Source organism: Oncorhynchus nerka, linkage group LG3, assembly GCF_034236695.1.
Source record: "Oncorhynchus nerka isolate Pitt River linkage group LG3, Oner_Uvic_2.0, whole genome shotgun sequence".
Taxonomy (NCBI): Eukaryota; Metazoa; Chordata; class Actinopteri; order Salmoniformes; family Salmonidae; genus Oncorhynchus; species Oncorhynchus nerka.
Window position 1 is genome coordinate 3963967 of NC_088398.1, and position 130000 is coordinate 4093966.

The window sequence follows — 130000 nt, forward strand, 5'->3', positions numbered from 1 at the left end:
ATCATACCTTATGTTGATCATGTATTGATCATACTGTATGTTGATCATGTGTATTGGTCATACTATATGTTGATCATACTGTATGTTGATCATGTGTATTGATCATACTGTATGTTGATCATGTGTATTGGTCATACTATATGTTGATCATACTGTATGTTGATCATGTATTGATCGTACTGTATGTTGATCATGTGTATTGGTCAAACTATATGTTGATCATACTGTATGTTGATCATGTATTGATCATACTGTATGTTGATCATGTGTATTGGTCAAACTATATGTTGATCATACTGTATGTTGATCATACTGTATGTTGATCATGTGTATTGATCATACTGTATGTTGATCATGTGTATTGATCATACTGTATGTTGATCATGTATTGATCATACTGTATGTTGATCATGTATTGATCATACTGTATGTTGATCATGTGTATTGATCTCCTTCTTGTCTGTATTCCAGATGAACCGACCCATCCAGGTAAAACCAGCCGACAGCGAGGGGAGAGGAGGTAAGACACACATCACATCACACACACATCACACCCCTGCCTCACACACAAATGAACACGCTTCTTCACTAATGATAATACACGCCATCTTACATTATAATGACACACCTGTCCAATTCTACAGAAGTTACCCATTTCAATCTGTATCTACAGCAGGGTTGAGGTCAACCACAAATTTAGATGAGGATTTTTCACTAATTGAATTTGGAGAGTCAAGTCTTCAATGTGACTCTCCTTCTCCCAAGTGGAAGTCTTGCTACGGATACTCTGTTAATCTGTATCTGCTGACACGCACTGTAAAGTAAGCCTCAAAGACACACACCTACATTCTTAGTGATCTCCACTGGGATCTCTGTTGCTCCTCAATTCCCAAGTTTCATCTCTCTGTAATGTATAAGTTTATACTGCACCCTGGTGGTTGGTAGCAGTATCGCAACATGTCTTTTTCTCCCATCACTGGCCTGCTAGAACATAATGAGATTCAATGAGAGCACCATGATATGTTTTATGAACTGAGTATCTACATCTAGTATCAAAGCTATCTAACTCCTCTCCTTTTCTCCTCCCTCTCTTCTCTTCCTCCCTCTCTCCCCCTCCTCCCTCTCTCCTCCCCCTCTCCTCCTGGTGTGCCCCTCTTCCAGAAGACAGGAAGTTGTTTGTGGGCATGCTGGGTAAACAGCAGAGTGATGAAGACGTCAAGAGGCTGTTTGAGCCCTTTGGCACTATAGACGAGTGTACTGTACTACGGGGGCCAGACGGCACCAGTAAAGGTTGTGCGTTTGTGAAGTACCAGGGACATGCTGAAGCTCAGGCTGCCATTAGCACCCTGCATGGGAGCCGCACACTGCCTGTAAGTCACAGACAAGTCTTCCTACCTCTCCCTCTGTAAGTCACAGACAAGTCATCCTACCTCTCCCTCTGTAAGTCACAGACAAGTCATCCTACCTCTCCCTCTGTAAGTCACAGACAAGTCTTCCTACCTCTCCCTCTGTAAGTCACAGACAAGTCTTCCAACCTCTCCCTCTGTAAGTCACAGACAAGTCATCCTACCTCTCCCTCTGTAAGTCACAGACAAGTCTTCCTACCTCTCCCTCTGTAAGTCACAGACAAGTCATCCTACCTCTCCCTCTGTAAGTCACAGACAAGTCTTCCTACCTCACCCTCTGTAAGTCACAGACAAGTCATCCTACCTCTCCCTCTGTAAGTCACAGACAAGTCATCCTACCTCTCCCTCTGTAAGTCACAGACAAGTCTTCCTACCTCTCCCTCTGTAAGTCACAGACAAGTCTTCCTACCTCTCCCTCTGTAAGTCACAGACAAGTCATCCTACCTCTCTCTCTGTAAGTCACAGACAAGTCATCCTACCTCTCCCTCTGTAAGTCACAGACAAGTCTTCCTACCTCTCCCTCTGTAAGTCACAGACAAGTCATCCTACCTCTCCCTCTGTAAGTCACAGACAAGTCATCCTACCTTTCCCTCTGTAAGTCACAGACAAGTCTTCCTACCTCTCTCTCTGTAAGTCACAGACAAGTCTTCCTACCTCTCCCTCTGTAAGTCACAGACAAGTCTTCCTACCTCTCCCTCTGTAAGTCACAGACAAGTCTTCCTACCTCTCCCTCTGTAAGTCACAGTCAAGTCATCCTACCTCTACCTCTGTAAATCACAGACAACTCTTCCTATCTCTCCCTCTGTAAGTCACAGACAAGTCATCCTACCTCTCCCTCTGTAAGTCACAGACAAGTCTTTCTACCTCTCCATCTGTAAGTCACAGACAGGTCATCCTACCTCTCCCTCTGTAAGTCACAGACAAGTCATCCTACCTCTCCCTCTGTAAGTCACAGACAAGTCTTTCTACCTCTCCCTCTGTAAGTCACAGACAAGTCATCCTACCTTTCCCTCTGTAAGTCACAGACAAGTCATCCTACCTCTCCCTCTGTAAGTCACAGATAATTCTTCCTACCTCTGTAAGTCACAGACAAGTCTTCCTACCTCTCCCTCTGTAAGTCACAGACAAGTCTTCCTACCTCTCCCTCTGTAAGTCACAGACAAGTCTTCCTACCTCTCCCTCTGTAAGTCACAGTCAAGTCATCCTACCTCTCCCTCTGTAAATCACAGACAAGTCTTCCTACCTCTCCCTCTGTAAGTCACAGACAAGTCATCCTACCTCTCCCTCTGTAAGTCACAGACAAGTCATCCTACCTCTCCCTCTGTAAGTCACAGACAAGTCATCCTACCTCTCCCTCTGTAAGTCACAGACAAGTCTTCCTACCTTTCCCTCTGTAAGTCACAGACAAGTCATCCTACCTCTCCCTCTGTAAGTCACAGACAAGTCTTCCTACCTCTCCCTCTCTCGTTGTTTATTTAATTTATTTTATTTAACCTTTATTTAACCAGGCAAGTCAGTTAAGAACAAATTCTTATTTTCAATGACGGCCTAGGAACAGTGGGTTAACTGCCTGTTCAGGGGCAGAACGACAGATCGACCTTGTCAGCTCGGGGGTTTGAACTTGCAACCTTCCGGTTACTAGTCCAACGCTCTAACCACTAGGCTACCCTGCCGCCCCATTGTAATGTGGAAAGTTATTATATTCTGTACACTAACAGTATAGAACATGTCCTGTCTCTGTAAACGGTTTGACAGGAACTTTATTTACCTTTCAACATAAATTTGCGTTTCAAAACAGTGCACCCAATCTTGGTTGATTGTATTCCCAGTATGGGGTAATTCAGTAAATCCATGTGTTTAACTTAAAGACTGGTGTGTGTTTCCTTGCAGGGTGCGTCGTCCAGTCTGGTGGTGAAGTTTGCCGACACAGAGAAGGAGAGAGGGCTGAGACGAATGCAGCAGGTGGCATCACAGCTGGGCATCTTCAGCCCCACCATGACACTTAACTTCCCTGCTTACAACGCTTACACACAGGCCGTCAGCGCACAGGCAGTAAGCACACACACCGTTACACACACGCCGTTACACACATGCACACATGCACGGAGGCACTCATATACACACACACACACACTGGTTTGAGTGGTGCTTTGGGTATGAGAGGATGTGATGTTTTTCAAGGGGGTATCACTGTCCTAATCTGCGCTAATGTTATTACTGAATGGACACGTCATTTAGCATTAGCCATCTCTCAACAAAATCCACAGCAACACACACACACACACACACACACACACACACACACACACACACACACACACACACACACACACACACACACACACACACACACACACTTCCTAGTAACCCCAGCTTTTCTGCTGCACAGCCATTAACCCCGTGGCTGGATACAATGGACATGTAATTACATCTCTATTCATCCCCTCTCTCGGTCTCTCTCTCTCTCTCTCTCTCTCGGTCTCTCTCTCGGTCTCTCTCTCTCTCTCTCTCTGTCTCTCTCTCTCTCTCTCTCTCTGTCTCTCTCTCTCTCTCTCTCTCTCTCTCTCGGTCTCTCTCTCGGTCTCTCTCTCTCGGTCTCTCTCTCTCTCTCTCTCTCTCTCGGTCTCTTTCTCGGTCTCTCTCTCTCTCGGTCTCTTTCTCGGTCTCTCTCTCTCTCTCTCTCGCTCTCTCTCTCTCTCTCTCTCTCTCTCTCTCGGTCTCTCTCTCTCTCTCTCTCTCTCTCTCTCTCAGTCTCTCTCTCGGTCTCTCTCTCTCTCGGTCTCTTTCTCGGTCTCTCTCTCTCTCTTGCTCTCTCTCTCTCTCGGTCTCTCTCTCGGTCTCTCTCTCTCTCTCTCTCTCTCTCTCGGTCTCTCTCTCGGTCTCTCTCTCTCGGTCTCTCTCTCTCGGTTTCTCTCTCTCTCTCTCTCGGTCTCTCTCTCTCTCTCTCTCTCGGTCTCTCTCTCTCTCTCTCTGTCTCTCAATTCAATTAAATTCAAGGGGCTTTATTGGCATGGGCGTAGATAATAAACAAAAGTGAAATAAACAATCAAAATTAACAGTAAATATTACTCACAGAAGTTCCAAAAGAATAAAGACATTACAAATGTCATATTATGTCTGTATACAGTGTTGTAACGATGTGCAAATAGTTCAAGTACAAAAGGGAAAATAAATAAACAAATATAGGTTGTATTTACAATGGTGTTTGTTCTTCACTGCTTGGCCTTTTCTTGTGGCAACAGGTCACAAGTCTTTCTGCTGTGATGGTAGACTGTGGTATTTCACCCTATAGATACATGAGTTTATCAAAATTGGGTTTGTTTTCACATTCTTTGTGGACCTGTGTGATCTGAGGGAAATATGTGTCTCTAATATGGTCATACATTGGGCAGGAGGTTAGGAAGTGCAGCTCAGTTTCCACCTCATTTTGTGGGCAGTAAGCACTGTCTTCTCTTGAGAGCCATGTCTGCCTTCGGCGGCCATTCTCAATAGCAAGGCTATGCTTACTGAATCTGTACATAGTCACAGCTTTCCTTAAGTTTGGGTCAGTCACAGTGGTCAGGTATTCTGCCACTGTGTACTCTCTGTTTAGGGCCAAATATCATTCTAGTTTGCTCTGTTTTTTTGTTAATTCTTTCCAATGTGTCAAAGTAATTATCTTTTTGTTTTCTCATGATTTGGTTGGGTCTAAACTCTTTTGCTGTCCTGGGGCTCTGTGGGTTGTGTTTGTGTTTCTGAACAGAGCCCCAGGATCAGCTTGCTTAGGGGACTCTTCTCCAGGTTCATCTCTCTGTAGGTCATGGCTTTGTTATGGAAGGTTTGGGAATCGCTTCCTTTTAGGCGGTTGTAGAATTTAACGGCTCTTTTCTGGATTTTGATAATTAGTGGGTATCGGCCTAATCTCTCTCTCCCTGTCTTTCCCTGTTTCTTTCCTCTCTCTCTCACTCTCTCTCTCTCCCTGTCTTTCCTCTCTCTCTCACTCTCTCTCTCCCTGTCTTTCCTCTCTCTCTCGCTCTCTCTCTCTCTCTCTCTCTCTCCCTGTCTTTCCTCTCTCTCTCACTCTCTCTCTCCCTGTCTTTCCTCTCTCTCTCACTCTCTCTCTCCCTGTCTTTCCTCTCTCTCACTCTCTCTCTCCCTGTCTTTCCTCTCTCTCTCACTCTCTCTCTCCCTGTCTTTCCTCTCTCTCTCACTCTCTCTCTCCCTGTCTTTCCTCTCTCTCTCACTCTCTCTCTCTCCCTGTCTTTCCTCTCTCTCTCTCACTCTCTCTCTCCCTGTCTTTCCTCTCTCCCTCACTCTCTCTCTCCCTGTCTTTCCTCTCTCTCTCACTCTCTCTCTCCCTGTCTTTCCTCTCTCTCTCACTCTCTCTCTCCCTGTCTTTCCTCTCTCTCTCTCTCACTCTCTCTCTCCCTGTCTTTCCTCTCTCTCTCTCTCTCTCTCTCTCTCTCTCTCTCTCTCTCTCTCTCTCTCTCTCCCTGTCTTTCCTCTCTCTCTCACTCTCTCTCTCCCTGTCTTTCCTCTCTCTCTCACTCTCTCTCTCCCTGTCTTTCCTCTCTCTCTCACTCTCTCTCTCCCTGTCTTTCCTCTCTCTCTCACTCTCTCTCTCCCTGTCTTTCCTCTCTCTCTCACTCTCTTCCTCCCTGTTTTTCTCTCTCCCCTCTGTCTTCTTTCTTTCTCTAGATTGTCCAGCAACAAGCTCTGGTTGCTCAGTCAGCGTACCTGTCTCCTGTAGCAACTGTTGCCAGTTTACAGATGCAGCAGCTGGCAGCGCTCAACGCAAATGGAATCATCGCCACGCCCATCACATCTTCCTCTGGTACACACACACACACACACACACACACACACACACACACACACACACACACACACACACACACACACACACACACACACACACACACACACACACACTTAAAGATGCTTACGGATACTGTATGTTAGTAATAACATGGATTGATCTTATGTTTACAATGCTATGCAGATCAAGTCTGTCTATTTGATGTACATTTACTTCTCTTCATTGGTTTTTAAGTTCATCTGCTTGTGAGTGCATCTCAAGAGTGTAAAGTGGCTTCTTCTCCTCGTCTAATCAGCATCTTTTACAGTCTACACAAATCGCTTCTACACTCATTTGAAAGCTGGGAATTACCTTTCACCAGTCCACTTTTTTTAACATCAATTCAGATTGAGGAAGGTAGACAAGAGGAGGAAGCCACTTTACAATGAGATGCACCCTTCCCTTAACTCCCTTTGCCCCACTAACCAATCATTGCTTCTCCCCTGCATTTATGCTCTGCCTTTTTCTCTTTCTTATACACTATAGAGTCTAGTAGCTGTCAATCACAATATCTCCTCCACTGTGATTGGTCCTCCCGGTTTGCAGGTACGAATACCCCTCCAACCATCTCAGCCACGCCCGTGCCATCACTACCTCCACCTCTAGGAGTCAATGGTTACAGTCCACCAACCAATGGACAGCAAGCATCAGAAGCACTATACACCAATGGCATTCATGCGTACCAAGGTACGAGCTGAATTACCAAAGATAGAATATTTACCACAGAAATACTGATATCTCCATGTGTTCCCTACATTCACTCTCTGCTCTGCCCCTCCCTCCCTCCCTGGTCTCCTTCTTCCTTCACTCTCTCCCTCCGTCTCTCCCTCCCTCCCTCCCTCACTGCATTCCTGCTTCCCTCCCTCTCTCTCTCCCTCCCTACTTATCTCCCTTCCTCTCTGTCTCCCTCTCTCCCTCCCTCCCTGCATTCCTGCTTCCCTCCCTACTTATCTCCCTTCCTCTCTCTCTCCCTCTCTCCCTCCCTCCCTGCATTCCTGCTTCCCTCCCTACTTATCTCCCTTCCTCTCTCTCTCCCTCTTTCTCTCTCTCTCTCCCTCCCTGCCTCCCTCCCTGATTCCCTCCCTCTCTCCCTGCAGCCCAGAGTCCAGCATTATCTCTAGATCCTCTCCAGCAGGCGTATGCAGGCATGCAGCACTACACAGGTGGGCCACAGTCACACACACTACCAGCTCCTATGACACGTATAGTGACTGGGTTCATTTTGCATTGTCAGAATGGAGTCCTCAATGCTCTCAGAGTAGGACAGTAATTAACTGGTACAGCAGGGTTCCCCAGCAGTGATTTTATTTGGCCACACAAATTTTAGGAGATAAAAAAACAAAAGTGATTTTAATTTTTGATATTTTTTCCAACATGATTTCCAATGCATAGTAGAGAGATATATGTGATGGTATACAAATGTAAGCATTATTATGTTTTAGTCAAACGTTATATCGGGATTCTTGTGGTCAATTTAGAGTATACAAATGACTTGTAATTATATTCCGGCCCCCTGACCATCAACTCAAGAAAAAGTTGAGGTGAATCTAGTTTATGATCCCTGTGGTACAGGGTCAGAGGTGAATCTAGTTGATGATCCCTGTGGTACAGGGTCAGAGGTGAATCTAGTTGATGATCCCTGAGGTACAGGGTCAGAGGTGAATCTAGTTGATGATCCCTGAGGTACAGGGTCAGAGGTGAATCTAGTTGATGATCCCTGAGGTACAGGGTCAGAGGTGAATCTAGTTGATGATCCCTATGGCACAAGGTCAGAGGTGAATCTAGTTGATGATCCCTGAGGTACAGGGTCAGAGGTGAATCTAGTTGATGATCCCTGTGGTACAGGGTCAGAGGTGAATCTAGTTGATGATCCCTGTGGTACAGGGTCAGAGGTGAATCTAGTTGATGATCCCTGAGGTACAGGGTCAGAGGTGAATCTAGTTGATGATCCCTGAGGTACAGGGTCAGAGGTGAATCTAGTTGATGATCCCTATGGCACAAGGTCAGAGGTGAATCTAGTTGATGATCCCTGGGGTACAGGGTCAGAGGTGAATCTAGTTGATGATCCCTGGGGTACAGGGTCAGAGGTGTGTTCCTCCCTACCATCTCTGCCATTGAGGGCATGTAGGGTAATCTGATCCTAGATCTGTGGTTAGGGGTGTCTTGGACCTCCAACCAGTGTTTCATCATCTGATGTCACTCTCTCTCTCATCACAGCGGCGTACCCTGCTGCCTATGGATTGGTCGGCCAGCATTTTCCACAGCAACCTACCCTGGTTGCCCAGCAACACCAGCAGCCCCAGCAACAGCAGCAGCGAGAAGGTGATGTCACTTCCTGTCTCTCAGACAGCACCTGTTGTGTGTGTGTGTGTCTCAGATTAGTGTGAGTGTGAATCACAGATCCTCATGAATATTTGTGTGAGTGTGTCTCTCCGTCGCAGACCCTAACGTGTGTGTGTTCCTCCCCTAGGGCCGGAGGGTTGTAATATCTTTATCTACCACCTGCCTCAGGAGTTCAGTGACAGTGAGATGCTCCAGATGTTTCTGCCCTTTGGAAACGTCATCTCAGCTAAAGTCTTTGTAGACCGCGCCACCAACCAGAGCAAGTGCTTCGGTAAGACAGAGAGAGGGATTGGAGGGGGAGACATAGGAGAGAGGCAGGGATGGGTGAATAGTGAGTATCCAGGAGAAAAGGAAAGAAAGGAGGAACGGAGGAGAAATGGAGGGAGATAAGAGAGAATTGCAATTCCACCTGTTGCTATGATACATGATGATCATAACTCACAGTTGCTGGTAGCATACTGTATGACTGTATCTCTGTCTGTTGCAACAAAGTAGTGTGATTATACATGTTATATTACATACATGTTATTTCAGAATGTTTCTCTCTCTGTTCCCTCTTCCTCTCTCGTTCGTCCCTCCCTCCCCAGGTTTTGTGAGTTTTGACAACCCATCCAGTGCCCAGACTGCCATCCAGGCTATGAATGGGTTCCAGATCGGCATGAAGAGACTCAAGGTGCAGCTGAAACGACCTAAAGACGCCAACCGCCCCTACTGAAGGAGAGAGGAGAGAGGTGAGAAGGGATAGGGGCTGGGAAAGAGAGAGGGAGGTGAAAGAATGTGTGGATAGAGGGATGGAGGAATGAGAGGCAATAAAAGAGAAGAAGGGAATGAGGGAGGAGACTGGAGGGTAGAAGAGAGGAGGGGAGGAGGCAAGAGAGAGGTGGGGTGGAGGGGAGGAGGGTAGGAGGGAGGAGAAAGGAGGGACGAGACAGGAGGGTACGAGAGAGGAGGGTAGGAGGAAGGAGAGAGGAGGGTAGAAGAGAGGAGGGTAGAAGAGAGGAGAGAGGAGGGTAGGAGGCAGGAGAGAGGCGGAGAGGAGAGAGGAGGGTAGGAGTGAGGTCGGGGAGGCGTGTAAGAGAGAAGTGATGGGAAGGAGGAGGGATATTTGGGTTTGGGGAGGAAACAGGAAAGAATGACAATGGAGTTTATGCAAGCTGCTGTCAGTCACATCTTTCTAAAATGCTGATTGGTGAAAGGGCTATATGACTAGAGTGGGCGGGATCTTAAATAAGCAGTGCATATGTGGTAAAGAATATTAAACACATGAAATAACAAAAAATGCTTTGTAGGTAGTTTAATCATTTAGAGATATTGTAGCCAAATTAATCAAAACTAAATTATTGAAATATTGTTATCCAACTTTATATTTTTTATTTATTTTTATTTTCTGATGTTTTTTAATCTTTTCCTGAAACAACAACATACCTCACCTGAGATCCTCCCGTCCAATCATAATTCGCGGGGATCCCATCACTATGGTTACCTAGCGACCGATAAAGCCCCGACCCCCCTTCCTCTCACGTGTTGTAAGTTGATTGGTTGGCCTGTGTCTGGGTTGCTGTGGAGGTGGATTGCCTGTGCTGGTTGCCCTTGGCGATTTGTTTGTTTGTTCCGTCGCCCCGAGCAACCGGCCATGCACTGACCTGCATGCCCTGTTGCTGTGGTGACCACAGACTGTGTTTGGTGCATTGTGACTTTATTTTGTATTGACCTGTGCACATACTGATCAATAACTGTCAATAACTGGGATCTGATAAATTAAGTATCAATTGATTCGATTGAATATCCGCATTGACTGATGGATAATTGTATTGGATATTTGGATAAATTCTGTATTAATGGTCGTTGTTTTTCCGCAGTTTAGTTTTTGATCAGTTTCTGTAGTGTTCTGTTTGGTGTCATTACCATTATAGTGCTACTGTATATTTGGGCTAGACTGAAGTGTGTGTGTGTGTGTGTGTGTGTGTGTGTGTGTGTGTGTGTGTGTGTGTGTGTGTGTGTGTGTGTGTGTGTGTGTGTGTGTGTGTGTGTGAAATTATTTAGCATGTGTAAGCTATGCAAGGAATTGTAAATAACTCCCAATAAACAGCACACATTCCTAGGATAAATCCAAGTCCATCTCATAGTTTAAAGAGCCTTCATCACCCGGTCGCATTTCCTTCATCTGCACTGAAACTAAATAATAGGTGAAAACAATATGGTGGAAGATGAGCGTAGAGAGGAAAGAGACAGGGAGAGGAAGTTACTTCAGACTATTCAGATGCAGCACTGGACTGTGGACCTCTGATGACACTAAACTCTGCTGATCTGGATTCTGATTGGTAGGCTGTGTGTCCTTGGCTTCTGATTGGTAAGACTGTGGACTGGCCTGACTTTCTGATTGGTGTCTATTTCCCCTTCTTTTCTACCAGTCTATTTCCCCTTCCTGTTTTATATCTCTCTATCACTCCTCTCCTTTTCTCCCCTCCCATCTTTCTTTCTCCTTCTTTCTCTCTCTTGCTTCCTTTCTCTCTCCCCTTCTCTCACCCCCCTGGCCGGTGTCTTGAGGTAATGGTTTGTGGTTGTGATGGTGTTAAACATTGCCGATTGGAGAACAGACTTAAACTATAGGAATTCTGGGAGAATTAATATACATGGGGGAAAAAAATTGTGTCTTGGTATGGGTAGAGGTTACCCATAGAACCAGATCTAGGATCAGCTAACCTGACCCAAATCTAAACGTTAACCATATGGGAGAAAACACAAAACTGACCTTAGATCAGTTTATCTGAATAATCTAATAATAACATTAAAAGACAACAAATGAGAAAAATGTATTGTAATTGCTTTAATTTACAAATTTACAAGAGAAGCTACCACACAGAATTCTAAGCTACTTGTGGACTAAGGGAGACTGTTACCCAGAATTTCTATACTGCAACTGCCAGAGAGTGATGCATGTTGGGAACCTTTGCTTGCCGTGATCTTAGACACAAGTACAACGTGTGTGTGCACGGACACACACACACACAAACACACAGACATACATACAATTACAGAAAAGGCAAAAGGCCTCCCAAATGACAACAACAATATTGATGGATATTTCACTGTGTTGAGTTGCATGCCCTGGACACTGTATGTCTATGTGTAAAAGCACCATGACGTTATCCCTGTTGAAAAACACAGAGGTTTACTATAGTAACCAATGATGCAGACTTAGTAGAGGTAAACTGTTTTGTGCAAATGGTTTCTGGTAATAGATTTTTTTGTTGGAAATGTCATCCACATGAGGGATGAATTGTTTCTATTTCTTTGTTCTCTGATACATAGAGGATTATAGTAGAGGTTAACCACAAGACTATATCCATGTCCTAACAAGCTCTCTCTCTCTCTTTGCTCTCTGCTCTCTCTCTCTCTCTCTCTCTCTCTCTCTCTCTCTCTTTGCTCTCTGCTCTCTCTCTCTCTCTCTCTCTGCTCTCTCTCTCTCTCTCTCTCTCTGCTCTCTCTCTCTCTCTCTCTCTCTTTGCTCTCTCTCTCTCTGCTCTCTCTCTCTCTGCTCTCTCTCTCTGCTCTCTCTCTCTCTGCTCTCTCTCTCTCTCTCTCTCGCTCTCTCTCAGACTCTGGCCATGGTGGAATCCCAGCGTGCATTGCACCCTCAGACCTACTACCTTTCTTTTGAGCGACGGGGAACAGCACACACACAAACACCACACACACACAAATACTACACACACACACACACCACACACACACACACACACACACACACCACACACACACACATTGCACTCTAAAAGGACCAAGGCACAGATATTGACCAATGTACATATTATAGTCCTCACACACACAAACACTCACATACTTTCAAATACATATATGTCAGTAATCGTACCCATTGAAGTGGACTCAGTTTGAAAATGGTTTGTGAGGAGTTTGTCTGGAGTGTGTGGGGCAGTGAAGATCACACACATACACGACCCAGGAAGTACTTACTAAAGTCATTGATAAGATGATGAATAATGGTGATATATCACTTCTTTGGACCATAACATGTCATATTACATGGCTATTACATGTGTATAACATGATACAAATAGGAAGGCCTCCATTTCGTAATAAAAAAAGGAAAACAGGAAAAAATATTGAGACAAAAATGAGTAATTTAGAGAAACTTTGGAGAGAGATCCTTATGGCCTGTAAATAATTTAGTTTAAGAAGAGTAACATTTAGAAAATTACAAAAAAACGCAAAAAGAAGAGTACTTTAGATAAACCACTGAAAAATGTCACATTATTGTTATTATTATTATTATCTTCGTTAGGGGATATTGTATTAGAAATAAAGAAAGGGGAGAATCACAAACATATTTTCAATTTCTACTTAGATTTTAGGATAAATGTGGGTGGGAGGGACTGCACCTTTTCTGAGAGGTTTTAATATTTTAACAATTTTTTATTTATTGACTAATTTATCAATTATTTTTGTTAATAGGGAGAATTGATGAAGGGTTTAAAGGGGTTACGAGTTTCTGATTTTAGAATTTTTTAGAGCAAAAAAGGGTCTGTTTCTGTCAGACTCTGTCAGAGTAATTATAATTATGAATGAATTATTACAACAATGATATTTATTTCTTATTTATTGAGTCTGTTTTTGATCCAATCTCTTTTTAAGTTAAAATAAAAAGTATTATACATCAAATATGTTTTATTTATTGTGTGTGTGTGTTTGTGTAAGAGAGAGAGAGAGGGAGGGATAGAGGGGGAGAGAGAGGGGGGGGGGGAGAGGGAGAGGGAGAGAGGAGAGTGTGAGAGTGCGGGACAGAGGAGAGTGCGAGAGAGAGAGAAGCGCGTGCGAGAGAGGCAGAGGGGAGAAGGAACAGTTCAAATATGTAAAAGAGAGAGAGAAGGAACAGTACAGATTGTAATTGACCAGTAGAGGGCGAGACAGGCACAGATTCCAGTCTCCACCTCGGTAGGTAGTTATCTCTCGAGAGGTTCTGGTAGATATGGTAGGTAGGTTAAAGCCCTGCCCCAAACCACCAGGAGTTATCTAGGTTGATATGTTCAAGGGTGAGAGAGTTTACCAGGCATTCTTTATGAGAGCCTGAGTGTGCATGGTGTTTATAAATAGTTGGGAAAGCTACTGCATGATGGCTATGTGATTGTAATCAGATCACAGTCAAAGGTTGGCTCTGCACTGAAGTCTGAGGCTGGCCAGTGTCTATACGGGTCCACACTTTTGAGTGTTAAATTATTACCGTGTTAGTGTTGACGCTGTTACACTTCCTGGTCCATTCCTTTATGCAAATTATTTCACAGCTATTCTTTCAAAATAATATTTATGTATTTATTGTAAGACACATATTGATGTAATCAGTTAATGGTACCACCTGTCAATGCTTTTATAGGGCATAATCATAATAATTATGATTGAAATGGTTTCTCTGTCCAGATCTGTCTACACTTGTACGATATGCAGACAGAATATGTGTCTGACTACCTCTGGAGGTGTATGGGGTCTATTGATTGTCTACACCTGTCTAAATGTGGGCACAATGAGCATGTGGACAAGATCAGGACAAAGGACACAAGTTAGAACCATGTATTAACGGAGCTAGAGTCAGTGTTTGGGACTGAACACTTTCAGTGTTATGCACATACATACAAGTTAATGTTTTTAAATGTATGTAAATTGTGAAGTATTTTGTCTGTAATGTCTTTCTCGTTATATGTCGGGCCCCAGTAAGACGAGCTGTCACCATTGGCATTGGATCCTAACAAGTCAAATGCAATAACAACTCATATAGTATTTTAATCAGTATGAATTGTATATAGTTTACAACAATGGTGTTATGCAATAACACTTTATATAGTATTTTAAGTATTTTTTTCCAAATGCTCTTACATGTACAGTGCATTCGGAAAGTATTCAGACCCCTTGACTTTTTCCACATTTTGTTACATTCCAGCCTTATTCAAACATGTATTAAATTGTTTTTTTTCTCTCACCAATCTACACACAATACCCTATAATGACAAAGCAAAAACAGGTTTTTAGACATTTTTGCAAATGTATTAAAAATAAAAAATGGAAATATTACATTTACATAAGTATTCAGACCCTTTATTCAGTACTTTGTTGAACCACCTTTAGCAGTGATTACAGCATTGAGTCTTCTTGGGTATGACGCTATAAGCTTGGCAAACCTGTATTTGGGGAGTTTCTCCCATTCTTCTCTGCAGATCCTCCAACCTCTGTCAGGTTGGATGGGGAGCATCGATGCACAGTTATTTTCAGGTTTCTCCAGAGATGTTCGATCGGGTTCAAGTCCGGGCTTTGGCTGGGCCACTCAAGGACATTCAGAAACTTCTCCCGAAGCCACTCGTGCATTGTCTTGGCTGTGTGCTTAGGGTTGTTGTACTGTTGGAAGGTGAACCTTCGCCCCAGTCTGAGGTCCTGAGCTCTCTGGAGCAGGTTTTTATCAAGGATCTCTCTATACTTTGCTCCGTTCATCTTTCTCTCGATCCGGACTAGTCTCCCAGTCCCTGCCACTGAAAAACATCCCCGCAGCCTGATGCTGCCACCACCATGCTTCACCGTAGGGATCGTGCCAGATTTCCTCCAGACGTGATGCTTGGCATTCAGGCTAAAGAGTTCAATCTTGGTTTCATCAGACCCGAGAATCTTGTTTCTCATGGTCTGAGAATCTTTAGGTGCCTTTTGGCAAACTCCAAGTGGGCTGTCATGTGCCTTTTACTGAGGAGTGGCTTCCACCTGTTACTATAAAAGCCTGATTGTTGGAGTGCTGCAGAGATGGTTGTCCTTCTGGAAGGTTTTCCCATCTCCACAGAGGAAATCTGGAGCTCTATCAGAGTGACCACCGGGTTCTTGGTCATCTCCCTGACCAAGGCCCTTCTGCCCCGATTGCTCAGTTTGGCCGTGTGGCCAGCTCTAGGAAGTCATGGTAGTTCCAAACTTCTTCCATTTAAGAATGATGGAGGCCACTGTGTTCTTGGGGACCTTCAAAACTGCATACATTTTTTGGTACCTTTCCCCAGATCTGTGCTTTGACATAATCCTGTCTCGGAGCTCTACGGACAATTCCTTCAATCTCATGGATTGGTTTTTGCTCTGACATGCACTGTCATCTGTGACAGGTGTGTGCCTTTTCAAATCATGTCCAATAAATTTGATTTACTACCCGTGGACTCCAATCAAGTTGTAGAAACATCTCAAGGATGATCAATGGAAACAGGAATGCAACTGAGCTCAATTTAGAGACTCATAGCAAAGGGTCTGAATGCTTATGTAAATAAGATAATGTAACAAAATGTGGAAAAATTCAAGGGGTCTGAATACTTTCCGAATGCATTGTTTATACTGTATTCTAGTGATGGCTTATCTTATATAACTACTGCTGTACACACCTTTTCTATTCACATACTGTCCATACTGTCTTTACACACACCATTCACTTAGGGTGAGTTCAGAAAGAGTGGGACATCATATCAACTGGCACAGCTTAATCCTAAGGGTTTATTTATTGGTCTTGGTTACTAAATCCTTGCTGAGAAACCACATGATCCAAATCACATCAATTCATTGGTGTCACCTCATCAAGGGGGTCAGAGCAAACTTCAAACGTTTTTTTCTGTTTTGATGTTAAGGTATAAAACTGTCATAAATCATGCACTGTGCCAGATGGTGATGTAAATGTGCATACTATGTACTGGTGCATCAAAATACATTAACAAGTTGCTAATATTATGTTTCCATTTTGTAATTCAGTCATTGTTTTTCAACCATAGCTAGCTAAAGTAGGACGGCATGGAGTAGCTGAAGTAGGACGGCATGGAGTAGCTGAAGTAGGACGGCATGGAGTAGCTAAAGTAGGACAGCATGGAGTAGCTGAAGTGGGACAGCATGGAGTAGCTAAGTTGAGACAGCATAGAGTAGCTAAAGTAGGACGGCATGGAGTAGCTGAAGTGGGACAGCATGGAGTATCTGAAGTAGGACAGCATGGAGTAGCTAAAGTAGGACAGCATGGAGTAGCTGAAGTGGGACAGCATGGAGTAGCTAAGTTGAGACAGCATGGAGTAGCTAAAGTGGGACAGCATAGAGTAGCTAAAGTAGGACAGCATGGAGTCGCTGAAGTGGGACAGCATGGAGTATCTCAGGTAGGACAGCATGGAGTATCTGAAGTAGGACAGCATGGAGTAGCTAAAGTAGGACGGCATGGAGTAGCTGAAGTAGGACGGCATGGAGTAGCTGAAGTAGGACGGCATGGAGTAGCTAAAGTAGGACAGCATGGAGTAGCTAAAGTAGGACGGCATGGAGTAGCTAAAGTAGGAAGGCATGGAGTAGCTGAAGTGGGACAGCATGGAGTAGCTAAGTTGAGACAGCATAGAGTAGCTAAAGTAGGACGGCATGGAGTAGCTGAAGTGGGACAGCATGGAGTAGCTAAGTTGTGACAGCATAGAGTAGCTAAAGTAGGACAGCATGGAGTCGCTGAAGTGGGACAGCATGGAGTATCTCAGGTAGGACAGCATGGAGTATCTGAAGTAGGACAGCATGGAGTAGCTGAAGTGGGACGGCATGGAGTAGCTGAAGTGGGACAGCATGGAGTAGCTGAAGTGGGACAGCATGGAGTAGCTGAAATAGGACAGCATGGAGTAGCTGAAACGGGACAGCATGGAGTAGCTGAAGTGGGACAGCATGGAGTAGCTGAAGTGGGACGGCATGGAGTAGCTAAAGTAGGACAGCATGGAGTAGCTGAAGTGGGACAGCATGGAGTAGCTAAAGTAGGACAGCATGGAGTAGCTGAAGTGGGACAGCATGGAGTAGCTGAAGTGGGACAGCATGGAGTAGCTGAAGTGGGACAGCATGGAGTAGCTGAAGTGGGACAGCATGGAGTAGCTGAAGTGGGACAGTCTTATAGGCTTTTCCAATGGGGGAAAGAGTTCCAGTTTACATTAGGGACCTCCTGTACTTAGGCTGGACAGGGCTAACTATATCCTGTTCATGTTCTCTTGTAGTACTGTTATTAGTACTGCTATTTGAGTCAATTCAGAAAAAGTGTGACCCTTTTTGCATTTCCCTCTTCTGTAACCTCTTCAGACCTCTAGCCAACAAATTAGCCCTACACATGATACATTCTGAAATCCTCAGATGTCTCCTAATCACACAAAACCTAATTGTAATTGGGTTAAAATTAACACTATAACAATGGGTTCTAGTTCACCTGACCTGCTGTCCCAGTCTACCAATACAAACTGAAAATATGGTTTTGACTCAGCGTACACAAATGTGTGTCTTATGTCTCCAGTGAATGTGATATTTTGTGTGTGATAAGGAAACGTCTTGAGGATTTCAGAAATGTATTATGTGGCTTTGGGATAATATGTTGGATAGATGTCGAAAAAGGTTACAGGAGACATAAATGCAAAACGTGTCTGTAACGGCTTTCTTCCTGGGAAGGAGAGGCGGACCAAAACGCAGCGTGGTTATAGTTCATGGTAATTTAATAAGGTAACTCAAAGATGAACAGGATACAAAACAATAACTGTGAAAACCGAAATAGTCCTAACTGGTGCATAAAACACAAAGACAGGAAACAATCACCCACAAATCCCAACACAAAACAGGCTACCTAAATATGGTTCCCAATCAGAGACAATGACTAACACCTGCCTCTGATTGAGAACCATATCAGGCCAAACATAGAAATAGACAAACTAGACACACAACATAGAATGCCCACCCAGCTCACGTCCTGACCAACACTAAAACAAGGAAAACACAAAAGAACTATGGTCAGAACGTGACAGTACCCCCCCCCCCCCCCCCCCCCCACTTTACATTAATTACCGCGATGTTCAACACTGTGCTTGTCTGGTCTCATCTCATCCTCCCTTCAGCTTCACGTGCAAATTGCCCGACCAGCCACTTACTATCTGGTTGCATAGAAGTCAGTGATGTTTTAACTCGTCCCCATCTGTCCCCTCAGCTATGCGGGACCAGTGGTGACATAATTCAGAATGCTATTCCAATTACGCGCGACTTTTGGTATAGCCTACATGTGCACCACATTGGCCTATATGTCTCAGTGGCAGTGTTGTAAAAGTACTTAAGTAAAAATACTTTAAAGTACTACTTAAGTTGTTTTTGTGGGTATCTGTACTTTACTATTTATATTTTTGAGTACTTTTATTTGATGACTCCTTGCTGTCCCCAGTCCACCTGGTCGTGCTGCTGCTCCAGTTTCAACTGTTCTGCCTGCTGCTATGGAACCCTGACCTGTTCACCGGACGTGCTACCTGTCCCAGACCTGCTGTTTTCAACTCTCTAGAGACAGCAGGTGTGGTAGAGATACTCTGAATGATCGGTTATGAAAAGCCAACTGACATTTACTCCTGAGGTGCTGACCTGTTGCACCCTCTACAACCACTGTGATTATTATTATTTTGACCCTGCTGGTCATCTATGAACATTTTAACATTTTGACCATGTTCTGTTATAATCTCCACCCGGCACACCCAGAAGAGGACTGGCCACCCCTCATAGCCTGGTTCCTCTCTAGGTTTCTTCCTAAGTTCCGGCCTTTCTAGGGAGTTTTTCCTAGCCACCATGCTTCTACACCTGTATTGCTTGCCGTTTGGGGTTTAAGGCTGGGTTTCTGTACAACACTTTGTGACATCAGCTGATGTAAGAAGGGCTTTATAAATACATTTGATTGATTGATTGATTGAACTTAGCTGGTTCATTGTCCATGCAAGGAAGTCAGGCTAGCAAGCATTTTAGCTATGTAGCCTATGACAACAAAAACAAAAACTGTACTGTGTGACAGAGCCATAGATTACCTTAAAAAAAACACAAAAAAACTTCCTCTCTGGGCAGCTATAAAAATTAAGTAAAAATATGTTTGCTGTCTTCTGTGCCCATATGAATAACCCCTGTAACTGGAATGACGAGATAGGTGTTCTTCTCCTCTGTTATTGTTTTACTATTTCACTGCCATACTGTGTTCCATCTTGTCTAGCCATCTTGTCTCAAGAGGACCACAATGGAAATAAGTCCCAGACTTTGTTGTGTGTTGTCCTCGATGATTTTATTTATGTGCATGTATGTCTTTTTCAAGTTTTATGTGTGCTTGTTTTTTTAAATGGTCGAATTAATAAACTAAACTAAATAGACCATTTTGCCAACATGAAAGAGAGGAGGATGGCATTGGCGTTCAACTAGTCTTCAAGTAGGGTGAGTCAACATTTATTGTTTTACAGGCACACATACACACAGAAATCAGTACCATGGACAGCCACAGAATATTTAGCATTATTGATTGGACTAAATTTATTTTGGTATCTTTAAGTTTGTTGTTAAACATCAAATCAACAAGGCTATATATGCTTAAACTAAGCATATATAGCCTTGTTGATTTTATGTTTAAATGTTAAAGTTTAAATGGTGCTGGAATAGTGAAGGCAGTGTTCCTGTTGTCTTTGTGCTGACTTGCAGTAACTCAATGGTTCTAAATCAGTAGTTACTTAGTAAACTGTCGAAAGCACGAACTTGCTTGACCCTGCTGCAGGTGATAAAACTGATTGTATGCAATATTTGCTTTGTGGACTTCACTAGACAGATGTTGCGATCCTATTTTATGATGAAACAAACGTATGTGTTGTTGAATTAATTCCGCCAATGTGTGACGTATTTGTGCTGTCACAGCCTTACTGAATATCACGGTGGGGTATGAACGAATGGGTTATAGAGCAAACAATGCAATTATCACAACATAGGTTGTAATATGGCTTTTTACTGGCTTGGCTGCCTCACTGATTTTATATACACACAGCTACTGATAGGCCTACATTCAAGTCACCAAATAATGTCTAAAGTCCAAACCCATAAAACAAGTTACTTTTAGACTACTATTTGTTCATAATTGCATGTCTTTAGATGGCCTCTTGCAGGGGTCCCAAACTACACTCAGCTGCCGGACAATTTTTTCTTGGGCGGATGGTTGGGGGGCCGGAACATAATTACAAATAACATTGTACACTGTAATTGACCACAAGAAGTCCAAACATATATAATATTTGACCAAAACAAACCTTCATTACATTGGAATACGATCTAATGTGTCTCTATATTACACGTGGAAATACTTGAAAATCACTTGGAGCTAATTTCCTGGTGTTCTTACAGTCTTTAATGTCCAACAATGAAAACTCAGCAAAATAAAATCATCCTGTGTGCTGCCAGTTGGGGAACCCTGGTCCCTATTGTATTTTTTGGTTAGCCTATATTGTATTTTTAGGTTAGCCTATATTGTATTTTTAGGTTAGCCTATATTGTATTTTTAGGTTAGCCTATATTGTATTTTTTGGTTAGCCTATATTGTATTTTTTGGTTAGCCTATATTGTATTTTTAGGTTATCCTATATTGTATTTTTAGGTTAGCCTATATTGTATTTTTTAGGTTAGCCTATATTGTATTTTTAGGTTAGCCTATATTGTATTTTTAGGTTAGCCTATATTGTATTTTTAGGTTAGCCTATATTGTATTTTTAGGTTAGCCTATATTGTATTTTTAGGTTAGCCTATATTGTATTTTTTGGTTAGCCTATATTGTATTTTTTGGTTAGCCTATATTGTATTTTTAGGTTAGCCTATATTGTATTTTTTAGGTTAGCCTATATTGTATTTTTTAGGTTAGCCTATATTGTATTTTTTGGTCGTTTACACACTAATAGTTGGTAATGTAAATAGCCTTAATCGCACCATTATTATGGAGAGAAGGGTAAAAGTGTTTATTGGGGCCGGAAACAAAATGCGGATGTGTGTGTGTCAGCTAAGTGTTCTCGTGTGCCTAAACGTCATCTGTGACTCTTCCTCCCAGTTATTTTCTATTTCACTCCTAGTCTCACCCCTCTCGCGGTCCGTTCTCCAGACGCAGCAGCTCGGCTGGTATACGCCTATTACCGGCCAACCACCCTGTCCCCCAGAGAGAAGAGAAAGAATACATGGGACACAACGAAAGATAAATTATCCTAATTTGTAGCTTAGATTTATCCAGGACAATCAGAGCGGAAATCCATCGACACAGAAAGAAACCCCGCCTTTACTCGTCTCGCGGTCTCTCAACTTCTCCCACCTACTCTTTCTTTTTATCTCAATCCTTCTTTCTATTAAAATTGTTTTTGACTGGATGGAAAGATGTGGATAAACGGCGGAAGTGGTCAGGTCGGACCCTAATCTAACACGAGACACCCGGGCCGTCACGAACGCAGCAGGCAGAATATATTCAACAGGACGGAGCTATACTTTCTCCGGTTGGATTGATTTTCTGCTCAGCGGTCGAACTTTTTGAAAATTGCATATAGGCTACCGCTGTCTGTTCCGTGTGCTCTAACCCAAAGTCTCATACATCGCCTTGGACCTCAGTGAGAGGGGATTGGGACCAAAGTAAGTACCGTTATCTCAATCACATCAATAAGACTGTTATTGTGGTATAAACTGAATAACGGTTTCGTCTGAATATGCAGTGTTTCTACAATAACCTAATCCTACCCGTAACCCTAACTTTAACCACACTACTAACCTTATGCATAACCCTAACATTAAATTACTAACAAAAGGCTTCTTTTTTAAAATGATTTTCTACAATAGCCAATTTTGACGTAGTGGCTGCGCTAATCCTTTCGGTTATCTAGGCATGCAGCCCACAATGAAGCGCGATCACTTGGACACGCGCCATGTATGTTTATCCTATGATTAAGAAACGCCGTTTGGGTCTTTTCATGTAAAAAAATCTACACTTCAAATAACACTATTTGATGTGTCAAATAAGCTTGTTGGACCTTGAATATGACTGCACGTCACATAATCATTTAACGCGTGCATAAAGCTTTTACGTAGGTATTACACATTGATTACACAATCACTCGTATGTCATATATCACAACGATTCACCGACACGTATGCTATGATGCTGGTAAAGTTGTTTCGCGCACCTACAACGCTGGTCATAAAAAAAAGCTAGCTAGCTGATGGATGCAAACAATGTTCTTCCCCAAAAACGTAGCTAAACGACATCATCTGTTTCAGTAGCTATAGTTAGACAATTAACTATATAGCTAGGTGTCATAATTTAAAAGGATCCTAATTTATAACAGCTTTTATTTGATTAATGGTGGACGGACCCATCTATGTGAAACTAGCCACAATAAGGATTAGCCACAATACTGGACTTTGAGGTTAGCCTTCAAAATAAAAGTATGTCATTGACAGTGACGCAAATCGCTGTCAATTATGCCATAGTTAAATAGATCATGCTAAACGAGTTTGGAATGTTGTTATATAAAATAAATGATTATAATTTGTACATTAAAAAAACGTTGAAATTACACTGGATATATTAGACTTTAGCATTGCATTGGGGGCATACTTATTTCACTGTGTTCTCTGGGTGTCACCGAGTAGACTGATACCCCATTTCATTGCTTCACATTCCAACTTTGTTTAACATGATCTAGTCTAAATATGGCATAATTCCACCAGTAACCTTCTGCATCACTTTCAAATAGGTACTTTTATTTTGAAGGCAACCCGTAAATTCCACTATTGTGCCTAATCCTTATTGTGGCTAGCTTCACAACACATAATCGTTCCAGTCAAGCATCACGCCTCTGTCAGCAAATCAAATCAAATGTTATTTGTCACATGCGCCGAATACAACAGGTGTACTAGACCTTACAGTGAAATGCTTACTTTCAAGCCCTTAACCAACAATGCAGTTTTAAGAAAATCCCCCAAAAGGTAAGAGATAAGAATAACAACAAATTAAAGAGCAGCAGTAAATAACAATAGCCGGGCTATATACAGGGGTTACCGGTACATAGTTAATGTGTCAATGTGCGGGGGGCACCGGTGTCGAAGTAATTGAGGTAATTATGTACATGTAGATAAGAGTTATTTAAGTGCCTATGCATAGATAATAACAGAGTAGCAGCAGCGTGGAGGGGGAGGGGGGGGGGGGCGCGCATTTGATTAGCACTAATCTGATAGAAGTGGACTGGACAGCTGGACCTCTGATGAAGCTAGCTGGCTGCTTATAACGTTAGTTTTGGGCAACAGGGTTAAGTAGCTGGCTAGCTATTTATTTCCATGAACTGAAGTTCAATTTCAATAGGCGAACAAAAAGTGACTACTTAGCTAATACTTACTCGTAAGGATTCCTAAATCATTGCTAAGAATATTGAAAATGACTGCAGTTTCGACTGATCATTTTTTCAGGCTGGTTGTATTGGTGCTAGCTAGGTACCAAGTTAAAGCTAGCTAGCTACCCTAGAAGTTGCTGTCGAACAAATAATGCCTTATAATTAAAGCAGGATTGTAAACATATCGTTCGTGACCGGTGTGTGCTTGTTTGCAGACTTTTTATGTACAGCTTTGACAGTGCTACTGACAGTAGTGGTGGCGCTTGGCTTGCACGTGCAAATTCAGCACACACAACATTCTATAATAGAATTGTGTTATTTGACGTGTCAAATTAAAAGCTTATTTAATGTGTCAAATAGTGTTATTTGATGCGTCAAATAGTGTTATTTGACATGTATCTTTTTGACACGCCACGACCCAAACACTGTTCCATATATGATGAGATAATTGACACATTGGAAAGAATTAACAAAAAAACAGAGCAAACTAGAATGCTATCTGGCCCTACACAGAGAGTACACAGCGGCAGAATACCTGACCACTGTGACTGACCCAAAATTAAGGAAAGCTTTGACTATGTACAGACTCAGTGAGCATAGCCTTGCTATTGAGAAAGGCCACCGTAGGCAGACATGGCTCTCAAGAGAAGACAGGCTATGTGCTCACTGCCCACAAAATGAGGTGGAAACTGAGCTGCACTTCCTAACCTCCTGCCCAATGTATGACCATATTAGAGAGACATATTTCCCCCAGATTACACAGATCCACAAAGAATTCGAAAACAAATCCAATTTTGAAAAACTCCCATATCTTTTGGGTGAAATTCCACAGTGTGCCATCACAGCAGAAAGATTTGTGACCTGTTGCCACGAGAAAAGGGCAACCAGTGAAGAACAAACACCATTGTAAATACAACCCATATTTATGCTTATTCATTTTATCTTGTGTCCTTTAACTATTTGTACATTGTATATATATATATAATATTACATTTGTAATGTCTTTACTGTTTTGAAACTTCTTTATGTGTAATGTTTACTGTTAATTTTTGTTGTTTTTCACTTTATATATTCACTTTGTATGTTGTCTACCTCACTTGCTTTGGCAATGTTAACACATGTTTCCCATGCCAATAAAGCCCTTGAATTGAATTTAATTGAATTAATTGTGAACTCGGAAAAATATGAAGTCAAATCATGACGTCGGTGATCTTCAGGTCAAAAAGTCGGAGTTCTAGAAAGTGGTCCGAGTTCCTGAGTTGGAATTCTGAGTTGGAATTCCGAGTTGGGTTATTTTTCAGAGTGGGAGCTTGTTTTTTTTTCGAGTTATCAGTTGTTTTGAACGTTCGGAAGTCTGAGATTTCCGATTTCATAGATGTTTTGAATAAGGTATATTGTGTTTGGGTCCTTCTGACAAATTATAAAATAAAATAAAAAGCTTAAACGTACAATATGCAGAAATCGCTCAGCCATTTCCTGGTTGCTAAAATTCTAATACTTTGCCTAATTTCAGTTTATGTGACAAAACAAGCGTAGATAATCATTTCACAATCCAAACCACTGTGAAATAAATACATTTTCAATAACCCCAAAAATATAGAATTTTCAGCTGTTTGAAGCAGGTGTCCAAAGCGAAGGTAAAAGTGGTAAAACAGGAATGGGAAGCATATGGAATGGCATGTAGCAATGAATAAGATCACACCTCATATTTACTCTTCATAATTTATATTTTAAACTATATCTTGAACTTTTGACTGTCAAATGCATCCTTATTAAAAAGAACAGGTAAAAAGTAAGGTGCTCACTCAGACAGCATGATGTCACACAGACAGCATGATGTCACACAGACAGCATGATGTCACTGATCTTAAACACACTGATGGATCAATAGCTGACTTAACACATCTAAGATCTGAGTCCCAACTCTCTACCCTGCATCTATCCATTAGGCTTTACACCTTCAATCACTTGTAGTTTTTATGTGTACATTTTATTGCATGTCTGTCTGTGTGTGGCCCTCTAATTTCAGTAAAGTGCTCTTTTACAGGGTCACAGCAAGGAGTACAGTCCAACATCCTCTCCCTCTGCCAGTTGGAGAAGGAGACAGACAGAACAGAATATTGCTGTTAAAAATGTATCAGGCATGACCTGCATTAAAGTGAATTTTCAGTCATAATAATATAACATCAGTGTGACTGGTGAGGATACAGAGGGTCACACTCTGGATCTCTAAACCTTCTAATCCGAGGTCATGAAATCCCATTAGTGTGTGTGTGTGACTGGTGAGGATACAGAGGGTCACGCTCTGGATCTCTAAACCTTCTAATCCGAGGTCATGAAATCCCATTAGTGTGTGTGTGTGACTGGTGAGGATACAGAGGGTCACGCTCTGGATCTCTAAACCTTATAATCCGAGGTCATGAAATCCCATTAGTGTGTGTGTGTGACTGGTGAGGATACAGAGGGTCACGCTCTGGATCTCTAAACCTTCTAATCCGAGGTCATGAAATCCCATTAGTGTGTGTGTGTGACTGGTGAGGATACAGAGGGTCACGCTCTGGATCTCTAAACCTTCTAATCCGAGGTCATGAAATCCCATTAGTGTGTGTGTGTGACTGGTGAGGATACAGAGGGTCACGCTCTGGATCTCTAAACCTTCTAATCCGAGGTCATGAAATCCCATTAGTGTGTGTGTGTGACTGGTGAGGATACAGAGGGTCACGCTCTGGATCTCTAAACCTTCTAATCCGAGGTCATGAAATCCCATTAGTGTGTGTGTGTGACTGGTGAGGATACAGAGGGTCACGCTCTGGATCTCTAAACCTTCTAATCCGAGGTCATGAAATCCCATTAGTGTGTGTGTGTGACTGGTGAGGATACAGAGGGTCACGCTCTGGATCTCTAAACCTTCTAATCCGAGGTCATGAAATCCCATTTTTAGTTTGAGATTAACCAAACCAGAATGTGGACTTTAATCTGGTTGTGGATTATATTACTTTATGTTGAAATTACACTGACTCTAAATCATTTAACCTGACATAATTTAGACCCACTGTTGGACAAAGTCTATCTTTTTCAAGAGATTTTTATCTCAGTAGGCCAAATCCTAATTTGAGGTCTGCCTGTCACGCAAACCTCCCATTGACTGGAAGCATGATTTACAACATGGCAGTCTCAGTTATGAACGCTGATCTCAAATTACAATTAAGGTCACTGAAACTAGACAGGTCTCTCTCTCTCTCATATATATATATATATATTGCTCCACACTTCTCTACTCTATCCTGGTCATCTCTGTGTGCCAGAGGATGTATTATATGCGTTATGACTCACATTCTCCTGTCAGACAGCCCCACAGAAACAGAGGGAGGAAGAGAGATGGCACTTCCACTCTCCCATCCAGCCAGAGAGACATCCTCCGTCTGATTGGCTCAGAAAAATGGCCAGAGTCCGGTCACATGATCCTGTCAGCCAATAGGAAGGGGAGTTGGGCTTCTGTCAGGAAAAGTGCTGTAGCAGGCTGGATCCTCTGACTGACCTGAAAAAGTTTTTTTCTTTGATCTGTTGCGATGCGCGCACACACACACACACACACACACACACACATACTGACGCTCTTAGACTCAAGAACACTGGTATTGACTGAAATGTCACCACCATGTTTCTAATGTTTATCTAAATGAAATGTATGATTCCTCCCATGGAGAGACCTCTAGACCATACGTTAGCATACTGAAACCCCCAGGCCTACTCTACTGTTTACTGCAGGTACGGCTGCTTTAGGTCCACATGGTATTGTGAGTTGGGACCAGTGGTTATCACACAGGGAAGTGAGTCCGACCTTTATTGCTTCTCTGCTGTGTGTGATGTGTTATGATCTTTGGACTGCTCTGTGGCTCTGTTTTGTAGCAGGGAAGGTCCCTGTATCTGTGCTGTTGTGGTTAACTCTGCCTAGTAGACTCACCTATACAAGAATCAACTGCCTAAAACATTTCTATATCTACAATGTATGTTGCTTTTAAGAATTGTCTGTGAGAATGAAATTGTCTAGGGCATTTGGAATTTTTCTTAGGAGTGTGCGGTAGTTGTAAGCAATGTACTGTGTCCTACCCTCCTCTTTGCTCTGTGTACATCTGCTCATTAGTGTTGTGATCTTTAACAGCATTTTACAGAGTTCCGTACTACATTTCTAGAATAGCAGGCAATCTGGGTGATGTGCCCTAAAGGCATGGAAAGTAGAAGAGTTCAATATCTCTGCTAGTGTGCTCACAGAAAGTCAACAGGGTTATTCACCTGTCCAGCCCCCCCGCCTCCTGTCTGTGTTGTGGAGGTGTTGATTTCCCAGTGAATACATGGACCCCCCCGCCTCCTGTCTGTGTTGTGGAGGTGTTGATTTCCCAGTGAATACATGGACCCCCCCGCCTCCTGTCTGTGTTGTGGAGGTGTTGATTTCCCAGTGAATACATGGACCCCCCGCCTCCTGTCTGTGTTGTGGAGGTGTTGATTTCCCAGTGAATACATGGACCCCCAACCTCCTGTCTGTGTTGTGGAGGTGTTGATTTCCCAGTGAATACATGGACCCCCGCCTCCTGTCTGTGTTGTGGAGGTGTTGATTTCCCAGTGAATACATGGACCCCCCGCCTCCTGTCTGTGTTGTGGAGGTGTTGATTTCCCAGTGAATACATGGACCCCCGCCTCCTGTCTGTGTTGTGGAGGTGTTGATTTCCCAGTGAATACATGGACCCCCCACACCTCCTGTCTGTGTTGTGGAGGTGTTGATTTCCCAGTGAATACATGGACCCCCCCCCCCCCGCCTCCTGTCTGTGTTGTGGAGGTGTTGATTTCCCAGTGAATACATGGACCCCCCCGCCTCCTGTCTGTGTTGTGGAGGTGTTGATTTCCCAGTGAATACATGGACCCCCCCGCCTCCTGTCTGTGTTGTGGAGGTGTTGATTTCCCAGTGAATACATGGACCCCCCACCTCCTGTCTGTGTTGTGGAGGTGTTGATTTCCCAGTGAATACATGGACCCCCCCCTCCCTTCCTCCCTGCCTCTGAGTTCAGTAGGATGATGTTGTATCAGTAATCCCATGATGCTAGCAGGAATGCTATGCTGCAGAGGAGTGACAGGTGAAACAAAAGCACTAATGCTTCTCAATAGCAGCAGCAACCCCCAGGACTCAGTGTCATCAACCTTGCAGCGTTTCTACAACAGGATGCAGGGTTTTGCCAAAACCTGCATCCTATAGCCCACGTTGGAGAAACTACTTTAGACACATGTTGATGTGTCAATCTCACCACTTCTTGTTTTTAACATCACCTGCACTGATCTCAATAGACTGGATAGCTGAAAGCTTTATAGCAGAGGTCCAGCTGTCCTGTCCGCTTCTATCAGATCAGTGCTGACAGAGGAGATGAGATGACGAGAGGAAGGCATTTTAGAGTATTGAGATAGACACCTGATGAAGGAAAGGAGATGAGGAGGGGAAGACGATTGAGATGCACTCTCTCTGAGTTGTGACAGGAAATGTGTCTGGTGTTGATGAGTAACCTGCTATGATGTGGAATTAACTGAACAATGACAGTGTCTCAGGGGAGAGTGTGTGTGAGAAGGGAAGGATTCTGTAGACGTAACTTAGTGTTGTAACTTCATTTACTGTCTTGTTAGTGTGCCTGGTGTATGGGGATCCACGCCTACGTAACCTAAGCTATCCAAAGCTAGCCCAGCGTTAGCTAACATTTTTATTGAAGCTCAAAGGGTCAGTTCTGTATTAGCCGGTAGCTCCTATCCGTTTCAATGTTAACCAATGTGAAAAGCCCAGTTCATCTCAGTGTATGCTACCGTTGGGTGTCAGCGGCACTCCCTTCCCTGGCTGTATATCAGTCTTTAATGTGTGCGTAAATCCAGCTGCATAGTTGACAGAGAGCCAGGCCTGCTCTGTGTCTGGGTCTGGGAGTAATGTTAGGCAGGGAAGGAAGGAGAGAGCCAGGCCTGCTCTGTGTCTGGGTCTGGGAGTAATGTTAGGCAGGGAAGGAAGGAGAGAGCCAGGCCTGCTCTGGGTCTGGGAGTAATGTTAGGCAGGGAAGGAAGGAAGGAGAGAGCCAGGCAGTGAGGTAGGCATGGAGGGAGGGAGGGAGGGAGGGGAGGCCTCGCTCTGCCTCTCAGAGCTTCTGTCAGCTGGGGAGGGAACCTACTCAATGAGGCAAGTCCTAAAGGGATCCGGGTGGGGGAGTGGATAGGGGAGGGGTTTGGGGGCTGAGGAGAATCGGGGGAGTGGGTTGGGTAGGGTGTAGGAGTGTGGCGTCAGAGAGGATTAGGGTAGTGGTTTAGGTGCTGGGTTTAGGGAGCAGGGTTTAGGGTTGAGTGGTGTGTGGGAGGACATTCTGACTCAGCACAGATAGATGATTCACAAAAAAAATCTGCCATGATTCATACCGTCCCCCACTCAACTCCCATCCCCATCCTACCACACCCAAATCACAGTCAAAGTAAAGCTTCTCTCTACTTTTCTCTCTCTGAAACCACGAAGCGCCTGTCATAAATCAGGAAGCCAAGTGTTTGTTTCTTTGGCTTCAGGAATGTAACTGAAGAAGTGCCTCAGGCCTTGAAAAATAAGAAAATAACTGATTGAAAGTAAGGTGATATCATCGTGCAACGTGGTCTCAGAGCATTTTGTATTATTCTGTACGTAAATCCAAACACTCCATTTATATCAAATCAAATGTATTTATATAGCCCTTCGTACATCAGCTGATATCTCAAAGTGCTGTACAGAAACCCAGCCTAAAATCCCAAACAGCAAGCAATGCAAGTGTAGAACAAAAATATAAAAACGCAACATGCAACAATTTCAAAGATTTTATTTCACATGACTGGGAATACAGATATGCATCTGTTGGTCACAGATACCTTAAAACCACCATTTGCCTCATGCAGCGCGACACATCTCCCGATCAGGCTGTTAATTGTGGCCTGTGGCCCAGTCCTCTTCAATGGCTGTGAGAAGTTGCTGGATATTGGCGGGAACTGGAACACGCTGTCGTATATGTCCATCCAGAGCATCCCAAACATGCTCAATTGGTGACGTGTCTGGTGAGTATGCAGGCCATGGAAGAACTGGGACATTTTCAGCTTCCAGGAATGATGTATAGATCCTTGCGACATGGGGCTGTGCATGATCATGCTGAAACATGGCGGCAGATTAAAGGCACGACAATGGGCCTCAGGATCTCCTCATGGTATCTCTGTGCATTCAAATTGCCATTGATAAAATGCAATTGTGTTGTTGTCCGTAGCATATGCCTGCCCATGCCATAACCCCACTGCCAGTATGGGTCTCTCTGTTCACAACGTTGACATCAGCAAACCGCTCGCCTACATGATGCTATACACATGGTCTGCGGTTGTGAGCCAAATTCTCTAAAACGACGTTGGAGGCAGCTTATGGTAGAGCAATTAATATTACATTCTCTGACAACAGCTCTGGTGGACATTCCTGCAGTCAGCATGCCAATTGCACGCTCCCTCAAAATTTGAGACATCTGTGGCATTGTGTTGTTTGACAAAACTGCACATTTTAGAGTGGCCTTTTATTGTCCCCAGCACAAGGTGCACTAGTGTAATGATCATGCTTTTTAACCATCTTCTTGATATTCCACACCTGTCAGGTGGATGGATTATCTTGGCAAAGTAGAAATGCTCATTAACATTAGCTAGGTAGCTAACGTGGTTAAGGTTAGGTTAGGTTTAGTGGAAGGGTTGGCAGAAAAGGTTAGGGGAAGGGTTCGCTAACATGCTACATAAACTCAGCAAAAAAAGAAACATCCCTTTTTCAGGAACATGTCTTTTTAAAGATCATTTGTAAAAATCCAAATAACTTCACAGATCTTCATTGTAAAGGGTTTAAACACTGTTTCCCATGCTCGTTCAATGAATAATAAACAATTAATGAAAATGCATCTGTAGAACGGTCGTTAAGACACTAACAGCTTACAGATGGTAGGCAATTAAGGTCACAGTTATGAAAATGTACCATACTAAAGAGGCCTTTCTACTGACTGAAAAACATCAAAAGAATTGCTCATCTGCGTGAACGTGCCTTAGGCATGCTGCAAGGCGGCATGAGGACTGCTGATGTGGCCAGGGCAAATAAATTGCAATGTACGTACTGTGGGATGCCTAAGACAGCACTCCAGGGAGACAGGACGGACAGCTGATCATCCTCGTAGTGGCAGACCACGTGTAACAAGAACTGCACAGGATTGGTACATCCGAACATCACACCTGCGGGACAGGTACAGGATGGCAACAACAACTGCTCGAGTTACAACAGGAACGCACAATCCCTCCATCAGATTGTCCTCAATAGTCTTGAGAGAGGCCGGACTGAGGGCTTGTAGGCCTGTTGTAAGGCAAGTCCTCACCAGACATCACCGGCAACAACGTCGCCTATGGGCACAAACTCACCGTCGCTGGAACAGACAGGACTGGCAAAAACACTGAGGCCTGTACTCTGGAGCGGAATCGATTTGGAGGTGGAGGGTCCGTCATGGTCTGTGGTGGTGTGTCACAGCATCATCGGACTGAGCTTGTTGTCATTGCAGGCAATCTCAATGCTGTGCGTTACAGGGAAGACATCCTCCTCCCTCATGTGGTACCCTTCCTGCAGGCTCATCCTGACATGATCCTCCAGCATGACAATGTCACCAGCCATACTTCTCATTCTGTGTGTGATTTCCTGAAAGACAGGAATGTCAGTGGTCTGCCATGGCCAGCGAAGAGCCCGGATCTCAATCCCACTGAGTGAGCACATCTGGGATCAGAGGGTGAGGGCTAGGGCCATTCCCCCCAGAAATCTCTGGTAACTTGCAGGTGCCTTGGTGGTAGAGTGGGGTAACATCTCACAGCAAGAACTGGCAAATCTGGTGCAGTCCATGAGGAGGAGATGCACTGCAGTACTTAATGCAGCTGGTGGCCACACCAGATACTGACTTTGACTTTTGATTTTGACCCCCCCTTTGTTCAGGGACACATTATTCCATTTCTGTTAGTCACATGTCTGTGGAACTTATTCAGTTTGTCTCAGTTGTTGAATCTTGTTATGTTCATACAAATATTTACAAATGTTAAGATTGCTGAAAATAAATGCAGTGGACAGTGAGAGGACGTTTCTTTTTTTGCTGAGTTTAGTTGCAAAGGAGCTATAAAGTAGTTGCAAAGTTGGCAATTAGCTAAAATGCTAAAGTTGTCTGATGAGATTGAAACACGCAACCTTTGGGTTTCTAGATGTTCGTGTGGCTAGACGTTTGCGTTATATTCCCACCCCTAACAACCACCCTCCTTTCGTTTTTGCTTTAAGTAACCTAATATCTTACATAAGCATACAAAATATAACATATCATACTCATTTTAGTGTTCTGGATTTATGTTTACTATGTCTAGTCTATGAGACCAGACTGGGATATCAGTGAACAACAAATGCTGTGGTAACAGCTACGAAGGCGCCAGGGCAATGAGTGGATCTTACTTAGGTGTTCAAAAACACATATTTTTTATTTTACCAGGCAAGTCAGTTAAGAACAAATTCTTATTTTCAATGATGGCTTAGGAACAGTGGGTTAACTGCCTGTTCAGGGGCAGAACGACAGATTTGTACCTTGTCAGCTCGAGGGTTTGAACTTGCAACCTTCCGGTTACTAGTCCAACGCTCTAACCACTAGGCTACCCTGCTGCCCCGATATGAGACCGAATGCTTCATAGGGAGTTTTTTAAGGAGTTTTAGTTTTGAAAACGATCTCTCCACAAAAGTGACAGTTTTACAGGGATGGTAAAAACATATTGATTGCCATAGCAACATCAGGGGAACTGGGCAGAAGAGTTCAAATACAGCAGTTCTGCAACATTAATTTAGCCTCTGATTCTCCTTAATTGCCGGCCTCAACAGGTTACGGAAAGAGATGAACTGTAGCCTATTGAAAGCTCTGGGGACAGGTCATCTGGATACTTAACAGTCAATACATTGGCAGATGTGAACAGATTATCATCTTTAGCGGCCAACAGTTCTTGAGGGCTTGAACAAAAAAAGCTGTTTGCTATTTCGTTCATACTGGTGAACCGGCATTTGAGTTGTGGGGTTGCAAACTCAACAGTGCCTTATCTCAGGTATACCTTGTCACAGGAAAGACTGTATACTCAGTATAGAGAACAGTTGGGCCAGTAACCTGGACCTACAGGCCGTGGTGAAAACATATGCACACAAAATAAACTGTGTTTCGCCTCTGCTGGCTGTATATAGGCATTGCTATGCCATGTCCATCTGGCCATGTCCATGTGGTGGATGAATGAAAGAAGTGATTTATGTTCAGTTGTACTTCCCCTCTGTGGCCACTGGGCCTCTCCTACACCTGTTATGTTGATAGTATGTGGACCACTAGTTAGGAGCCTGTAGGTCTCGGTCCTAAATGTTGTGTTGATAGTATGTGGACCACTAGTTAGGAGCCTGCAGGTCTCGGTCCTAAATGTTATGTTGATAGTATGTGGACCACTAGTTAGGAGCCTGCAGGTCTCGGTCCTAAATGTTATGTTGATAGTATGTTGACCACTAGTTAGGAGCCTGCAGGTCTCGGTCCTAAATGTTATGTTGATAGTATGTGGACCACTAGTTAGGAGCCTGCAGGTCTCGGTCCTAAATGTTATGTTGATAGTATGTGGACCACTAGTTAGGAGCCTGCAGGTCTCGGTCCTAAATGTTATGTTGATAGTATGTTGACCACTAGTTAGGAGCCTGTAGGTCTCGGTCCTAAATGTTATGTTGATAGTATGTGGACCACTAGTTAGGAGCCTGTAGGTCTCGGTCCTAAATGTTATGTTGATAGTATGTTGACCACTAGTTAGGAGCCTGCAGGTCTCGGTCCTAAATGTTGATAGTATGTGGACCACTAGTTAGGAGCCTGCAGGTCTCGGTCCTAAATGTTATGTTGATAGTATGTTGACAACTAGTTAGGAGCCTGTAGGTCTCGGTCCTAAATGTTATGTTGATAGTATGTTGACAACTAGTTAGGAGCCTGCAGGTCTCGGTCCTAAATGTTATGTTGATAGTATGTGGACCACTAGTTAGGAGCCTGCAGGTCTCGGTCCTAAATGTTATGTTGATAGTATGTGGACCACTAGTTAGGAGCCTGTAGGTCTCGGTCCTAAATGTTGTGTTGATAGTATGTGGACCACTAGTTAGGAGCCTGCAGGTCTCGGTCCTAAATGTTATGGTGATAGTATGTGGACCACTAGTTAGGAGCCTGCAGGTCTCGGTCCTAAATGTTATGTTGATAGTATGTGGACAACTAGTTAGGAGCCTGCAGGTCTCGGTCCTAAATGTTATGTTGATAGTATGTTGACAACTAGTTAGGAGCCTGCAGGTCTCGGTCCTAAATGTTATGTTGATAGTATGTTGACCACTAGTTAGGAGCCTGCAGGTCTCGGTCCTAAATGTTGTTGATAGTATGTTGACCACTAGTTAGGAGCCTGCAGGTCTCGGTCCTAAATGTTATGTTGATAGTATGTTGACAACTAGTTAGGAGCCTGTAGGTCTCGGTCCTAAATGTTATGTTGATAGTATGTTGACAACTAGTTAGGAGCCTGCAGGTCTCGGTCCTAAATGTTATGTTGATAGTATGTTGACCACTAGTTAGGAGCCTGCAGGTCTCGGTCCTAAATGTTATGTTGATAGTATGTTGACAACTAGTTAGGAGCCTGTAGGTCTCGGTCCTAAATGTTATGTTGATAGTATGTTGACAACTAGTTAGGAGCCTGCAGGTCTCGGTCCTAAATGTTATGTTGATAGTATGTGGACCACTAGTTAGGAGCCTGCAGGTCTCGGTCCTAAATGTTATGTTGATAGTATGTGGACCACTAGTTAGGAGCCTGCAGGTCTCGGTCCTAAATGTTATGTTGATAGTATGTTGACAACTAGTTAGGAGCCTGCAGGTCTCGGTCCTAAATGTTATGTTGATAGTATGTGGACCACTAGTTAGGAGCCTGCAGGTCTCGGTCCTAAATGTTATGTTGATAGTATGTGGACCACTAGTTAGGAGCCTGCAGGTCTCTTCCTAAAATGAGCCTGCGGTCTCGGTCCTAAATGTTATGTTGATAGTATGTTGACCACTAGTTAGGAGCCTGCAGGTCTCGGTCCTAAATGTTATGTTGATAGTATGTTGACCACTAGTTAGGAGCCTGTAGGTCTCGGTCCTAAATGTTATGTTGATAGTATGTTGACAACTAGTTAGGAGCCTGTAGGTCTCGGTCCTAAATGTTATGTTGATAGTATGTGGACCACTAGTTAGGAGCCTGTAGGTCTCGGTCCTAAATGTTATGTTGATAGTATGTTGACAACTAGTTAGGAGCCTGCAGGTCTCGGTCCTAAATGTTATGTTGATAGTATGTGGACCACTAGTTAGGAGCCTGCAGGTCTCGGTCCTAAATGTTATGTTGATAGTATTTTGACCATTAGTTAGGACAAGTCTCCAGGCCCCGAACCTAAAGATGTTGGATTTAGATTTAAAGATGTAGCATTTAGCAGTTACTTCTTCAAAACGTGAAAAGGGACTACTTCTAAATAAAGTAAAAACAGCCAAATACACTGCTCAAAAAAATAAAGGGAACACTTAAACAACACAATGTAACTCCAAGTCAATCACACTTCTGTGAAATCAAACGGATTGACAATACCTTTCACATGCTGTTGTGCAAATGGAATAGACAACATGTGGAAATTATAGGCAATTAGCAAGACACCCCCAATAAAGGAGTGGTTCTGCAGGTGGTGACCACAGACCACTTCTCAGTTCCAATGCTTCCTGGCTGATGTTTTGGTCACTTTTGAATGCTGGCGGTGCTTTCACTCTAGTGGTAGCATGAGACGGAGTCTACAACCCACACAAGTGGCTCAGGTAGTGCAGCTCATCCAGGATGGAACATCAATGCGAGCTGTGGCAAGAAGGTTTGCTGTGTCTGTCAGCGTAGTGTCCAGAGCATGGAGGCGCTACCAGGAGACAGGCCAGTACATCAGGAGACGTGGAGGAGGCCGTAGGAGGGCAACAACCCAGCAGCAGGACCGCTACCTCCGCCTTTGTGCAAGGAGGAGCACTGCCAGAGCCCTGCAAAATTACCTCCAGCAGGCCACAAATGTGCATGTGTCTGCTCAAACGGTCAGAAACAGACTCCATGGGGGTGGTATGAGGGCCCGACGTCCACAGGTGGGGGTTGTGCTTACAGCCCAACACCGTGCAGGACGTTTGGCATTTGCCAGAGAACACCAAGATTGGCAAATTCGCCACTGGCGCCCTGTACTCTTCACAGATGAAAGCAGGTTCACACTGAGCACATGTGACAGACGTGACAGAGTCTGGAGACACTGTGGAGAACATTCTGCTGCCTGCAACATCCTCCAGCATGACCGGTTTGGCGGTGGGTCAGTCATGGTGTGGGGTGGCATTTCTTTGGGGGGCCGCACAGCCCTCCATGTGCTCGCCAGAGGTAGCCTGACTGCCATTAGGTACCGAGATGAGATACTCAGACCCCTTGTGAGACCATATGCTGGTGCGGTTGGCCCTGGGTTCCTCCTAATGCAAGACAATGCTAGACTTCATGTGGCTGGAGTGTGTCAGCAGTTCCTGCAAGAGGAAGGCATTGATGCTATGGACTGGCCCGCCCGTTCCCCAGACCTGAATCCAATTGAGCACATCTGGGACATCATGTCTCGCTCCATCCACCACAGACTGTGCAGGAGTTGGCGGATGCTTTAGTCCAGGTCTGGGAGGAGATCCCTCAGGAGACCATCCACCACCTCATCAGGAGCATGCCCAGGCGTTGTAGGGAGGTCATACAGGCACATGGAGGCCACACACACTACTGAGCCTCATTTTGACTACAAGTTGGATCAGCCTGTAGTGTGGTTTTCCACTTTAATTTTGAGTGTGACTCCAAATCCAGACCTCCATGGGTTGATAAATTTGATTTCCATTGATCATTTTTGTGTGATTTTGTTGTCAGCACATTCAGCTATGTAAAGAATAGAGTATTTAATAATAATATTTAATTAATTCAGATCTAGGATGTGTTATTTTAGTGTTCCCTTTATTTTTTTGAGCAGTGTATATAAAATCAGACTTTATTAACCACCGTGTTAGCCTGTTACAATACATCAATCATGACGGATTTGACGAATATCCACTAAGTTAGATCAGATTTATTGATTGTGTTACGGTAAATGAGTGATGAGGTGTGGAGTCAGGCGCAGAGAGCAAAAGATGTGGGAAAAAACACAACATGAACACAAGTAGGAAAACAAATGATCAGAAATATAAACGGACAGCGTGAAACCCAAAATCAAACAAAAAACACTCAAACAACAAAACAGACTAACAAGCCCACACGAAATAGAAGCGGGCTGAACAAGCTATATATAACCCCACCCTAACAACCAAACAAGAAACAGGTGATACCAATCAGACAAAACCAAAGGAACACAGAACGGATCGATGATAGCTAGTAGACCGGCGACGACGACCGCCGAGCGCCACCCGAACAAGAAGGGGAGTCACCCTCGGTAATATTCGTGACAGATTGTCCTTCTATCCCTCACGGTCTGTGTTCCATGTCAACAATCTGCATATCTAGCTTTAGCTAGCTAACGTAAGCTAGTTTAAATAAATTATTGTAAAAAATGTGTAATGTTACAAAACAGTCAGAATACAGAGGTTAGCTAGTTAGCTAGTAGACGTGCTAGCTAGCTTGAATATTGAACACACTAAGGTTATCATCTAACGTAGCTAGCAGGGTAAAAACGCAACGCAACCAAACATTTACCTACCAGTCCATGCGAACGGTGGTCATTTCGTCATCACCCTTCCACCTTTCAAAATTGATTCCAATGTATATCAGGTTTCTGGATAGGTCATGAGCAGTCTTTTTCTCGCTTTTTTCTTTTGGGATCAAGTTTATTCAGATCCAAGAACCGAGAACGGTGCTTGTTGCTGTCGACATTTTCTGAAAACTTTGTCCCTGCAACCAAAACAGTTTATCTGCAAACAAGTTAGCTAGCTAGTGACTTCCTGTCACGTCCTGACCTTAGAGAGCCTTTTTATGTCTCTTTGGTTTGGTCAGGGTGTGATTTGGGTAGGCATTCTATGTTCTGATTTCTATGTTTTTGTATTTCTATGTTTTGGCTGGGGTATGGTTCCCAATCAGGGACAGCTGTCTATTGTTGTCTCTGATTTGGAATCATACTTAGGCAGCCTTTTTTCCCCCTTTGTCATTGTGGGAAGTTGCATTTGGCACTATAGCCCTTGTAAGCTTCACGGTCGTGTTTGTTATTTCTTGTTTTGTTGGTGACATTTTAACAAATAAAAGAAAATGTACGTTCACCACGCTGCACCTTGGTCTCATTCCGACGACGGCCGTGACACTTCCACTCCAGAGCCATGGCGCAGCAAGGGACGTTTGAGTGGGTGGGAGAAGGCTAGTCCAAGGTGGCTTAGGGCTCAACCCCCTTGTTTTCGTTGAAAGTGAGAAAACAACACAACAAGTGGGGGCAGCATGAGGTTGCCCGCGACCTTTGGATTCCATCTTTAATTTGAGCCAGTTTGCTACAGCAGGAAAATAATCCTACATCAACATGAATGTGATAATTATGTAGATTATAATTCATTTACATTTTTGTAGGGATATATACATTTTACGTAAGGGAATATTAAGTCTGAAATTTCTAAATGGAAATTACAAACTTCAGAAGCCTTTTTAAATCTCAAATACACAAGTTTTACATTTCCTGCATTGCAGGACAGTTCTCCTACAACAGGGTTATCAAATGAAGATCCTACATCTGTAATTGAATGGGGAAGATTTGCACAATGGCATTACATCTAATTAGTTGGTGCCAATCTTTCCTATTCAATTGGCCTGCAGATTTCTCCCAATGCGTGTTATGTGGAGTTTATACAACATATGGTATAGATTAGAATATGGATCTGACTTCAGACGATTGTTGAGGTATGAACATTTCCTCTGATTGGGATGGTTCCTGTTGTTTAACTGCGGTGAGAGAAATGGATAAATAAACATTCATTCAGTTAGGGATTTTAACCCCTTCCATTCTTCCTGTGTCTGGCTAGGATGAGATAGAGAAGGATTAGACAGACATTGTGTCATAAAAGAGACCAGGAAGTAGGCTACACATGGGACAACTGGTCACATCCTTTCATTAACTGGCCATTCAAATAACCACAAAGGATGATGTAACCACTCCTTTCTCCCATCCCTCTGAGGCAGCATGCTGCCAGCTGTGTGTGTTTGTGTGTGTGTGTGTAAATGTCAGTATATTAACTGTCTTCTCTGCTCTCTCCCCAGTATGGTGTCCAGTCTGAGCGAGTGGTTCTGGAATGAGCGGCTGTGGTTCCCTGAGGGGCTGGGTTGGGCTGACCTGGAGGACAAAGATGGCCGTGTCTACGCCAAGGCCAGCGACCTTTGGGTGGTGCTACCCATCGCCCTAGCCTTCTCTTTCCCTCATCTGTCTAATCTGTCTACGACAGATCTCTTCTCTTTCCCATCTGTCTACATCCTCTTCTCTTTCCCCACCTGTCTAGTTAATACCTCTTCTCTTTCCCCATCTGGTATGTCTGTCCATCTGTTCTTCTGTCCGTCTGTCTGTCTGTTTGGCTGGCAGTCTGTTAATACCTCTTCTCTTTCCCCATCTGCTGTCACCCCCCATAAGATCTGTCTACAAATCCTCTTCTCTTTCCCCATCTGTCTACATGTTAATACCTCTTCTCTTTCCCCATCTGTCTACATGTTAATACCTCTTCTCTTTCCCTCATCTGTCTACATGTTAATACCTCTTCTCTTTCCCCATCTGTCTACATGTTAATACCTCTTCTCTTTCCCCATCTGTCTACATGTTAATACCTCTTCTCTTTCCCCATCTGTCTACATGTTAATACCTCTTCTCTTTCCCCTCATCTGTCTACATGTTAATACCTCTTCTCTTTCCCCATCTGTCTACATGTTAATACCTCTTCTCTTTCCCCATCTGTCTACATGTTAATACTCTTTCCCCATCTGTCTACATGTTAATACCTCTTCTCCCCCTCATCTGTCTACATGTTAATACCTCTTCTCTTTCCTGTCTACATCTCTTCTCTTTCCCCATCTGTCTACATGTTAATACCTCTTCTCTTTCCCCATTGTCCCCTCTTCTCTTTCCCCATCTGTCTACATGTTAATACCTCTTCTCTTTCCCCATCTGTCTACATGTTAATACCTCTTCTCTTTCCCTCATCTGTCTACATGTTAATACCTCTTCTCTTTCCCATCTGTCTACATGTTAATACTGTTAATACTCTTCTCTTTCCCTCATCTGTCTACATGTTAATACCTCTTCTCTTTCCCCATCTGTCTACATGTTAATACTGTCTACATGTTAATACTCTTCTCTTTCCCCATCTGTCTACATGTTAATACCTCTTCTCTTTCCCCCCATCTGTCTACATGTTAATACCTCTTCTCTTTCCCCATCTGTCTACATGTTAATACCTCTTCTCTTTCCCCATCTGTCTACATGTTAATACCTCTTCTCTTTCCCCCCATCTGTCTACATGTTAATACCTCTTCTCTTTCCCTCATCTGTCTACATGTTAATACCTCTTCTCTTTCCCCATCTGTCTACATGTTAATATCTGTCTTGTTAATACCTCTTCTCTTTCCCCATCTGTCTACATGTTAATACCTCTTCTCTTTCCCCATCTGTCTACCCTCTTCTCTTTCCCCATCTGTCTACATGTTAATACCTCTTCTCTTTCCCCATCTGTCTACATGTTAATACCTCTTCTCTTTCCCCATCTGTCTACATCTCTTTCCCCATCTGTCTACATGTTAATACCTCTTCTCTTTCCCCATCTGTCTCTTCTCTTTCTCCCCCATCTGTCTACATGTTAATACCTCTTCTCTTTCCCCCATCTGTCTACATGTTAATACCTCTTCTCTTTCCCCATCTGTCTACCTCTTCTCTTTCCCCATCTGTCTACATGTTAATACCTTTCTTCTACATCCCTTCTCTCATCTGTCTACATGTTAATACCTCTTCTCTTTCCCCTGTCTATCTGTCATGTTAATACCTCTTCTCTTTCCCCATCTGTCTACATGTTAATACCTCTTCTCTTTCCCCATCCCCCTCTTCTCTTTCCCCATCTGTCTACATCTACATGTTAATACCTCTTCTCTTTCCCCATCTGTCTACATGTTAATACCTCTTCTCATTTCTACCCCATCTGTCTACATGTTAATACCTCTTCTCTCTTCCCTCATCTGTCTACATGTTAATACCTCTTCTCTTTCCCCATCTGTCTGCATCTGTCTACATGTCTACATGTTAATACCTCTTCTCTTTCCCCTCATCTGTCTACATGTTAATACCTCTTCTCTTTCCCCATCTGTCTACATGTTAATACCTCTTCTCTTTCCCCATCTGTCTACATGTTAATACCTCTTCTCTTTCCCCATCATCTGTCTCTTCATGTTAATACCTCTTCTCTTTCCCCATCTGTCTACATGTTAATACCTCTTCTCTTTCCCCATCTGTCTACATGTTAATACCTCTTCTCTTTCCCCATCTGTCTACATGTTAATACCTCTTCTCTTTCCCCATCTGTCTACATGTTAATACCTCTTCTCTTTCCCCATCTGTCTACATGTTAATACCTCTTCTCTTTCCCCATCTGTCTACATGTTAATACCTCTTCTCTTTCCCTCATCTGTCTACATGTTAATACCTCTTCTCTTTCCCCATCTGTCTACATGTTAATACCTCTTCTCTTTCCCCATCTGTCTACATGTTAATACCTCTTCTCTTTCCCCATCTGTCTTCTCATGTTAATACCTCTTCTCTTTCCCCATCTGTCTATCTGTCTACATGTTAATACCTCTTCTCTTACCCCATCTGTCTACATGTTAATACCTCTTCTCTTTCCCTCATCTGTCTACATGTTAATACCTCTTCTCTTTCCCCATCTGTCTGCATGTTAATACCTCTTCTCTTTCCCCATCTGTCTACATGTTAATACCTCTTCTCTTTCCCCCCATCTGTCTACATGTTAATACCTCTTCTCTTTCCCCATCTGTCTACATGTTAATACCTCTTCTCTTTCCCCATCTGTCTACATGTTAATACCTCTTCTCTTTCCCCATCTGGCTATCTGTCTACATGTTAATACCTCTTCTCTTTCCCCATCTGTCTACATGTTAATACCTCTTCTCTTTCCCCATCTGTCTACATGTTAATACCTCTTCTCTTTCCCCATCTGTCTATCTGTCTACATGTTAATACCTCTTCTCTTTCCCCATCTGTCTACATGTTAATACCTCTTCTCTTTCCCCATCTGTCTACATGTTAATACCTCTTCTCTTTCCCCATCTGTCTATCATGTTAATACCTCTTCTCTTTCCCATCTGTCTACATGTTAATACCTCTTCTCTTTCCCCATCTGTCTACATGTTAATACCTCTTCTCTTTCCCCATCTGTCTACATGTTAATACCTCTTCTCTTTCCCCATCTGTCTACATGTTAATACCTCTTCTCTTTCCCCTTCTCTTTCCCCATCTGTCTACATGTTAATACCTCTTCTCTTTCCCCATCTGTCTACATGTTAATACCTCTTCTCTTTCCCCATCTGTCTACATGTTAATACCTCTTCTCTTTCCCCATCTGTCTACATGTTAATAATCTGTCTACCTCTTCTCTTTCCCCATCTGTCTACATGTTAATACCTCTTCTCTTTCCCCATCTGTCTACATCTGTCTACATGTTAATACCTCTTCTCTTTCCCCATCTGTCTACATGTTAATACCTCTTCTCTTTCCCCATCTGTCTACATGTTAATACCTCTTCTCTTTCTGTCTACCCTCTTCTCTTTCCCTCATCTGTCTACATGTTAATACCTCTTCTCTTTCCCCATCTGTCTGCATGTTAATACTCTTCTCTTTCCCCATCTGTCTACATGTTAATACCTCTTCTCTTTCCCCATCTGTCTACATGTTAATACCTCTTCTCTTTCCCCATCTGTCTATCTGTCTACATGTTAATACCTCTTCTCTTTCCCCATCTGTCTACATGTTAATACCTCTTCTCTTTCCCCCATCTGTCTACATGTTAATACCTCTTCTCTTTCCCCATCTGTCTAATACATGTTAATACCTCTTCTCTTTCCCCATCTGTCTACATGTTAATACCTCTTCTCTTTCCCCATTCTCTTTCCCCATCTGTCTACATGTTAATACCTCTTCTCTTTCCCCATCTGTCTACATGTTAATACCTCTTCTCTTTCCCCATCTGTCTGTTATCCTCTTCTCTTTCCCCATCTGTCTACATGTTAATACCTCTTCTCTTTCCCCATCTGTCTACATGTTAATACCTCTTCTCTTTCCCCATCTGTCTACATGTTAATGTTAATACCTCTTCTCTTTCCCCACATCCTGTCTACATGTTAATACCTCTTCTCTTTCCCCATCTGTCTACATGTTAATACCTCTTCTCTTTCCCCATCTGTCTACATGTTAATACCTCTTCTCTTTCCCCCATCTGTTCCCTCTTCTCTTTCCCCATCTGTCTACATGTTAATACCTCTTCTCTTTCCCCATCTTCTACCCTCTTCTCTTTCCCATCTGTCTACATGTTAATACCTCTTCTCTTTCCCCATCTGTCTACATGTTAATACCTCTTCTCTTTCTCTGTCTTTCCCCATCTGTCTACATGTTAATACCTCTTCTCTTTCCCCATCTGTCTACATGTTAATACCTCTTCTCTTTCCCCATCTGTCTACATGTTAATACCTCTTCTCTTTCCCCATCTGTCCCATCTGTCTACATGTTAATACCTCTTCTCTTTCCCTCATCTGTCTACATGTTAATACCTCTTCTCTTTCCCTCATCTGTCTACATGTTAATACCTCTTCTCTTTCCCCATCTGTCTGCATGTTAATACCTCTTCTCTTTCCCCATCTGTCTACATGTTAATACCTCTTCTCTTTCCCCCCATCTGTCTACATGTTAATACCTCTTCTCTTTCCCCATCTGTCTATCTGTCTACATGTTAATACCTCTTCTCTTTCCCCATCTGTCTACATGTTAATCCCTCTTCTCTTTCCCTCATCTGTCTACATGTTAATACCTCTTCTCTTTCCCCATCTGTCTACATGTTAATACCTCTTCTCTTTCCCTCATCTGTCTACATGTTAATACCTCTTCTCTTTCCCCATCTGTCTACATGTTAATACCTCTTCTCTTTCCCCATCTGTCTACATGTTAATACCTCTTCTCTTTCCCCATCTGTCTACATGTTAATACCTCTTCTCTTTCCCCATCTGTCTACATGTTAATACCTCTTCTCTTTCCCCATCTTCCCCATCTGTCTACATGTTAATACCTCTTCTCTTTCCCCATCTGTCTACATGTTAATACCTCTTCTCTTTCCCCATCTGTCTACATGTTAATACCTCTTCTCTTTCCCCATCTGTCTACATGTTAATACCTCTTCTCTTTCCCCATCTGTCTACATGTTAATACCTCTTCTCTTTCCCCTCATCTGTCTACATGTTAATACCTCTTCTCTTTCCCCATCTGTCTACATGTTAATACCTCTTCTCTTTCCCCATCTGTCTCTTCTCTTTCCCCATCTGTCTATGTTAATACCTCTTCTCTTTCCCCATCTGTCTACATGTTAATACCTCTTCTCTTTCCCCATCTGTCTACATGTTAATACCTCTTCTCTTTCCCCATCTGTCTACATGTTAATACCTCTTCTCTTTCCCCATCATCTGTCTACATGTTAATACCTCTTCTCTTTCCCCATCTGTCTACATGTTAATACCTCTTCTCTTTCCCCATCTGTCTACATGTTAATACCTCTTCTCTTTCCCCATCTGTCTACATGTTAATACCTCTTCTCTTTCCCCATCTGTCTACATGTTAATACCTCTTCTCTTTCTCTTTCCCTCATCTGTCTACATGTTAATACCTCTTCTCTTTCCCCATCTGTCTGCATTCTCTTTCCCCATCTGTCTACATAATACCTCTTCTCTTTCCCCATCTGTCTACATGTTAATACCTCTTCTCTTTCCCCATCTGTCTACATGTTAATACCTCTTCTCTTTCCCCATCTATCTACATGTTAATACATCTCTTCTCTTTCCCATGTTAATGTTAATACCTCTTCTCTTTCCCCATCTGTCTGCATCTGTCTACATGTTAATACCTCTTCTCTTTCCCCATCTGTCTACATGTTAATACCTCTTCTCTTTCCCCATCTGTCTACATGTTAATACCTCTTCTCTTTCCCCATCTGTCTACATGTTAATACCTCTTCTCTTTCCCCTCATCTGTCTACATGTTAATACCTCTTCTCTTTCCCCATCTGTCTACATGTTAATACCTCTTCTCTTTCCCTGTCTATCTCTTCTCTTTCCCCATCTGTCTGTTAATACATGTTAATACCTCTTCTCTTTCCCCATCTGTCTACATGTTAATACCTCTTCTCTTTCCCCATCTGTCTACATGTTAATACCTCTTCTCTTTCCCTCATCTGTCTACATGTTAATACCTCTTCTCTTACACCATCTGTCTACATGTTAATACCTCTTCTCTTTCCCTCATCTGTCTACATGTTAATACCTCTTCTCTTTCCCCATCTGTCTACATGTTAATACCTCTTCTCTTTCCCCATCTGTCTACATGTTAATACCTCTTCTCTTTCCCCATCTGTCTACATGTTAATACCTCTTCTCTTTCCCCATCTGTCTACATGTTAATACCTCTTCTCTTTCCCTCATCTGTCTACATGTTAATACCTCTTCTCTTTCCCCATCTGTCTACATGTTAATACCTCTTCTCTTTCCCCATCTGTCTACATGTTAATACCTCTTCTCTTTCCCCACCTGTCTATCTGTCTACATGTTAATACCTCTTCTCTTTCCCCATCTGTCTACATGTTAATACCTCTTCTCTTTCCCCATCTGTCTACATGTTAATACCTCTTCTCTTTCCCCATCTGTCTACATGTTAATACCTCTTCTCTTTCCCCCATCTGTCTACATGTTAATACCTCTTCTCTTTCCCCCATCTGTCTACATCTCTTCTCTTTCCCCATCTGTCTACATGTTAATACCTCTTCTCTTTCCCCATCTGTCTACATGTTAATACCTCTTCTCTTTCCCCATCTGTCTACATGTTAATACCTCTTCTCTTTCCCCATCTGTTAATGTTAATACCTCTTCTCTTTCCCCTCATCTGTCTACATGTTAATACCTCTTCTCTTTCCCCATCTGTCTACATGTTAATACCTCTCTTCTGTCTACATCTTCTCTTTCCCCATCTGTCTACATGTTAATACCTCTTCTCTTTCCCCCCATCTGTCTACATGTTAATACCTCTTCTCTTTCCCTCATCTGTCTACATGTTAATACCTCTTCTCTTTCCCCATCTGTCTACATGTTAATACCTCTTCTCTTTCCCCATCTGTCTACATGTTAATACCTCTTCTCTTTCCCCATCTGTCTACATGTTAATACCTCTTCTCTTTCCCCATCTGTCATGTTAATACATCTGTTAATAATACCTCTTCTCTTTCCCCATCTGTCTACATGTTAATACCTCTTCTCTTTCCCCATCTGTCTACATGTTAATACCTCTTCTCTTTCCCTCATCTGTCTACATGTTAATACCTCTTCTCTTACACCATCTGTCTACATGTTAATACCTCTTCTCTTTCCCTCATCTGTCTACATGTTAATACCTCTTCTCTTTCCCCATCTGTCTGCATGTTAATACCTCTTCTCTTTCCCCATCTGTCTACATGTCTACATGTTAATACCTCTTCTCTTTCCCCCATCTGTCTACATGTTAATACCTCTTCTCTTTCCCCATCTGTCTACATGTTAATACCTCTTCTCTTTCCCCATCATCTGTCTACATGTTAATACCTCTTCTCTTTCCCCATCTGTCTACATGTTAATACCTCTTCTCTTTCCCCATCTGTCTATCTGTCTATGTTAATACCTCTTCTCTTTCCCCCCATCTGTCTACATGTTAATACCTCTTCTCTTTCCCCATCTGTCTACATGTTAATACCTCTTCTCTTTCCCCATCTGTCTACATGTTAATACCTCTTCTCTTTCCCCTCATCTGTCTACATGTTAATACCTCTTCTCTTTCCCCATCATCTGTCTACATGTTAATATCTGTCTCTTCTCTTTCTTTCCCCATCTGTCTACATGTTAATACCTCTTCTCTTTCCCCATCTGTCTATCTGTCTACATGTTAATACCTCTTCTCTTTCCCCATCTGTCTACATGTTAATACCTCTTCTCTTTCCCCATCTGTCTACATGTTAATACCTCTTCTCTTTCCCCATCTGTCTACATGTTAATACCATCTGTCTACATGTTAATACCTCTTCTCTTTCCCTCATCTGTCTACATGTTAATACCTCTTCTCTTTCCCCATCTGTCTACATGTTAATACCTCTTCTCTTTCCCCATCATCTGTCTACATGTTAATACCTCTTCTCTTTCCCCATCTGTCTAATACATGTTAATACCTCTTCTCTTTCCCCATCTGTCTACATGTTAATACCTCTTCTCTTTCCCCATCTGTCTACATGTTAATACCTCTTCTCTTTCCCTCATCTGTCTACATGTTAATACCTCTTCTTTCTCTGTCACCATCTGTCTACATGTTAATACCTCTTCTCTTTCCCCATCTGTCTACATGTTAATACCTCTTCTCTTTCCCCATCTGTCTACATGTTAATACCTCTTCTCTTTCCCCATCTGTCTACATGTTAATACCTCTTCTCTTTCCCTCATCTGTCTACATGTTAATACCTCTTCTCTTTCCCCATCTGTCTACATGTTAATACCTCTTCTCTTTCCCCATCTGTCTACATGTTAATACCTCTTCTCTTTCCCCATCTGTCTACATGTTAATACCTCTTCTCTTTCCCCATCTGTCTACATCATCTGTCTACATGTTAATACCTCTTCTCTTTCCCCATCTGTCTACATGTTAATACCTCTTCTCTTTCTGTCCCCTCTTCTCTTTCCCCTCATCTGTCTACATGTTAATACCTCTTCTCTTTCCCCCCATCTGTCTACATGTTAATACCTCTTCTCTTTCCCCATCTGTCTACATGTTAATACCTCTTCTCTTTCCCCATCTGTCTACATGTTAATACCTCTTCTCTTTCCCCTCATCTGTCTGTGTTACATGTTAATACCTCTTCTCTTTCCCTCATCTGTCTACATGTTAATACCTCTTCTCTTACACCATCTGTCTACATGTTAATACCTCTTCTCTTTCCCTCATCTGTCTACATGTTAATACCTCTTCTCTTTCCCCATCTGTCTGCATGTTAATACCTCTTCTCTTTCCCCATCTGTCTACATGTTAATACCTCTTCTCTTTCCCCTCATCTGTCTACATGTTAATACCTCTTCTCTTTCCCCATCTGTCTACATGTTAATACCTCTTCTCTTTCCCCATCTGTCTACATGTTAATACCTCTTCTCTTTCCCCATCTGTCTACATGTTAATACCTCTTCTCTTTCCCCTCATCTGTCTACATGTTAATACCTCTTCTCTTTCCCCCCATCTGTCTACATGTTAATACCTCTTCTCTTTCCCCATCTGTCTACATGTTAATACCTCTTCTCTTTCCCCATCTGTCTACATGTTAATACCTCTTCTCTTTCCCCATCTGTCTACATGTTAATACCTCTTCTCTTTCCCCATCTGTCTACATGTTAATACCTCTTCTCTTTCCCCATCTGTCTACATGTTAATACCTCTTCTCTTTCCCTGTCTATCTCTTCTCTTTCCCCATCTGTCTACATGTTAATACCTCTTCTCTTTCCCCATCTGTCTGCATGTTAATGTTAATACCTCTTCTCTTTCCCCATCTGTCTACATGTTAATACCTCTTCTCTTTCCCCCATCTGTCTACATGTCTAATGTTACCTCTTCTCTTTCCCCCATCTGTCTACATGTTAATACCTCTTCTCTTTCCCCATCTGTCTACATGTTAATACCTCTTCTCTTTCCCCATCTGTCTACATGTTAATACCTCTTCTCTTTCCCCATCTGTCTACATGTTAATACCTCTTCTCTTTCCCCATCTGTCTACATGTTAATACCTCTTCTCTTTCCCCATCTGTCTACATGTTTATATTCCTACTCCTCTCCCCCCCTCTTCCACGTGCTCCACCCTTTTTCTCCCTCCCTCCCTCCCTCCTCCCTCCTCTCCCTCCCTCCCTCCCTCCCTCCCCCCTCTGTCCATCTTGTCCTCTCCACCGCTAATCTTTAATTACATTATTTTACCTTCAATCTGTAATTTAATCTCAGTCTGTTTTCACTGAGTCACTCTGATCATATCTCTGCTTCCTCTTCTCCTCTGTGTCCTTTCCCTCCCTCTCTTCTCTCATATTTTTAGAACCCACCTGTATGTTGTGTGTTAGCTTAGCATGTTAATACCTCTTCTCTTTCCCCATCTGCAATCAGTCAACCTTTCTCTTTCCCCATCTGTCTACATGTCACTCTATCACTTTCTCTCCTTCCCTTCATACCTCTCCATCCTCCCTCATGATAATATCAAACCGTATCATGCCGTCTCTCTCTCTTCCTCCCATCTCATCCCTCTCTCCCCTCTCGGTGTGTGCAGGTTAGTGGCCACCCCACTGGCTGCTGTCATGGGGGTGAAGGAGAAAGTTCGCCTCATAGTCTCACACAACCCCACACTGGAGTCCTTCTACTGTAACACAACCAAGAACCCCTCACAGGTAACACAACTAAAAAAAGACTACACCAATGCACACGGGTACGCACGCACATTAACACATTAACACTACACAATTGCTACAGATCTTAATTTGTTCAGTCTTTTGTTGCAAACACAAATCTGCACAGCAGGAAATGTAAACGTGTGTATTTGAGTTTTAAAAGGCTTCTATAAAGTTTGTCATTTCAAACTTGATTTGCCCTAACGAAAAATGTATCAACCCCTAATTATAATTCATATAATAATTCACATATCCTGTTGCTGCAGAATTATTTTCCTGCTGTAGCAAACTGACTCAAATTAAGATCCTACATCTGTATACAGCACCACACAAATCATTATGCTAAACTGTATCCCTTTCTACCGTTCTCTCTCCCTCCTCCCTTTCTCTCTCCCCCATATCCCCACCTGTATGTTGTGTGTTAGCTTAGCTCTCTCTCTCCTCCTCCTTTCTCTCTCCCCCCCTATCCCCATGCCGCTCTCTCTCTCTCCCTCCTCCTTTCTCTCTCTGTCCCCTATCCCCCGCTCCTTCTCTCTCCCTCCTCCCTTTCTCTCACTACCCAGATCTTAATTTGTTCAGTAAACACAAATCCCCCGCTCTCTCTCTCCCTCCTCCATATTCTCTCTCCCCCAAATATCCCCTGTATACAGCTCTCTCTCTCCCTCCTCCCCTTTCTCTCTCCCCCTATCCCCGCTCTCTCTCTCCCTCCTCCCCCTTTCTCTCTCCCCCTATCCCCCGCTCTCTCTCTCTCCCTCCTCCCTTTCTCTCTCCCCCTATCCCCGCTCTCTCTCTCCCTCCTCCCTTTCTCTCTCCCCTATCCCCCGCTCTCTCCCTCCTCCCTTTCTCTCTCCCCTATCCCCCGCTCTCTCTCCTTTCTCTCTCCCCCTATCCCCGCTCTCTCTCCCTTTCTCTATCCCCCGCTCTCTCTCCCTTTCTCTCTCCCCCTATCCCCCGCTCTCCCTCCCTCCTACAGAGTTCTATAGACAGTCTGTGTAAGCAGACAGGTTGTTCAGAGAGACAGGTGCAGGGATGGTTCAGGAGACGCAGGAACCAGGACCGACCCAGTCTACTGAAGAAGTTCAAAGAGGCCAGGTACACACACACATGCACAAACACCCATATGCACACTCCCACACACATGCATGAACACAGGCACAAAACAAGATAACAACACAGCTGCTTCACAAAAAGCTGCTTAATGCAAATCTCTCACCAACACACCCCCAAGCACAGACACACACACGTGCTGTGAGCACATGTCTGAGTGTTAAAGCATGAATCTATTTACAGTATATCTGACACTCATTATATTGCCAGCCTGGTTTTATCAAGGCTCCTCCTACCCCCCAGGCCACACACACACACATATGCCGCCCGCCCCTCACATCCCTCACCAGTCCCAGGAGACAGTTTGGTCCTATTAGCAGAATCAATTTATATCCCAACAGTGTGTGTCATTGTTATTGGACTGAGACAGTGGCTGTGTTACACTAATACTGACATTAATATCACAATCACTAGTGTAGATAACAACCTGTAGTTAATATCACAATGAATAGTGTAGATAACAACCTGTAGTTAATATCACAATCAATAGTGTAGATAACAACCTGTAGTTAATATCACAATCAATAGTGTAGATAACAACCTGTAGTTAATATCACAATCAGTAGTGTAGATAACAACCAGCAGGTTGTTGTACCGTACTGGAGGTCTCTATCTGTAGTCAGCAGGTTGTTGTTGTACAGTACTGGAGGTCTCTATCTGTAGTCAGCAGGTTGTTGTACAGTACTGGAGGTCTCTATATGTAGTCAGCAGGTTGTTGTGTTGTACAGTACTGGAGGTCTCTATCTGTAGTCAGCAGGTTGTTGTACAGTACTGGAGGTCTCTATCTGTAGTCAGCAGGTTGTTGTGTTGTACAGTACTGGAGGTCTCTATCTGTAGTCAGCAGGTTGTTGTACAGTACTGGAGGTCTCTATCTGTAGTCAGCAGGTTGCTGTTGTACATTACTGGAGGTCTCTATCTGTAGTCAGCAGGTTGTTGTGTCGTACAGTACTGGAGGTCTCTATCTGTAGTCAGTAGGTTGTTGTTCTACAGTACTGGCGGTCTCTATCTGTAGTCAGTAGGTTGTTGTATTGTACTGTACTGGAGGTCTATCTGTAGTCAGCAGATTGTTGTGTTGTACAGTACTGGAGGTCTCTATCTGTAGTCAGCAGGTTGTTGTTGTACAGTACTGGAGGTTTCTATCTGTAGTCAGCAGGTTGCTGTTGTACATTACTGGAGGTCTCTATCTGTAGTCAGCAGGTTGTTGTGTTGTACAGTACTGGAGGTCTCTATCTGTAGTCAGCAGGTTTTTGTGTCGTACAGTACTGGAGGTCTCTATCTGTAGTCAGCAGGTTGTTGTGTCGTACAGTACTGGAGGTCTCTATCTGTAGTCAGCAGGTTGTTGTACAGTACCGGAGGTCTCTATCTGTAGTTGGCAGGTTATTGTGTCGTACAGTACTGGAGGTCTCTATCTGTAGTCAGCAGGTTGTTGTGTCGTACAGTACCGGAGGTCTCTATCTGTAGTCAGCAGGTTGTTGTGTTGTACAGTACTGGAGGTCTCTATCTGTAGCCAGCAGGTTGTTGTGTCGTACAGTACTGGAGGTCTCTATCTGTAGTCAGCAGGTTGTTGTGTCGTACAGTACTGGAGGTCTCTATCTGTAGTCAGCAGGTTTGTTGTTGTGTACTGGAGGTCTCTATCTGTAGTACTGCTGACATTACTGGAGGTCTCTATCTGTAGTCAGCAGGTTGTTGTGTCGTACAGTACTGGAGGTCTCTATCTGTAGTCAGCAGGTTTGTTGTGTCGTACAGTACTGGAGGTCTCTATCTGTAGTCAGCAGGTTGTTGTTGTACATTGCTGGAGGTCTCTATCTGTAGTCAGCAGGTTGTTGTGTCGTACAGTACTGGAGGTCTCTATCTGTAGTCAGCAGGTTGTTGTACAGTACTGGAGGTCTCTATCTGTAGTCAGCAGGTTGTTGTGTTGTACAGTACTGGAGGTATCTATCTGTAGTCAGCAGGTTGTTGTGTTGTACAGTACTGGAGGTCTCTATCTGTAGTCAGCAGGTTGCTGTTGTACATTACTGGAGGTCTCTATCTGTAGTCAGCAGGTTGTTGTTGTACAGTACTGGAGGTCTCTATCTGTAGTCAGCAGGTTGTTGTGTTGTACAGTACTGGAGGTCTCTATCTGTAGCCATCAGGTTGTTGTTGTACAGTACTGGAGGTCTCTATCTGTAGTCAGCAGGTTGTTGTGTCGTACAGTACTGGAGGTCTATCTGTAGTCAGCAGGTTGTTGTACAGTACTGGAGGTCTCTATCTGTAGTCAGCAGGTTGTTGTACAGTACTGGAGGTCTCTATCTGTAGTCAGCAGGTTGTTGTGTTGTACAGTACTGGAGGTCTCTATCTGTAGTCAGCAGGTTGTTGTGTTGTACAGTACTGGAGGTCTCTATCTGTAGTCAGCAGGTTGTTGTGTTGTACAGTACTGGAGGTCTCTATCTGTAGCCATCAGGTTGTTGTTGTACAGTACTGGAGGTCTCTATCTGTAGTCAGCAGGTTGTTGTGTCGTACAGTACTGGAGGTCTATCTGTAGTCAGCAGGTTGTTGTACAGTACTGGAGGTCTCTATCTGTAGTCAGCAGGTTGTTGTACAGTACTGGAGGTCTCTATCTGTAGTCAGCAGGTTGTTGTATAGTACTGGAGGTCTCTATCTGTAGTCAGCAGGTTGTTGTACAGTACTGGAGGTCTATCTGTAGTCAGCAGGTTGTTGTACAGTACTGGAGGTCTCTATCTGTAGTCAGCAGGTTGTTGTGTTGTACAGTACTGGAGGTCTATCTGTAGTCAGCAGGTTGTTGTGTCGTACAGTACTGGAGGTCTCTATCTGTAGCCAGCAGGTTGTTGTGTCGTACAGTACTGGAGGTCTCTATCTGTAGCCAGCAGGTTGTTGTGTCGTACAGTACTGGAGGTCTCTATCTGTAGTCAGCAGGTTGTTGTGTTGTACAGTACTGGAGGTATCTATCTGTAGTCAGCAGGTTGTTGTGTTGTACAGTACTGGAGGTCTATCTGTAGTCAGCAGGTTGTTGTACAGTACTGGAGGTCTATCTGTAGTCAGCAGGTTGTTGTACAGTACTGGAGGTCTCTATCTGTAGTCAGCAGGTTGTTGTACAGTACCAGAGGTCTCTATCTGTAGTTGGCAGGTTATTGTGTTGTACATTACTGGAGGTCTCTATCTGTAGTCAGCAGGTTGTTGTTGTACATTACTGGAGGTCTCTATCTGTAGTCAGCAGGTTGTTGTTGTACAGTACTGGAGGTCTCTATCTGTAGTCAGCAGGTTGTTGTACAGTACCGGAGGTCTCTATCTGTAGTTGGCAGGTTATTGTGTTGTACATTACTGGAGGTCTCTATCTGTAGTCAGCAGGTTGTTGTTGTACATTACTGGAGGTCTCTATCTGTAGTCAGCAGGTTGTTGTGTCGTACAGTACTGGAGGTCTCTATCTGTAGTCAGCAGGTTGTTGTTGTACAGTACTGGAGGTCTCTATCTGTAGTCAGCAGGTTGTTGTTGTACAGTACTGGAGGTCTCTATCTGTAGTCAGCAGGTTGTTGTACAGTACTGGAGGTCTCTATCTGTAGTCAGCAGGTTGTTGTACAGTACTGGAGGTCTCTATCTGTAGTCAGCAGGTTGTTGTACAGTACTGGAGGTCTCTATCTGTAGTCAGCAGGTTGTTGTACAGTACTGGAGGTCTCTATCTGTAGTCAGCAGGTTGTTGTACAGTACTGGAGGTCTCTATCTGTAGTCAGCAGGTTGTTGTACAGTACCGGAGGTCTCTATCTGTAGTTGGCAGGTTATTGTGTTGTACAGTACTGGAGGGCTGGTTTCTATCTGTGACAAGACTGAACTGGGAGGCTACTGTATGACTGTTCTTATTGTGTGCTGGGAAGTTTGCACGGGACTGATCCATTACAGTTTAACAGAATGTGTGTATGTTCTCTTTACTGTACCTATAAGTGCATTCGGAATGTATTCAGACCCCTTCACTTTTGCCACATTTTTTACATTACAGCCTTATTCTAAAATGGATTACATATATTTTTTCCCTCATCAATCTACATACAATACCCCATAATGACAAAGTGAAAACAGGTTTTTAGAAATTTGTGCAAATGTATTAAAAATAAAAAACTGAAATACTTTATTTACATAAGTATTCAGACCATTTGCTATGAGATTTGAAATTGAGCTCTGGTTCATCCTTTTTCCATTGATCATCCTTGATGTTTCTCAACTTGATTAGAGTCCACATTTGGTCAAATGTATTGATTGGACATAATTTGGAACGGCACACACCTGTCTATATAAGGTCCTACAGTTGACAGTGCATGTCAGTGCAAAAACCAAGCCATGAGGTTGAAGGAATTGTCCATAGAGCTCCGAGGCAGAATTGTGTCGAGGCACAGATCTGGGAAGGGTATCAAAAAATGTCTGCAGCATTGAAGGTCCTCAAGAACACAGTGGCCTCCATCATTCTTAAATGAACTAAGTTTGGAACCAGCAAGACTCTTCCTAGAGCTGGCCGTCCGGCCAAACTGAGAAATCAGGGGAGAAGGGCCTTGGTCAGGGAGGTGACCAAGAACCCGATGGTCACTCTATGGGAGAACCTTCCAGAAAGGGAGATGCCTAGTCAGTTGTACAACTGAATGCATTCAACTGAAATGTGTCTTCCGCATTTAACCCAACCCCTCTGAATCAGAGAGATGCGGGGGGCTGCCATAATTGACAACCCGGGGAACCATCTCTGCAGCACTCCACCAATCAGGCCTTTATGGTAGAGTGGTCAGACGGGAGCCACTCCTCAGTAAAAGGCAGATGACAGCCCTGCTTGGAAAAAATTATCTGTTCTGATGAAACCAAGATTGAACTATTTGGCTTGAATGCCAAGTGTCGCGTCTGGAGGAAACCTGGCACCATCCCTACGGTGAAGCATGGTGGTGGCAGCATCAGGCTGCGGGGATGTTTTTCAGTGGCAGGGACTGGGAGACTAGTCCGGATCGAGAGAAAGATGAACGGAGCAAAGTATAGAGAGATCCTTGATAAAAACCTGCTCAGGACCTCAGCCTGAGGTGAAGGGTCATCTTCCGATAGGACAATGACTCTGAGCACACAGCCTAGACAACGCAGGAGTGGCTTCGGGACAAGTCTCTGAATGTCCTTGTATGGGGTGCGTACTGGCGGCAGAGAAGTCAGGCGCAGGAGAGCAAAAACTGTGTTACAACGGCGCAGTTTAATAAACAAAACCACCGGAAACAGAACAATAAATCAATGGGTACAAAACCCGTTACACACCAGCATAACGTGCACAAGCACTACAATAAACAATTCCGGACAAGGACGGAACAGAGGGTTAAATACACAACATGTAATGATGGAATTGAAACCAGGTGTGTGGGAAGACAAGACAAAACAAATGGAAAATGAAAGGTGGATCGGCGATGGCTAGAAGACCGGTGACGCCGAACGCCGCCCGAACAAGGAGAGGGACCGACTTCGGCAGAAGTCGTGACAGTCCTTGAGTGGCCCAGCCAGAGCCTGGACTTGAACCCGATCGAACATCTCTGGAGTAACGTGAAAAGAGCTGGTCAGCGAAGCTCCCCATCCAACCTGACAGAGTTTGAGAGGATCTGCAGAGAAGAATGGGAGAAACTCCCCAAATACAGGTGCGCCAAGCTTATAGGGTCATTCCCAAGAAGACTGGAGGCCATAATCGCTGCTAAAGGTGCTTCAACAAAGTACTGAGTGAAGGATCTGAATACTTATTTAAATATGATATTTAAGTTTTGTATTTTTAATACATTTGCAAAAATATCTAAAAAGCTGTTTTTGCTTTGTCATTATGGGGTTTTGTGTGTAGATTGATGAGGGGAAAAACATTTAATCAATTTTAGAATAAGGCTGTAACGTAACAAAATGTGGAAAAGGTCAAGGGGTCTGAATACTTTCCAAATGCATTGTAGTATAAAGTCTGTGTGTGTGTGTTGTCCAATGATTGTGTGTGTTCTCTTGCAGTTGGAGATTCACCTTTTACCTTCTTGCTTTCATTGCTGGCCTGGCTTCCCTCATTGACGTGAGTACTGCTGTTTCACCTTTGACCTTTAAAACTCTCGCCTGTCTCCAAGCTAATCTCCCTGCACCCTCATTGGTCACTCATGTCATCTGACCTCTGTCATAACTCATCGTTTCAACTTTAGATCCTAGTTAAACCATTGATGGGAGAAACAGAGCCTGTTCACTGACAGCATTAATGTGTTACAGGATACTAAGATAGAATTGTCAACAACAGGGCTGGTTATATCAGGGACAACGGAGTATCCAAAACAAATGTTATACAATTTGATGTTTTTCTAACATGATTAATAAAGAAGTTACGAATGACACTGGAAGAGAATTATAAAGACAAATTAATATATAATATATTTTTTAAAGAGGGTGTGAAAATGATTTATCACTTCTGTTTCAATGCTGTATTTCTCTGTGACTGAAGTTAGAAGTGTCTGATTTATGTATGACTCTCTCCCTCTCTCAGAAACCCTGGCTGTATGACTTTAAGGAGATGTGGCAGGGCTTCCCTATTCTGGTATGTCCCTCTGGTTATTGATGAGTGGTAACTAATACATTGTAACATAGGAAAGTCATTGGAAGGCATATATCATAATCAATCATATCATGTTATATCCAGTGTTTGACTGTGTTCAGAAAGCATATTATGGAAGTATCAATGTATGTTGATATTATCTTGCTCTTTCTCTCCTCTCTCTCTCTCCCCTATAATCTCCCCATCCCATCTCTCTCCCCATCCCATCTCTCTCCCCTATAATCTCCCCATCCCATCTCTCTCCCTATCCCTCCATCTCTCATCAATTTCCCTCCATCTCTCATCAATTTCCCTCCATCTCTCATCAATTTCCCTCCATCCCTCATCAATTTCCCTCCATCTCTCATCAATTTCCCTCCATCCCTCATCAATTTCCCTCCATCTCTCATCAATTTCCCTCCATCCCTCCATCCCTCATCCATTTCTCTCTCCATCCCTCAATCGCTCATCTCTCCCCCAGACTCTCCTGCCGTCTCAGTATTGGTACTATATGATAGAGCTGGGTTTCTACGTCTCTCTAATCTTCAGTGTGGCGTCAGACGTCAAACGGAAAGTAAGTGTGCACCCTGCCTGCTCTATGAAGCACACTATGCTTGTAACAATCAAGAATACAGTATACAAATCAACCACTAAAATGGTGGTACAGAATCCCTTTACTTACAGTCCTATTCACTTTAAGAGTCAATCAATACAGCACGCAGATCACCTGAAGATTCTTCCATACATGGGGGAGTGCAGTTGACAAGATCAGGGATAGTGGTTAACCAAGGCTGCACACTCTGTTAGCTACAAGTGATTCATTGAAAACAGTAAGCCAGTCTTTCCGATCCCTCTCCTGCTGTCGCCATGGTGTTGCCCCTGTACTGACGACCAGGGGTTACTGTCATGGCACTGATGTAAGTGTCAGTGTGTATAGGGACAGGGGCCAGGGGGCAACTGCAGGAGGTGGACATTGGACTGATATGACGTGTTTGTGTGTGTGGAGCCGGAGGTTAAAGGGGAGTTTGTCAGTGGACTCTACTCCACTAGGGTCAGGTCAGTACAGACCGTGTGTATCTGCTAAATGATGTGTGTGTGTGTGTGTGTGTGTGTGGAGCCGGAGGTTAAAGGGGAGTTTGTCAGTGGACTCTACTCCACTAGGGTCAGGTCAGTACAGACCGTGTGTATCTGCTAAATGATGTCACGTGTGTGTGTGGAGCCGAAGGTTAAAGAGGAGTTTGTCAGTGGACTCTACTCCACTAGGGTCAGGTCAGTACAGACCGTGTGTGCTGGCCCTCTGGCATGATTTACTATAGTGTGTGTGTTTGCGCATGTGCAGGTGTGTGTGTGTGAAGGATCAGAATGTTATCATGTTATCAAGGTAACAAAACACAAACTAACCTTCTCTCTCCCTCCCTGCATTTCTCTCTTTCCCTCTTTCTCTCCCTCCCTTCCTCTGTGTAGGACTTTAAGGAGCAGATGGTTCACCATATGGCCACCATCTTCCTCATCAGTTTCTCCTGGTGTGTCAACTACATCAGAGCGGGTACGCTCATCATGCTGCTGCACGACTCCTCTGACTATTTACTCGAGGTACAACCAATTACAGGAGAGCTGGGTCACCAACATAACATGATAATAATATCACTGCCATGATACGATAATAAACACAATAATACAGTTAGCACATGTAGTTTGTAGGTGGGGCCCACAGGGGAATCACCCACAAGGAAATCCCATTTTATTTGATAAACCAGGAAGTGGACAAAGTACTACTGATATTGGAGAAGTGGAGATATGGAGAGATTTAGTACTGTCACCTGGTGGAAGAAATATGACATTACAATGATTTTCTATCAACAACAACCTTTCTCTCTCTCCCTCTCTCTCTGATAGTCCGCTAAGATATTCATCTATGCTGGATGGAGAAACACCAGTAACTACGTCTTCTTCCTCTTCGCTGCCGTCTTCATCTTCACTAGACTCTATATCTTCCCCTTCTAGTGAGATGACACCTGAACACTCCCACCACACACCAATGATCTGTCTCTCACAGCCATTCTGATTGTTTTACTTATGTAACCTTTAACTAGGCAAGTCAGTGAACAACACATTCTGATTAGCATCATACATGTCTGTTAATTGTCTGTTGGTTGTTACTGATGTTATTGCTCTTCTTGCCCCCATCCTCTCTCTCAGCATCATTTATTCTACGTACATTTATCCGATGACTATGTACTCTCCGTTCTTTGGATACTACTTCCTGAATTTACTTATGATGGTGCTGCAGTGTCTCCATATCTTCTGGGCCATCCTCATTCTGCGTATGGCCGTCCGCTTCCTGAGCAGCGATGTATGTACACAACACTGCACCCACACCCTGACAACACTACACACACACCCTGACAACACTGCACACACACCCTGACAACACTACACACACACCCTGACAACACTACACACACCCTGACAACACTACACACACACCCTGACAACACTGCACACACCCTGACAACACTGCACACACCCTGACAACACTACACACACCCTGACAACACTGCACCCACACCCTGACAACACTACACACACCCTGACAACACTGCACACACCCTGACAACACTACACACACACCCTGACAACACTACACACACCCTGACAACACTGCACACACCCCTGACAACACTACACACACACCCTGACAACACTGCACACACCCTGACAACACTGCACACACCCCTGACAACACTACACACACACCTGACAACACTGCACACCCTGACAACACTGCACACACCCTGACAACACTACACACACCCTGACAACACTGCACCCACACCCTGACAACACTACACACACCCTGACAACACTACACACACTCTGACAACATTACACACACACCCTGACAACACTGCACACACCCTGACAACACTACACACACACCCTGACAACACTGCACACACCCTGACAACACTGCACACACCCTGACAACACTACACACACACCCTGACAACACTACACACACCCTGACAACACTGCACCCACACCCTGACAACACTACACACACACCCTGACAACACTACACACACACCCTGACAACACTACACACACCCTGACAACACTGCACACACCCTGACAACACTACACACACCCTGACAACACTACACACACCCTGACAACACTGCACCCACACCCTGACAACACTGCACCCACACCCTGACAACACTGCACCCACACCCTGACAACACTACACACACACCCTGACAACACTACACACACACACCCTGACAACACTGCACACACCCTGACAACACTACACACACCCTGACAACACTACACACACCCTGACAACACTGCACCCACACCCTGACAACACTACACACACCCTGACAACACTACACACACACCCTGACAACACTGCACACACCCTGACAACACTGCACACACCCTGACAACACTACACACACACCCTGACAACACTACACACACCCTGACAACACTGCACACACCCTGACAACACTACACACACACCCTGACAACACTACACACACCGTGACAACACTACACACACCCTGACAACACTGCACACACCCTGACAACACTACACACACCCTGACAACACTGCACCCACACCCTGACAACACTACACACACCCTGACAACACTACACACACCCTGACAACATTACACACACACCCTGACAACACTACACACACACCCTGACAACACTGCACACACCCTGACAACACTACACACACCCTGACAACACTGCACCCACACCCTGACAACACTACACACACCCTGACAACACTACACACACACCCTGACAACACTGCACACACCCTGACAACACTACACACACCCTGACAACACTACACACACCCTGACAACACTGCACCCACACCCTGAACACACTACACACACCCTGACAACACTGCACCCACACCCTGACAACACTACACACACCCTGACAACACTGCACACACCCTGACAACACTACACACACCCTGACAACACTGCACCCACACCCTGAACACACTACACACACCCTGACAACACTGCACCCACACCCTGACAACACTACACACACCCTGACAACACTGCACACACCCTGACAACACTACACACACCCTGACAACACTACACACACCCTGACAACACCGCACCCACACCCTGAACACACTACACACACCCTGACAACACTGCACCCACACCCTGACAACACTACACACACCCTGACAACACTACACACACCCTGACAACACTGCACACACCCTGACAACACTGCACACACCTTGACAACACTACACACACCCTGACAACACTGCACACACCTTGACAACACTACACACACCCTGACAACACTGCACCCACACCCTGACAACACTGCACCCACACCCTGACAACACTGCACACACCCTGACAACACTGCACACACCCTGACAACACTGCACACACCCTGACAACACTACACACACCCTGACAACACTACACACACCCTGACAACACTGCACCCACACCCTGACAACACTACACACAGCCTGACAACACTACACACACACCCTGACAACACTACACACACCCTGACAACACTACACACACCCTGACAACACTGCACCCACACCCTGACAACACTACACACACCCTGACAACACTACACACACCCTGACAACATTACACACACACCCTGACAACACTGCACACACCCTGACAACACTACACACACCCTGACAACACTGCACCCACACCCTGACAACACTACACACACCCTGACAACACTACACACACACCCTGACAACACTACACACACCCTGACAACACTGCACACACCCTGACAACACTGCACACACCCTGACAACACTACACACACCCTGACAACACTGCACCCACACCCTGAACACACTACACACACCCTGACAACACTGCACACACCCTGACAACACTACACACACCCTGACAACACTGCACCCACACCCTGACAACACTGCACACACCCTGACAACACTGCACACACCCTGACAACACTACACACACACCCTGACAACACTACACACACCCTGACAACACTGCACCCACACCCTGACAACACTACACACACACCCTGACAACACTGCACACACCCTGACAACACTGCACACACACGCTGACAACACTACACACACACCCTGACAACACTACACACACACACCCTGACAACACTACACACACACCCTGACAACACTACACACACACCCTAAAAACACTGCACACACCCTGACAACACTGCACCCACACCCTGACAACACTACACACACACACCCTGACAACACTACACACACCCTGACAACACTGCACCCACACCCTGACAACACTACACACACACCCTGACAACACTACACACACCCTGACAACACTGCACCCACACCCTGACAACACTACACACACACCCTGACAACACTGCACACACCCTGACAACACTACACACACACCCTGACAACACTACACACACACACCCTGACAACACTACACACACACCCTGACAACACTGCACACACACACCCTGACAACACTACACACACACACACCCTGACAACACTACACACACACACACCCTGACAACACTACACACACACACACCCTGACAACACTGCACACACACACACCCTGACAACACTGCACACACACACACACCCTGACAACACTACACACACACACACCCTGACAACACTACACACACACACACCCTGACAACACTACACACACACACACCCTGACAACACTACACACACACACACCCTGACAACACTGCACACACACCCTGACAACACTGCACACACACACCCTGACAACACTGCACACACACACACCCTGACAACACTACACACACACACACCCTGACAACACTACACACACCCACCCTGACAACACTGCACACACGCCCTGACAACACTGCACACACACACCCTGACAACACTGCACACACACACCCTGACAACACTGCACACACACCCTGACAACACTACACACACACACCCTGACAACACTGCACACCCTCTGACAACACTGCACACCCTCTGACAACACTACACTAAACACACACCCTGACAACACTACACACACACACACCCTGACAACACTGCACCCACACCCTGACAACACTACACACACACCCTGACAACACTGCACACACCCTGACAACACTACACACACACCCTGGACAACACTGCACACACCCTGACAACACTACACACACACCCTGACAACACTGCACACACACCCCTGACAACACTACACACACACACACCCTGACAACACTACACACACACACCCTGACAACACTACACACACACACACACCCTGACAACACTACACACACACACACACCCTGACAACACTACACACACACACACACCCTGACAACACTACACACACACACCCTGACAACACTACACACACACACCCTGACTACACACACACCCCTGGACAACACTACACACACACACCCTGACAACACTACACACACACACCCTGACAACACTACACACACACACCCTGACAACACTACACACACACATCCTGACAACACTACACACACACACCCTGACAACACTACACACACACACACCCTGACAACACTACACACACCCACCCTGACAACACTGCACACACACACCCTGACAACACTGCACACACACACACCCTGACAACACTGCACACACACCCTGACAACACTACACACACACCCTGACAACACTACACACAGACCCTGACAACACTGCACACACCCTGACAACACTACACACACCCTGACAACACTACACACACACCCTGACAACACTACACACACCCTGACAACACTGCACACACCCTGACAACACTACACACACCCTGACAACACTGCACCCACACCCTGACAACACTACCCACACCCTGACAACACTACACACACCCTGACAACATTACACACACACCCTGACAACACTGCACACACCCTGACAACACTACACACACCCTGACAACACTGCACACACCCTGACAACACTACACACACCCTGACAACACTACACACATCCTGACAACACTGCACCCACACCCTGACAACACTACACACACCCTGACAACACTGCACCCACACCCTGACAACACTGCACACACACCCTGACAACACTACACACACACCCTGACAACACTACACACACCCTGACAACACTGCACACACCCTGACAACACTACACACAGCGAGACAACACTACACACACCCTGACAACACTGCACCCACACCCTGACAACACTACACACACCCTGACAACACTACACACACACCCTGACAACACTGCACACACCCTGACAACACTACACACACACACCCTGACAACACTACACACACCCTGACAACACTACACACACACCCTGACAACACTACACACACCCTGACAACACTGCACCCACACCCTGACAACACTACACACACACCCTGACAACACTACACACACCCTGACAACACTGCACACACCCTGACAACACTACACACACCCTGACAACACTGCACCCACACCCTGACAACACTACACACACACACACCCTGACAACACTGCACACACCCTGACAACACTACACACACACCCTGACAACACTGCACACACACACCCTGACAACACTACACACACACACACCCTGACAACACTACACACACACACCCTGACAACACTGCCCACACACCCTGACAACACTACACACACACACACACCCTGACAACACTACACACACACACACCCTGACAACACTACACACACCCACCCTGACAACACTGCACACACACCCTGACAACACTGCACACACACACCCTGACAACACTGCACACACACACCCTGACAACACTGCACACACACACACACCCTGACAACACTACACACACACACACCCTGACAACACTACACACACACCCACCCTGACAACACTACACACACCCACCCTGACAACACTGCACACACACCCTGACAACACTGCACACACACACCCTGACAACACTGCACACACACCCTGACAACACTGCACACACACACCCTGACAACACTGCACACCCTCTGACAACACTGCACACCCTCTGACAACACTACACTAAACACACACCCTGACAACACTACACACACACACCCTGACAACACTACACACACACACACCCTGACAACACTGCACCCACACCCTGACAACACTACACACACACCCTGACAACACTGCACACCCTGACAACACTACACACACACCCCTGACAACACTGCACACACCCTGACAACACTGCACACACACACCCTGACAACACTACACACACACACACCCTGACAACACTACACACACACACACACCCTGACAACACTACACACACACACACACACACCCTGACAACACTACACACACCCTGACAACACTACACACACTCTGACAACACTGCACACACACACCCTGACAACACTACACACACACACACCCCTGACAACACTACACACACCCTGACAACACTACACACACACACACCCTGACAACACTACACACACACCCTGACAACACTACACACACCCTGACAACACTGCACACACCCTGACAACACTGCACACACCCTGACAACACTGCACACACCCTGACAACACTGCACACACCCTGACAACACTGCACACACCCTGACAACACTACACACACCCCCTGACAACACTACACACACCCTGACAACACTGCACCCACACCCTGAACACACTACACACACCCTGACAACACTGCACCCACACCCTGACAACACTACACACACCCTGACAACACTGCACACACCCTGACAACACTACACACACACCCTGACAACACTACACACACCCCCTGACAACACCGCACACACCCTGACAACATTACACACACACCCTGACAACACTGCACACACCCTGACAACACCACACACACCCTGACAACACTGCACCCACACCCTGACAACACTACACACACCCTGACAACACTACACACACACCCTGACAACACTACACACACCCTGACAACACTGCACACACCCTGACAACACTGCACACACCCTGACAACACTACACACACCCCTGACACAACACTGCACCCACACCCTGAACACACTACACACACCCTGACAACACTGCACACACCCTGACAACACTACACACACCCTGACAACACTGCACCCACACCCTGACAACACTGCACACACCCTGACAACACTGCACACACCCCTGACAACACTACACACACACCCTGACAACACTACACACACCCTGACAACACTGCACCCACACCCTGACAACACTACACACACACCCTGACAACACTACACACACCCTGACAACACTGCACCCACACCCTGACAACACTACACACACACCCTGACAACACTGCACACACCCTGACAACACTACACACACACCCTGACAACACTACACACACACACCCTGACAACACTACACACACACCCTGACAACACTACACACACACCCTAAAAACACTGCACACACCCTGACAACACTGCACCCACACCCTGACAACACTACACACACACACCCTGACAACACTGCACACACCCTGACAACACTGCACCCACACCCTGACAACACTACACACACACCCTGACAACACTACACACACCCTGACAACACTGCACCCACACCCTGACAACACTACACACACACCCTGACAACACTGCACACACCCTGACAACACTACACACACACACCCTGACAACACTACACACACACACCCTGACAACACTACACACACACCCTGACAACACTGCACACACACACCCTGACAACACTACACACACACACACCCTGACAACACTACACACACACACACCCTGACAACACTACACACACACACACCCTGACAACACTACACACACACACACCCTGACAACACTACACACACACACACCCTGACAACACTACACACACACACACCCTGACAACACTACACACACACACACCCTGACAACACTACACACACACACACCCTGACAACACTACACACACACACACCCCTGACAACACTACACACACCCACCCTGACAACACTGCACACACACCCTGACAACACTGCACACACACACCCTGACAACACTGCACACACACACACCCTGACAACACTACACACACACACACCCTGACAACACTACACACACACACACCCTGACAACACTACACACACCCACCCTGACAACACTGCACACACGCCCTGACAACACTGCACACACACACCCTGACAACACTGCACACACACACCCTAACAACACTGCACACACACCCTGACAACACTACACACACACACCCTGACAACACTGCACACCCTCTGACAACACTGCACACCCTCTGACAACACTGCACACCCTCTGACAACACTACACTAAACACACACCCTGACAACACTACACACACACACCCTGACAACACTACACACACACACACCCTGACAACACTGCACCCACACCCTGACAACACTACACACACACCCTGACAACACTGCACACACCCTGACAACACTACACACACACCCTGACAACACTGCACACACACCCTGACAACACTACACACACACACACCCTGACAACACTACACACACACACACCCTGACAACACTACACACACACACACACCCTGACAACACTACACACACATACACACCCAGACAACACTACACACACACACACCCTGACAACACTGCACACACCCACCCTGACAACACTACACACACACCCTGACAACACTGCACACACACCCTGACAACACTACACACACACACCCCGACAACACTACACACACACACACCCCGACAACACTACACACACACACACCCTGACAACACTACACACACACACCCTGACAACACTACACACACACACCCTGACAACACTACACACACACACACACACACACACACCCTGACAACACTATACACACACACACCCTCACAACACTACACACACACCCTGACAACACTATACACACACACCCTGACAACACTATACACACACACCCTGACAACACTACACACACACACACCCTGACAACACTGCACACCCTCTGACAACACTACACTACACACACACACACCCTGACAACACTACACACACACCCTGACAACACAATACACACACTTCCTGACAACACTATACACACACATCCTGACAACACTACACACACACACCCTGACAACACTACACACACACACCCTGAAAACACTGCACACCCTCTGACAACACTACATACACACACACCCTGACAACACTACACACACACACACACACACACACACACACACCCTCACAACACTACACACACACACCCTGACAACACTGCACACCCTCTGACAACACTGCACACCCTCTGACAACACTACACACACACACACACACACCCTCACAACACTACACACACACACACACACCCTGACAGCACTGCACACCCTCTGACAACACTGCACACCCTCTGACAACACTACACACACACACACCCTCACAACACTACACACACACCCTGACAACACTATACACACACACACCCTGACAACACTATACACACACACCCTGACAACACTACACACACACACACCCCCTGACAACACTGCACACACCCTGACAGCACTACACACACCCACCCTGACAACACTGCACACACACCCTGACAACACTGCACACACACCCTGACAACACTGCACACACACACCCTGACAACACTGCACACACACCCTGACAACACTACACACACACACCCTGACAACACTGCACACCCTCTGACAACACTGCACACCCTCTGACAACACTACACACACACACACCCTGACAACACTAAACACACACCCTGACAACACTACACACACACACCCTGACAACACTACACACACACACACCCTGACAACACTACACACACCCACACCCTGACAACACTACAACACTGCACCCACACCCTGACAACACTACACACACACCCTGACAACACTACACACACACACGCTGACAACACTGCACCACACACCCTGACAACACTACACACACACCCTGACAACACTACACACACACACCCTGACAACACTGACAACACTACACACACACACCCTGACAACACTACACACACACCCCTGACAACACTGCACACACCCACACACACCCTGACAACACTACACACACACACACTGACAACACTACACACACAACACTACACACACACACACCCTGACAACACTGCACACACACCTGACAACACACACACACACACCCTGACAACACTGCACACCCTCTGACAACACTGCACACCCTCTGACAACACTACACACACACACCCTGACAACACACACCCTGACAACACTACACACACACACACCCTGACAACACTACACACACACACACACTGCACACACCTGACAACACTACACACACACACACACCCTGACAACACTACACACCCTGACAACACTACACACACACACACCCCTGACAACACTACACACACACACACCCTGACAACACTACACACACACACACCTGACAACACTACACACACACACACCACTGACAACACTACACACACACACCACCCTGACAACACTGCACACACCCACCCTGACAACACTGCAACACACACCCAGACAACACTACACACACACACCCAGACAACACTGCACACACCCACCCTGACAACACTGCACACACCCACCACTGACAACACTACACACACACCCTGACAACACTGCACACACACCCTGACAACACTACACACACACAACACTGCACACACCCTGACAACACTACACACACACACCACCCTGACAACACTACACACACACACCACTGACAACACTACACACACACACAACCTGACAACACTACACACACACACACACCCTGACAACACTACACACACACCCTGACAACACTACACACACACACACCCTGACAACACTACACACACACCCACCCTGACAACACTGCACACACCCACCCTGACAACACTGCACACACACCCAGACAACACTACACACACACACCCAGACAACACTGCACACACCCACCCTGACAACACTGCACACACCCACCCTGACAACACTACACACACACCCTGACAACACTGCACACACACCCTGACAACACTACACACACACACACCCCGACAACACTACACACACACACACCCTGACAACACTACACACACACACCCTGACAACACTACACACACACACCCTGACAACACTACACACACACACACACCCTGACAACACTACACACACACACACCCTGACAACACTACACACACACACCCTGACAACACTACACACACACACACCCTGACAACACTACACACACACACACCCTGACAACACTGCACACACCCACCCTGACAACACTGCACACACACACCCTGACAACACTGCACACACACCCTGACAACACTGACAACACTGACAACACCCTGACACACACACACCCTGACAACACTGCACACCCTCTGACAACACTGCACACCCTCTGACAACACTACACACACACACACCCTGACAACACTACACACACACACACCCTGACAACACTACACACACCCTGACAACACTACACACACACACCCTGACAACACTGCACACACCCACCCTGACAACACTGCACACACACCCAGACAACACTACACACACACACACCCTGACAACACTGCACACACCCACCCTGACAACACTGCACACACACCCTGACAACACTACACACACACACCCTGACAACACTGCACATCCTCTGACAACACTGCACACCCTCTGACAACACTACACACACACACACACACACACTGACAACACTGCACACCCTCTGACAACACTACACACACACACACCCTCACAACACTACACACACACCCTGACAACACTATACACACACACCCTGACAACACTATACACACACACCCTGACAACACTACACACACACACACCCTGACAACACTGCAAACCCTCTGACAACACTACACTACACACACACACCCTGACAACACTACACACACACCCTGACAACACAATACACACACTTCCTGACAACACTATACACACACATCTTGACAACACTACACACACACATCCTGACAACACTACACACACACACCCTGACAACACTACACACACACACCCTGACAACACTATACACACACACCCTGAAAACACTGCACACCCTCTGACAACACTACATACACACACACCCTGAAAACACTGCACACCCTCTGACAACACTACATACACACACACCCTGACAACACTACATATACACACACCCTGACAACACTACACACACACCCTGACAACACTACACAAACACATCCCTCCTGACAACACTACACACACACATCCTGACAACACTACACACACATCCTGACAACACTACATATACAACCATTACAGCACTGAACGCGCATCCTGCAGGAGAGAGACTGGGAGAGGAGGGGTGGGAGGGTGGAGGAGAGAGACTGGGAGAGGAGGGGTGGGAGGGTGGAGGAGAGAGACTGGGAGAGGAGGGGTGGGTGGGTGGAGGAGAGAGACTGGGAGGTTATTGTGTTGTACAGTACCGGAGGTCTCTATCTGTAGTCAGCAGGTTGTTGTGTTGTACAGTACTGGAGGTCTCTATCTGTAGTTGGCAGGTTGTTGTGTTGTACAGTACTGGAGGTCTGGTCTCTGGAGGAGAGAGACTGGGAGAGGAGGGGTGGGAGGGTGGAGGAGAGAGACTGGGAGAGGAGGGGTGGGTAGGTGGAGGAGAGAGACTGGGAGAGGAGGGGTGGGGGGTGGAGGAGAGAGACTGGGAGAGGAGGGGTGGGTGGGTGGAGGAGAGAGACTGGGAGAGGGAGGGTGGAGGAGAGAGACTGGGAGAGGAGGGGTGGGTAGGTGGAGGAGAGAGACTGGGAGAGGAGGGGTGGGTGGGTGGAGGAGAGAGAGAGACTGGGAGAGGAGTGGTGGGTAGGTGGAGTAGAGAGACTGGGAGAGGAGGGGTGGGTGGAGGAGAGAGAGTTTATTCAGAAATCACACGTTGATATGTGTTGGAAAGCCCAGCTGATAAAGAGCAGCAGTCTGGTTTGGGTTCAGTTTGTGGAAAGGAAAAGTAATGTCTCTGGACGGATGACCTGTTTCTAAACACACCTCTCTTTCTTTCCCTCCTTTCGCTTCAGGAAAAGGTGGAGGACGAGAGGAGCGATAAAGAAGAGACTGACGAGTCAGGGGAAGAAGAGGAGGGGGTGGAGAAGAAAGGTGCGGTGCAGAATGGTCACGCCGCTCACAACAACCACCGCAAGACGGAGTAATGAAAACGTGTGCCAGGAAGTAAGAGTGTGAAGAATTCACATCCCTCACTCAGCAGAGTGGGAGAGCTGGAGGGAAGGGGAAAGGGAGAGATGGAGGGAAGGGGAAAGTGAGAGATGAAGGGGAAAGTGAGAGATGGAGGGAAGGGGAAAGGGAGAGATGGAGAGAAGGGGAAAGTGAGAGATGGGGAAAGGGGAAAGGGAGAGATGGAGAGAAGGGGAAAGTGAGAGATGGAGGGAAGGGGAAAGGGAGAGATGGAGAGAAGAGGAAAGGGAGAGAGTGGTAGGGAAAATGGACGAAGGAGAAGGAAAGGCATTCCTAAAGCCTGAGAACTACAGGTAGACCTGTACCTGTGGTTAGATACACTGTTCTACATTATAAACACTCAATCACACACACAATTTTGGATATACTACATTAATTGGCATGGACCTGTTATTATAGTCCATTAATAACACACACACACGGGTAATTCTCACATTTTTCACAAAATGTCCTCTTGAATAACAGATTAGGATCTATACGTATCTATTTCATAATTATTATTCGTTTTTTTTAAATCAGATATTATACTAACATTTTCATAAAATTCTCATTCGTTTTTGTCCAAAAAAGTTATAAATCAATATTTATATATTTTTTTAACATTGCTTCCCTAATGAAAATGCCTGAGACAAATCATTTTAAATTACAATTATTATCAAATGAAAATCAGACTTTTTCCCAATTTGAGCTCTTTAGCTGTTTTCTAAAGGACTACTCTAGATGATGCATCATGGGTGAAGAAATGTTTATTGAAAAACTGGAGTTTTATAGGAACTTGAAAAAAATGGTAATGAGACATATCCACAGACACTGCTTGTATGTAATAAATATTATAGTTTAATGTAAACTTCAACTAGTATACAATTTTTATAATTTATGGAGAAACTACAGTAACATATTTTGTTTTATTTAAATAAGTTAGGTTTTTCTAAATATGTATTTTTATAAAATTACCATGATTTTAATCAGGAGGCATTTCAGTAATGAAAACGCATTTTTATTCTTTTTACATGACATTTTCCCCTAAAACTAGACATCTTAGTCCTAAGAATGATAGTTGATTTTTGCAGATGCATCATAGTTTTGTAACTCAATTTGTTCCAGACATTTTAAAGCTGTTTTCATGAGAATACCTCCCCACACACACACACACACACACACACACACAAGTTAAGAAATAGCATTGGGAACGTCTGTGTGATTTCAGTCCCTCTAAAAGAGTGTTCAAAATGATGTGAATGGAAGAGAGGACAGAATGATGAGAATGAAGGGAAGAAGAGAAGAAAGGGGAGAAGAGAAGGAAGAAGAGAAGAGAAGAAAGGGGAGAAGGAAGAAGAGAAGAAAGGGGAGAAGAGAAGGAAGAAGAGAAGAAAGGGGAGAAGAGAAGGAAGGGGAGAAGAGAAGAAAGGGGAGAAGGAAGAAGAGAAGAAAGGGGAGAAAGTGTGATGCTGCTTCTAGTATGGCTCTTCTTACTGTACTCATGTGCCTTACAGCCAGACTATGGTGCTTTTACCTTGTTCTTTTATTTTTCACTCACCTTGTTGTTGCTCAACCTGCTATAAGCATGTTTTGTCCATGTGCCTTTATGTCCAATACTCCAGTTGCCATGAAAGACAGACTTTAGAAAAGAGACACAACAAGATTTAACCTGACACACAAATACACAATCATGTGAATGTGTCCTTGTGTGAATGTTGATTTGGGGCTGACATACAGATTCGCCGGCCCTGGTTTTTATGATTCTATGCAATTGTGTTTTTTTCTGCTCAGCTCCTGTAGTGCATCTGAATGGGCGTTGTTTGGGACACCTCTAAGCTTGTAGAAGCCATGCAGTAAGATAGTGAGGGAGTCTGGTTGTCTCCCTCACTGGTAGCATGGGTTTAAATACTGCAATGTATGGACCTTGATTTGAGGGCCTGTTAATAAACTGCTTTATTGAATGGTTAATAAACAATGTAATATTGTGAATAACTGGCTCATAAACGATGTAATCATGTTTATAAGCAGCTTATAAGCAGTCCTTCAAACAAAGTGTTAAATCGTTTTGGGGAGTATATTGAGATTCTGCTGATTCTGAATGATGCTCTCCTTTCTCTGCTGATGTCATGTTTATGTGCCAGTGGTAACGCTCTGTCTGTAGACACTCTCCGTTGACATCGGAGAGGAAAATACTTGTTATCAAACAGTTTTACACAGGCAGAACTTTATTTTCAGTATATTTCAAAAGTTTTTGCAAAACAAAAATTGCCATTGTAAATGTAAAGGCAAAAAACAACAGTCCAGCCAGTCAGGATCCCAAATAGAATGTCAATCATTCAGATTTTTTTTTAAGCAATATTTGAACTGTTAGACCAGTTAAGACCAGTATGGACCAGTTGTGGTTTCATTCCAGTGTGGTATGACGCATGTCATCGACTAGAGATGCATTCAACTCCGCTAACGATTATGAAGCTCCCAACTCTGAGCGCCCACCAACAATCCAATTCACCAAGAATGTTCGACAACAGGAGCGAACTGTTCTATTCTATTGAAAACACTTGATTGTGTACTATTTCTTCCAACAATGACCCTGTAAGGGCTAAAGTTTTCTGCAAATGTTTGCAGAGTTGAATGCCAGTCTGGTTTGGTCCAGTCCAATCTGTTTCTGGGCACAATGATCCAGTAGAATCCTGACCCACACTGATGATATCATGCATCATGATGGATATTCATCGGGGGCCTGGATTGGTTGGTCAGAACAGGACATTTCTTCTCAGGAGACTGGAAAGGGCCATTGTAATTGATGCTTTATTTAGGGCAGATTTGTTAGGCCATACTGCCCCGGATTAGATCATTCCGTGTGTGTGGTATGTGTTTTTCTGTTATTCTAGAGTGATTTGAGGTATTATTCCTTTGAGAAACAGGTTTACAGTCATGTTTCATGTTTGACATCATTGTTTCAGAAAAGTTCAGATTTTTCTTGAGTTTGGATTTTAGCAACTCAATTGCTGAGTAAGCAAAAGTATGATACATGGAACAATGGAAGTGTTGTATTTTTATCATTATATATTTTCAATTGTTGTTGTATGTTAAGTGCCTTATCTGTAATGTATGGGATAGCCTACCCTCTCACCTTTCTACCTTCTTCAGCTCCTCTCATCCTCATTCATCCTTTCTCCCTCTTTCTTTAGCTTCTTATTGTTCACTACTCCTTCTACTCATCCATCTCCTCCCTCATTCTGAGATCCTCCCCTCTCACCTTTCTACCTTCTTCAGCTCCTCTCATCCTCATTCATCCTTTCTCCCTCTTTCTTTAGCTTCTTATTGTTCACTACTCCTTCTACTCATCCATCTCCTCCCTCATTCTGAGATCCTCCCCTCTCACCTTTCTACCTTCTTCAGCTCCTCTCATCCTCATTCATCCTTTCTCCCTCTTTCTTTAGCTTCTTATTGTTCACTACTCCTTCTACTCATCCATCTCCTCCTCATTCTGAGATCCTCCCCTCTCACCTTTCTACCTTCTTCAGCTCCTCTCATCCTCATTCATCCTTTCTCCCTCTTTCTTTAGCTTCTTATCGTTCGCCACTCCTTCTACTCATCCATCTCCTCCCTCATTCTGAGATCCTCCCCTCTCACCTTTCTACCTTCTTCAGCTCCTCTCATCCTCATTCATCCTTTCTCCCTCTTTCTTTAGCTTCTTATCGTTCGCCACTCCTTCTACTCATCCATCTCCTCCCTCATTCTGAGATCCTCCCCTCACAGCCTTTCACATCCCCATTCCAACCCTCGTTCATTTGTACTAACCTTGACCAATCTTCCTCTCTTCCCCCGTCGCTTTGGAAAAACAACAGTCACGTAATTACAGTGTTATTTTTTTGTGTGTATTATGATGCTTAAGTATTATCATTAATAATAAAAACAACGATCATGAATCACTACGCCAAACCTGTCTACTCCAATGTTTGTTTTACACACTCAAATTATGAAGTTCTCCTCACTGATGGATAAGGGTTTCCTATGTCTTGGTTTAGGTACTGAGGCCTATAACCTTCTATAAACACAGGGATTGTATATTGTGCACTTATTTTAGTGTACACACATACAATACGTTTCTGAAATAGGAGTAGTAGGTTTATTACATTATAATGTGAGTATAACATATCACTCAAATAATCTTAAAGGTTAAGATCTTGCTTTGACTCAAATAAAATATTATACAGATGGTTCTGGCCTGTGATTCTGTGTAAGTGGTCAAACATTGGGGTTGCCCTCCTATTGGATGTCACTTGTATCCCGCTAATGATTGAAGACAAGTGTTACATAGCTAGAGCCTATACAGTTATTGATATTAGCCGTGAACGCCATCTTGGATCTAGAAGGTTTCTAAACGGGGAAAACAGGAAAATAGATACTTTCGTTCTTATTTTGTCATTTCCCCCACTGGCTGATGATGAAGAAACACGAGTCATGACGTCGCCTCTTTATTTACTGATATAGTTAAAATCCGTAAATCTGAGAGGATTGTGGACTGAGGAAATTTCCGCAGTTTACTATAATTTGAGTTTGTTTATGTTATTCAACCCGGACATGGACTCTTCTAACCCAGGTAAAGTAAAGTTTTAAACTTGTGGGAATAAATTCAAATGTTACAGGTGATAATACAGATGGATTTTGGCGATCCGTGGCCCTTTGACCGAATCTGTCACTTTCTCCAGATTGCGTCTGATGACAGCATTAGGGAGCTAGATAGCTAAACTGGGGCTAAGCTAACTGGCCAGCGAAAGCAAGCTAACTGAATATGTTACTTTGAATTGAATAATTTAACTAGCTAACTACTTAGCTAGCTATTGACGTTTCTGTCTTGCAACATCGTAGTTAGCAAGTTCGCTACCAACCTTGGCAAATAGCTTGTCTTACATTTAGCTGGCATGACCTAAGGTTAATGTTGCCAACTCGCCATGTTAGCTTAGCTAGTTATCATTTTTAGCTAGCTTGCTAGGTGACAGACTTGCGTAGGTTATGCTCAGATAAGTTAGCTATTAACTAGCTAGCTAGTTTGTGTCAATATTTCATCAAAACAGTGTTATTTTGAATGAATGATTAGCTTTTTTGGCCAGCTGACAGTTAGCTTATTCTGCTTGGCTTAGCATAGCTAGCGAGTTAGTTGTAGCTACAGTATTTGTTAGCGAGCTAGCTTTGTGGCTAGGAAAGTTAACGCATAGCCAGTTTCATTACCAGAGAGGCAATAGCTTGCTCGCTATACTCACAAGTGCAGTGGTCACACGCTCTGGCTTGGAGAGCTACATGGTTCAATCCAGCATTCACACACTTTCATTTTATTCGTCTAATCAATTCTTACGATTGGTTGAATAACGTTAGTTGACTCAGGTGTGTTACTACATGGCTGTCTGGAGCAACATATGTCCCGGTAGATACGTTTATGGCTAAATAAATTAAACAAACAGTTGTGTTACTGAAGTGGATACACTTGTAGCATCGTGTAACGTTACGTTGCATAATGTATCTCTGTGTGTGTGTGGCAGACATACCAGATGACTCCGGTGAGGCCCAGGCAAGCAGCAGTGCTGTTGTGCCAAAAGGGTCCAATAAGAGACGAGCTGCGTGAGTATAGTATACAATGCCAATGAATCAGTCAATCACTATGTCACAACTTTAACAGACGGTCTATAGCTATGACAGCACAGGGTAGAAGTTGTCCAAAGGTGCAGAATCAGAATCACACCGATAAGTTGTTGATCCATACTTTACAAACATGGATTCTGTCTACTTCCTCACAGGCCAGACTTCGATGATGATGATGATGATGATGATGGAAGCAAGCTCTTCAGGTAGGACTGACACCTGTCTCTCGCTCTTTCTTGCTCTCTCTCATCTCTCTATCTGATCTGACTGTACTGTGTTGGTTGTTTTGATGTCAGATCTTCTCTGTCTTTGACCAGGTGTGATGACGATGGAGGAGGAGGAGACAAAGAGCGATTTGCCAGGTAGAATAAGGAGGTTGTTTGTGCGTGTGTATAATACAGATATTCTGCATGCACACATCCCGAGACACCAGATTCCCTATCACACCACTGTGATTCTTGTCACTACTACTAACCCCTGAGCTCAGGGACACCTGTTCACTCCTATCAATCCCTTTCTTCTGAGCACAACCCCTTTCTCTCCCTCCTTCCCTCTCTGCTTCTCTCTCTCAGGATCTCTGAAGTCTTTTTCTTTCAGCACTTCCTCTCCTCTATCACTCCGTCTCGCTTTGAAAGACCAGGTTCTCTCTATCTCGATCTCTACATTTATCTATCGTATTGATGGATCATTCACTCCTTGTTATATTTATCAATCCATGCTTGTTCCATCTATCTCATCCTAATCTGAAAATATCATTTGGTTACGCCAACACTAAACTCTACTCCATGTTGTCCACCTACCTGCCCACCTCTTCCCATTTATATCCCGCCCTCTTTCTCTCCACCCCACCCCATCCCTCCTCTACCTCTTACTCTCTGCCCTTCCTATTTCTTCCCATCTCTACACCATCCCTGTCCCTCCTCCTACTCTCCTCTCTTCCTCTCCTCCCTCATTCCCTCGCTCCAGGGAGAACCACAGTGAGATTGAGCGGCGGCGGAGGAACAAGATGACTGCTTACATCACAGAGCTGTCGGACATGGTTCCCACCTGCAGCGCGTTGGCACGGAAACCAGATAAGCTGACCATCCTGCGCATGGCCGTGTCCCACATGAAGTCTCTGAGAGGGAGCGGCAACACTGCAGCAGACGGGACATACAAACCATCCTTCCTCACCGACCAGGTTAGAGAAAGAGAGGGAGGAAGGAAAGGGAGGAGAGGGGGCTGAGAGATCAAAAGGGGAAAATGTTATCATGTGTGTTTGTTGCACAATAATAGCTGAGTGTATCTTCCATGTCATCTCTCCCTCCATCGTTCTCTCTCTCCTCTACCTCTCCTTTCTTCTCTCTCTCCCCATCCCTCTCTTTGTAGGAGCTGAAGCACCTGATCCTGGAAGCTGCTGATGGCTTCCTGTTTGTGGTGTCGTGTGAGAGTGGGCGGGTCGTCTACGTGTCAGACTCCCTGACCCCTGTTCTTAACCAATCACAGTCTGACTGGCTAGGCTCCTCACTCTACGACCAGCTCCACCCGGACGACGGAGACAAACTACGAGAGCAGCTCTCTACTGCAGAGAGTAACAATACAGGTACACACAGGTGGTACAGATGAACTACAGGAGCAGCTCTGTTCTGCAGAGTTATAATACAGGTGGTACAGATGAACTACAGGAGCAGCTCTGTACTGCAGAGAGTTATAATACAGGTGGTACAGATGAACTACAGGAGCAGCTCTGTACTGCAGAGAGTTATAATACAGGTGGTACAGATGAACTACAGGAGCAGCTCTGTACTGCAGAGGTGGTACAGATTATAATTATAATACAGGTGGTACAGATGAACTACAGGAGCAGCTCTGTACTGCAGAGAGTTATAATACAGGTGGTACAGATGAACTACAGGAGCAGCTCTGTACTGCAGAGAGTTATAATACAGGTGGTACAGATGAACTACAGGAGCAGCTCTGTACTGCAGAGTTATAATACAGGTAGGAGACAAACACAACACTAATGACTGTGGATAACGACCCTTCTCTCTCTTTCTCAGGGAGGATGTTAGACCTGAAGACAGGAACAGTTAAGAAGGAGGGACAGCAGTCCTCCGTCAGGATGTGTATGGGAGCCAGACGATCCTTCATATGTAGGATGAGGTGTGTGTGTGATGAGCTTGCATATGGCTGTATGCACCTGTGTTGGGCGTGTGTATTCTGAAATGTGTGTGTTTGTAGATGTGGTTCGTGTCCAGTGGAGCCCATGTCTATGAACAGATTGAATTTCCTACGGAGCAGGAACAGGTGAGATCATTCTTGTATATTTTACTGTAAAAAGTGCATTCGGAAAGTATTCAGACCCCTTGACTTTTTCCACATTTTGTTATGTTACATCCTTGTTTTAAAAATGTATTAAATAGACATTTTTCCTCATCAATCTACACACAATACCATTATGACAAATCGAAAACAGGCTTTTATACATTTTTGCACATTTATTAAAATAAAAAACAAATACCTTTACATAAGTATTCAGACCCTTTGCTATGAGACTCGGAATTGAGCTCAGGTTCATCCTGTTTCCATTGACCATCCTTGAGATGTTTCTACAACTTGATTGGAGTCCACCTGTGGTAAATTCAGTTGATTGGACATGATTTGGAAAGGCACACACCTGTCTATAAAAGGTCCCACAGTTGACAGTGCATGTCAGAGCAAAATTCAAGCCACTTTGTTGAAGGAATTGTCTATAGAGCTCAGAGACAGGATTGTCTAGAGGTACCAGAGACAAATCTGGGGAAAGGTACCAAAATATTTCTGCAGCATTGAAGTTCCACAAGAGCACAGTGGCCTCCATCATTCTTGAATGGAAGAAGTTTGGAACCACCAAGACTCTTCCTAGAGCTGGCCACCCGGCAAAACTGAGTAATCGGGGGAGAAGGGCCTTGGTCAGGGAGGTGACCAAGAACACTGACCGCTCCTCTGTGGAGATGGGAGAACCTTCCAGAAGGACAACCATCTCTGCAGCACTCCACTAATCAGTCCTTTATGGTAGAGTGGCTAGACAGAAGCCACTCCTCAGTATAAGGCTCATGGCAGCCTGCCCCAAAAGGCATTTAAATGACTCTCAGACCATGAGAAACAAGATTGTCTGTTCTGATGAAACCAAGATAGAACTATGGCCTGAATGCCAAGCGTCACGCCTGGAGGAAACCTGGCACCATCCCTACGGTGAAGCATGGTGGTGGCAGCATACTGTGGGGATGTTTTTCAACGGCAGGGACTACGAGACTAGTCAGGATCGAGGGAAAGATGAACAGCGCAAAGTACAGAGAGATCCTTGATGAAAACCTGCTCCTGAGAGCTCAGACTGCGGCGAAGGTTCACCTTCCAACAGGAAGATGACTCTTAAGCACACAGCCAAGACATTGCAGGAGTGGCTTTGGGACAAGTTTCTGAATGTCCTTGAGTGGCCCAGCCAGAGCCCGGACTTGAACCCGATCTAACATCTTTGGAGAAACATGAAAAGAACTGGTCAGCAACGCTCCCCATCCAACCTGACGGGGTTTGAGAGGATCTACAGAGAAGAATGGGAAAAACTCCCCACATACAGGTGTGCCAAGCTTGTAGCGTCATACCCAAGAAGACTCTGGGCTCTAATCGCTGCCAAAGGGGCTTCAACAACTGAGTAAAGGGTCTGAATACTTATGTAAATGTCATATTTCAGTTTTTTTTTTATAAATTTGCAAACATTTCTGAAAACCTGTTTTTGCTTTGTCATTGTGGGGTATTGTGTGTAGATTGATGAGGTAAAAGGCTTTAACTTAACAAAATGTGGAAAAAGTAAAGATACTTTCCCGAATGCAATGTATAGTGAACTATGCCTTGACTGGTAGTGTTCTCCCCTGTAGGAATGGTCTGGGCCCACCCAAGGATGGAGAGCCTCAGTATGTGGTGGTCCACTGCACTGGATACATCAAGTCCTGGCCCCCCACAGGTAACTAACTAACCTATGGCATAGCTCTTATATCAAATCAAATTTTATTGGTCACATACACATGGTTAGCAGATGTTAACCTGTTGCGACGAGCAATGCAACATTTTCACAAAAACAAGAAAAGGATTCAAATAAAATCATTTACCTTTGAAGAACTTCAGATGTTTTCAATGAGGAGACTCTCAGTTAGATAGCAAATGTTCAATTTTTCCCAAAATATTATTTGTGTAGGACAAATCATTCCGTTTTGTTCATCACGTTTGGCTACGAAAAAAACCTGTATCCAGGAGTGTAATTATCGCCGCAAGCTCATTAGCATAACGCAACGTTAACTATTCATGGAAATCGCAAATTAAATGAAATAAATATATTAGCTCTCAAGCTTAGCCTTTTGTTAACAACACTGTCATCTCAGATTTTCAAAATATGCTTTTGAACCATAGCTAAACAAGCATTTGTGTAAGAGTATTGATAGCTAGCATAGAATTAAGCCTAGCATTCAGCATGCAACATTTTCACAGAAACAAGAAAAGCATTCAAATAAAATAATTTACCTTTGAAGAACTTCAGATGTTTTCAATGAGGAGACTCTCAGTTAGATAGCAAATGTTCAGTTTTTCCAAAAATATTATTTGTGTAGGACAAATCGCTCCGTTTTGTTCATCGCATTTGGGTAAGAAAAAACCCGAAAATTAAGTCATTACAACGCAAACTTATTTCCAAATTAACTCGACAGAAACATGGCAAACGTTGTTTAGAATCAATCCACAAGGTGTTTTTCACATATCTATCGATGATAAATCATTCGTGGCAGTTGACTTTCTCCTCTGAAGAAAATGGAACGCGCATGGACCTGGAGATTACGCAATAATTTCGACGGAGGACACCGGGCGGACACCTGGTAAATGTAGTCTCTTATGGTCAATCTTCCAATGATATGCCTACAAATACGTCACAATGCTGCAGACACCTTGGGGAAACGACAGAAAGTGCAGTCTCATTCCTGGTGCATTCACAGCCATATAAGGAGACATTGGAACACAGGGCATTCAAAATCTCTACCATTTCCTGTATGAAATTTCATCTTGGTTTCTCCTGTAGCATTAGTTCTGGGGCACTCACAGATAATCTTTGCAATCTCTTTGCAGTTTTGGAAACGTCAGAGTTTTTTCTCTCTAAAGCTGTCAATTGCATGCATAGTCGAGCATCTTTTCATGACAAAATATCTTGTTTAAAACGGGAACGTTTTTTATCCAAAAATTAAAAGAGCGCCCCCTATCTCGAAGAAGTTCATGCGAGTGTAGCGAAATGCTTGTGCTTCTAGTTCCGACTGCAGCAATATATAATATGTAATCTAACAATTCCCCAACAACTATCTAATACACACAAATCTAAAGGGGTGAATGAGAATATGTACATATAAATATATGGATGAGCGATGGCCGTGCGGCATAGGCAAGATGCAGTAGATGGTATACAGTACAGTATAGACATATGAGATGAGTAATGTAAGATATGTAAGCATTATTGAAGTGACATTATTTAAAGTGGCATTGTTTAAAGTGACTAGTGATCCATTTATTAAATTGTCCGGTGATTGGGTTTCAATGTAGGCAGCAACCTCTCTGAGTTAGTGATTGCTGTTTAGCAGTCTGATGGCCTTGAGACAGAAGCTGTTTTTCAGTCTCTAGGTCCCAGCTTTGATGCACCTGTACTGACCTCGCCTTCTAGATGGTAGCAGTGTGACCATGCAGTGGTTCGGGTGGTTGATGTCCTTGATGATCTTTATGGCCTTCCTGTGACATCGGGTGCTGTAGGTGTCGTGGAGGGCAGGCAGTGTATTGATATTAAAGAAAGGCATTGATGTTTATGGTACATTGGTGCATGACAGTGCTTTTTTCGCAAATGCGCTTGTTAAATCATCACCCGTTTGTCGAAGTAGGCTGTGATTCGACGAGAAATTAACAGGCACCGCATCGATTATATGCAACACAGGACACGCTAGATAAACTAGTAATATCATCAACCATGTGTAGTTAACTAGTGATTATGTTAAGATAGTTTTTTTGTAAGATACATTTAATGCTAGCTAGCACCTTACCGTGGCTCCTTGCTGCACTCTCGTAACAGGTAGTCAGCCTGCCACGCAGTCTCCTCGTGGAGTGTAATGTAAGGCAGGTGGTTAGAGCGTTGGACTAGTAACCGGAAGGTTGCAAAAACGAATTTCCGAGCTGACAAGGTAAAAAATATGTTGTTCTGCCCCTGAACAAGGCAGTTAACCCACTGTTCCTAGGCCGTCATTGAAAATAAGAATGTGTTCTTAACTGACTTGCTAGTCAGACTTCCTAGTTAAATAAAGGTGTAAAAAAAGAAATCGGCCAATCTGTGTCCAAAAATACTGATTAGCGATTGCTATGAAAACTTGAATCGGCCCTATTTAATCGGCCATTCCGATTAATCGGTCGACCTCTAGTTGAGACCCTGGGCCTCAAGCTTAATTTTGAGCTTGGAGGGTACTATGGTGTTGAATGCTGAGCTGTAGTCAATGAACAGCATTCTTACATAGGTATTCCTCTTGTGGCAGTGTGATGGCTTGAATCGCCTGTGGACCTGTTGGGGGGGTATGCAAACCGAAGTGGGTCTAGGGTGGCCGGTAAGGTGGAGGTGATATGATCCTTGACTAGTCTCTCAAAGCACTTCATGATGACAGAAGTGACTAGTCAGTTAGTTCAGTTATCTTTGCCTTCTTGGGTACAGGAACAATGGTGGCCATCTTGAAGCGGGGACATCAGACTGAGATAGGGAGCGATTGAATATGTCCGTAAACACACCAGCCTGTCTGTGCATGCTCTGAGGACGCGGCTGGGGATGCCATCTGGGCCAGCAGCCTTCCAAGAGTTAACACATTTAAGTGTTTTACTCACGTCGGCCGCGACGGTGGCACTGTATTATCTTCATAGCGGGCAAAGAAGGTGTTTAGTTTGTCTGGAAGCAAGATGTCGGTGTCCGTGATGAGGCTTGTTGTCTTTTTGTAGTCCGTGATTTCCTGTAGACCCTGCCACATACGTCTGGTGTCTGAGCTGTTGAATTGCGACTCCACTTTGTCCCTGTACCGGCATATATCCAATGTATACACTACTGTTGCATACTGAGTCGTGTGTGTTTGCCTGCTCGCATTTCAGGGGTGAATCTAACAGATGAGGAAGCAGACAATATTCAGGGGAGTCGCTACTGTCTAGTCGCCATCGGTAGACTTCAGGTAAGATGGGACAACTTAATGTCCAATGTTTGGATGGGCTCATGGAACCACCATCTTGCAGACACTTGTTCCCCCCTTGTTGTCTAGGTGACCTCTTGCCCGAGCGACACAGACATAAACAGCATCAGCGTTCCGGTGGAGTTCATCTCTCGTCACAACTGCCAGGGCCTCTTTACCTTCGTAGACCACCGCTGCATGGCCACAGTGGGCTACCAGCCTCAGGTAGGCCTCACTCACAGCCTGGGGCTAGAGTAGGACAAACACCCAGCATCGCATTTCATAGTGTATCAGGATACATTTCATAGTGTATCAGGATACAGTATGTGTTTAAACTGTGTATCAGGATACAGAATGTGTTTAAACTGTGTATCAGGATACAGTATGTGTTTAAACTGTGTATCAGGATACAGTATGTGTTTAAACTGTGTATCAGGACACAGTATGTGTTTAAACTGTGTTTCAGGATACAGTATGTGTTTAAACTGTGTATCAGGATACAGTATGTGTTTAAACTGTGTATCAGGATACAGTATGTGTTTAAACTGTGTATCAGGATACAGAATGTGTTTAAACTGTGTATCAGGATACAGTATGTGTTTAAACTGTGTATCAGGATACAGTATGTGTTTAAACTGTGTATCAGGATACAGTATGTGTTTAAACTGTGTATCAGGATACAGTATGTGTTTAAACTGTGTATCAGGATACAGTATGTGTTTAAACTGTGTATCAGGATGCAGTATGTGTTTAAACTGTGTATCAGGATACAGTATGTGTTTAAACTGTGTATCAGGATACAGTATATGTTTAAACTGTGTATCAGGATACAGTATGTGTTTAAACTGTGTGTCAGGATACAGTATGTGTTTAAACTGTGTATCAGGATACAGTATGTGTTTAAACTGTGTGTCAGGATACAGTATGTGTTTAAACTGTGTATCAGGATACAGTATGTGTTTAAACTGTGTATCAGGATACAGTATGTGTTTAAACTGTGTTTCAGGATACAGTATGTGTTTAAACTGTGTTTCAGGATACAGAATGTGTTTAAACTGTGTATCAGGATACAGTATGTGTTTAAACTGTGTATCAGGATACAGTATGTGTTTAAACTGTGTATCAGGATACAGTATGTGTTTAAACTGTGTATCAGGATACAGAATGTGTTTAAACTGTGTATCAGGATACAGAATGTGTTTAAACTGTGTATCAGGATACAGTATGTGTTTAAACTGTGTGTCAGGATACAGTATGTGTTTAAACTGTGTATCAGGATACAGTATGTGTTTAAACTGTGTATCAGGATACAGTATGTGTTTAAACTGTGTATCAGGATACAGTATGTGTTTAAACTGTGTATCAGGATACAGAATGTGTTTAAACTGTGTATCAGGATACAGTATGTGTTTAAACTGTGTTTAAAGATACAGTATGTGTTTAAACTGTGTATCAGGATACAGTATGTGTTTAAACTGTGTGTCAGGATACAGTATGTGTTTAAACTGTGTATCAGGATACAGTATGTGTTTAAACTCTGTGACAGCTGTAAGCTTGATCTATCTTTTTCTGTGGTGTGTGTGTGTGTGTGTTCCCAGGAACTGCTGGGTAAGAACATCTTGGAGCTGGCCCACCCTGAGGACCAGGGTCTGCTGAGAGACAGCTTCCAGCAGGTGGTCAAGCTGAAGGGTCAGGTGCTGTCCGTCATGTTCCGCTTCCTGTCCAAGACCAGAGACTGGCTCTGGATCAGGACCAGCTCCTTCACCTTCCAGAACCCCTTCTCTGAGGAGATAGAGTACATCATCTGTACCAACGCCAACGTCAAGTAGGTGCTGTATACACACACAGACACACATCATCTGCACCAACGCCAAGTAGGTACACACATCACCTGCACCAACGCCAAGTAGGTACACACACACACATACACACACATCTGCACCAACTCAAACTTCAAGTACCAACCCGCACACACGTATTATCTGCACCAACGCCAAGTAGGTACACACACACACACGTATTATCTGCACCAACGCCAAGTAGGTACACACACACACGTATTATCTGCACCAACGCCAAGTAGGTACACACACACACGTATTATCTGCACCAACGCCAAGTAGGTACACACACACACGTATTATCTGCACCAACGCCAAGTAGGTACACACACACACACACACGTATTATCTGCACCAACGCCAAGTAGGTACACACACACACACGTATTATCTGCACCAACGCCAAGTAGGTACACACACACACATACACACACATCTGCACCAACTCAAACTTCAAGTACCAACCCGCACACACGTATTATCTGCACCAACGCCAAGTAGGTACACACACACACACACGTATTATCTGCACCAACGCCAAGTAGGTACACACACACACGTATTATCTGCACCAACGCCAAGTAGGTACACACACACACGTATTATCTGCACCAACGCCAAGTAGGTACACACACACACACACACACACACGTATTATCTGCACCAACGCCAAGTAGGTACACACACACACACGTATTATCTGCACCAACGCCAAGTAGGTACACACACACACACACACACGTATTATCTGCACCAACGCCAAGTAGGTACACACACACACACACGTATTATCTGCACCAACGCCAAGTAGGTACACACACACACACACGTATTATCTGCACCAACGCAAGTCACCTGAGTGTGAGACGCCTACAACACATAGACACCACAACTCTATTCCACCTCAACAGCTGAACATCTCCACTCTCTCTAACCAATCTGTTGAGCCACCTTAGGAAATGTGATGTCATCTCTTCCAGGATGTGTGTTTGTCAGTATGTTCATCTCCCCTCCATTTCTTTCTCTCCCTTCCTTTCCTCCTCACCCCTTGTTTTTGTTGTGGGCCAGTAGAACCTCGACTCAGGACACCCTCACCCCCCTCTCGTCCTCAGGGGTGTCTTTGCCCCCCTCGCTGGGGGAGAGCAGTCCTAACTTCCCCCCTGTGTCCCACAGCCCAGGGCAGGTGGCTGCCAGGTGAGACCAGACCCCCTCAACCTCCCCCTCTGGCATGGGTCAGCTGGGGCTGCTGCTGCTGCTTCACTGGAGACTACAACTCTATTTCTCTCTTGTTCCCTTTATTCTCTTGTTCTCTCTGTTACTTGACTTGACCGGGCCTTTCTGTTTTTGGGTGATTCCCCGTCTCCCTCTCCCTCCTCAACAGCAGTAAGATATCCATCATGACCACGGTGTTGGTAATGAACCCCCTCTCCCCTTTTCTTCTTGGTTACCATAGTGACTGGTGGTGGGGCAAGTGCTGTTGGTCGGCAGGTGATTTGGTTTCCCAAGCAGCGGTGGAGGGCCTTGACACAAATGATATTTTCTGTTGTCACTGCTAACACTCTTTTTTTTCCTCTCTACCACCCCCTCTTTTCTCCCTCTACCACTCTCTACCACCCCCTCTTTTCTCCCTCTACCACTCTCTACCACCCCTCTTTTCTCCCTCTACCACTCTCTACCACCCCCTCTTTTCTCTCTCTACCACCCCCTCTTTTCTCCCTCTACCACTCTCTCCCTCTACCACTCCCTATTTTCTCCCTCTACCACTCTTTTCTCCCTCTACCACCCCCCCCCCTCTTTTCTCCCTCTACCACTCTACCACCCCCTCTTTTCTCCCTCTCTACCACTCTCTACCACCCCCTCTTTTCTCCCTCTACCACTCTCTACCACCCCTCTTTTTCTCCCTCTACCACTCTCTACCACTCCCTATTTTCTCTCTCTACCACTCTCTACCACCCCTCTCTTTTCTCCCTCTACCACTCTCTACCACCCCCTCTTTCCCCTTTTCTCCCTCTACCACTCTCTACCACCCCCTCTTTTTCTCCCTCTACCCTTTTCTCCCTCTCTTCCACTCTCTACCACCCCTCTCTTTCTCTCTCTACCACCCCTATGTTCTCCCTCTACCACTCTCTACCACTCCCTATTTTCCCTCTCTCTCTACCACCCCCTCTTTTCTCTCTCTACCACCCCTATTTTCTCCCTCTAACACTCTCTACCACCCCCTATTTTCTCCCTCTAACACTCTCTACCACCCCCCTATTTTCTCCCTCTACCACTCTCTACCACCCCCTCATTTCTCTCTCTACCACCCCCTATTTTCTCCCTCTAACACTCTCTACCACCCCCTCTTTTCTCCCTCTCCCTCTACCACTCTCTACCACCCCCCTCTTTTCTCTCTACCACCCCCTCTTTTTTCTCCACCCCCTCTACCACTCTCTACCACTCCCTATTTTCTCTCTCTACCACCCCCTTTTTCTCTCTCTACCACCCCTATTTTCTCCCTCTAACACTCTCTACCACCCCTCTTTTCTCTCTCTACCACCCCTATTTTCTCCCTCTAACACTCTCTACCACTCCCTATTTTCTCTCTCTACCACCCCCTCTTTTCTCTCTCTACCACACCCTCTTTTCTCCCTCTACCACTCTCTACCACCCCCTCTTTTCTCTCTCTACCACCCCTATTTTCTCCCTCTAACACTCTAACACTCTCTACCACCCCCTCTTTTCTCCCACCCTCTACCACTCTCTACCACCCCCTCTTTTCTCTCTCTACCACCCCCTATTTTCTCCCACTCTCTACCACTCTCTACCACTCCTATTTTCTCTCTCTACCACCCCCTCTTTTCTCTACTCTACCACCCCCCCTATTTTCTCCCTCTAACACTCTCTACCACCCCCTCTTTTCTCTCTCTACCACCCCCATTTTCTCCCTCTAACACTCTCTACCACCCCCTATTTTCTCCCTCTCTACCACTCTCTACCACTCCCTATTTTCTCTCTCTACCACCCCCTCTTTTCTCTCTCTACCACCCCTATTTTCTCCCTCTAACACTCTCTACCACCCCCTCTTTTCTCTCTCTACCACCCCTATTTTCTCCCTCTAACACTCTCTACCACCCCCTATTTTCTCCCTCTACCACTCTCTACCACCCCTCTAACATTCTCTACCACCCCTATTTTCTCCCTCTACCACTCTCTACCACCCCCTCTTTTCTCTCTCTACCACCCCCTATTTTCTCCCTCTAACACTCTCTACCACCCCCTCCCTCTTTTCTCTCTCTACCACTCCCTATTTTCTCCCTCTACCACTCTCTACCACCCCTCTTTTTCTCTCCCTCTACCACTCTCTACCACCCCTCTTTTCTCCCTCTACCACTCTCTACCACTCCCTCTCTCTTCTCCCTCTCCCACTCTCTACCACCCCCTCTTTTCTCCCTCTACCGCTCTCTACCACCCCCTCTTTTCTCCCTCTACCACTCTCTACCACCCCCTCTTTTCTCCCTCTACCACTCTCTACCACCCCCTCTTTTCTCTCTCTACCACCCCTATTTTCTCCCTCTACCACTCTCTACCACTCCCTATTTTCTCTCTCTACCACCCCCCCTTCTTTTCTCTACTCTTTTCTCTACCACCCCCCTATTTTCTCCCTCTAACACTCTCTACCACCCCCTATTTTCTCCCTCTAACACTCTCTACCACGCCCTACCACCCCCTATTTTCTCCCTCTAACACTCTCTACCACCCCTCTCTTTTCTCTTACTACCACCCCTATTTTCTCCCTCTAACACTCTCTACCACCCCCTATTTTCTCCCTCTAACACTCTCTACCACGCCCTCTTTTCTCTCTCTATTTTCTCCCTCTAACACTCTCTACCACCCCCTCTTTTCTCTCTCTACCACCCCTATTTTCTCCCTCTAACACTCTCTACCATCCCCTCTTCTTTCTCCACCCCCTCCTCCCTCTAACACTCTCTATCCACCCCCTCTTTTCTCTCTCTAACACCCCTATTTTCTCCCTCTAACACTCTCTACCACCCCTCTTTTTTCTCCCTCTACCGCTCTCTACCACCCCCTTTTCTCCTACTCTCTACCACTCTCTACCACCCCCTCTTTCTCTCTCTACCACCCCCTCTTTTCTCCCTCTACCACTCTCTACCACCCCCTCTTTTCTCTCTCTACCACCCCCTATTTTCTCCCTCTAACACTCTCTACCACTCCCTATTTTCTCTCTCTACCACCCCCTCTTTTCTCCCTCTACCACTCTCTACCACCCCTCTACCACCCCTATTTTCTCTCTCTACCACCCCCTATTTTCTCCCCTCTAACACTCTCTACCACCCCCTCTTTTCTCTTCTCTCCCTCTACCACTCTCTACCACCCCTATTTTCTCTCTCTACCACCCCCTCTTTTCTCTCTCTACCACCCCCTCTTTTCTCCCTCTACCACTCTCTACCACCCCCTCTTTTCTCTCTCTACCACCCCTATTTTCTCCCTCTAACACTCTCTACCACCCCTCTCTTTATTTTCTCCCTCTAACACTCTCTACCACCCCTATTTTCTCTCTCTACCACCCCTATTTTCTCTCTACCACCCCTATTTTCTCCCTCTAACACTCTCTACCACCCCCTCTTTTCTCTCTCTACCACCCCTATTTTCTCCCTCTAACACTCTCTACCACCCCTATTTTCTCCCTCTACCACTCTCTACCACCCCTCTTTTCTCTCTCTACCACCCCTATTTTCTCCCTCTAACACTCTCTACCACCCCTCTTTTCTCTCTCTCCACTCTACCCCTCTACTCTCTACCACCCCCTCTCTTCTCTCTACTACCACTCTCTACCACCCCCTCTTTTTCTCTCTACCACTCTCTACCACCCCCACTTTTCTCTCCTACTACCCCTCTACTCTCTACCACCCCCTCTCTTCTCTCTCTACCACCCCCTATTTTCTCTCCCTCTCCACTCTCTACCACTCCCTATTTTCTCCCTCTACCACCCCCTCTTTTCTCTCTCTCTCTACCACCCCTATTTTCTCCCTCTAACACTCTCTACCACCCCCTATTTTCTCCCTCTAACACTCTCTACCACGCCCTATTTTCTCCCCTCTAACACTCTCTACCACCCCCTCTTTTCTCTCTACCACCCCTATTTTCTCCCTCTAACACTCTCTACCACCCCTATTTTCTCCCTCTAACACTCTCTACCACTAACCCTATTTTCTCCCTCTAACACTCTCTACCACCCCCTCTTTTCTCTCTCTACCACCCCTATTTTCTCCCTCTCTAACACTCTCTACCATCCCCTCTTTTCTCCCTCTAACACTCTCTATCCACCCCCTTTTCTCTCTCTAACACCCCTATTTTCTCCCTCTAACAATCTCTACCACCCCTCTTTTCTCCCTCTAACACTCTCTACCGCTCCCTCTACCACTCTACCACCCCCTTTTTCTCCCTCTACCACTCTCTACCACCCCTATTTTCTCTCACTCTACCACCCCCTCTTTTCTCCCCTCTACCACTCTCTACCACCCCCTCTTTCTCTCTCTACCACCCCTATTTTCTCCCTCTACTAACACTCTCTACCACTCCCTATTTTCTCTCTCTACCACCCCCTCTTTTCTCCCTCTACCACTCTCTACCACCCCCTCTTTTCTCTCTCTACCACCCCTATTTTCTCCCTCTAACACTCTCTACCACCCCCCTCTTTTCTCCCTCTACCACTCTCTACCACCCCTCTTTTCTTTTCTCTCTCTACCACCTCTCTTTTCTCTCTCTACCACCCCCTTTTTCTCCCTCTACCACTCTCTACCACCCCTCTTTTCTCTCTCTACCACCCCTATTTTCTCCCTCTAACACTCTCTACCACCCCCTCTTTTCTCCCTCTACCACTCTCTACCACCCCCTCTTTTCTCTCTCTACCACCCCTATTTTCTCCCTCTACCACTCTCTACCACTCCCTATTTTCTCCCTCTACCACCCCCCTCTTTCTCTCTCTACCACCCCCTATTTTCTCCCTCTAACACTCTACCACCCCCACTCTTTTTCTCTCTCTACCACCCCCTATTTTCTCCCTCTAACACTCTCTAACACACCCCTCTCTTTTCTCTCTCTACCACCCCCTATTTTCTCCACTCTCTAACACTCTCTACCACCACCCCTATTTTCTCCCTCTACCACTCTCTACCACCCCTCTTTTTCTCTCTCTACCACCCCTATTTTCTCCCTCTAACACTCTCTACCACCCCCTCTCTTCTCCCTCTACCACTCTCTACCACCCCCTCTCTTCTCTCTCTACCACTCTCTACCACCCCCTCTCTTCTCCCTCTACCACTCTCTACCACCCCCCTCTCTTCTCCCTCTACCACTCTCTACCACTCCCTCTCTTCTCCCTCTACCACTCTCTACCACTCCCTATTTTCTCCCTCTACCACTCTCTACCACCCCTCTTTTCTCCCTCTACCACTCTCTACCACCCCCTCTTTTCTCCCTCTACCACTCTCTACCACCCCCTCTCTTCTCCCTCTACCACTCTCTACCACTCCCTATTTTCTCCCTCTACCACTCTCTACCACTCCCTATTTTCTCCCTCTACCACTCTCTACCACCCCCTCTTTTCTCCCTCTACCACTCTCTACCACTCCCTCTTTTCTCCCTCTCTTTTGTCTCTCCCCCTTCCCCCCCCTTTCCAGACAGTTGCAGCAGCAGCAAGCAGAGTTGGGGGGAGGAGGGAGAGATGGTCTGTACGAGGCAGGACAGGTTACACTTCCACAGGTAAGACTAGCACTGACTAAAACACAGACCTAACTGGGGCCTCAACCCCACAACAAGCCCCCCATCCAGTGGTGCTGCACTGCAGCTTGATCCTGTGCTTATCTCACTGTATGTGTGATTGTTCGCTGTAACATGGACAATAAAGTTGTATTGTTGGACCTACCTCCAAGCCTTTAGTGAGTATTGACCGCTTGTTGACCGTTGTCCATGTCAGATGCCTGTCCAGGCCGTGACCGCAGCTGGAACTGACCACAGTAAGACCAGGGACAAGGCAGAGATGCACCCCTCCATGTACCCCAACCCAGACCTGGCCAAGTTCCTGCCCTCCACCTCTGCCCCCGGAGCACCCACCTACCCTCAGGACAACAACTACACCACTGCCAACTGCTCCAACAACACATACAGCAGGTATGACCACTAGCCTCTGTTGTACTGTTTTCAACTGATCTAAGGGCCATGTATACTGAATAAGAGATTGTAATTTCCTGTTGTTATGAACTAATTCCAGGTCAGTAGGGATGGCTCAGATGGTGCAGCCATCCCACTCCGCAGGCCAGGTGCTGGCTCAGATGGTGCAGCCATCCCACTCCGCAGGCCAGGTGCTGGCTCAGATGTCCCGTCAGAACGGGGCACCCCCATCCAACAGCAGCCCCCTACAGGGAGGGGCAGCGGTGAGCTGGCCGGGGCCAGCAGCAGGGGCTAGACCCCCCTTCAACAACCAGGTGAGACAGCTGGCAGCTGCAGGTAGAAGCTGTCCAAACAGCCTGAAGTTTACATCCTCTGTTGTTGCCCAAAGTGCTACAGATGTAGAATCTTAATTTAAGACTTTTATAATTATTATAATTTGTTTGTGGAAATTACAATTGTCAGAAGCTTTTTTTAAACCTCAAATACAATACAAGTTTAAAATTGGCTGCATTGCAGGACAGTTTTCCTTGAACAGGGTTATGAAATGTAAATCCTACATCTGTAGCTGGCGTGATGGGGATGAGTGCTCTGAGGTTCTTTCTGTAGCTGGCGTGATGGGGATGAGTGCTCTGAGGTTCTTTCTGTAGCTGGCGTGATGGGGATGAGTGGGGATGAGTGCTCTGAGGTTCTTTCTGTAGCTGGCGTGATGGGGATGAGTGCTCTGAGGTTCTTTCTGTAGCTGGCGTGATGGGGATGAGTGCTCTGAGGTTCTTTCTGTAGCTGGCGTGATGGGGATGAGTGCTCTGAGGTTCTTTCTGTAGCTGGCGTGATGGGGATGAGTGCTCTGAGGTTCTTGCATCTCTGTATCTTAGCGTTGTAAAGGACCTCGTCTTTTATTCCTGTGTAATCTGTGTTTTGAGTATCACACCCAGACAGTTTCAACAGTAAATGTATAACAGAAACCTTGTACGTTTATAAAGTGTGAATAATAACATGGTGTTGTTCACCACCCGCCCAGCAGGTGGTGCCCCAGGCAGGGAAGGCCCTGTCTCCCCAGTTTGCCATGGGGAGTTTTGTTGGGGGCTCTTCCTCCTCATTTGGGGCGATGCCCACCACTGCCGCTCCGACCCCCACCATGGGGGCTAACTACCCAAATATCAACCCCCGCGCCAGCCTCAATACCAACGGATATGGTACGTGACCCTGAGAGAGAGAGTGTGTGTGTGTGTGTGTGTGTCAACTACAGTACAGTGTTTTTATGTGTTTGTGTATGCTGGTGTAGTTAGATACTGAATCGCCCATTGTCTCTGATAGATGGCTTGGGGTCGGGGCAGCAGTTCCCCTCCAGGGCAGCGGAGGCAGTGTGGCCCCAGTGGCAGGGCCAGCAGCAAGCTCAGAACAGGGCAGAGCAGCACCCCCACACACAGAACAACCAGCCTGACATCTTCCCTGTAAGTCTCTCTCCCTCTACCGATATCAATCTGCCTTTCTCTTCCCCATGTCTCTTATCTGTACCTTTTGTTATGTGTTGTCATGTTGCTTTCAAGATAAATCTTTCTCTCTGTCTAGGATGTTCTCGCCATGCTGGACCAGCCGGCCAACTTCAACAACGATGACTTTGGGATTCCCATCTACCCCTCTTTCAACGAGTGACCCCACATACACTCTTCTACTTACCACCTCTGTCTCTCAAATGTCTCTTTCTCTCTCATTTGGTGCACTTTTGCTCTCTTTCTTCGCCTTTCGTGATCCAAAGAGAGCATGTCTAATTATCGCTCAGATGATTGCACTGCCAGGGTGGAGAAAGCGAGTTAATCAGGGAAAAGAGAGAGTGAAATCAAGTATAGGTATGCAAATGCAGGTTCAATAAACATGTGAAAGGGGGAGAGAGAGAAAAGAGATTCAGGGTTCAAAGATAGTTGGGCAAATGTAAAATGACATCTGTAGCTAGCACTGCCCAAGCTCCACAGCCAGTGGATTTGTTGTAGAGATGTAACACACAATCCCACCTGAGCATGCACAAGGCCCTGAGGCAGGCACTGCTTCACCAGTAACACACAAACATGGCCTTTCACTAACCGAGTCAGCTGTGTGTTTAGATCTATGCTGCTCCACTGGTCTGTACATCATATGGATAGATCAGTCCAATCATTCACTTGAAGTCTCAGGCAATCCAGGTGATCTACAGCTTTGGGGGAATATGTGGGAATATATATATATGGGAATATTCTGATCTGAAGCCTGTGAATATCCTCTATCTGCTCCCCTCGCTGTTTTAACTTAGCGGCCCGTAGCATGTTCAAAAGGACACTGTCCTCACGCAGGCAGATTTATACGAACACTGTACAAACACTTTTATATTTGTACATTGACGATGTCACCTATCAATGTGGTTATGGTGGTTTCAGGTGGAAAAGACGGAGAGATGTCTATGACTAGTGAGGGGGAGAGATGTCTGACTAGTAAAGGGAAGAGGTTGAGAGAGATGTCTATGACTAGTAAAGGGAAGAGGTTGAGAGATATGTCTATGACTAGTAAAGGGAAGAGGTTGAGAGAGATGTCTATGACTAGTGAAGGGAAGAGGTTGAGAGAGATGTCTATGACTAGTGAAGGAAGAGGTTGAGAGATATGTCTATGACTAGTGAGGGGGAGAGGTTGAGAGATATGTCTATGACTAGTGAAGGAAGAGGTTGAGAGAGATGTCTATGACTAGTGAGGGGGAGAGGTTGAGAGATATGTCTATGACTAGTGAAGGAAGAGGTTGAGAGAGATGTCTATGACTAGTGAAGGGAAGAGGTTGAGAGAGATGTCTATGACTAGTGAGGGAGAGAGGTTGAGAGAGATGTCTATGACTAGTAAAGGGAAGAGGTTGAGAGAGATGTCTATGACTAGTAAAGGGAAGAGGTTGAGAGAGATGTCTATGACTAGTGAGGGGGAGAGATGTCTATGACTAGTAAAGGGAAGAGGTTGAGAGAGATGTCTATGACTAGTGAGGGGGAGAGGTTGAGAGAGATGTCTATGACTAGTGAAGGGAAGAGGTTGAGAGAGATGTCTATGACTAGTGAAGGGAAGAGGTTGAGAGAGATGTCTATGACTAGTAAAGGGAAGAGGTTGAGAGAGATGTCTATGACTAGTGAGGGGAAGAGGTTGAGAGAGATGTCTATGACTAGTAAAGGGAAGAGGTTGAGAGAGATGTCTATGACTAGTGAGGGGGAGAGATGTCTATGACTAGTAAAGGGAAGAGGTTGAGAGAGATGTCTATGACTAGTGAAGGGAAGAGGTTGAGAGAGATGTCTATGACTAGTAAAGGGAAGAGGTTGAGAGAGATGTCTATGACTAGTAAAGGGAAGAGGTTGAGAGAGATGTCTATGACTAGTAAAGGGAAGAGGTTGAGAGAGATGTCTATGACTAGTGAGGGGGAGAGGGGGATATGAAACTACAACCTGATGTATTCCTACATATACCCAGTATATAAGTCAAGTGTTTATATACGGTTATATGTCTACTGGAGGTGTTTGTATAACTTTATTGATCTCAACCTGAATGCACAGCAATCCCAGGGTCCCTTTCTCACTCGTTTGTATTCCTTCCTCTGTTGCCCAGGGTTACCCAGCACACTCTTCCTCCTCTCACGCTCTTCCTCAATCAAGGACATTGGAAAGCAATAATTTACAAGCAGGAATTATGTTATTTTTTAAAGCCATTCTTTATTGTTGTCCTACATGTTTTTATCTTGATTATTGTTCTTGAATATGGAAATACACAGGAAATAGTAATGATTTGATTGACTGATGTTTTTATTTTCTGGCCTTTTGATTGGCTCTTCCTGTTTTGTAGCCATCTCCATTGCTACTTCGTGATAGGTTGTTTTTGATGTATATTGATCAGGGCATCTTGTTCAGGACAGAAAGGTCTTGTTTAGAACTGACAAGATTCCTCATTCAACATGACACAGAATCATGCCATGATGTTTGGCCTGAAATTCAAGTCATCCTAATCATATTCCAAACACATGACCCAATAATCAATGAAGCAGTAGATGTTGATTGTGAGTTTGGCAATTAATGTGGTTTTTCTTTTTTTGCAGTAGATTCAATCAAAGTTCATCCTTATCGAGATAGTTTGACATTCATAAATATGATCTGAATCAAACATTTGTTTTCTGAAATCGATTGTGATGTTTAGTAAGTCACTTTAACACTCTTATACAGGGAATTAAGAATTCTGATTGGGCAACAGAGGGCTGTGAATTTTAAGGTTCTGAAATAAAAAAAAAATTAATTGTGTAGGTCTTTCATTTGAAGTCTGATAATGTATACATGTCTGTGAGCGTAATTCACAGACTTGCCAAAACATGTGAATTGTATGTAAACTCATCAGTTTGATGACTGTGTTGTCTTATTGTTACCACTTTGGTTGTTCCCTGTCCAGGTTTTTACAATGATGTGAGCTGCAGTTTATATAGCGCACACAGATACACAAATATAGGAATGTACATGAAATGTTCAACAAGAGAAAGTGAAATGTTTGGTTTTTCTATTAAATTGTTATATTGTCAAGATCTTGTGGGTGGATATTTGTTTATTTTAGGGGTCGGGGGGCTGTAACACTTGAACTGTTCCTTTTGAGAAATGTGATGATTGTACAACGTCACTCCTATGTATATAATATGTAGGCCTAGTCATCAGACCTGGGTTATAACACTATTTCAGGTATTTCAATTACTTTTCAATATATTTCAAAACAATGTATTCAGACAACCTTTTATTTGAAAAAACAAGTAGTTTAATATGGGATTGTGTTTTGAAGTACTCAAATACACTGACTCAAATACACTCAAATACACTGACTCAAATACACTGACTCAAATACACTGACTCAAATACACTGACTCAAATACACTGACTCAAATACGCTGACTCAAATACACTGACTCAAATACACTGACTCAAATACGCTGACTCAAATACGCTGACTCAAATACACTGACTCAAATACACTGACTCAAATACACTGACTCAAATACACTGACTCAAATACGCTGACTCAAATACACTGACTCAAATACGCTGACTCAAATACGCTGACTCAAATACACTGACTCAAATATGCTGACTCAAATACACTGACTCAAATATGCTGACTCAAATACACTGACTCAAATATGCTGACTCAAATACACTGACTCAAATATGCTGACTCAAATACACTCCCAGGTATTTAAATAGTATTTGAAAACACTTTCAAATACAATTTGGTCAACTACATGTTTTTTTTACAAATAAACGTTCAAATAAAAGTATTTGTTTTAGGTTGTGTATTTGGAAATACCAAAATACACAGAAAAAAAACATTTAAATAACATACACAAATTCACATTTGAAATGAGGTCTGAGTAATATGCATAAAACCCATGACTGTCCTCAACAGTCTTTAGAATGTTCAGTATGTTCACATGGTCTCTACCTATATAGGAGAGGAACAGAGACAGTCCATAGATCCATCCATCCTGTGTCCATCTATAGAAACACAGATGGTTTCACTACGTAAGAGAGGAACAGAGACAGTCCATAAATCCATCCATCCTGTGTCCATCTATAGAAACACAGATGGTTTCACTACGTAAGAGAGGAACAGAGACAGTCCATAAATCCATCCATCCTGTGTCCATCTATAGAAACACAGATGGTTTCACTACGTAAGAGAGGAACAGAGACAGTCCATAAATCCATCCATCCTGTGTCCATCTATAGAAACACAGATGGTTTCACTACGTAAGAGAGGAACAGAGACAGTCCATAAATCCATCCATCCTGTGTCCATCTATAGAAACACAGATGGTTTCACTCACGTAAGAGAGGAACAGAGACAGTCCATAAATCCATCCATCCTGTGTCCATCTATAGAAACACAGATGGTTTCACAGAGACAGTCCACGTAAGAAACACAGAGGAACAGAGACAGTCCATAAATCCATCCATCCTGTGTCCATCTATAGAAACACAGATGGTTTCACTACAGAGACAGTCCAAGAGAGATGAACAGAGACAGTCCATAAATCCATCCATCCTGTGTCCATCTATAGAAACACAGATGGTTTCACTACGTAAGAGAGGAACAGAGACAGTCCATAAATCCATCCATCCTGTGTCCATCTATAGAAACACAGATGGTTTCACTACGTAAGAGAGGAACAGAGACAGTCCATAAATCCATCCATCCTGTGTCCATCTATAGAAACACAGATGGTTTCACCATCCTGTGTCCATCGTAAGAGAGGAACAGAGACAGTCCATAAATCCATCCATCCTGTGTCCATCTATAGAAACACAGATGGTTTCACTACGTAAGAGAGGAACAGAGACAGTCCATAAATCCATCCATCCTGTGTCCATCTATAGAAACACAGATGGTTTCACTACGTAAGAGAGGAACAGAGACAGTCCATAAATCCATCCATCCTGTGTCCATCTATAGAAACACAGATGGTTTCACTACGTAAGAGAGGAACAGAGACAGTCCATAAATCCATCCATCCTGTGTCCATCTATAGAAACACAGATGGTTTCACTACGTAAGAGAGGAACAGAGACAGTCCATAAATCCATCCATCCTGTGTCCATCTATAGAAACACAGATGGTTTCACTACGTAAGAGAGGAACAGAGACAGTCCATAAATCCATCCATCCTGTGTCCATCTATAGAAACACAGATGGTTTCACTACGTAAGAGAGGAACAGAGACAGTCCATAAATCCATCCATCCTGTGTCCATCTATAGAAACACAGATGGTTTCACTCCACGTAAGAGAGGAACAGAGACAGTCCATAAATCCATCCATCCTGTGTCCATCTATAGAAACACAGATGGTTTCACTACGTAAGAGAGGAACAGAGACAGTCCATAAATCCATCCATCCTGTGTCCATCTATAGAAACACAGATGGTTTCACTACGTAAGAGAGGAACAGAGACAGTCCATAAATCCATCCATCCTGTGTCCATCTATAGAAACACAGATGGTTTCACTAAAGAGAGGAACAGAGACAGTCCATAAATCCATCCATCCTGTGTCCATCTATAGAAACACAGATGGTTTCACTACGTAAGAGAGGAACAGAGACAGTCCATAAATCCATCCATCCTGTGTCCATCTATAGAAACACAGATGGTTTCACTACGTAAGAGAGGAACAGAGACAGTCCATAAATCCATCCATCCTGTGTCCATCTATAGAAACACAGATGGTTTCACTACGTAAGAGAGGAACAGAGACAGTCCATAAATCCATCCATCCTGTGTCCATCTATAGAAACACAGATGGTTTCACTACAGAGACAGTAAGAGAGATGAACAGAGACAGTCCATAAATCCATCCATCCTGTGTCCATCTATAGAAACACAGATGGTTTCACTACGTAAGAGAGGAACAGAGACAGTCCATAAATCCATCCATCCTGTGTCCATCTATAGAAACACAGATGGTTTCACTACGTAAGAGAGGAACAGAGACAGTCCATAAATCCATCCATCCTGTGTCCATCTATAGAAACACAGATGGTTTCCACCATCCTGTGTCCATCTATAGAAACACAGATGGTTTCAAGAGAGAGAACAGAGACAGTCCATAAATCCATCCATCCTGTGTCCATCTATAGAAACACAGATGGTTTCACTAAGAGAGGAACGTCCAAGTGTCCATCTATAGAGATGGTTTCAACAGAGACAGTCCATAAATCCATCCATCCTGTGTCCATCTATAGAAACACAGATGGTTTCACTACGTAAGAGAGGAACAGAGACAGTCCATAAATCCATCCATCCTGTGTCCATCTATAGAAACACAGATGGTTTCACTACGTAAGAGAGGAACAGAGACAGTCCATAAATCCATCCATCCTGTGTCCATCTATAGAAACACAGATGGTTTCACTACGTAAGAGAGGAACAGAGACAGTCCATAAATCCATCCATCCTGTGTCCATCTATAGAAACACAGATGGTTTCACTCCTGTGTCCATCTATAGAAACACAGTAAGAGAGGAACAGAGACAGTCCATAAATCCATCCATCCTGTGTCCATCTATAGAAACACAGATGGTTTCAGATGGTTTCAGTCCATAAATCCATCCATCCTGTGTCCATCTATAGAAACACAGATGGTTTCACTACGTAAGAACAGAGACAGTCCATAAATCCATCCATCCTGTGTCCATCTATAGAAACACAGATGGTTTCACTACGTAAGAGAGGAACAGAGACAGTCCATAAATCCATCCATCCTGTGTCCATCTATAGAAACACAGATGGTTTCACTACGTAAGAGAGGAACAGAGACAGTCCATAAATCCATCCATCCTGTGTCCATCTATAGAAACACAGATGGTTTCACTACGTAAGAGAGGAACAGAGACAGTCCATAAATCCATCCATCCTGTGTCCATCTATAGAAACACAGATGGTTTCACTACGTAAGAGAGGAACAGAGACAGTCCATAAATCCATCCATCCTGTGTCCATCTATAGAAACACAGATGGTTTCACTACGTAAGAGAGGAACAGAGACAGTCCATAAATCCATCCATCCTGTGTCCATCTATAGAAACACAGATGGTTTCACTGTAAGAGAGGAACAGAGACAGTCCATAAATCCATCCATCCTGTGTCCATCTATAGAAACACAGATGGTTTCACTACGTAAGAGAGGAACAGAGACAAGTGTCCAGAAACACAGATGGTTTCAACAGAGACAGTCCATAAATCCATCCATCCTGTGTCCATCTATAGAAACACAGATGGTTTCACTACGTAAGAGAGGAACAGAGACAGTCCATAAATCCATCCATCCTGTGTCCATCTATAGAAACACAGATGGTTTCACTACGTAAGAGAGGAACAGAGACAGTCCATAAATCCATCCATCCTGTGTCCATCTATAGAAACACAGATGGTTTCACTACGTAAGAGAGGAACAGAGACAGTCCATAAATCCATCCATCCTGTGTCCATCTATAGAAACACAGATGGTTTCACTAAAGAGAGGAACAGAGACAGTCCATAAATCCATCCATCCTGTGTCCATCTATAGAAACACAGATGGTTTCACTATAGAAACACGTAAGAGAGGAACAGAGACAGTCCATAAATCCATCCATCCTGTGTCCATCTATAGAAACACAGATGGTTTCACTACGTAAGAGAGGAACAGAGACAGTCCATAAATCCATCCATCCTGTGTCCATCTATAGAAACACAGATGGTTTCACTATCCTGTGTCCATCTATAGAAACACAGATAAGAGAGGAACAGAGACAGTCCATAAATCCATCCATCCTGTGTCCATCTATAGAAACACAGATGGTTTCACTACGTAAGAGAGGAACAGAGACAGTCCATAAATCCATCCATCCTGTGTCCATCTATAGAAACACAGATGGTTTCACTACGTAAGAGAGGAACAGAGACAGTCCATAAATCCATCCATCCTGTGTCCATCTATAGAAACACAGATGGTTTCACTACGTAAGGGAGGAACAGAGACAGTCCATAAATCCATCCATCCTGTGTCCATCTATAGAAACACAGATGGTTTCACTACGTAAGAGAGGAACAGAGACAGTCCATAAATCCATCCATCCTGTGTCCATCTATAGAAACACAGATGGTTTCACTACGTAAGAGAGGAACAGAGACAGTCCATAAATCCATCCATCCTGTGTCCATCTATAGAAACACAGATGGTTTCACTACGTAAGAGAGGAACAGAGACAGTCCATAAATCCATCCATCCTGTGTCCATCTATAGAAACACAGATGGTTTCATTACGTAAGAGAGGAACAGAGACAGTCCATAAATCCATCCATCCTGTGTCCATCTATAGAAACACAGATGGTTTCACTACGTAAGAGAGGAACAGAGACAGTCCATAAATCCATCCATCCTGTGTCCATCTATAGAAACACAGATGGTTTCACTACGTAAGAGAGGAACAGAGACAGTCCATAAATCCATCCATCCTGTGTCCATCTATAGAAACACAGATGGTTTCACTACGTAAGAGAGGAACAGAGACAGTCCATAAATCCATCCATCCTGTGTCCATCTATAGAAACACAGATGGTTTCACTACGTAAGGGAGGAACAGAGACAGTCCATAAATCCATCCATCCTGTGTCCATCTATAGAAACACAGATGGTTTCACTACGTAAGAGAGGAACAGAGACAGTCCATAAATCCATCCATCCTGTGTCCATCTATAGAAACACAGATGGTTTCACTACGTAAGATGGAGGAAACAGAGACAGTCCATAAATCCATCCATCCTATGTCCATCTATAGAAACACAGATGGTTTCACTACGTAAGAGAGGAACAGAGACAGTCCATAAATCCATCCATCCTGTGTCCATCTATAGAAACACAGATGGTTTCACTACGTAAGAGAGGAACAGAGACAGTCCATAAATCCATCCATCCTGTGTCCATCTATAGAAACACAGATGGGAGGAACAGAGACAGTCCATAAATCCATCCATCCTGTGTCCATCTATAGAAACACAGATGGTTTCAAGAGAGAGAACAGAGACAGTCCATAAATCCATCCATCCTGTGTCCATCTATAGAAACACAGATGGTTTCACTACGTAAGAGAGGAACAGAGACAGTCCATAAATCCATCCATCCTGTGTCCATCTATAGAAACACAGATGGTTTCACTACGTAAGAGAGGAACAGAGACAGTCCATAAATCCATCCATCCTGTGTCCATCTATAGAAACACAGATGGTTTCACTCCACGTAAGATGGTTTCAGGAACAGAGACAGTCCATAAATCCATCCATCCTGTGTCCATCTATAGAAACACAGATGGTTTCACTACGTAAGAGGAGGAACAGAGACAGTCCATAAATCCATCCATCCTATGTCCATCTATAGAAACACAGATGGTTTCACTACGTAAGAGAGGAACAGAGACAGTCCATAAATCCATCCATCCTGTGTCCATCTATAGAAACACAGATGGTTTCACTACGTAAGAGAGGAACAGAGACAGTCCATAAATCCATCCATCCTGTGTCCATCTATAGAAACACAGATGGTTTCACTACGTAAGAGAGGAACAGAGACAGTCCATAAATCCATCCATCCTGTGTCCATCTATAGAAACACAGATGGTTTCACTACGTAAGAGAGGAACAGAGACAGTCCATAAATCCATCCATCCTGTGTCCATCTATAGAAACACAGATGGTTTCACCATCCTGTGTCCAATAGAAACACAGATGGTTTCACTACGAACAGAGACAGTCCATAAATCCATCCATCCTGTGTCCATCTATAGAAACACAGATGGTTTCACTACGTAAGAGAGGAACAGAGACAGTCCATAAATCCATCCATCCTGTGTCCATCTATAGAAACACAGATGGTTTCACTACGTAAGAGAGGAACAGAGACAGTCCATAAATCCATCCATCCTGTGTCCATCTATAGAAACACAGATGGTTTCACTACGTAAGAGAGGAACAGAGACAGTCCATAAATCCATCCATCCTGTGTCCATCTATAGAAACACAGATGGTTTCTCACACGTAAGAGAGGAACAGAGACAGTCCATAAATCCATCCATCCTGTGTCCATCTATAGAAACACAGATACGTAAGAGAGGAACAGAGACAGTCCATAAATCCATCCATCCTGTGTCCATCTATAGAAACACAGATGGTTTCACTACGTAAGAGAGGAACAGAGACAGTCCATAAATCCATCCATCCTGTGTCCATCTATAGAAACACAGATGGTTTCACTACGTAAGAGAGGAACAGAGACAGTCCATAAATCCATCCATCCTGTGTCCATCTATAGAAACACAGATGGTTTCACTACGTAAGAGAGGAACAGAGACAGTCCATAAATCCATCCATCCTGTGTCCATCTATAGAAACACAGATGGTTTCACTACGTAAGAGAGGAACAGAGACAGTCCATAAATCCATCCATCCTGTGTCCATCTATAGAAACACAGATGGTTTCACTACGTAAGAGAGGAACAGAGACAGTCCATAAATCCATCCATCCTGTGTCCATCTATAGAAACACAGATGGTTTCACTACGTAAGAGAGGAACAGAGACAGTCCATAAATCCATCCATCCTGTGTCCATCTATAGAAACACAGATGGTTTCACTACGTAAGGGAGGAACAGAGACAGTCCATAAATCCATCCATCCTGTGTCCATCTATAGAAACACAGATGGTTTCACTACGTAAGAGAGGAACAGAGACAGTCCATAAATCCATCCATCCTGTGTCCATCTATAGAAACACAGATGGTTTCACTACGTAAGAGAGGAACAGAGACAGTCCATAAATCCATCCATCCTGTGTCCATCTATAGAAACACAGATGGTTTCACTACGTAAGAGAGGAACAGAGACAGTCCATAAATCCATCCATCCTGTGTCCATCTATAGAAACACAGATGGTTTCACTAAGAGAGGAACACGTAAGAGAGGAACAGAGACAGTCCATAAATCCATCCATCCTGTGTCCATCTATAGAAACACAGATGGTTTCACTACGTAAGAGAGGAACAGAGACAGTCCATAAATCCATCCATCCTGTGTCCATCTATAGAAACACAGATGGTTTCACTACGTAAGAGAGGAACAGAGACAGTCCATAAATCCATCCATCCTGTGTCCATCTATAGAAACACAGATGGTTTCACTACGTAAGAGAGGAACAGAGACAGTCCATAAATCCATCCATCCTATGTGTCCATCTATAGAAACACAGATGGTTTCACTACGTAAGAGAGGAACAGAGACAGTCCATAAATCCATCCATCCTGTGTCCATCTATAGACACACAGATGGTTTCACTACGTAAGGGAGGAACAGAGACAGTCCATAAATCCATCCATCCTATGTGTCCATCTATAGAAACACAGATGGTTTCACTCCATAAATCCATCCATCCTGTGTCCAAGAGAGGAACAGAGACAGTCCATAAATCCATCCATCCTGTGTCCATCTATAGAAACACAGATGGTTTCACTACGTAAGAGAGGAACAGAGACAGTCCATAAATCCATCCATCCTGTGTCCATCTATAGAAACACAGATGGTTTCACTACGTAAGAGAGGAACAGAGACAGTCCATAAATCCATCCATCCTGTGTCCATCTATAGAAACACAGATGGTTTCACTACGTAAGAGAGGAACAGAGACAGTCCATAAATCCATCCATCCTGTGTGTCCATCTATAGAAACACAGATGGTTTCACTACGTAAGAGAGGAACAGAGACAGTCCATAAATCCATCCATCCTGTGTCCATCTATAGAAACACAGATGGTTTCACTACGTAAGAGAGGAACAGAGACAGTCCATAAATCCATCCATCCTGTGTCCATCTATAGAAACACAGATGGTTTCACTACGTAAGAGAGGAACAGAGACAGTCCATAAATCCATCCATCCTGTGTCCATCTATAGAAACACAGATGGTTTCACTACGTAAGAGAGGAACAGAGACAGTCCATAAATCCATCCATCCTGTGTCCATCTATAGAAACACAGATGGTTTCACTACGTAAGGGAGGAACAGAGACAGTCCATAAATCCATCCATCCTATGTGTCCATCTATAGAAACACAGATGGTTTCACTACGTAAGAGGAACAGAGACAGTCCATAAATCCATCCATCCTGTGTCCATCTATAGAAACACAGATGGTTTCACTACGTAAGGGAGGAACAGAGACAGTCCATAAATCCATCCATCCTATGTGTCCATCTATAGAAACACAGATGGTTTCACTACGTAAGAGAGGAACAGAGACAGTCCATAAATCCATCCATCCTGTGTCCATCTATAGAAACACAGATGGTTTCACTACGTAAGAGAGGAACAGAGACAGTCCATAAATCCATCCATCCTGTGTCCATCTATAGAAACACAGATGGTTTCACTACGTAAGAGAGGAACAGAGACAGTCCATAAATCCATCCATCCTGTGTCCATCTATAGAAACACAGATGGTTTCACTACGTAAGAGAGGAACAGAGACAGTCCATAAATCCATCCATCCTGTGTCCATCTATAGAAACACAGATGGTTTCACTACGTAAGAGAGGAACAGAGACAGTCCATAAATCCATCCATCCTGTGTCCATCTATAGAAACACAGATGGTTTCACTACGTAAGGGAGGAACAGAGACAGTCCATAAATCCATCCATCCTGTGTCCATCTATAGAAACACAGATGGTTTCACTACGTAAGAGAGGAACAGAGACAGTCCATAAATCCATCCATCCTGTGTCCATCTATAGAAACACAGATGGTTTCACTACGTAAGGGAGGAACAGAGACAGTCCATAAATCCATCCATCCTGTGTCCATCTATAGAAACACAGATGGTTTCACTACGTAAGAGAGGAACAGAGACAGTCCATAAATCCATCCATCCTGTGTCCATCTATAGAAACACAGATGGTTTCACTACGTAAGAGAGGAACAGAGACAGTCCATAAATCCATCCATCCTGTGTCCATCTATAGAAACACAGATGGTTTCACTACGTAAGAGAGGAACAGAGACAGTCCATAAATCCATCCATCCTGTGTCCATCTATAGAAACACAGATGGTTTCACTACGTAAGAGAGGAACAGAGACAGTCCATAAATCCATCCATCCTGTGTCCATCTATAGAAACACAGATGGTTTCACTACGTAAGGGAGGAACAGAGACAGTCCATAAATCCATCCATCCTGTGTCCATCTATAGAAACACAGATGGTTTCACTACGTAAGGGAGGAACAGAGAGAAGGATAGGAAACATACGTAGTGAAGGTTGCTCTTTTTAGAATAAGCTTCTCTCTCATTCTCCCTCATCGTTTGGCTCATCGTTTGGCTCATCGTTTGGCTCATCGTTTGGCTCATCGTTTGGCTCATCGCTTGGCTCATCGTTTGGCTCATCGTTTGGCTCATCATAGGCTAGTTGTTCCACAGACTCTGTCGTTAGATGTGTTTAGTACCAATGGACTAGATGGCTAAAAAACACCATCAGCGTCACCAACCATGGAGAGATACAGGGTGAACAGGCTTTTGTTCTATCCCAGCACTAACAAACACTAATTTAACTCATTCAGGTCTGGAAGAGCATTTATTGACAAATCTTAGTCACACACAGGCACACATGCATCCTACATACGCTAGCCCCACCCATATTCCCCACTGGACAGTATTTTTAGCTGAAATCTGATCCCTTCAGCAACAGAGAATGAAGGCAACCCTGCAAAACCCCTGCCTTTAACTAGCTCCGTGGACACACACACACTAACCCGGTCTGACATGCAGACATGCACACTGTGACGCAGCAGGACGTTACGTACACATGGGAACACACCCGTCTACAGTCCAGTAAGGAACATAAAAGAATGAGACTTGTGAGCTGAGGGCTGAAGTTATTCTCCACCAATCTGGAACAGAGTTCCATTACAGAGACACACTGCAGCAGACATTACGGATCCATAACCAGGTAATGTACAACTTAATGTATACCCATATATCTGTGTTAGAGAGGGATACGTGTGTAAATAGTAGTATGATTCAACTTAAGCCACGGAGAGCTGTGTGTGAGTCAGACTCAAGCCCTTCCTGTGTGTGAATACTTTCCTCAGTGCAGACAGCCTTGCCTGACTAATGTGGCCAGATTAAATGTGCACGTGTAAACAATGGCCTGTTTTGGAACCCTGTTTGATTGTAGATGGGAGGAAGAGAGTTCCTGTTCACATTATATATTTCATTTTGATTGAATAACCAATGGGTTGTAGAACAGTTGTAGAAGCTCTGAGTGTTAACGGGGTCAGAGAATGACAGGGAGCCAAGGATCAGATAGGGACGAGTGTTAACGGGGTCAGAGAATGACAGGGAGCCAAGGATCAGATAGGGACGAGTGTTAACGGGGTCAGAGAATGACAGGGAGCCAAGGATCGGATAGGGATGAGTGTTAACGGGGTCAGAGAATGACAGGGAGCCAAGGATCAGATAGGGACGAGTGTTAACGGGGTCAGAGAATGACAGGGAGCCAAGGATCAGATAGGGACGAGTGTTAACGGGGTCAGAGAATGACAGGGAGCCAAGGATCAGATAGGGACGAGTGTTAACGGGGTCAGAGAATGACAGGGAGCCAAGGATCAGATAGGGACGAGTGTTAACGGGGTCAGAGAATGACAGGGAGCCAAGGATCAGATAGGGACGAGTGTTAACGGGGTCAGAGAATGACAGGGAGCCAAGGATCAGATAGGGACGAGTGTTAACGGGGTCAGAGAATGACAGGGAGCCAAGGATCGGATAGGGACGAGTGTTAACGGGGTCAGAGAATGACAGGGAGCCAAGGATCGGATAGGGATGAGTGTTAACGGGGTCAGAGAATGACAGGGAGCCAAGGATCAGATAGGGACGAGTGTTAACGGGGTCAGAGAATGACAGGGAGCCAAGGATCAGATAGGGACGAGTGTTAACGGGGTCAGAGAATGACAGGGAGCCAAGGATCAGATAGGGACGAGTGTTAACGGGGTCAGAGAATGACAGGGAGCCAAGGATCAGATAGGGACGAGTGTTAACGGGGTCAGAGAATGACAGGGAGCCAAGGATCAGATAGGGACGAGTGTTAACGGGGTCAGAGAATGACAGGGAGCCAAGGATCAGATAGGGACGAGTGTTAACGGGGTCAGAGAATGACAGGGAGCCAAGGATCAGATAGGGACGAGTGTTAACGGGGTCAGAGAATGACAGGGAGCCAAGGATCAGATAGGGACGAGTGTTAACGGAGTCAGAGAATGACAGGGAGCCAGGGATCAGATAGGGGCGAGTGTTAACGGGGTCAGAGAATGACAGAGAGCCAAGGATCAGATAGGGACGAGTGTTAACGGGGTCAGAGAATGACAGGGAGCCAAGGATCAGATAGGGACGACCCCATTCAGTTCCAGTACATATTTAAATCCAGATGTGCATCTGTAAAATATTTTTTTAAATGAGAGGGGGGCCTACAAGCCACTTCACTCACTGAGCTATTTGTTTCTCTGCAGCTTCAAGACTTCTAAAGGATGAAGAACCTTAAACTTCTCATCCTCTCTCTCTCCATCTGCCTGTTGCTGGGCAACCTGGGGGTGAGTGGCTACAGTAATGTCGAACCCTGCCAACGGTCCCGATGCAATAACTGCCATGAAAAGTTCCTATACCGGCATGTGCGTCCAAATACCCCGCTAACGACGGACCGCAACGCGTGGGAGAAGTATCTACGTGAAAATAATGACTGCTCAAGACCCACGCAGTCCTTCCTCCATCCCAAAGACCGGGAGAGGGTGGACGCGGTCTGCTCCAGCTCTGGGGGAAAGAGGTACCAGGGGAACCTGTGCATCAGCCAAAGCCCGTTCACATTTCTAACAGTGAGGAGTGAGACTGGGACCTGCGGTGTGTCCAGCGTGCGGGAAGAGACCAAGCATTTGATCCTGGCATGTGAGGTGCTGGAGAACAGGTGTGTGCCGGTCCACTTCGAGGGGAACCGCGAGGGGAACAAGCCCGACAATAACGCTGCAGGATGTGGCAGCACGGAGAAAGGGAAGGGCTCAAGCTTCAAAGTATCAGGAATGTGGCTGGCATCTTCATTGATACTCATGTTTCTCTCACAACTCCTTTTCTGAACAGTTAATGGGGGGGCAGATAGTCAAACAATACATCAAAAGGAAGTTTGTTTTAAAGTGTCTGTCCTACACTCTAAAAAGAAAAGGTTCCTGGAGTATCCTTTAGGGGTTCTTCAAATGTAATGTGTGGGTGAACCGCTATGAGTTCTTCAAAGAACCCCTTTTAATGGATCCTCAGAGAACCTTTTGAAGAACCTTTGAGGTACATTTTTTGAACGACCCCTCTCCCCTATTATTAATAAAGGTAATTCGCATAACAAAAACAACAATAACACAATATTTTATTGTTCTCAGTGTTTATTATGATTGTAGTGGCAAAAGCAGAATAATCTAATCTAAATATGAGGTAAACTCCCAGCAGAGCCCAAGTCCAGTGGAAGTCCAATGGAAGTATATCCTCTGGCGTGTTGATGTTATTGTGTTGATGTTCTCCGTATCCATAGCCAGAATGAGGCGTATTTCTTTCTGTAATAATGCCCTTTTGTGGGGAACACTCATTCTGATTGGCTGGGCCTGACTCCCAGGTAGGAGGGCCTATTCCCTCCCTGGCCCACCCATGGCTGGGCCTGACTCCCCAGTAGGAGGGCCTATTCCCTCCCTGGCCCACCCATGGCTGGGCCTGGCTCCCCAGTAGGAGGGCCTATGCCCTCCCTGGCCCACCCATGGCTGGGCCTGACTCCCCAGTAGGAGGGCCTATTCCCTCCCTGGCCCACCCATGGCTGGGCCTGACTCCCCAGTAGGAGGGCCTATTCCCTCCCTGGCCCACCCATGGCTGGGCCTGGCTCCCCAGTAGGAGGGCCTATGCCCTCCCTGGCCCACCCATGGCTGGGCCTGACTCCCCAGTAGGAGGGCCTATTCCCTCCCTGGCCCACCCATGGCTGGGCCTGGCTCCCCAGTAGGAGGGCCTATGCCCTCCCTGGCCCACCCATGGCTGGGCCTGACTCCCCAGTAGGAGGGCCTATTCCCTCCCTGGCCCACCCATGGCTGGGCCTGGCTCCCCAGTAGGAGGGCCTATGCCCTCCCTGGCCCACCCATGGCTGGGCCTGACTCCCCAGTAGGAGGGCCTATGCCCTCCCTGGCCCACCCATGGCTGGGCCTGACTCCCCAGTAGGTGGGCCTATTCCCTCCCTGGCCCACCCATGGCTGGGCCTGGCTCCCCAGTAGGAGGGCCTATGCCCTCCCTGGCCCACCCATGGCTGGGCCTGACTCCCCAGTAGGAGGGCCTATTCCCTCCCTGGCCCACCCATGGCTGGGCCTGACTCCCCAGTAGGTGGGCCTATGCCCTCCCTGGCCCACCCATGGCTGGGCCTGACTCCCCAGTAGGAGGGCCTATGCCCTCCCTGGCCCACCCATGGCTGGGCCTGACTCCCCAGTAGGAGGGCCTATGCCCTCCCTGGCCCAGCCATGGCTGCGCCCCTGCCCAGTCATGTGAAATCCATAGATTAGGGCCTAATTTGTTTATTTCAATTGACAGATTTCCTTAATTAACTGTAACTCAGCAAAATCTTTGAAATCGTTGCATGTTGCATTTATATTTTTGTTCCGTATACTTCCATATACAGTGCCTTGCGAAAGTATTCGGCCCCCTTGAACTTTGCGACCTTTTGCCACATTTCAGGCTTCAAACATAAAGATATAAAACTGTATTTTTTTGTGAAGAATCAACAACAAGTGGGACACAATCATGAAGTGGAACGACATTTATTGGATATTTCAAACTTTTTTAACAATTCAAAAACTGAAAAATTGGGTGTGCAAAATTATTCAGCCCCCTTAAGTTAATACTTTGTAGCGCCACCTTTTGCTGCGATTACAGCTGTAAGTCGCTTGGGGTATGTCTCTATCAGTTTTGCACATCGAGAGACTGAAATCTTTTCCCATTCCTCCTTGCAAAACAGCTCGAGCTCAGTGAGGTTGGATGGAGAGCATTTGTGAACAGCAGTTTTCAGGTCTTTCCACAGATTCTCGATTGGATTCAGGTCTGGACTTTGACTTGGCCATTCTAACACCTGGATATGTTTATTTTTGAACCATTCCATTGTAGATTTTGCTTTATGTTTTGGATCATTGTCTTGTTGGAAGACAAATCTCCGTCCCAGTCTCAGGTCTTTTGCAGACTCCATCAGGTTTTCTTCCAGAATGGTCCTGTATTTGGCTCCATCCATCTTCCCATCAATTTTAACCATCTTCCCTGTCCCTGCTGAAGAAAAGCAGGCCCAAACTATGATGCTGCCACCACCATGTTTGACAGTGGGGATGGTGTGTTCAGGGTGATGAGCTGTGTTGCTTTTACCCCAAACATAACGTTGTGCATTGTTGCCAAAAAGTTCAATTTTGGTTTCATCTGACCAGAGCACCTTCTTCCACATGTTTGGTGTGTCTCCCAGGTGGCTTGTGGCAAACTTTAAACGACACTTTTTATGGATATCTTTAAGAAATGGCTTTCTTCTTGCCACTCTTCCATAAAGGCCAGATTTGTGCAATATACGACTGATTGTTGTCCTATGGACAGAGTCTCCCACCTCAGCTGTAGATCTCTGCAGTTCATCCAGAGTGATCATGGGCCTCTTGGCTGCATCTCTGATCAGTCTTCTCCTTGTATGAGCTGAAAGTTTAGAGGGACGGCCAGGTCTTGGTAGATTTGCAGTGGTCTGATACTCCTTCCATTTCAATATTATCGCTTGCACAGTGCTCCTTGGGATGTTTAAAGCTTGGGAAATCTTTTTGTATCCAAATCCGGCTTTAAACTTCTTCACAACAGTATCTCGGACCTGCCTGGTGTGTTCCTTGTTCTTCATGATGCTCTCTGCGCTTTTAACGGACCTCTGAGACTATCACAGTGCAGGTACATTTATACGGAGACTTGATTACACACAGGTGGATTGTAGTTATCATCATTAGTCATTTAGGTCAACATTGGATCATTCAGAGATCCTCACTGAACTTCTGGAGAGAGTTTGCTGCACTGAAAGTAAAGGGGCTGAATAATTTTGCACGCCCAATTTTTCAGTTTTTGATTTGTTAAAAAAGTTTGAAATATCCAATAAATGTCGTTCCACTTCATGATTGTGTCCCACTTGTTGTTGATTCTTCACAAAAAAAATACAGTTTTATATCTTTATGTTTGAAGCCTGAAATGTGGCAAAAGGTCGCAAAGTTCAAGGGGGCCGAATACTTTCGCAAGGCACTGTATATTACCATTCATTGGTGAGTAGCCCAAACTGTTCTGAAGCTACAGACAGAAGTTGGCCCGACTTGCGGGGGTCGTAGAAAACTGAGAACACCGTCATGTTGGTGAGAGTCTCATCTTTCCATAGATGGGTCATATTAGTTTGTTGGCCAAACCATTCGGACGCTACAGACGATTTTGTGAGAAGAACGATTTCCGCCATGTCTCATGGTCTGACAAACAGTAGCTTGGTCACCTTCCACCACAGATGCGGAAGGACGCCGTTGGAACGACGCCATGAGGTGAATTGAGACGCAGCCCATCCAAAATATCTCTAGCTTAAAGCTACAATATGTCACTTTTTGGGCAACCCAACCAAATTCACATAGACAAATGAGTTATAGATCTTATATAGATCAATAACTATATAGATCTCTATAGATCAAGTCTAAGAAGTGGTAGATCTGTTCTATGTGTGCTATTTTCGCGTCTTTTACTTTCAGTTTTGTACACAAGCAATATTTTTGGTTATTGGAAAAATATTTCACAGCAGTTTAGGTGGTACTATGATTCTCTACACCAGGGGTGTCAAAGTCAAATGGACGGAGGGCCAAATAAAAAAATCAGCTACAAGACGAGGGCCGGACTGTTCGAATGTTCATTGAAAATTTTTTAAATGACGCATATAGTCTAGTGAACCTAATTGAACCTACTGAAAACCTAACAAATATATTACAATATGATCAGATAAATAAAGCAATATTTTCTTATGGCTCTGTCAGTAATCTTTAATTTTCAACAGACACAAAAGACAAATTTCCTTTATATAAATATCCCCATAACATGAACATTAAATGAAAGAAACCGGTATTCAAGGCACCATCAGTAGACTATATTTTCTATTTTAGCAAAAGTGGGCTAAATTTACTTCAAAGAAAAAACAATAATAGCAATTTTCTATCATCCACTCAACTGAAATATTTTTAAAATATAATTGGATTGAAATACAAAAAAATAAAGTGCAAAAATCTATTAATCAAAAACAACACTTTGTTTAAGGAGAAGTAACATGCAGTGAAAACAAATATTAAATTTTAACTTTTAAACTTGAACTGAGTAAAAACTCTAAATATGTGATTGCACAGTAATGTTCACTTGTTTGAGGTTGAGGGTGATACTTGGTGGTGTCCCATCTTTTCCACAAGTTCATCAATGTTCGGGTAAGGCTCTGAGCTGAAGAAATCCTCAGAATTGAGTGGAGGTGTTCAGCAGTAAGTCGACTTCTGTGTGATGTTTTGTTCAGGTTCATCAAAGAAAACAGTTGTTCACACAGGTATGTGCTGCCAAACATAGACAACGTTTGAGCAGCCTGGATGCGCAGCTGGGGCATTGTGCCGGGAGGAAACGGGCGAACTCCGCAGCACCCACTGCCGCATATTTTGCCCTCAGTGCATCATTGCATTGGAGGTCAATCAACTCCATTTGGAGGTTTGGTGGTGAGCTTTCCACGTCAACAGCAAATGGGTTACCGAGCAGTTCCAACCTGCTTTTTGTGCTTCAAAGTCAGCAAATCGGCGTCGAAAGTCAGCGGCAAGCATACCTATTTTATCAGCCAACTGTGTGCTCGGGAACGCACTGGTAGAGAGCTTCTCTTTCATGGTCTGGCAGCTGGGAAAGTGGCTCAAATTTTCTTTCCGCATCTGCGTCTCCCACAGAGTCAGTTTGGTTTTAAATGCCTTCACTGTACTGTACATATCAGAGATGACACGATCCCGACCCTGCAGCTGCAAGTTTATTGCATTCAGATGACTCGTAATGTCACACAGAAAAGCCATTTCACACAGAAACATTTCGTCTCGGAGTTGTGTTGTGTCTTTCCCTTTGCTGTCCAAGAACAGACAAATCTCCTCACGAAGCTCGAAACATCTTTGAAGCACCTTTCCCTGGCTTAGCCATCGCACCTCTGTGTGATAAGGCAAATCACCATGCTCCGTTTCTAACTCCGTCAGAAATGCCTTGACCTGGCGGTGATTCAAACCTTTGGCTCTGATAAAGTTAACTGTGCGCGTGATGATGCTCATTACATGCTCCATTTTCAAGGCTTTACCGCACAACGCTTCCTGGTGTATGATACAATGATAAGCTGTCAGCTCACCTGTCGCGTTTTCCTCTTGCATCTTTTCCCGTATCTTCGCCACCAGTCCGCTCCTGTGTCCACACATCGCAGGTGCTCCGTCGGTTGTCAAACCCACGAGTTTTTCCCAAGGCAGCTCCATCTCATTTACACATCTTGACACCTCTTCATACAAATCATGCCCCGTAGTTGTGCCATGCATAGGACGTAAAGCCAAAAACTCCTCTGTCACGCTTAGGTTGGAGTCCACTCCGCGGATGAAAATTGACAACTGGGCAATGTCAGAAATGTCGGTGCTCTCATCCACAGCCAAGGAATATGCAATAAAATCTTTTCCCTTTTTCACAAGCTGCTCTTTTAGATTGATGGACAACTGGTCTACTCTCTCGGCAATGGTGTTTCTGCTCAGACTCACATTTAAAAAGAGTTGCCTTTTTTCTGGGCAAACTTCGTCACAAACTTTAATCATGCAAGTTTTGATGAAATCCCCCTCCGTAAATGGCCGGGCTGATTTAGCGATCTCTTCTGCCAAAATAAAACTGGCCTTGACAGCAGCCTGGCCTTGTGATTTGGCTTTTTTGAACAGAGCCTGTCGAGATTTGAGGCCTCGTTTTAATTCCTCTGCCTTTTGTAGCCTTTGTTCCATGTCCATATTCTTGTTTTTGTCCGCGTGTTTCGTTTCATAATGTCGTCTCAGATTATACTCTTTCAGTACCGCCACACTTTCTCCACACAGAAGACACACAGGTTTTCCAGCTACCTTCGTGAACATATACTCCGACTCCCACCTTGTTTGAAACCCCCGGTTCTCAGTATCCACCTTCCGTTTTGCCATTTTTGATGGGTATCTGAAAGTTAATTTTACTGTGATGCTGACGACTGCTGTGCCAATAAATATTGAAATGAAGCAGCCTACTGCTCGGTGCGTCACCTTTGCATTGTGGGAAATGTAGTATTGGTGCGTGTAAAAGATCTGCGGGCTGCCGGCTTGCTGCGGGCCGGTTCTAATAATAAATCAAGATCATCCCAGGGGCCGTAAAAAACCTTCTTGCGGGCCGGATGTGGCCCGCGGGCCTTGACTCTGACATATGTGCTCTACACAATGACTGCTTGTTTTGTCATAAAATTCTAATAGTTTACCTTATTTCAGTTTATCAACCAGGAAATGGCAGAGTGATTTCTTAATAGTACATCTTTAAACAGAGGGATTTTGATGGGGATTTTTAAAATGATTCTAATTAGATTTCAGCGGGGGGGGCGCAGACATCTACTCTAGGGGGTGTAGACTGCCATGTATTCAGGTCTGGTCCTGGGCTATAACATTTCACTCACAACATTTAAAAGACTGCCATGTATTCAGGTCTGGTCCTGGGCTATAACGTTTCACTAACAACATTTAAAACTGCCATCTATTCAGGTCTGACCCTGGGTCTGACCCTGGGCTATGATAGCCTGGGTACCTTTACTCTGTGTCATATGCCAAAGATGTTTAGCATAAAAAGAGTGGCAAGGAGGGGAATGACAGCTAAACAGACTGGTACCCGTACCAGACTAGGGCTATGACGTTTCACACACAACAGTTAAAAGCCTGCCATGTTTTGTTCTCTCACGACATCTATTCTGAACAGAAAGACTGGTCATTTGTTTTGTCATGTGTATGTTATGGACGGTGTTGCCTGTTCCTGTGTGCCAGTCAGGGATCCGTCTATGGCTGTGGGCCCCAGCCTAATGTTGGCATCAGCATTTCATTACCTTGTACTTCATTTGAAAAAGTTTATTGTATCATGCTGAATATATGCACTATCAATAAAGGTTGATTTTGTAGAATGTTGAAGAGCAGCATCATCAGCCAGAATCATCAGCCAGCATCATCAGCCAGCACCATAGGCCTTAAAGCAGGGGTTAAACCACATGACCTCATCTGAGAGGTCACACACAAGCAGCACATTCCGAGTTGGCAGGCAAGTGCTTTACTATGAGCATGTAAACACGTAATACACCCCATCAGCCTACAACATGGGTTGGCTTTTGTAGGCCTGCAAAAAAAAAGGAGAAATTTTTAGGAACTCAGTCGGCGTCTGTTTGTTTGAGTTTATTTTATTTTTACAGGGACAGTGCACATTAATCATCGTTTCAGTAAAAGTGCCGGTTTTAGCCAGCCGGCTAATTTTCAACCGCAGTCCCTGGGCAGGTTATTAAAAACAATTACAATATAGACAATAGCAACATAGAACAAGCAAGACATAGCAACATAGGACAAGCAAGACATAGCATACAGACAGAGCAACATAGGACAAGCAAGACGTAGCATACAGACAGAGCAACATAGAACAAAAAGCAGCAAGACAAAATTCATAAAAGCAACAAAGTGTTTCCACACCTCACAAGCTACAGACAACAGACAACATGGAAAGCGGCAACACACAGCTAGGGACCATGTTCACAAATCTGATTGACCTTTAGCCATGTCTTCAAGCATTGTGTGAAAGTGTGATATGTGGTGCAGTTATGTGTGTCTGATGGCAGTGTATTCCAGACATGGGAAGCTCTCACAGAGAATGCAGATTTACTAAAGGTACTTTTCTTTACGGGAAACTATACAGTCACCTCTCATGGCAGACCTTGTGGATCTGCTGCCATATGTCTGGGTTTTCTGTTTAACAAAAATATTGAGTGGAGGGGGAGCCAGGCCATTAAGGATCTTGAATACAAGACATGCGTCGGTGTATTGCACAAGATTTTCCCAACTCAAGAGCTCGTGCTTTCTAAGGATGTGACAATGATGATGGCTATTGGGCTTCCTATCAAGCACTTTGAGAGCCTGTTTGTAGACAGACTGAATAGGTTTTAATGTTGTACAGCAAGCTTGGGCCCAACTAGTCAAGCAGTATGTTAAGTGGGGGAGTATCATAGATTTGAAGTACAGTTTTGCTACCTCTGTAGTCAAACAATTTCGTATAAATCGGAAATTAGCTAGGTTGAATTTGGTTATTTGAATTACCTTTTTCACATGCTTTTTAAAAGAGAGGTTGGAATCAAGTATGATGCCAAGGTACTTAAAATCGGATACCACCTGGAGCTTCTCCCCTGACACATAGACATCTCAACTTACTATTGAGAGTTACAATAGTAGAATACACAGGGTGCAATTTTGAACTCTGATTTTGCATCATTAGTTTTTCTCTTGTTATGTCAGTCAATGACATTCACTCAATTAGCCATGTCTGCTAACATTTTTTAGATTGGTAAGTTAGTCTAGTGTCCAGCTATCTAAACTTGTAGTAATCATGGACCGGGGGGCCCTATTGATTATGTTAGTCACTCTCACTTAGATATCATATTAAAAACTGCAAACATTTCTCTCCACCCTATGGCAAAATGTGTAGAATTGCAGAATATGTACTCTAAAACTTCCATCACAAGGATAGGAGCACGTAAGGATGCATTGTGAAAGTATCAGAGCAGGGCCGAGGTCAGGAAGAACTTAGTATTGAGATGGAATGTGGCCATTCTTCAGTGTTTCTATAGGGTGGACAGCATTCACTTTCAGCCTAGTTCTGCTCAATGGGCAATTGAACAGGAATGGAATGTGAAAGAGGAAGTTCGTTTGTGGTTTAGACAATTCTGAACTATTGGGCTATTCAGGGCTCCACTGTGACCCCTTTCCTTGTTCTATAGGCCACTCAGGTCCAGCTTCTCTATCACACATGCACTGTGTGAGGGACGTCTAGAAATAGAGGGCCATATGTGGAGCTCACCTGGTGAAACTTGTTCTGCATGCACACACAAACACAGACACACGCATGTACACCAGTGGAGGCTGGTGGGAGGAGCTATGGGAGGACGGGCTCAGTATAATGGCTGGAATGGAATAAATGGAACGGTATCAAACACATCTCACATATGGAAACCACACATTTGACTCTATTCCATTTATTCCATTCTAGCCGTTACAATGAGCCCGTCCATAGCATGGAGGCAACACATGAAAACACAACATGGTAGCAACACAACATGGCAGCAGCACAACATGGTAACAACACAAAACATGGTACAAACATGAGTCCCTGAACTGAGTCAGGGTCTCAATTTAATATTGAGATTAAGATTAGTAGAATTAATCAGGTGTTATTTCGACATTTGGTTGTGCATCAGCACTTTTTCCTTATGATTTTTTCTCTGACGTCAGTCACTGACAGCAGGTTTCCATCCAATTGGTGACATGTTTTCATGTGAATATTATAACATCCGCATAAAAACAATCTGCACGTTTTCCCATCAGAGATGTGTTTCCATCAAAATGGACTTGTTGCAGATAAAAACCCTGTGCGTGATGATGCAGTGCACAGAAACATCCATTTTCCGTATCAATTCCCATGTACCGAATATACAGTACCAGTCCAAAGTTTGGACACACCTACTCATTTAAGGGTTTTTCTTTTTACTATTTTCTACATTGTAGAATAATAGTGAAGACATCAAAACTATGGAATAACACATATGGAATCATGTAGTAACCAAAAAAAGTGTTAAACAAATCAAAATATATTTTAGATTTTAGATTCTTCAAAGTGGCCACCCTTTGCCTTGATGACAGCTTTGCACACTCTTGGCATTCTCTCAACCAGCTTAATGAGGAATGTTTTTCCAACAGTCTTGAAGGAGTTGCCACATACGCTGAGCACTTGTAGGCTACTTTTCCTTCACTCTGCGGTCCAACTCATCCCAAACCATCTCAATTGGGTTGAGGTCAGGTGATTGTGGAGGGCAGGTAATCTGATACAGCTCTTGGTCCAATAGCCCTTACACAGCCGAGGTGTGTTTTGGGTCATTGTCCTGTTGAAAAACAAATGATAGTCCCACTAAGCCCAAACTAGATGGGATGACGTATCGCTGCAGAATGCTGTGGTAGCCATGCTGGATAAGTGTGCCTGAATTCTAAATAAATCACAGACATTGTTACCAACAAAGCCCCCCCACACCATCACACCTCCTCCTCCATGCTTCACAGTGGGAACCACACATGCGGAGATCATCCGTTCACCTACTCTGCGTTTCACAAAGACACGGCGGTTAGAACCAAAAATGTCAAATTTGGACTCATCAGACCAAAGGACAGATTTCCACCTGTATAATGTCCATTGCTCGTGTTTCTTGGCCCAAGCAAGTCTCTTCTTATTATTGATGTCCTTTAGTGGATGTTTCTTTGCAGCAATTCGACCACGAAGGCCTGATTCACGCAGTCTCTGAACAGCTGATGTTGAGATGTGTCTGTTACTTGAACTCCATGAAGCATTTATTTGGGCTGCAATCTGCGGTGCAGTTAACTCTAATGAACGTATCCTCTGCAGCAGAGGTAATTCTGGGTCTTCCTTTCCTGTGTGGGTCCTCATGAGAGCCAGTTTCATCATAGTGCTTGATGGTTTTTGCGACTGCACCAAGAAACTTTCAAAGTTCTTTGAACTTTTCCTGATTGACTGACCATGTTTTAAAGTAATGATGGACTGACTTTTCCTGATTGACTGACCTTCATGTTTTCTCTCTTTCCTTATTTGAGATGTTCTTGCCATAAAATGGGATGGCAGGTAGCCTTGTTGTTAGAGCATTGGGCCAGTAACCGAATCCCTGAGCTGACAAGGTAAAAAACCTGTCGTTCTGACCCTGAACAAGGCACTTAACCCACTGTTCCCTGGTATGATGGCATTGTAAATAATAATTTGTTCTTAACTTCTCTAGGGTAGGGGACAAAATTAGAATTTTTGGATGAAAAGCGTGCCCAAATTAAACTGCCTGCTACTCAACCATAAAAGAATATGCATATTATTAGTAGATTTGGATAGAAAACACTCTGAAGTTTCTAAAACTGTTTGAATGATGTCTGTGAGTATAACAGCAAATATATAATCGCAAATGTCTCGGTCAGGTCTTCGCGCACGAGCACTCTATCGAACAGCTTGCAGATCCAGTGCGAGTATAGCCTACATGATGAGATCATTACAAAACAGCAAGATTATTTTTATTTGTCAAATGGCAGCCAATCATGTCACCAGAATTAGACCTTCGATATTTAATGGAAAGCAGCATCAAGCTCATTGCGTGCACTTTCACATCCCCGCGATGTTCATCATAATTTATTTAATCTGTAGCCTAATTAACTACATTTCCCAAGTCGTAGTGGGCGGACCACACACCATCACCAGGTGACTCCGAGTTTACTTCGATATGATGTGATATCGATATATTTGCGCATAAAGTCGTTTCCACCACCGTTTCTCGCATAATTTTGACAACTCAAAAAGATCCCACCTTGTCTAGCTTATATTGTTGTGTGGACATTTGGAAAGTTTACTGACAAATGTCATGTTTCCATTAGGCCTGTAGTGATTTCTTTTATCGGACATGTACTTTACTCATATAAAAAGTTTGGATGTAAACCTGGTTAGTCATTCAATTAGCAATGTCAACACATTTTTGGGGATTGGTAGTTATCCTAGTCATCTATCTAAACGTTGGCTGAATACCAACGGGCATGCAGGACACGTGCCCGGGGCTCTTACCTCCAGGTGCCCCCCATGGATTCTGTTCGTCATTTGCACTCAAATATTATATTAACATAAGTCATTACAAAATGTGTAGAATTGCAGGAAATGAGCTTTAAAACTGCAAAAATGTATCTCCAACCAATAGCAAATGGGTAGCATTGCAGGAAATTAGCTGTAAAACTGAAGAAGAAGAAACAAAAGTTGCTCTGCCGAATGGCAAAATGAGTAGAATTGCAGTAGCCCTCTGAGTAGCTCTCTGAGTAGCCCTCTGCTGCAAGATAAAATAAAAAATAGAATTTATTCATCACTTACACAGTTTACAGCAGGTATAAAAGGTGCATCGAAATGCTTAGGTGCTCCAGTTGTGTAAGAATGGAGCAGGAAAAAAACACACAATAACAAGCTTTCATAACATTACCTCCAACCCAGCTTAGTGGGGCGGGCCATCCTTCTAGAGCTGAGAAACATGGGCTTCTAAGGCTACCTCCAACCCAGCTTAGTGGGGCGGGCCATCCTTCTAGAGCTGAGAAACATGGGCTTCTAAGGCTACCTCCAACCCAGCTTAGTGGGGCGGGTCATCCTTCTAGAGCTGAGAAACATGGGCTTCTAAGGCTACCTCCAACCCAGCTTAGTGGGGCGGGCCATCCTAGAGCTGAGAAACATGGGCTTCTAAGGCTACCTCCAACCCAGCTTAGTGGGGCGGGCCATCCTTCCAGAGCTGAGAAACATGGGCTTCTAAGGCTACCTCCAACCCAGCTTAGTGGGGCTGGCCATCCTTCTAGAGCTGAGAAACATGGGCTTCTAAGGCTACCTCCAACCCAGCTTAGTGGGGCGGGCCATCCTTCCAGAGCTGAGAAACATGGGCTTCTAAGGCTACCTCCAACCCAGCTTAGTGGGGCGGGCCATCCTTCCAGAGCTGAGAAACATGGGCTTCTAAGGCTACCTCCAACCCAGCTTAGTGGGGCGGGCCATCCTTCCAGAGCTGAGAAACATGGGCTTCTAAGGCTACCTCCAACCCAGCTTAGTGGGGCGGGCCATCCTTCTAGAGCTGAGAAACAAGGGCTTCTAAGGCTACCTCCAACCCAGCTTAGTGGGGCGGGCCATCCTTCTAGAGCTGAGAAACATGAGCTTCTAAGGCTACCTCCAACCCAGCTTAGTGGGGCGGGCCATCCTTCCAGAGCTGAGAAACATGGGCTTCTAAGACTACCTCCAACCCAGCTTAGTGGGGCGAGCCATCCTTCCAGAGCTGAGAAACATGGGCTTCTAAGGCTACCTCCAACCCAGCTTAGTGGGGCGGGCCATCCTTCCAGAGCTGAGAAACATGGGCTTCTAAGGCTACCTCCAACCCAGCTTAGTGGGGCGGGCCATCCTTCTAGAGCTGAGAAACATGGGCTTCTAAGGCTACCTCCAACCCAGCTTAGTGGGGCGGGTCATCCTTCTAGAGCTGAGAAACATGGGCTTCTAAGGCTACCTCCAACCCAGCTTAGTGGGGCGGGCCATCCTTCTAGAGCTGAGAAACATGGGCTTCTAAGGCTACCTCCAACCCAGCTTAGTGGGGCGGGTCATCCTTCTAGAGCTGAGAAACATGGGCTTCTAAGGCTACCTCCAACCCAGCTTAGTGGGACGGGCCATCCTTTCAGAGCTGAGAAACATGGGCTTCTACATCTACCTCCAGCCCAGCTTAGTGGGGCGGGCCATCTTTCCAAAGGTGAGTAACATGGGCTTCTAAGGCTACCTCCAGCCCAGCTTAGTGGGGCGGGCCATCCTTCCAAAGCTGAGTAACATGGGCTTTTAAGGCTACCTCCAGCCCAACTTAGTGGGTGGCCATCCTTCCAAAGCAGAGTAACATGGGCTTCTAAGACTACCTCCAGCCCAACTTAGTGGGTGGCCATTCTTCCAAAGCAGAGTAACATGGGCTTCTAAGGCTACCTCCAACCCAGCTTAGTGGGGCGGGCCATCCTTCCAGAGCTGAGAAACATGGGCTTCTAAGGCTACCTCCAGCCCAGCTTAGTGGGGCGGACCATCCTTCCAAAGGTGAGTAACATGGGCTTCTAAGGCTACCTCCAACCCAGCATAGTGGCGCGGGCCATCCTTCCAAAGCTGAGAAACATGGGCTTCTAAGGCTACCTCCAGCCATTGGGACACATGGGACACTACACTACCATGCTGTTACCACTAGGTGGTGTGAGGGCTCCAGTTGTTATTCATGCACCGACACTTGAATCTTTCATGAAGCAAGGCACATAACTTTTCACACTTTCATTGCTCTCTATTCTACATCCCTCATTTTCCCCCTCTCTCTTTTACCCCTCCATTCACCTCTATTCTTCTCTCTCTCTCTCCTTCATGTGACTCCATTGTCTTCAATGGAACAGGAATGTTTCCTTTCTGTTCAAGAAATCAGCTTTCTTTCACTTTTTCCATGACACTGTCCGTTTCCATCCTTTCTTTGTTGGCTCCAGAGTAACTCACCCGGTCACCTGACAAGACCGTCAGTCTTAGTTCACAGAGAGAGCATCACACCAAGTAGTCCACTGATGATAAATGCAATGGCGTGGGATTGTCATGAATATGTGTACTGAATAGTAACATGCAGATATCTGGTGTAGGTGATATCTGTGAAAACAACCTGCAGAGAGACTTATGGTGTCACACACACAAAACTGGTTATTTGCGTACTGTCACAGTCTCTATCTATTCCGAGTCACAGTGAGGTGATTATAGGGTCAGAATCTAGTACAGTCAAAACTCCCATGAAGACTTGCAACGGTCAGAGGTTGACTGTTGAGCACTGGTCATAACACAACCGTGACATCAGAGTGCAAAACACACACACACACGCACACATGCATACACACACACACGCACACATGCATACACACACACACACGCACGCACGCACACATGCATACACACACACACACACGCATACATGCATACACACACGCACGCACACATGCATACACACACACACACGCACACATGCATACACACACACGCACGCACACATGCATACACACACACACACACGCACACATGCATACACACACACACACACACACACACACACACACACACACACACACACACACACACACACACACACACACACACACACACACACACACACACACACACACACACAGAGTGCGGGGCACATACACAAAAGAAGAAAAAAGCAAAAGCAGGAAACAATCGTTTACTGAGAGAAAAGAGGAAAGGCTATGAGAAGAATAAAATAATGAGTGCAGAGTGAGATGTAATGGAGGAGTTGAGAGCTGGAGGAAACAGAGGAGGGTGGAGGGATGGAGGGGTGCAGGGAGAAGAGGATGGTGGAGAGATGGAGGGAGAGGAGGGTGGAGGGATGGAGGGAGAAGAGGATGGTGGAGGGGTGCAGGAAGAGGAGGGTGGAGGGTTGCAGGGAGTGGAGGAGGAGGGGTGGAGGGGTGCAGGATGAGGAGGACAGTGGAGGGATGGAGGGAGAGGAGGAGGGTGGAGAGGTGCAGGGAGAGGAGGACAGTGGAGGGATGGAGGGAGAGGAGGAGGGTGGAGGGGAGCAGGGAGAGGAGGACAGTGGAGGGATGGAGGGAGAGGAGGAGGGTGGAGGGGGCAGGGAGAGGAGGACAGTGGAGGGATGGAGGGAGAGGAGGAGGGTAGAGGGGTGCATGGAGGGGTGGAGAGATGGAGGGAGAGGAGGAGGGTGTAGGCAGAGGAGAAGGGTGGAGGGGGTGCAGGAGGAGGGAGGAGGGGTGCAGGCAGAGGAAGAGGGTGGAGGTTGAGGGATGGAGGAGGGTGGAGGGGTGCAGGCAGAGGAGGAGTGTGGAGGGGTGCAGAGAGAGGAGGAGGGTGGAGGCTGAGGGATGGAGGAGGGTGGAGGTTGAGGGATGGAGGAGGGTGGAGGCTGAGGGATGGAGGAGGGTGGAGGCTGAGGGGTGGAGGAGGGTGGAGGTTGAGGGATGGAGGAGGGTGGAGGTTGAGGGGTGGAGGAGGGAGGAGGTTGAGGGATGGAGGAGGGTGGAGGCTGAGGGATGGAGGAGGGTGGAGGTTGAGGGGTGGAGGAGGGAGGAGGTTGAGGGATGGAGGAGGGTGGAGGTTGAGGGATGGAGGAGGGTTGAGGCTGAGGGATGGAGGAGGGTGGAGGCTGAGGGATGGAGGAGGGTGGAGGTTGAGGAGTGGAGGAGGGAGGAGGTTGAGGGATGGAGGAGGGTGGAGAGATGAGGGATGGAGGAGGGAGGAGGGGTGCAGGGAGAGGGGAGGGTGGAGGGTGCAGAGAAAGGAGGGTGGAGAGATGAGGGATGGAGGAGGGTGGAGGTTGAGTGATGGAGGAGGGTGGAGAGATGAGGGATTGGAGGGAGGTTGGAGATTGAGGGATGGAGGAAGGTGGAGGCTGAGGGATGGAGGGGGAGGGGTTGAGGGATGGAGGAAGGTGGAGGTTGAGGTATGGGGGATGGAGGAAGGAGGAGGGGTGCAGGGAGAGCAGGGGGTGGGGGGTGCAGGGAGAGGAGGAGGGGTGCAGGGAGAGGAGGGGGGGGTGCAGGGAGAGGAGGGGTGCAGGGAGAGCAGGAGGGGTGCAGGGAGAGGAGGAGGGGTGCAGGGAGAGGAGGAGGGGTGCAGGGAGAGGAGGGGGTGGGGGGGTGCAGGGAGAGGAGGGGTGCAGGGAGAGCAGGAGGGGTGCAGGGAGAGGAGGGGGTGCAGGGAGAGGAGGAGGGGTGCAGGGAGAGGAGGAGGGGTGCAGGGAGAGGAGGGGGTGCAGGGAGAGGAGGGGTGCAGGGAGGAGGGGTGCAGGGAGAGGAGGAGGGGTGCAGGGAGAGGCGGGGGTGCAGGGAGAGGAGGTGGGGTGCAGGGAGAGGAGGAGGGGTGCAGGGAGAGGAGGGGGTGCAGGGAGAAGAGGGGGTGCAGGGAGAGGAGGAGGGGTGC

General features: G+C 45.0%; 4 protein-coding genes across 13 annotated transcripts in view; all 4 read left to right on the forward strand.

The window, feature by feature from the left end:
• LOC115124289 (CUGBP Elav-like family member 3) overlaps positions 1-13260 on the forward strand; it is a 76285-nt gene extending 63025 nt beyond the window's left edge. The window contains exons 5-14 of one of the 2 annotated variants that reach the window (XM_065007196.1): positions 472-520; positions 1162-1370; positions 3297-3458; positions 6084-6219; positions 6730-6930; positions 7341-7406; positions 8461-8565; positions 8714-8857; positions 9174-9317; positions 12186-13260. In XM_065007196.1, the coding sequence (XP_064863268.1) occupies positions 472-520; positions 1162-1370; positions 3297-3458; positions 6084-6219; positions 6730-6930; positions 7341-7406; positions 8461-8565; positions 8714-8857; positions 9174-9301 (1200 nt within the window). In that variant the 3' untranslated portion in view covers positions 9302-9317; positions 12186-13260. The remainder of the gene's footprint in view (positions 1-471; positions 521-1161; positions 1371-3296; positions 3459-6083; positions 6220-6729; positions 6931-7340; positions 7407-8460; positions 8566-8713; positions 8858-9173; positions 9318-12185) is intronic. The other variant, XM_065007197.1, reaches the window with a different exon arrangement.
• Positions 13261-23299: 10039 nt separating this feature from the next.
• Positions 23300-77576, forward strand: LOC115124290 (ceramide synthase 2-like). The gene is made up of 11 exons (XM_065007199.1): positions 23300-23385; positions 40185-40355; positions 50537-50654; positions 51628-51746; positions 57750-57807; positions 58267-58317; positions 58796-58888; positions 59779-59907; positions 60211-60317; positions 60514-60667; positions 73478-77576. The coding sequence occupies exons 1-11, from the start codon at positions 23330-23332 to the stop codon at positions 73607-73609; spliced, it is 1188 nt and encodes a 395-aa protein (XP_064863271.1). The 5' UTR covers positions 23300-23329; the 3' UTR covers positions 73610-77576.
• Positions 77577-77962: 386 nt separating this feature from the next.
• On the forward strand, positions 77963-100084 carry arnt (aryl hydrocarbon receptor nuclear translocator). Of its 9 annotated transcripts, none has more exons than XR_010460488.1 (20): positions 77963-78237; positions 79175-79253; positions 79430-79480; positions 79592-79636; positions 80241-80454; positions 80643-80856; positions 81314-81416; positions 81495-81560; positions 83168-83253; positions 86436-86512; positions 86600-86734; positions 88108-88334; positions 89419-89544; positions 95034-95115; positions 95330-95523; positions 95624-95837; positions 96542-96716; positions 96838-96974; positions 97093-98525; positions 98608-100084. XR_010460488.1 is itself a non-coding variant. In XM_065007200.1 (19 exons), the coding sequence occupies exons 1-19, from the start codon at positions 78201-78203 to the stop codon at positions 97174-97176; spliced, it is 2346 nt and encodes a 781-aa protein (XP_064863272.1). In that variant the 5' UTR covers positions 77963-78200; the 3' UTR covers positions 97177-100084. The 9 variants fall into 9 exon arrangements, 6 of the variants coding, with proteins under 6 accessions (XP_064863272.1, XP_064863278.1, XP_064863277.1 ...); XR_010460489.1 differs by having other exon boundaries at positions 97093-98248; positions 98284-100084; XR_010460490.1 differs by having other exon boundaries at positions 97093-98106; positions 98284-100084.
• Positions 100085-110864: 10780 nt separating this feature from the next.
• LOC115126057 (angiogenin-like) lies at positions 110865-114279 on the forward strand. The gene is made up of 2 exons (XM_029655641.2): positions 110865-111071; positions 112624-114279. Exon 2 carries the CDS (start codon positions 112642-112644, stop codon positions 113236-113238), a length of 597 nt encoding a protein of 198 aa, XP_029511501.1. The 5' UTR covers positions 110865-111071; positions 112624-112641; the 3' UTR covers positions 113239-114279.
• Positions 114280-130000: the final 15721 nt, after the last annotated feature.

Coding starts and splice junctions, on each gene's coding strand:
- LOC115124290 (XM_065007199.1), top strand. CDS start 23,330: ATGCTTACTTTCAAGCCCTTAACCAACAATGCAGTTTTAAGAAAATCC. Junction 23,386..40,184: donor TTAAGAAAATCCCCCAAAAG/GTAAGAGATAAG, acceptor CTCTCTCCCCAG/TATGGTGTCCAGTCTGAGCG. Junction 57,808..58,266: donor GCCTGGCTTCCCTCATTGAC/GTGAGTACTGCT, acceptor TCCCTCTCTCAG/AAACCCTGGCTGTATGACTT.
- LOC115126057 (XM_029655641.2), top strand. CDS start 112,642: ATGAAGAACCTTAAACTTCTCATCCTCTCTCTCTCCATCTGCCTGTTG.
- arnt (XM_065007200.1), top strand. CDS start 78,201: ATGTTATTCAACCCGGACATGGACTCTTCTAACCCAG. Junction 83,254..86,435: donor CAAGTCCTGGCCCCCCACAG/GTAACTAACTAA, acceptor CTCGCATTTCAG/GGGTGAATCTAACAGATGAG. Junction 96,975..97,092: donor ACCAGCCTGACATCTTCCCT/GTAAGTCTCTCT, acceptor CTCTCTGTCTAG/GATGTTCTCGCCATGCTGGA.